The 144179-nt window shown below is 39.4% G+C and overlaps 2 protein-coding genes and 1 pseudogene across 2 annotated transcripts; 2 read left to right on the forward strand and 1 right to left on the reverse strand.

Annotated features, from left to right (window-relative positions):
- Positions 1–36576: 36576 nt before the first annotated feature.
- Positions 36577–39443, forward strand: LOC129761324 (uncharacterized). Its single transcript, XM_055759042.1, has 2 exons — positions 36577–38391; positions 38544–39443. The coding sequence occupies exons 1-2, from the start codon at positions 36577–36579 to the stop codon at positions 39441–39443; spliced, it is 2715 nt and encodes a 904-aa protein (XP_055615017.1).
- Positions 39444–43572: 4129 nt separating this feature from the next.
- Positions 43573–93769, forward strand: LOC129763176 (homeobox protein slou). Its single transcript, XM_055761987.1, has 5 exons — positions 43573–44790; positions 45255–45555; positions 92670–92826; positions 93087–93210; positions 93272–93769. The coding sequence occupies exons 1-5, from the start codon at positions 43858–43860 to the stop codon at positions 93488–93490; spliced, it is 1734 nt and encodes a 577-aa protein (XP_055617962.1). The 5' UTR covers positions 43573–43857; the 3' UTR covers positions 93491–93769.
- Positions 93770–142777: 49008 nt separating this feature from the next.
- On the reverse strand, positions 142778–142959 carry LOC129763825 (U4 spliceosomal RNA; annotated as a pseudogene).
- Positions 142960–144179: the final 1220 nt, after the last annotated feature.

A 144179-nucleotide genomic window follows, 5' to 3' on the forward strand; every position in this document is an offset into this window, starting at 1 on the left:
GCAACGAACTGCCAAATACCGTTAGTAACGAACTGCTAAATCTCGCTAGCAACGAAATGCTAAAACCGCTGGAATGCGCTGGCAACGAACTGCCGAATGGCGCTAGCAGCGAACTGCTGAAACCGCGGACAATGAGCTGTCACTCGCTAGCAACGAACTGAGATTGGCAACTAATAATCCAGCAGAATTACACTGAAAGGCTGCACCCAAAATGTGGAGTTCCAGGACAACAGCGACTTCCGCAAGCAGAGTCACAAGCAGCGTCACTCACAAACAAATTCCGAAATAAACGGACAGCAAGGAAAAGACAACGCATGCTTGTGGAATACTTCGAATGACATTCACCACTGAGGGTCAAAAGCTCCAAAAAATCTGCGCCTGCCGTTCGTCGTGAGAAAGTGTACCCTGCCAAACTGGAAATGAGTTGCAGGGAAGCCTAGAATGGCTCAAGGGGAAACACCGTCCAATGGATCGGAGATCGATAGGAACCGAATCCAACGACGATAAAATACGAAGCAATCGTTTCCCTCTAGCATCCTCAAAACCTCAGCGGGTATGCCGTTAGTCAGAGCGGGAGAAACTGACCGTGTAAACTGAAAAAAGCACGCCGTTTTCAGAACGTGACAAACTGAAACCACACATACAAAAGACAGACAAGCTATGACTACAGAATCATATCTGTTAACCAAGAGGAAAGCGCTCCCAAGCAAAAACACATAGTGGCAACACCGTTTGCCGATCGAGATAAATCGTGCACATCGTCGAACATGACACAACAACTATGAAACAGTACAACTGCAAGCACATAGACCCAAATTTTGTTCATTCGGCAACACCATAGCGGTAGTATGTGTGTCTCAAATTCGCAATAGTTAGCACGCAGGGTCACATTCGATCTTTGCTTAAGTCAAAAGGGGATCACCACGAAAACATCCAGAACAAAAGTAACGCGAATGAGAGGCGCGGCCTTAAAACCTCTTATAGGGCTCGTGGTGACTCGGGCAGAGGAAATGCTCCCTTTCCCAGGGCATGGCTACGCAAAGAGTTCGAATAAACTAAAATAGGCAATCCGTAACACACCATGAGAGCAAAATCAATCTCAAATTTGTTGGAGAAATTTTCTTTCGCGTAAGGCGATATTCAGATTACAATTTTGACAGAATTCGCTGTCGTTACATCAGTATTTTGTTCCGATTTTAGTATTTGGGTAATGAGGTTAGGTATAGAGTAAAGAAGCTTCTGATTTGGCGGGCAGAATGGCTCGCGCGTTTGAGTTCATGAGTTAGTAAAATTGTGTTTGGAGCTAGACTCCAATTTGTTTGAAGGATCTGTATTTTCTCACAAAAAGAAAATCAAATTTTACGAGTTTTTTGTGAGACGCCTTTCGCCGTCTCACAAAAAACTCTGCTCTCATGGTAGGATTGTGTAACATTCGTGGCGTTTTTGTCAGCATAAAACCAAAATAATTAAAAAAAAAAAAAAAATAAATAAATAAATGACACACAACACAGCACCCCCCGTACTATATAACACTTATATGACGGTAAATGTCATCACCAACCGTGCGCATAGGACAGTCGCACAACAAAGCGGCTGTCAAGCATCACTTCCGTGGAGGAAGAAAAAAGGCGTTATTCGTCCTTTTGTTTTTTTTTGGCTACGGACGCTTTAAGCGAACGGACGCATCTCCAAGTTTTGATGATACTTCGGGTCGAGTCTTCTGCCACGTGAAGGGTGGTATAGCGCGACAAGTTCGTCGGTCGTCGCGAAATACAAGGCTTTAAAGAAAGGCCAGCGCGAGTGAATCACGAAGGAAAAAAAAATAAAAGGACGCGCCGGATTAGCGGCGTAAGTGTGTCACCAAGGAGAAGTTTGATGGCTTGCGTGAGTGCGAAACACGCCATTTTGTGCTACGTATGCCACGTTTGGCAGATTTAGTTTAACGCTGTGCCAAGAGGCAACGTTGAGTGACCGATTTGTCGGTATTCGCGGGAAGGTGGTTCACCGCCCAATTACACCGGAATCGCGGTTCTAGGGTACCGCAAAGTTCGTGTGGGTGGCTTTGGGGCGAGTGGCAAAGCACGCCATTTTGTGCCGTTAGTGAGTGATCAAGTTCATCGAAGATCCGAGTGATAGTTCCCGCACAACCGCTTCGGGTTCGCGGCACCGACACGGCGCTGAGTTTCACTCGGAGGTGAGCGCAACTAAAAGGAAGAGTCCCCACGGGATCGTGGAGCCGCGGGTGGCCCCGGGCAACGGAGCAGCGGATTATCCACACTGGATCGAGCGCGCCGCGGTGGCTCCGGGCGAAACAAGTGGCACGGTGAGAACGCCGTCGAGATTTCCGGCGGACAGAGGCGGAGAGGACGCGGATTGAAGGATTCCGGAGTGACCCATGGTCTCTTGATGACATCTGGCAGCCAACATAAAGTACGGTGAGTACGGGGAGACCCGGTGCTTCTCTAATCTCTAGTGTTGTGTGTGTCCAGATTATTGGAATTATAGCTTGTGCTGACGGTTAGGAGTAACCGAGAATCCCATTCCTCGAGTGAGAGAGGATCTCGTCACAAGCTATCATCGGAAATATCTACATGACAATTATGAGACGGTGGTCAACGAAGTGCGCCAATGTTTCTATGTGCCAGGACTGCGAGTGCTGGTGAAACCCGTAGTCAACCGGTGTCTGTGGTGCAAAATACAAAAGTCGAGCCTTTCCAAGAATGGCACCCTACCTGCGGCAAGACTGTCCCCATTTATTCGTACGTTCAGCTATGTTGGCTTGGACTACTTTGGTCCAATCACCGTGAAACTGGATCGTGCGAATGCTAAGAGATGGATCGGACTTTTGCCTCACAGGCCGTGCATGTTGAGGTAGCCTCGACTTATCTACGAAGAGCTGCATCCGACGCTTCATAGGCAGACGAGGTGCCCCGATCGATATCTCCGATAATGGATGGGAGAAATTACATCGGAGCCGAGTGTATCCTGAAGGATCAGGTTAAATGGATTCATGAAGTTGTCTTCACCAACGTCGACACAAAAATGGATATTCATATCACCTCCCGCTCCCCACATGGTCGGCTGGGAGCACTTGGTGAGACCTGTCAGAATTACAACGAGCAGTCTTCCACAAGAGCGAAAGTTGGACGATGACGCACTATATACCGAAGCAGTGGAAGCTGAAGCTCTTGTGAACGCACGGCCGTTGATTTATCTGCCACTAGACGCGGCCGAACAAGAAGAACTTACGCCAAACTACTTTTTGCTCGGGTCTTCAAGTGGCGTAAAACAACTGACCGTGAAGACGATAGATCTTTCTTCGGCAGTAGACAGCACGTGGAAATTGATCCAGCACACCCTTGATCTCTTCTGGAAACGATGGATTAAGGAGTATCTTCCTACACAAACAAAGAGAACAATGTGGTTCGGGTAGACGAAAAAGGTGCAGCCCGGAAATTTGGTTGTGAGCAAAGACGATTCAAGACGGAACGGATGGGTTCGAGGAAAAGTATTGACAGTGACCTCAGGAAAAATGGTAGAATAAGAAAATCAGTAGTCCAAACGCCGAATGGATTGTTCCGGCGACCCGTATCGAAGTTGTCAGTACTGGAACTAGACCAGACCAGACCAGAATCGATGTGACAGGTTCATAGAACTGTCATAATTGTTAAATAAAAGTAGACAAAACGATTATATAAAGCTATAGAAAAATGGTGGTAGGGGAAGTGGGGGCATAGTGGTCACCCTAAGGAATATGCCCATTTCCAGCGTCCACATACCGATTCAATTCCCGTTTCTCGAAGAATATTATAGTTCAACTGGTTGTTCTTCAAGACAGCAAACGGCTTTTAATATCAAAAATCAAAATAGTACATTTTTCATCATTAGAAAAAAAGGTGAAAAATCGAACATTTTTTTACTTGGAGGTAAAGTGGTCACCTAGTGGGGGCAAAGTGGTCACTCGTACATTTCAAGCTAAATGGGATAGATTAATGCGTTTGTTTCGTCCAAATATGTTCACATCATATTTGAGATACAAGGTAAAGGGTGTGTCACATCAAATTGCATCACGGAAAAACGCTGTAGAAATTTAATTTTTAGGAATTATATCTTCAGCTTTCGCTTATAATCAGATAAGAGTGTATAGATCACGTTGGCCATGCTTCACTGTCAATTTTTCGTAAATTTGGAAAAATGTCGTCGAACGAAAAAGAGCGTCGTGAATTAATCCTGTGCACTCATTTCGAGAATCCGGAGTTGTCACATCGGGACATCGGTAAGATGCTGGGAATCGTCCAATCCACGGTCAGCAGAGTACTAAAACGATACTTCGAGAACCTAACCATCGACCGGAAGGTGAAGAACGGCAAAAATGGATTCTCCGTTAGTGAAAAAGATCACAAGCGCGTGGTTAAGCAGTTTAGACGTGATCCGAGAAGTTCGGTCCGGGATGTCGCCAATAAGCTGAATTTGTCAAGTTCATTCGTCCAGCGGACCAAGCAGCGGGAGGGCCTGCGTACATACAAGGTTCAGAAGGCTCCTAACCGCGACGAAAGGCAAAACATGGTGGGGAAGACGCGAGCTCGGAAGCTGTACACCGAAATGCTGACGAAGCCGCATTGCCTGGTAATGGACGACGAAACCTACGTCAAAGCGGACTTTCGTCAGCTGCCGGGCCTGTTGTTCTTCTCCGCAGAGGACAAATTCAGCGTTCCGGAGGAGATTCGCAAGCAGAAACTATCCAAGTTTGCCAAAAAGTACATGGTGTGGCAAGCGATCTGCTCTTGCGGAAAGCGGAGCGCCCCCTTCGTGATGACCGGCACGGTAAACGGGCAGGTTTACCTTAAGGAGTGCCTACAGAAGCGCTTACTACCACTATTGAAGCAGCACGGGGGCCCGACCATCTTCTGGCCGGATCTCGCTTCGTGCCACTATTCAAAGGACGTGTTGGAGTGGTACGAAGCCAACGGGGTCACCTTCGTGCCAAAGGAAATGAACCCGCCCAAAGCGCCGGAGCTTCGCCCAATAGAGAAATATTGGGCGATTATGAAGCAGGCCCTCTGGATGAACCCAAAAGTTGTCAAATCGGAGACGGACTTCAAGAGAAAATGGATTTCTGTTCAAAAAAAACTGCAACCTGACGTTGTACAGAACCTTATGGACGGGGTAAAGAGGAAGGTGCGAGCATACCGGCTTGGGCTCGAAGTATGAATAAAAAGAAAATGCCAAAAGTTGTTTAATAGTTTTTATTTTACTGTCTAAAATTTTCAAAAGGATCGGTCTACTGGGCGAATTTCTACAGCGTTTTTTCCGTGATGCAATTTGATGTGACACACCCTTTACTACCAAACAAGCAGGTGACCACTTTGCCCCCCTCCCCCTGACCAATTTGCCCCCACTACCCCTACTGTTAATCGGCTATTTATATTGATTTATTTCTTAATATTAAAAATACGTAGGCGAGCAGGTGAATGGAAATCATGATTATATTTCTAAATGAACGTAAAATTAAAATATTATAAATATTTTTTAGTGTTTATACACAATAACTTTCGCCATCACCCTACCTAAAATTGATTTGTTCGTGGAATAAAAAAAACAAAAAGCATTGAATTTGTAAGAATTTTATAAACATATTTAGAGTAATGAAATTTCTGAAATAAATATTATTGGAACTTAAAACACTACGCTAACGAGAGCCGTGCGTTATTTCATCCATCACCCTACCTAAAATTGATTTGTTCGTGGAATAAAAAAAACAAAAAGCATTGAATTTGTAAGAATTTTATAAACATATTTAGAGTAATGAAATTTCTGAAATAAATATTATTGGAACTTAAAACACTACGCTAACGAGAGCCGTGCGTTATTTCATCCATTCCCGGACAATACCAATAACGCCTAAAAAGTACACAATAACAATATTGCAGAGAAGTTCAAATCTCGGTATGTGACACCGTGCGCGAGTATACGAGTCATGAATTTGCGCGCGAGTACAGGTGGGTTAAAACAAATTTTGTTTTCGTAGATTTATAATTAAGATTTAAGTGGTTCCTAATAATTATTCTAGAGTTTGTGCGGCACGAGAACTAAAATTACCGGACAATCGCTGATTGTTTTAAAAAAAGATTGAAGGCTGTGTCCATTCACACATTAGACAAACTGCACACTGTAACCATCACCGTAAGCACCGTTCTCAGCAAAATAACAAATATGGATCATGATAAGCATGAGAATAAATCGAGTTGGGCAGCAAACTAAAGTCTACGTGTTTTTATTTTTTACGTGTTTTAACAGCAGCATATGACATTGCATCAAAGCATTTAACGCTGGCTTATTATGCATTCAAACCCGAAAATCTAATTAACCCAAACAAGAGAACAAAAACCGCTCATGCCCTAAAGGGACCTAGGTCATTGTGGTATATACGAGAACCGTATACAAACACAGCGAAGGCATTTCAGGGAAATTGTGTAAAAGAAAGTCATTTCGAAACAACAGCCTAATAAGTTATGTACACAAACATCCTGGAGAAGAATAAAAGCTCATTAAATTAATCCCATAAAATCATTTTCATTGTTCATGTGGAGAGTAAGCCGATCTGCCGGTTCTCAATCAACGGTAAGGACCAAGCATGAAGAAAGTTCCTCTCCTTCTGGAAGTTGCATGCACACTTCTAAACAGAAGATAAAGCTCGGCTTCGGGGCTAAATGGGGCTCCATTATAACCAACTGTGAATAACAAAATAAGAGGTCGTACTCAACTGAATCAACTTTCCATGGTTCGGTTTGGTACATGATGACCGAATCGAATAAAAAGATATATGTCATGCGCTTCTGAATAGCACTTTCTACACACACACACACACAAAACACACAACAGCGCATATTACAATGTTATCACGTAAAATTTGTAAATCTCTGGAACATATTTTAAAACGTTTAAATTTATCATATACTCTCACGCGTTACCGTTATGCAGAATGAACTAAAAAACGGCCATGTTTCCTGCGGTTCCCTAGACGCATTGTGATAAAAGTGTTTCCTATTTCCGCTTTATCCAAACAGCCGTTTTATATAGAGGCCATAATATTTTGTCAGCTCAATCTCTTCATCCCACCATTCCCACCCACTAGCAATTTACCCGCTCACCCGAGAGACCGTTAAAGTGCCGTGCTGATCCAACTAACGAATGCTCACGTTATCCTGAAATTCCCTATTATATTTTAATATCCGTATGCATTTATCGTAATTTGAATCTAGAGAAAATTGCTCCGAGTAAAATTATGGCGCCAAACTGAGCGGAACACCAACTCCAACGGGTGGAGAAAGCAGCCGGGTTTCCGGTGGATAATAGTCTCCGTCGGAGAGTGTTTCGGTAGCAAGCGTTAGCAAGATATCAGAGCTAAACGGGAGGATGAGTCATGCACACTTTGTACCGTAAGCAGAATTGGCATGAATATTTCAGACAAAACTGCTCTGAAGAAAAGTAAAGGCAAACATACTTAGTAGATTATTTATGGCCGAGGATATAACACTACTATAATGGTATAAATGTTGAAATTAAATCGAGCTCTTGCGGTAATTTCAGCGAAGGCGTTTCATCATTTTACCTAAGCATCTGCCAATAAGAGTAATACAGTTAATACAGCTAGGCCGATGTCAACTATTAACCATCGATTATGGAACATCAAAACCTATTAATGATTACCTTGTTTTCAAATTTTCAAGATATTTTATTTTAATGCTTCAAGTGTATTTCACCGTGTTTTAGGTGTATTCTCAACCCAAAGCTCGTTTTTCATATGCAACGCTTCAACTCTTTAACCTACAATATCGAATTTCACTAGTGGTGGAATGACTTTTCTTTTGGAAATTAAATCGTAGGCTAAACGATTTAACCAACAAGTTAGCCAACTAATAGGCCACTAATGCGAAAAATAAGACGAGGTAGCTAGATGTTATATTGAAATTAAAAGGCAAAGTTCAATCCAAATTCATGGCGAATAAAACCATTTTATTGTGTTTTATTTAAGTTTATATCCAATGCCTTTAGAGAAACATTAAGGCATTTCGCATAGAATACATGTCATAAGCATATCACAACCAAAGATTTTGATTTCCACTAATGTTTTATTCGACCTTAGGATTACACCAAGTAACAGGTACGACGGCAATCTGCATTAATTTCAGAAAAATCTACTGAAGAGTATCAGATTTTATAATAAACTATAATTTTTCTATGGAAGTGAATTGAAAAGGCATATCCGTAACGGAGAAGTGACTGTCACCGATCTGTTTTTTTTTCTATACTTCCTACCAAAAGACACTTTAACTAAGAAAAGTTCAAAATTTAAGGACAGTGGCAGGTACTATACCTGAGACATGCAAAAAATGCATTTTTTTTCGGGAAAAGGTAACTCTAAATATTTCATGATCAGAGCCCGAAATCTTCGAAGATGAAGAATGAAAATCGACCCTCCTCATAGTAGCTTCGCTTCGACTAGGACTACTTCGGCATTTGCCGCCAACATGCCTTGAATTGTAGAAATGAATTAACGAGCGAGGATGATTGATGAACTATTCTAGCAAATTGTTATTCTAATTGACGTGACTAATGAATACAAATCTGCCTCTTCATTCAACCTGACCTAAATCCATACTATCACTCCCCCTGACACAAATCTCGGTACTCGTGTACACAATCTTATTTTAACGCCCATATAAAGTGAAGCGAAAACTTGATTTCTGATGCAAAAAAGTAGTACACCATTGATGAACTGCTTCGTTCTTTACCCACCGTGAACTGTTGAGTCAAGTTGACGGAGAAACTGCTGGAAGAAGCTAAAATTAATTTCCAATATATTTAATACGAAAGCTTCCTCTTCCTCTGACTATCCTCAGTTGAATATGACTTTGTCGAGCCCTGATCATGTTAACAGATTAACTTATAACTTATTAACTTATATTGTATTCTCATAAACGTTAGGTTTTCCCAAAAGCTTGTAGTTTAGTGGTTTTATAGATAGATGGAAATATAAAGATTAAGCATAAGAAGAAGAATAAAAATTATAATTCCAACCTTGTTGGTCGGCATCTTTTTACTCCCAGGACCTTCAGAGTCGGGTCCCACTCTTTTTTCCAAGTTTTAGGTATATACTAACAAATTATGAAGAGTATTGCTGCGACGACCCGCGACGACGTGTTTTAATGGCGTTTTGAAAAATTTTAAATCGATTTTTTTATTTTTATAGGAAATATACAAAATTAAAAATATTTTAGCAATTACAGGTGAACTTCGATATAAAGTACATTTTACTTTCAAAGTTGTACGTTATATCGAAGCATAATGAAGAACCCAGGAACATGGCTTATATTATTTTTTGTGTAGCTGTTTGAGTGAGTAATGAGTGTAAATAATGATGAAATCGTTCAACCAGAAGATGATTTTTCATTATGTTTTCCTTCATACTGTTGATTAAACTTTGAATCCGGAATCACAAAACCAGCTGTATCTCGGAACTGGTTAAATGTACAAAAAATGTTTTTGAATCAAAATAAAGATAATTTATTTTTCTTTAAAAAATATTTTAAAAAATTATTCCGTTACAGTTTTGGTGAATTTTCTTCACTTTTCTTCGGATACCTCCATCAAAGTTTGGACTCTCTGTTGGTCAACCTCGGCCATTTAATTCCACGATCTCTTCATGTCTGCAGTATTCCAAGTCACTTTGGCACCCTTCTTCAATTCCACTTGACAATTGGCCAACATTTTTTGAGTGGGCGGAATTAGAGGCAATAGGGAGGATTGAGGTTGGTCGGTTGGTCAACCTAGGCCATTTTATTCCACGATCTCTTCATGTCTACAGCATCCCGAGTCACTTCGGCATCCTCCTTCAATTCCGCTTGGCAAATGGCCAATATTTTTTGAGTGGGTGGAATAGAGGCAATTGGAAGGAATAAGGTCTTTTTCAATGTAATGACAGTTTGCCAAATCTGACCAAAACTTCAGCGAACGTTTCTGCGGGCACTCTCTCCTATACATTTTCGAGTCCATTGTCATTTTGTGACGAGAACTTTGATTCTCTGTCCACGGCTGCAAATCCCTTACCAAATAAAGAACTTCATGGCAAAATTATTAGTGAAAACGAACTTCAATTTGATGGGAACGTCTCCTCTAGCAGTGGTTTATAGAATTTCAGGTCTGGGAACTGTCCAAAATCCATCTTCACGTACGTTTTGTTATCCATCAGCATGCGTCCTTCGTCAAAACTTTGTTGTACAATTTTCTAGCGCGTTTTCCGATCACTAGATTTTGCTTCAGCGTCCTGTTTGGTTGCATGCAGGCACAGAAATTATCTAACCACGGGGTTAAAATTGTGTTTGTGACCATGTTGAAGTCCGAAAGTCCCGGGTTTGCGTGTGGGTTTGTAATTATCTCAATACCTTCAACCTCAGCTTCCGATCGTATGCTTTACTAAGACGCGTCTCATCGGAACAACAGTTGCACGTTCACGAAAATTTTTCAGCACATTATACATTGTCGATTTAGCCACTTTAGGCGATTTCACGAAGACCTTTATAGCATACTTGATAAATGTCTAAGTTCGTTGGTTTGAGTTCACGATGGGTAGACAATAAACCGTCCATTGATGGGGTAACTACTTTTTTGCATCATAATGTTTTCGTTTCTCTTTATATGGACGTAAAATAAGATTGCGTACGCGGGTATAAAATTAGTGTCATGGGGGAAATGGAAGTGTGGATTGAAGTCTGTTGAATGAAGAGGCAGATTTGTATTCATTAGTTGCGTCAGCTAAAATAGCCACTGACTGGACTAGTTCACCAGTCATCCTCGCTAGTCATCGCTAGTCAATTCATTTTCTAGTCAAGTCACTTTTTGTTGACAGCGACTGCCGAAGCAGTTCTAGTCGAAGCGAAGCTTCTGAGAGTAGAGTCGGTCTTCATGATTCACTTTCGAAGATTTCGGGCCCTGGTCCTGATTATGACTTATGGATTCAGACATGAGATTACAATCACCTTATTCACAATGCACAATACACAGATAGATTGTTTTATGGGATTTCAATGCTCTAATTGAAATTCGGGAACATATACCCAGGCCACTAAGTGACCTTTGTTGAACCTGTGAGATTGACATGAAACTCTCAGTACCTATTCCGAAAAGATACTTTACACATTCACTGCAATCACTGCAATTTTGAGACTTAGAATCGCTGTATGTATATTAGGTGCTGACAGTGGGGGTAAGATGAAGGTGGTTGATTTGCTTAGTTACATTATGAATTTCAAATATATATTAATGAGAACTCCTTCTACATGTTATTCTATAATATTTAAACCACCCTATGACAATTAATACTGATCAAAAGTGGAAAAGAAAACAACAACCAAAAATCAAACACGATTCCGCCTGTGGATGTAATTTTTGCGTCTTCGATATTAAGGGGGTATTCTAGTCTAGAAATCTGAAAAAATCGAAATTTTTTTTTACCATATTTCTGTAGTTTAGGCATTCAAGAATATACTCTAGAAAGGACTTATCGAAAATCCTATTATTTACCTAGTTAGAGCCATCTTAGTGATGTGGTATCTAACCTGTTACGGCCATCACAATGAACTTCAAACGCGTTTCTCTCGGAACTAGTTTTTTTTCTAACTGGCGTACACGATATCTCAAGTTCTACTGAACCGATTTATGTCAAATTTATATGAAAATAATCTGCATACATCTCTCTATCGCATGAACCAATAAAAAATTATAACTTTTTAATTTTACTATTTTTAAAAAATCGGTAAACGCAAAAAAAAACGTTTTAAACAGCATTTTTGTTTTCAAACGGCCGCCATTTTGTTAAAACCCATGTTTTTGACTTGTCCGAGGTTCATGCCATAGCGACATCTTTACTGATTCAGAATCTGTTCGATTTTTTTGGTTCAGATAACCAGAAGGACTGGAATCGTGTACGCCATGGCACAACTTTTTTTTGAACACCCTCACTTCACCAGCATGTAACTATTCTAATTATGAATATTTTTTTTCCGTCCTATTTTTGTTTTATTGTTGAAAGATAGATAAACGAATAATGATATAATGGATAGTAAAAATATTCTTTGTTTTATTTTTACGGAGTTCGAAAAAACGTCCGAAATTCGTGTCTCTACACTAGAATACCCCCTTAAGCTGAACTTAATTTTAAAATTAAACCACTCAAAATAATTTCAAAATTCAGTTCGCTGATTGTTATATTTCGGTTTGTATGTTAACAGAGAAGCGATATCAGGTATGTACGGAAAAGTAAATTAATTTGTGAGCAAAAAATTTAAATTATTGAAATAATTGTACTTGTTGGGTTGAACGGACAGTTGCCAGTGGGAGTGCGATGGGCCGTGAAAAGTCTAAGGATATATGCTCTGCGTATATAAACGGAAAATCAAATCGCCAAAGGTGAACTATCGAAAGGCTGACTGGAACCAAAAGCAAAATAGTTGGAGTATGTCCGTTTATACTGCTGAGAAGCATAATATCACTTCTAGGTGGATTAATTCGATTTTTTCATCATTCCACGGATATTCGTGATGAGCTCAGACCTCGGTTGAATAACATTATTCCTATCACGAGCGATAAACTTCTACGCTTCGTACATTACCAACATGTCCATATCACCCCCTCTATATGTCCATATGTCAGACGTTAAAATTTGTTTTTTTTTGGAAAACCAAGAGATCATCCAGGGAATACATAAAATCGGGGTTTTCAAAAAAAATGATACCAAATGTCTTAAAATTACGTGAACGTCAAGATTTGCTGTTATCTAAAAAAAAAAGTTATGTATGATTATTATATCTCATCGTGATGAATGAAATATACCGATATGTTGATTTGTTCTTATATCCACCATATCCACTCAATCGAAAAATTATGGGAGATCATGAATTGCACAATGAATCTTGATTGTGATCGCAAAATGTACAATTCTTTAAATAAACGAAAAAACATGGACGTCGATTCCACAAAACTTCATTGAAAATTGAATCGAGTCTGTGCCTCATAGATGCGAGTTTATTAACGAAAGTAACGATTTCGCTACGAAATATTTAAATCAAGTGTAATTTGATGGACAAAATTCGTAGTTGCATGTGATCATCTTACTTATTTTTATGTAGGAATAATGTATGCTTTTCAAATAAACCTCAACTCTATTGTTTCGAATTCAATTAATTTCTCTCAAAAGTAATTCACTATAATCATCTAATGAACAATTTCATGACTGACTCGTTACATGAACATGAGGTCGCAAATGTTTTGTTAAATACTGTAAATTATTGCAAATGTACATGTACAAAATTATTGATTTTTCGTTCATTTAACAAAATAATTTCCAATACATTGTTTGCATAGAAGCTTCATGAGACACTTCGCCTGTCTCTATCTACTACTACTACTACTAGAGAATGATTATGTAGGCAATAAAAGTAGAACAGTTTCCAGACCTCGTTACATTCATGGAAGAAAATTGAGAAAAAAACTGTTTGTTTTGAATACTCCACTCACATAATTACATGAGCCAGTTTCAAACGAATTGTGAAAAATCAAATAAGTTTTGATGAAAAAAAAGTATTCTTAATTTTACCCAAAGGATAGGGTGAGAAAAATCTATCAGGTAAAGAAGATTTTATTTCCAAACCAGTTGACCACAAAAATGGAACCTTCAAAGATGCCTAACGATGTTAAGTGGGCTTCATACAAATGCACATGGGGCGTGGAAAATACGAGAACGCCATCTAAACGTTGAGCTCAATTTTCTTTGCAGAACCAGACAAACCGCAGCAAAAGAAAAGTGGAGAATAAAATAAATTTGAGCCGAGAATCGCATTTCGCAAGTGCCCCCTACTCGACCGCACTCCAACCACTAAGCGATGATTTCAAAATTGATCGTAAAACTTTCGCACAGCATCATTAAGTGAAAAGAATTCAACCACATCGTCCGTTACGAGTTCGTGGGTTGCGGCAGCAGCAAGTGAAGGGTGGTGGCGGCCGTCCCTCAAGCTATAAACGAATTGGAAAGTAAATATCACAAATTGGTCTCCACGCACACGCCACATGCTTTTCAAGCAATCTACGTTTCTATTTTCTCTCGCTAACCAACACATTCACGACGCAACAGTAATTAATGTCCCCTCGTTACGATTGGCTAACTTTCCATGGGCGTTACCGAATCCCTTCCACTTTCACGACTGCTGCTAAAATCATTCCACCAATACCAATACGAAGGGACAAGTATGTTATGTGGAAGCGTGAAAACAAAGTAGGTATTCTCTGTTTTCATACATCTTCTTCGCCACCCTTGATAGCGCGCGAGTCGTGCTGTGCAAGATGATTCCATCGCAACCAAACAGCAGCAGAAGGGAGCAATTTTCCGAATGAGTGCGTTCAATGTCTACTGTGCGTTGTAGTTATGGCCGAAGCAGAGCGGAGACTGTCATATGGAACATATCATCATCCACTTTTGTGGATGAGGTTATGTACTTTCTCGTAAGTTTCCACCGTTTACCGCGTTGGCACATTCCGCCTCGTTACACCGCACATATCAGCACAGATTGCACCGCTTTTCCGTTGTGATCGATAAAGCACGTGGATACGTTATTACTGAATTTGATAGAAATAATTACCACTCTTTAATCGGTGGCATGTGTTTAATACAATTAACAACGTGCTATTTGCTGGCAATTTTCTATTGAATTTCATGTCACGATGAAGCGGTCAATAAATATGAGCGAATTTTGGCGAGAAATTATAAATTCGGTGTGTAATGCGTGACGTTTTTGCGAAGGGGGTAATAACTTTTAGTGGTTAGAAAAGAAGGTGTTTCGAACTCGTTGATCTATATATCTAATTATTATAATGGTTCATCTGATTAGCTCTTAGGGCGATTATGAATTCCATTTTTCGATGCTTCCCCGATTGGAGCACCATACACATAAATTCCCTCTGGTATCGAAAGAAAGTTGAAATATGAAGAACGGATTACTTGTTCTCCCGCGGTCATCAGAATGCATTTATTCATGATTTGTATCATCACGAACATTTATTTAATTTTTGAAGTAGGACTACGTCTAACCGGAAGATATAGGGGGTGAAATGAAAATCTAGACACTGAACAAGTAGGAAAAAATGCAAGATTTGGAACGCTTATAACTCGAGCATTTCTCAATAGATCGCAAAGGTTTTTGCATCAATTGATAGGAAATATATCTACGCATCTATCATAACGAATAACATTTCATTTTTCTTGAGATAAATAATTGAATAATTGTGAAATAACAAGCATTGTCCAAATGCCCATTTTTGATTGGTCCATTTTGTGCTCCTCAAATCGTACCGACCAAAACGGGCAACCAGAGCAGCAGCGAAATACAATGAAGAACGATTGGAAAGGAAAAATATATGAACGAAACATTGGTCGCAGTCTCACACATGCGTAATTCTCGAGCCAGCCAGTCAACTTAAAAATCCCCGCTTCGCTGCCGTAACGATCATTCTTTGTGTGGACACCGACTGGACAACATCGTTGCTGGACGAGCTGGACGGCGAGGGATCGAGTGCCTTTCTCAAGGCAAGAGGGCGGAGGTGGTAGCGCTGGAGTAGAGTAGAGTTTTCAAAGGGCCTTTCTCAAGGCTAGAGACGAATGAACTGCAAAAGTTTAAAGCCTCTATAATACAAGACCTTCCTTCCTTCCGTAACGATCATTCCACTCCGACCGTCGACCGAGACGGACGTGTTTGGAGCTCCATTCATTACCTGATTTTTAAAAAGCTATTTATTTCTCTTTTCAGATTGTCTACCTGCGATTCATCAACTACCTGTCTGCCCTTGAGGACTACAACAATGGGGAAAACCCGGTCAACCGACCCAGGCATACCACATGGCAGGAACAAACGACATCGATCGGACACCGGCAAGGAGCCAATATTAGAAAGGAACCGCTATGCTTTATTGGATGGCCATACCGAGGAGGAACCAACTACCAGGGAAGTAAATGTTGAGAAAAAGGTGAAAGTACCACCTTATTTTACAACATCGAGAGATATAGGAACTTTGAGATCGGAACTGCTGGCGTTGAAATTGCAGACAGTTTTTAAAATATGCAGCATCGGGATTAAAATCACTAGTCCCAACCTGGAGCAATATAAAATAATTGGATCATACATGAAATCAAAAAATCATGAGTTTTATACTCACGATACGCCATCTGAAAAACCATTTATGGTGGTGTTGTGAGGTCTTCCTGCTATTGAGTTGGAGGATATTTAAAAAGATCTGGAACAATCATACAATATTCAGCCTGTATATCGGATGACCCGGCATAAAACACCAGACAATGGGTATTCCAATGTTTTGTACTTGATCCACTTCAAGAAAGGATCAGCCAACATAACACGCCTAAGAGAAATCAGTGAGATCTTCAACATCTCGGTACAATGGGACCGAAACAAACCTCAACATCGGGATGTAACGCAATGTTCAATTTGCCTTGGTTTCGGACACGGAACAAGAAACTGTCACATGAAAACTCGTTGTGGCAAGTGTGCTGCTGACCACCTAACAAGCACTTGCAGCCTTCCTGAAAAAGAACCTCGCAAGTGCGTTAACTGTGGCGAAAGTCACCAAGCCACCAGCCGTAGCTGCTCAAAACGTGCGGATTTTAAACGTATCCGGAAGCAAGCTACTGATAAAACACAGAATAGGAAGAAGGTTCCAGAACTTACTGACAAAGAGTTCCCTCCAATGGTTTCTCGCACGATTCCTGTTCTTCCTCCTCTTCCACTTCTTACAGGTCGCCCCCAAACGGCCTCTTCTGGCGACAAGCCAAAAAAGGAGCAACCGAGCTATAGTAAGGTTGCAGCTATTGGTTCACCCCCTACACCAAAACCATCACCTCATTCCTCTTCTACTGAGGAGCTTTATAGCATGCAGGAACTTGCAACCCTGTTTCTTGAACTAGATCGACAGACTAGAAGTTGTCGCAACCAACAGGAACAAGTGCAAGTCATGCTACACTTCTATTACAACCATGGATCGGTCATCTCTCAGGCTAATTAATTGGAATGCCTGCTCTCTCAAGAGTAAGGTCATCGAATTCACTGACTTCTTAGTGACAAACAGCATCGACGTAGCTATCATTACCGAGACGCATCTTGAACCGAATGTTAACCTTCGGGTTCCGAATTATCGTCTAATGAGAATGGATCGTTCTAGTTCTGGTGGAGGAGGTGTTGCCCTAGCCATCAGAAATAACATCAGATATCGACTTTTGCCGTGTCTGAAACTCAACATCATCGAAGCTATAGGAGCGGAAATCACAACATCGATTGGGCCTATTATCGTGATTGCGGTCTACTATCCCAAGCAGACGTCAATCAGAGATGGCTCGGCGTTGCTTCTTAAAAACGATATCATCAAGCTAACACGAAGGCAGTCGAAATACGTTATCGGCGGGGACATTAATGCTCGACATCAGTCCTGGGGAAACCAAAGGAGGAATCAAAATGGAGTGACTCTAAACGATGATCTACAGTGTGGGCACTACAGGATTCTTAGTCCAGCAACCCCTACTCGAATTTCTCGTTCTGGAGTACATTCCATCATTGATTTCTTCATTACCAACATGGATCGCCACATCGGTGATCCTATTGCCCTTAACGAGTTGAGTTCGGATCACTTCCCAGTGATGGTTGAATTGGGAGTGAATGTCGTAGTCAGGAGGCCACAATGTAGACGGGACTATCATCGTGCGAATTGGGTGAATCAGTTATCGCATATGCGATGCCCGTTTGGGAGTGCTGTGCTCCAACGCATACAAAACAAAATTCTTCGTATGATTCTAAACTCTCCACCCACAACGCGAAATTCGGAGATACATCAGCTGGCCGGGATTAAAACCTATGATGAAATTATCAATAATAATTGCATGAAATTCGAACAGAGTTGCGCTCTCTCAATACACGAAATAATACAAAATCTGTATGATTATGCTACCTGACTTTCTAGTCGTTACCTTTCAAGGTAACGGCTTTGGAATTAGGGTAGATATATTTATTTCCAGTTAGATAAGTAGTTTAAGTTGGGACAATGTAAATAGTTTGGGGAGGGTATCTTATAAGTTAGATTTAAGTATAAAAAAAGAGGTAACAAAAAAACTAGAATAGTTTAGGCATGATTTTACAATAGGAATATGAAACAATCGAATAATGTGTATGATGAAAATCATTACAGAACTTGACATTGCAACTTAAAGATGTAGAACCCTAGGTTGATCACTTGAAATGTAGTATTATATTATAATGTAAACCAAATTAAGAAATAAAAAGAATTTAAGTGAAAAAAAAAGCCGTAACGATCATTCTTTGTGTGGACACCGACTGGACAACATCGTTGCTGGACGAGCTGGACGGCGCGGGATCGAGTGCCTTTCTCAAGGCAAGAGGGTGGAGGTGGTAGCGCTGGAGTATGGTAGAGTAGAGTTTTCAAAGGGCCTTTCTCAAGGCTAGAGACGAATGAACTGAAAAAGATTAAAGTCTCTATAATACTCTACAATACCTTCCTTCCTTCCGTAACGATCATTCTCATCCAAACCGTACACCACATCGTTTCGCATCACATCAGATTAACAAACCAACACAAGCAGCCATGGTTGGACATGGCAAAGGAGGAAAAGTGAAGGGAAAGGCAAAATCCCGCTCGAACCGTGTTGGTCTGGAGTTCCCCGCAAGGGTAGCTAGGCCGAGCGCGTTAGTACCAGTGCACCAGTCCACCTAGCCGGCGATATATAGTTTCGGCCGCCGAAGTTATCGAGTTAGCTGGCAAAGCTGCTCGCGACGATAAGAAAACCCGCATTCAGAACAGACCACAATCGGTTCCGTGGACACCAAGACAACAACAGGCAATTGCAGCGAGTGGCGAGTGGCAAACGCAATCGCAAAACGGCAGCAGGTAGCAGAAGAAAAAAGTTTGTTCTTTATACAAACTGCTTTGGTGGCAAATCCAGAACAAGGCGGCATCGAGGGCGTTCGAAATGTTTTTTTTCAAAACCACGAGTACTAAGTTTTCTAAATTGGAACCATTCCATAAAACACGGCGCTTATCAGGGCCATTAAACCTTTCAAAAAAGAGTTTACGAAATACAGTTCAATGCTTTCTAAAATAATATCCAAAATAATAATAAAACACAAATTGATTTTTTCATAATTTGTTTGCCAGGATCTGATGAATATGTGAATTTGGCAGTTGTTCTGAGCTTATTGATGGTTGGGGACTTTCTCGATTATTCAATTTTCACCAATTAAATTGCTTCCAGATTGAAAGTACAGTAATTTACATTTAGTTCGACATTTAGCTAATTGGACGGACCTGTAATGCGACATATTTGGTTCGACATTTTTGTAGACATAGAGTTCGAGGTCCAAATTATAACCCAACATGTCCCAAGCTGGATGGGAAGAAATTTTCCAACTGTGAAAGCTGTACCATTGTCATCGCAAATGTTCAATTACAGGTTAAAATCGCCTCCAATGCGACACTGAGTGGTGCTTCGGCATATCGCATTAAATGTAATTTACAGTACAACATGTCCCAAGCTGGACGGGAAGAAATTTTCCAACTGTGAATCCCGTGGCGAGTGGCAAAAGAAATCGCTAAACAGGAAGGTTTAGCCGAACAAGATGAGGATATCGAGTGATAACAAAACATTAAACTATTTAGACTAAAGATAATTTTGTGATCCTGAAAAGGCCCCTTTTTAGCCTGCATGTGAATCCAACGAGCGAACAAATCGTAATGAATGTATTTTTTTTGCCATCGCTGCCTTTTAACGCTCATTCGTTCGTCTCGTTGGACTCGCCCCTTTGGCTGAGTCTGCCGATTTGTCTCTATCCTGTGAGCGTGTAGGGTAAATGATCTTGGTTTGTCCAATTTGGGGTGTTTTTACGCAACTAATAAATGCAAATCGATTTTTCTTCATGAAAATCACACATAATCGATACGTTGAAAAGTTGTTGAAAAGCCCCAAGTCTCTAGTTGCTAATACTACCATAAGGTGTTGAAATTATTCAAATTTTTATGTTTTTTATGGATTTTCCTTAAAGAAGAATTATGATCATGGTTTGACCACCTCTGATCATGGTTTGCCCAAAAAAATGATCATCGTTTGTCCGGTTTTAGAAATCTTCATTTTTGAATGAAAACATTCGAATTCACAATTAGATGTTGCATTTATCATTGCTTGAGTTTACTGTCATCATATTGATTCATTCATAATTTAGGCTTTCTTCAGAATATTGCCTTTTCTTGGGCATTTTAGAAGTGTTCACCTCAACACAATCAACACAGAAAAACCATACTTCTGTTATGCGCGAAGCACACCATAAACAAACATAAACAAACTGCAGCGCGCCAAGCGGTTGCCATAGAAATCATGTGGACAAAACAACATTATTGAATTGGACAACTCATGATCAGAATTGAGTTCATCAAAATGCGTTAATTTAATGGTTTAGCTATGTAAATCCGATACAAATGGTGAGCAAGCATGATGTTTACAATATTTATAAGTGTTGTAATCCAGAAAAGGTCTGAATACGTGCCAAATAATCATCTGGTGATCGATTAAAAGTTAGCTCGAATGAGGGGCGCATTGACACAAATAGAAGGTGTATTTTATAATCCTTTAAAACATGTGATTTCGTAAAAATATACTATCAAACTACTATAAATCATGTAAAAGGCAATTTCATTTATTTGTTTCGAAACATTCGAAGGCCTTATTTGACACAGGAGCGCTGAATTAGAGCATTCAAAAAAGTGGGCAAACCATGATCATATTTTCGACTGGACAAACCAAGATCATTTACCCTACCGCTAGAGTGTAAAACGCGCGGACCCCAAAAAACTATCTCATTTTCTTTCAAACCGTAAACTAGTGTGGTTGTATGGCATCGTTTCACATCGCATCGCATCCAGGGAATCAATTTATCATTGTTTTTGCTTGAAAACAAGCGATAATATCACCGAATGATACAGTCGATATTTTCTTTCAGAGTCACAATCTCTTGTTGCTACTGTTTGTGTATCACAACAAAAAATTGAAAGAATCAACTAATGTTGCACCGGTGAGACGACAAAGGCGTATCGCAGTGTGACATTGTTGTGATACACATTCAGGCTGCAGTAAATTTGTTTTTGTGTGGCTGTGACAAACGTTTTGTAATTGTTGCATTTCATGAACAACAAGGAAAGAAACTTTGTCATCAATATGAAACATTTGGGACAATTTTTCAACTCAATCGCATGTTTTTATGTCAAAGCAGCATTTCTTGTTTGAATAGGTAACGAAATGGGAACGTAAGCATTTTCTATAATTTTGACATAGAATAGTCAAAACTATAAATTTCGGATTAAGAATATTCATATTTAAATTAGCGAAAAATTCTTGTAAATCCAAACTGGTCATCTCTTTAAAATAGAGGTTTTAAAGAATCTCTTTCCACCCCACAATATGAGTATCAAATGAAAGGGCCTGACTAGTGGAATACGAAAAACATAAATTCAAAATGACCACCATCATAAAATGTCGGAATGTGGGTATCAAATGAAAGGTCTTGACTTGCAGAATACGAAACACACATATCCAAGATGGCCGCCATGGCAAAATGGTGGATGACAACAATCTTATCCCCAATCCACACAATATGGGTATCAAATGAAAGGTCTTGGCTAGTAGAATACGAAAAACACATATCCAAAATGGCCGCCATCACAAAATGGTGGATGACAACGATCTTATTTCCAACCCTCGCAATATGGGTATCAAATGAAAAGTCTTGACTAGTAGAATACGAAAAAGACATCCAAGGATAATATAATTCGGCAGAAATCAATTTGAAAGTTGCGGTTTCAATGCGATGTGAAGAGCGGGTTCAACAAGATCTTTGTTCAATTTGATCTTCATAACATTTTCAACGTTTTCGCCCCGCAAACGATTTCTCTCGTTTGTAAAAACCCTGTTGTATGATGAAAAATCTCGCTCCACGTCTGACTGAGAAGATGTTGCAGCGAGGACAACTCGTGCTATCTCCCAGTACCGTTTATCTCGTATTCTTTGCGCGTACCAGTAGTGAACAACATTGAAATCCTCCGCCGGACTGACCCGATCTTGATACTGGATTTGCGATATTTTATCTTCCAAGGATGACTCAGATGGACGCGAGGATGTGCCTTCTCCAAAAAGTTGAGTGAAATAATGATCAATATCGAAAGAGTTGTTCGGTGACGATACGTTACAGTCGATATTTTCAGTTGTAGTATTAACTTCCGGACCATTGATATCGATTTTATTCCACAGTTTTACCAGATATTTCTGAAAAAAATAGTTGTTCATGAAAAAATAAGATCAGTTAAATACTTCAAAACGTAACGTATTTATAAGCAATGTGAGAGCAATCAAAAAGTTAACGTACTCATAAAGGTTAACGATATAACGTACCTCCAATCATAATTCTCTTAATAATTTTGGCGTAGAACTACGTCTTTGTTTCTAATACAGGGGGTGTAACTCCACGAAAGCGTGTAACTAAAAAAGTGATTTCAAACGCAAGGCACGCAAACAAGATATTGCGATGAATTTTATATTATATTCATTAAACGGGTAATCTATTCAGCAATTTTCAAAGTGAATAATAAATTTGGAAAAGTGAAAAATCAGATTATTAGGAAATTGGAAAATTAAGGGTTCTGAAAAAGGAGAGCGTCGGTCACTGGGATCGACAGTTACAAAATAAGATAATAAAAAGTGGTTTATTTTCGGATGTATTGAAAAACGTGACTGTTTTTAGTTATGTTACTGAAGATCTCCTTTTTATCAAATGAATGTTTTTGGGAGTTGGGACTGACATTGAGCTGGGACCGACACTTTGATACTTTGATTTTCCATTTTATTGCCGGAAAAAAATCGAAATGGATAAAAATCTTCCAATCCTCGAAACGTTCCAACACTTATTTGTTTTACAACTGATCGCTTAATAAACATCCTTAGAATGAATTTGAATTTGGAGCGTGCTTGTAGCAGTTTCAGCTATTGTACGAGCGCTACCGGTTAAATATTCTTTTGATGCGATCTGAATGGAAAGCGCCATAATAACGGTCCGGGGCTTAACGTGTTCAAAGTGTATTCCCACTTGTACCTTGATAATTGAGACTGAAAAAATATTCCACGGCATAAAATAGCATGAAAAAAAAATAATCAAACCTCACATTGTAGAAACGCCTTGCGGAGTAATGAATGAACGTATTGTAATCCAAGAAAAACAAGGTGTATGAGAACACCATCTACAACTGTGAACTTCGTATCACACCAGAATTAAATAACATATAAAGAATTCAATTGATACAAGAAATAATTCAAAACCAAAACGTAGAGGGGTCTATACCTAGAGGAACGAACGGAAACTTGGCGTAGGACTGTGATGGGAACAACTACAGGTAAACTTTGATATAACGTACATTTCACTTTCAAAATTGTACGTTGTAACGAATTGTACGTTACAATAAAGTACTCACAAACGTAGTCTATAATACATTATTGTGTTGCTGTTTTAGTAAAGTTAATGAATAACTTCAATCAGAAGACGAAGCCAGCCTTTCTCATGATGTTTTCCTTCGTACTATTGATTAAAGCTTGATTCATTTAGAATCCGGATCACAAAACCAGCTGTATTTCGGGATTTATTGAAGGTACAAAACTTGTTTTAGCATCACAATACAGGTAATTCATTGTTTTATCAGAAAAAATATTGAAAAATAAAAATAAAATATTGAAATTTTCCTTTACACTTTGGAAATGTGTACGTTATATCGAGGTAAAATGTACGTTATATCGAGGGTACGTTATAACGAGGGTACGTTATATCAAAGTTTCCCTGTACTATTAGTTTTGATTCTTTGGATTTTTGAAAATCCGCAATTTCAACATTCTGAACAGTGGTCATACAACAGATCGTTTGTTATATGCATTAGTGTGCTTCAAAGTAATTGTATTGATGGACAGAATCAACTATTATTGGGAACTAATTCTGCCTTAACTGTTGCTAAGATTTGTATTCCAGAAAAGCTTGTTATTTATTAGAACTTAGATTGTGGGTTGTTCACTAATCACGTAATAGAATATGGAGGAAAGGGAGTATGTGGAAGTCTAATACAACATTACGTCAACTATGAATTTTCACACATAAAATCTTATTATGAAGAGACGGTTTTTTTTCGTATGTGAAAAGTGAATAGTCCTTACGTTAAAATATGTGAACCCAACTGTCCAAAATTTCCAATTTTCCAATTCTTTTTTCCAACTTTCCAATTTTCCAATTTTCCTATTTTCCAATTCTCCAATTTCCCAGATTTCTAATTTTCCAATTTTCCAATTCTCCAATTTTTCAATTTACCAATTTTTCAATTATGCAATTTTTCAATTTTTCGATTTTTCAATTTTTCAATTTTTCAATTTTTCAATTTTTAAATTTGTCAATTTTAAAATTTTAAAATTTTAAATTTTTTGAATTTTTAAATTTTTCAATTTTTATATTTTTAAATTTTTAAATTTTTAAATTTCTAAGTTTTTCAATTTTATAATTTTTCAATTTTATAATTTTTCAATTTTTTAATTTTTCAATTTTTTCATTTTTCAATTTATTTATTTTTCAATTTTTCGGTCAACTAATGTGGGACATTACTGGAAACATACAATTATGGCAAGCTAAATGAAACCGTATGAAAGACGGCAGCCCTTTGTCCCTAAAGGTGTTATGTAGCTAATTGACTCTCCCTCCAAAGCCTGAATGGTTAAAATAATCTGAATTTATCATTTGAAGCAAGGTACATCAATGGGGGAAAAAGTTTGATCATATTAAAAAAGTGTACGCTATATCGAGGAAAAATGTTCGTTATATCGAGTGACGCAATATCGAGGGTACGTTATATCGAAGTTTACTTGTATGTCCAAGAATCTCAAGCAGCCGGAAACTTAATTCCTCGAAAACACAATCGTCAATGATCCAATCATACGAATGTAATAAATTTCGCTACCACACTTGCGAATCGAGCAGAAAAACAGTCCTGTCGGTGTGCTGTTCACACTAACCACACACGCAAACACTATTAAAGCAACGGTAGTAGCAGCAGCGGAATTGAACATCATCGAAAATAAACAACAAGAAAATAAACATCACACGACATACCATCAGCGCAGAACACTCAGAAATGGTAAATTTTTCACTTTTGGACCTCTCGCACTAATTGCTTGGCTTGATATTTAAATTCAAATTGATCCAGCTTAGTCTGCCAAACCTCCGATAATCGCACTCAATAATTTTTCTCAATATTGTTTTTTCCTTGTGCCACGAAGCAACCGACCGAACATCACTTTTTATGCACTTTTTATCCATTCTAACTAAACTTACGTTGCTAGCGATTTTCTTCGAACAGCACAATTTTAACCGGACACTTTCGTTGCTTGCTTATAATTTGTTTTTTTTCAAATATGTGGCTGATTTTCTCTATTTGCACAAATTTGCACGTATTTCGCATGAAATATAAAAAAAAACTTCTACCGAACCGGCGATGTCGTAAGCCTTTACACAATTTGTCAGAAAAGAATAGTCTGTCTTCCTCTCTTTGGTAGGAATGTTATACGACAAACCTCTTGTTGCGAAAACTCATTTATTGGGACATATCGCATATCATGATATTTGCAAATAGGTACAATTGTGTGTTACTTTCGTAGCACAACAAACGGATGTGGTGACACAAATTTGTTCGCATTGAACTGAAACGCAATTTGTCACTCTCGTTTTGAGCATGCAACAATGCCAAAGATAGATTTATTTTTATTGCAACACTGCGAACTAAGGACAATGTCGTTATTGTACAAAGGTTCGTGATTTTTGATTCCCTGATCACAACAATGTCACACTGCGATACGCCTTTGTCGTCTCACCGGTGCAACATTAGTTGATTCTTTCAATTTTTTGTTGTGATACACAAACAGTAGCAACAAGAGATTGTGACTCTGAAAGAAAATATCGACTGTATCATTCGGTGATATTATCGCTTGTTTTCAAGCAAAAACAATGATAAATTGATTCCCTGGTTGTGATACACATTCAGGCTGCAGTAAATTTGTTTTTGTGTGGCTGTGACAAACGTTTTGTAATTGTTGCATTTCATGAACAACAAGGAAAGAAACTTTGTCATCAATATGAAACATTTGGGACAATTTTTCAACTCAATCGCATGTTTTTATGTCAAAGCAGCATTTCTTGTTTGAATAGGTAACGAAATGGGAACGTAAGCATTTTCTATAATTTTGACATAGAATAGTCAAAACTATAAATTTCGGATTAAGAATATTCATATTTAAATTAGCGAAAAATTCTTGTAAATCCAAACTGGTCATCTCTTTAAAATAGAGGTTTTAAAGAATCTCTTTCCACCCCACAATATGAGTATCAAATGAAAGGGCCTGACTAGTGGAATACGAAAAACATAAATTCAAAATGACCACCATCATAAAATGTCGGAATGTGGGTATCAAATGAAAGGTCTTGACTTGCAGAATACGAAACACACATATCCAAGATGGCCGCCATGGCAAAATGGTGGATGACAACAATCTTATCCCCAATCCACACAATATGGGTATCAAATGAAAGGTCTTGGCTAGTAGAATACGAAAAACACATATCCAAAATGGCCGCCATCACAAAATGGTGGATGACAACGATCTTATTTCCAACCCTCGCAATATGGGTATCAAATGAAAAGTCTTGACTAGTAGAATACGAAAAAGACATCCAAGGATAATATAATTCGGCAGAAATCAATTTGAAAGTTGCGGTTTCAATGCGATGTGAAGAGCGGGTTCAACAAGATCTTTGTTCAATTTGATCTTCATAACATTTTCAACGTTTTCGCCCCGCAAACGATTTCTCTCGTTTGTAAAAACCCTGTTGTATGATGAAAAATCTCGCTCCACGTCTGACTGAGAAGATGTTGCAGCGAGGACAACTCGTGCTATCTCCCAGTACCGTTTATCTCGTATTCTTTGCGCGTACCAGTAGTGAACAACATTGAAATCCTCCGCCGGACTGACCCGATCTTGATACTGGATTTGCGATATTTTATCTTCCAAGGATGACTCAGATGGACGCGAGGATGTGCCTTCTCCAAAAAGTTGAGTGAAATAATGATCAATATCGAAAGAGTTGTTCGGTGACGATACGTTACAGTCGATATTTTCAGTTGTAGTATTAACTTCCGGACCATTGATATCGATTTTATTCCACAGTTTTACCAGATATTTCTGAAAAAAATAGTTGTTCATGAAAAAATAAGATCAGTTAAATACTTCAAAACGTAACGTATTTATAAGCAATGTGAGAGCAATCAAAAAGTTAACGTACTCATAAAGGTTAACGATATAACGTACCTCCAATCATAATTCTCTTAATAATTTTGGCGTAGAACTACGTCTTTGTTTCTAATACAGGGGGTGTAACTCCACGAAAGCGTGTAACTAAAAAAGTGATTTCAAACGCAAGGCACGCAAACAAGATATTGCGATGAATTTTATATTATATTCATTAAACGGGTAATCTATTCAGCAATTTTCAAAGTGAATAATAAATTTGGAAAAGTGAAAAATCAGATTATTAGGAAATTGGAAAATTAAGGGTTCTGAAAAAGGAGAGCGTCGGTCACTGGGATCGACAGTTACAAAATAAGATAATAAAAAGTGGTTTATTTTCGGATGTATTGAAAAACGTGACTGTTTTTAGTTATGTTACTGAAGATCTCCTTTTTATCAAATGAATGTTTTTGGGAGTTGGGACTGACATTGAGCTGGGACCGACACTTTGATACTTTGATTTTCCATTTTATTGCCGGAAAAAAATCGAAATGGATAAAAATCTTCCAATCCTCGAAACGTTCCAACACTTATTTGTTTTACAACTGATCGCTTAATAAACATCCTTAGAATGAATTTGAATTTGGAGCGTGCTTGTAGCAGTTTCAGCTATTGTACGAGCGCTACCGGTTAAATATTCTTTTGATGCGATCTGAATGGAAAGCGCCATAATAACGGTCCGGGGCTTAACGTGTTCAAAGTGTATTCCCACTTGTACCTTGATAATTGAGACTGAAAAAATATTCCACGGCATAAAATAGCATGAAAAAAAAATAATCAAACCTCACATTGTAGAAACGCCTTGCGGAGTAATGAATGAACGTATTGTAATCCAAGAAAAACAAGGTGTATGAGAACACCATCTACAACTGTGAACTTCGTATCACACCAGAATTAAATAACATATAAAGAATTCAATTGATACAAGAAATAATTCAAAACCAAAACGTAGAGGGGTCTATACCTAGAGGAACGAACGGAAACTTGGCGTAGGACTGTGATGGGAACAACTACAGGTAAACTTTGATATAACGTACATTTCACTTTCAAAATTGTACGTTGTAACGAATTGTACGTTACAATAAAGTACTCACAAACGTAGTCTATAATACATTATTGTGTTGCTGTTTTAGTAAAGTTAATGAATAACTTCAATCAGAAGACGAAGCCAGCCTTTCTCATGATGTTTTCCTTCGTACTATTGATTAAAGCTTGATTCATTTAGAATCCGGATCACAAAACCAGCTGTATTTCGGGATTTATTGAAGGTACAAAACTTGTTTTAGCATCACAATACAGGTAATTCATTGTTTTATCAGAAAAAATATTGAAAAAAATTTTCCTTTACACTTTGGAAATGTGTACGTTATATCGAGGTAAAATGTACGTTATATCGAGGGTACGTTATAACGAGGGTACGTTATATCAAAGTTTCCCTGTACTATTAGTTTTGATTCTTTGGATTTTTGAAAATCCGCAATTTCAACATTCTGAACAGTGGTCATACAACAGATCGTTTGTTATATGCATTAGTGTGCTTCAAAGTAATTGTATTGATGGACAGAATCAACTATTATTGGGAACTAATTCTGCCTTAACTGTTGCTAAGATTTGTATTCCAGAAAAGCTTGTTATTTATTAGAACTTAGATTGTGGGTTGTTCACTAATCACGTAATAGAATATGGAGGAAAGGGAGTATGTGGAAGTCTAATACAACATTACGTCAACTATGAATTTTCACACATAAAATCTTATTATGAAGAGACGGTTTTTTTTCGTATGTGAAAAGTGAATAGTCCTTACGTTAAAATATGTGAACCCAACTGTCCAAAATTTCCAATTTTCCAATTCTTTTTTCCAACTTTCCAATTTTCCAATTTTCCTATTTTCCAATTCTCCAATTTCCCAGATTTCTAATTTTCCAATTTTCCAATTCTCCAATTTTTCAATTTACCAATTTTTCAATTATGCAATTTTTCAATTTTTCGATTTTTCAATTTTTCAATTTTTCAATTTTTCAATTTTTAAATTTGTCAATTTTAAAATTTTAAAATTTTAAATTTTTTGAATTTTTAAATTTTTCAATTTTTATATTTTTAAATTTTTAAATTTTTAAATTTCTAAGTTTTTCAATTTTATAATTTTTCAATTTTATAATTTTTCAATTTTTTAATTTTTCAATTTTTTCATTTTTCAATTTATTTATTTTTCAATTTTTCGGTCAACTAATGTGGGACATTACTGGAAACATACAATTATGGCAAGCTAAATGAAACCGTATGAAAGACGGCAGCCCTTTGTCCCTAAAGGTGTTATGTAGCTAATTGACTCTCCCTCCAAAGCCTGAATGGTTAAAATAATCTGAATTTATCATTTGAAGCAAGGTACATCAATGGGGGAAAAAGTTTGATCATATTAAAAAAGTGTACGCTATATCGAGGAAAAATGTTCGTTATATCGAGTGACGCAATATCGAGGGTACGTTATATCGAAGTTTACTTGTATGTCCAAGAATCTCAAGCAGCCGGAAACTTAATTCCTCGAAAACACAATCGTCAATGATCCAATCATACGAATGTAATAAATTTCGCTACCACACTTGCGAATCGAGCAGAAAAACAGTCCTGTCGGTGTGCTGTTCACACTAACCACACACGCAAACACTATTAAAGCAACGGTAGTAGCAGCAGCGGAATTGAACATCATCGAAAATAAACAACAAGAAAATAAACATCACACGACATACCATCAGCGCAGAACACTCAGAAATGGTAAATTTTTCACTTTTGGACCTCTCGCACTAATTGCTTGGCTTGATATTTAAATTCAAATTGATCCAGCTTAGTCTGCCAAACCTCCGATAATCGCACTCAATAATTTTTCTCAATATTGTTTTTTCCTTGTGCCACGAAGCAACCGACCGAACATCACTTTTTATGCACTTTTTATCCATTCTAACTAAACTTACGTTGCTAGCGATTTTCTTCGAACAGCACAATTTTAACCGGACACTTTCGTTGCTTGCTTATAATTTGTTTTTTTTCAAATATGTGGCTGATTTTCTCTATTTGCACAAATTTGCACGTATTTCGCATGAAATATAAAAAAAAACTTCTACCGAACCGGCGATGTCGTAAGCCTTTACACAATTTGTCAGAAAAGAATAGTCTGTCTTCCTCTCTTTGGTAGGAATGTTATACGACAAACCTCTTGTTGCGAAAACTCATTTATTGGGACATATCGCATATCATGATATTTGCAAATAGGTACAATTGTGTGTTACTTTCGTAGCACAACAAACGGATGTGGTGACACAAATTTGTTCGCATTGAACTGAAACGCAATTTGTCACTCTCGTTTTGAGCATGCAACAATGCCAAAGATAGATTTATTTTTATTGCAACACTGCGAACTAAGGACAATGTCGTTATTGTACAAAGGTTCGTGATTTTTGATTCCCTGATCGCATCACATCAACAAACCAACACAAGCAACGTGGACGTGACAAAGGAGGACAAGTTAAGGGAAAGGCGAAGTCCCACTCGAACCGTGCAGGTGTGCAGTTCCCCGTAGGTGTATCCGCCAATTGCTCCGCAAGGGTAGCTAGGCCGAGCGCGTTAGTACCAGTGCACCAGTCCACCTAGCCGGCGTTATATAGTTTCGGCCGCCGAAGTGATCGAGTTGGCTGGCAAAGCTGCTCGCGACGATAAGAAAACCCAGAAAACCCAAGCATTCAGAACAGACCACATTCGGTTCGGTGGACATCAAGACAACAACAGGCAGTTGCAGAGAGTGGCGAGTGGCAAACGCAAAACGGCAGCAGGTAGCAGAAGAAAAAACGTTTGTTTATACAGACTGCTTTGGTGGCAAAACCAGCCACCGTAAAACACGGCGCTTTTCAGGGCCATTAAACCTTTTAAAGAAGAGTTATTAAAAGTTATTCACAACACCAATGCATTTTAAAGTGACATAATATGATATATAATATGAACTGATTTATTTTGTTTATGCTTGTTTTTGAACTTATTGGTGGTTGGGGTCTTTTAAGTTGATCATTCAGTTCTCACAAACCCATGCATGGTTCCCGAATTGAAAATGGCTTCAAATTACAACACATTGTATGCAGGATGGCATTCACGAATTTTCTCGGTAGCAAGAACTGCTTTCTTTGGTTGATAACTGATGTTGAAAATTGACTGAGGTTACATCTGCATTTTATAGAAACATAACTAAGGAGCAACATGATGAGCTATGTATTTCCTGCTGCTCTGTTCTAATTTTAAAGGACTTCAATCCGAAGGTCATCCGTCCCTGTATTCACTGTCGGTTTTTCAGAACGCTTATTGCTCATCTATTTCTCGACAAATCGTAAAGTTCGTCTCCAAAACCTCAGTTCTTTTTCATTTTTATTTACATTGTTTGCGGAGACTACAAATCTTACAATTCATTCGTCTCCGAAACCACAGTTTAAGGTACGGTAATGTGCTCAATAGTGAAATATATGATAGTGAATGAGCTGAGGACCACTATGCATTCCCTATCATAGCCATCATTTTGAATGTACGATATGTGCATACGCCAAAAGATGCAATTTAATGATCCAAAAAATGCCAGTTGAACATTTACTAAGTACAAAGCATTCAGAAAAATATCAAGAAGCAACTATAAGATAGTGCGAAAAAAATTGAGAATGTTTGTAAAAAAACGCAAAAATACAACATCAAAGGTTCTTTTCAGAACATTCAACATGTTCATAAAGAGTAAACAGTAAACTAATCCATTTTTCAGTTAGATAGGTAGGTATTCACGTAGGAGAAGAAAAGTAAAACAATATATTTATAATATATATTTAGCAAAAGCTGTCCCCTTTGTATAGTCCTACGTCACTCCGGTTATGTCCCCGACATTACCCACTCGTCTTTTTATTTTATTTTACAAACATCAACAGGCTTAACATGTTTGCCCTAATGACCGAGAATTAATTATTAAATAATAAAACTAATAATAAAACTATAGAACTAAATATTAAACCTATAACAATTATACAATTGATAGTGTTCTTTGTGCAACTGGTTCAGGTTAATCGCAGACAGCAACTACGAAGTGTACAGTCTACCCAAGCTCAAGCTCAAGTTCCACGGATGAACAATACAAAGAAAACAGTATCTCTTTACCCTCTGATGTTAGGTTTGTACTACTCTATGTTCACAATTGTTTCCTATCCTATACATGTAGTGAAGTGTCCACTACAAGTGGACATCGAACTGGATCGCTCTTCTCGCACTTCATTCTTTTAAAAAACTTGAAATATTATATACGGTTAGAAGCATTTCTGGATCCGGATCTAAACGAAACTTCAAGAACAGTGCCACTTTTGTAATTTGCGTTCCTCAGAACGAGTGTCAACTTAGAGTTATGCAATATGTTAGATGACTAAATTTTATTGCGAATTGTCTTATTTTGTCTCAAAAATTTCATGAAGCGCGATCCACTCTGCCAAGAAATTGAATGACCATCATAAAGAACTGAAATAGACCGAACCATCGACTGGCTCATCCATTTTCGTTGTAAGTGCAACCGCAAGTCTCAACAACTGGTTTCAACTACCGAGATTTTCAACAACTATGAGACGATGATTTCCGTGGAAGATGTGTATAAAGAATTAGCATTTTCGGAAGACCCTGACTAGAACGAATGTTGGACGCTTATTGGTTCTGGTTCTTTCACGCAATGACATGATCGTATATATTCAATATTGAGAGATTCGTTTGCGGTGGTACAACATAAATTTCGAGGCGATCAAGCAAAGGTTTGTGATGAACACCAAATTGAAGAATGGGAGTCTTCGTAGCCACATTGGTTGTACGTTCGTTCACTAAGCAATCGATCGTGAGTTCAAGTTGTATTGTTATAGAATAACTACGTCCACGCAACAATCATCCGCGATGGTGATCGATCCACGGTCGAATGAAGATCGATTCATCAATACAACTGCTCTGCTCTGCAAGAAACATCGGACTGCTGTGCTATAAATAGCACAACAATGATCATATCAACTGTCTCCGCTGTCCGATGATCTAGCTGAACAATGGAAGAACCAGTGTTTGGATATCTGTCAATATTGTATGATACACAATGAGTCATGCATGTAACCATTCACGAATATATAACCTAACATAGATGGATGATTCAAATACTTGACCGAATGACAGTATTCACTTTTGTTGCACTAAATGAATATACGAAGGGACCTACAATGAAATCGATGAACGAGATATCGACCTCCCAAATTCCGTTCTGCCTGCCAAGATTGGGTCGATAAAATGTCAACGACCGACCTCAAATACTGCCACCTTGCAATCGATTTATCGACCTTTTGTATGCGTTTGATGAACGACTTGACGCCACTATTTCGCCAACATGTACAAAACATCGATCTGCTTGTAGTGGTGCTCGATCCACATTATGGTTGCATTTGTGATGTTTTGAAATAAACGGAAAATAAATGAAACACCATTGATCACAAATATTAATTTTATTTTACATTAATGCAATTATCATAACAACTGAACGATCACCCTAAGTCTAGATGCCTTCTGTTCTGAGATAGTGAACAGGAATATTTGCGATATCATTCGTATGAGCAGAGTAAGTGCGGCTCTACAGCAGCAGCAGCATCTAGCTCCGACAACTTAGTAGTTCCAGTAATTTGTCTTCATTCATGTTTTGTCTCCGTCCGGTTCAATTGGTTTCTGAAATGAAATTAAAGAACAGAAAAAATAGCGAACAAGTATAGATTAGAACTGTTCATACTTACACAATTTGATTCTCGATTATTTCTTTGTTGTGTTCGAATGATAGCTCAGAGAGAATTTGAAAAAGCAACAGTTGTTATGATGCCTTTTCACTTAGTACAGTGTTTCTCAATTTCCTGGAAAAAAGGTAATGAAGATGGTTGAGTTTCGAGCGACATAGCATGCGCTGCCATAACTATTTCGCAAATAGTGACGTCAGTCGTTGTGTTTATCTTTGATGCCCACCGTATCCATGTGCTGTTTTCAGGAAGTAATTTATCAATTAAAAACGTACCTTTTCGTAGAGTTCCAGCTGAATATGAGGCTAATGTGATAGCGTGGAGTGAATATTTGTGAAATCACGTCGAAAAAGACGGATAAAAGTGATATTTCCATGTGCAATTTTCACTCCCCCACGTTCATAGAAACAAACGAAGTTTCATTATGTTACCGTTATGAAATTGAGGTTTCGAAGGCTCTCAGTGACGGTGTGTATGTTGTGAGATAATAATCGCCAATTAATCAAAATTTCACCGAAAATGTTACTGCTTTCGAGAACTAAGCATACGACTGCTTAGAGGGTGACATCCATGACCATGGCAAGTATATTATATCGAAAAAAATCATGATTTTGAATGAAGGTAGCCGGGTATTACTTATGGTATTATCTAACAAAACAAGTCACTATGGACAAGTCCATGTTATAGAATATTTATTGTTTTTCTTTATGTTCATTATGTCGGCATACTACGTCTTTCATTTCTGTACAGGGGTGTAAATTCAAAGTCTCGAGAACGAGGTGGTTTCGTTCGGAGTACAATGTTTGGAGCGTTAATATCTCTCTACCGGATGAACGAGGTTTTTTTTACATATTGTCCCTAAAAACTTGTTTCAACAGCTCAAAACTGCTTCGAAAGCAAACTATATAAATCGTTATAAATAGTGATAGCTTCTTGAAAATCCATTTCAGTCTCGATTGGTCTGCGTTTGATGCCTGATACGTCGGCTGGACAACCTCTGTCAGTTACTATTTTACTGCCGCGATGAACGGACAAAATCGTTTGCTTGTGAATGCATCCAAGGAATAGAATATGGTTTCGCACACATTTGGACAGTTAACTAGGTGTCCTCGTGATGATTTCATATATCAAGGAAAAGATATTTTGGATGTACGGAGGATCCAATAAGCTTGTGTTGGTGATTTGACTGTCGAACATTAAAAAGAGACCGAAAGAATATTATTTCGTGTATATTTAAATAGAACGCAAGACAATTCCAGGGGAAAACCAAATATACATCCATCCATTCATTGAGAGTTGATTTAGATACAACATCAAACAAATGATTACTATGCCAATAGAAGTCCAACGTTAATCTTGCGGTTATATCACTGATATACCCCACTTCTTGTTTTTTGTGTTGGATAGGAAAAGCTGCAAATTTGAATAAGAGTTCAGTTTTTGTTGAGAAAGCAAAACAAAAAGCCGTCTCCATAGGGTTTGTAGACAACTCTTTCGGTTTATGAGGACAACATGATTTCGTTCAGAATCTACAGTATGTGACATTATTAGAGCTGTTTAATATGTTTAGTCGTTTATCGCATTTTTTACGTTTTTTTTCGCTGTGAAATGTTTCTGAACCAAACAGATATATTGTTAAAAGATTGTCGTTAACTCGATGGAGTGCTCATTATACTGTTGTGAAACCAATTTATGGGGTGATATTGGAGTATTGTGCGACTCAAATACTGGATCAAGTGCACGGTCCCTCCTACCAGAAGTTTATGATTTAATATTTTTGTGATATCTGTACAACACAAACGTATCAGAATATCGCATGAAGTAGATCCAGTGCATAATATTTGCAAACCAAAGGTCCATCTCTGAGTAACGTTGTGACCAGACTCGGATTAAAAAGGTTTTATTAAATCAATTGATTAAAAATTTGCTACTGAAAGGAGACTTCTTCTAAATAGCTGAATAAGATAAAATGAGCAAACCAGGCGAAATATCTTCCGGACCCGGTCCAACGAGAGAAGAGGGAATGTTGGTGTGCATGGGTTATTTTCATCGGGAATTACAAGAACGATCGAAGTCGCCTAAAGAAGAAAGCGAAGCAATTCAAGTTCGACACCGTCTGAAGTAGAAAAGCAGATTGGACGAGGAGAACGAGGAGAATATGTACCCAGCGAGTCACATCAGCAGCAATCATCAAAGTTTGTACAACCGGGATGCAATAAACAATGTACCATGGGAGCTCTCAACTACTCCGACCCAGTCGTGCCACACGCCGGACTTCATCCACCTCGGATTGACCCTTGCCGTTCAAGTCATCCCGGTCCTGTGGTCGGATGTTGGGGGAGAGTCTCCCAACCTGACTCTTCAGGAAAGTATGCATTTTATGATCGCTCGTATCTGCCTGACTTCGTTCAAATTTCCAGCCAATTTATATGGACTGATCAGCTCGATGATGAGCTTCGATTACTGGGACGCACGATTAACGGCATCATGGAAGCCCCTAACCCGTCCAACTCAGTCGAGCCTTGTAGCCAGCGTCAGATTAGCCGTCCCGGTCCTGTTGTTGAGTCTGGGGAAGGGGTCTTCCAACGTGCCACTCTAGGCGAGTACGATTCAATCGAGCACCATTCGCAACCTGATCTGCCTCTCATTTCTAGGGGCAACGACACGACTTCCAATGTTATGTGGCTGTATTATCAGAATGTACGCGGCCTGAGGACGAAAATTGACGATTTCTATGTAGCAGTATGCGATTGTAATTACGACGTCATCATGTTGACTGAATCCGGACTTGACGACAGCATCAACACCATACAGCTATTCGGAGCTGAATTTAACGTTTTCCGTTGTGACCGTAGTCCTTCCAACAGTTCCAAGTCCAGATTTGGTGGTGTCCTTATCGCAGTAGCTCGTCACTTCTCTGCTGTATCGGTTCAAACGAGGAATGGAAACTCTTTGGAACAGATTTGTGTCTCCACTACCATACGTGGGAAAAGGATATTACTTTGCGCAGTATACATTCCTCCCGACCGCAGTCGTGACGTGGGGGTTTATGATTCCCATTTGGCTTCTGTGCGTGAGCTGTGTGACCGTGCGTCTTCTGATGGCACCGTATTGGTATGTGGCGATTACAATCAGCCTCATATTGCATGGGAATTACATGCTAACTCTGTTGTTGATCTGAATCCGTCTTTGACCTCTGCGGCGAGTGCTGTTCTATTGGATGGAATCACCTTTCTCGGTCTCCAGCAGCGCAACTTCATTCATAATTTTCGTGGCCGAACACTGGATCTGGTTTTTTGTGCTCCCGATATTAACATCGCTATCAACGAATCTGTATCGCCACTGCTAGCGGTGGATTTGCACCATCCTCCGTTAGTATTATCGTTATCGGATACAAGAGGAGCAGTGTTGGCCGTTGAGGATCGGAACGAAGGCGAACAAGCATTGAATTACGCAAAAATTAATTTCGCTGCATTTAACGAGTTTCTGAGTAGCTACAATTGGAACGCTCTTGGTCAGGACGTTAACGACATGGCGACGCGTTTTTGCGAAATCGTTTGCAGCTGGCTCGTGACGAATACCCCACGAAGGAAACCTCCAATGTCTCCAGCTTGGAGCACTCCACTTCTTCGCATTCTACGGCGCGACAAAAATTCTTGCCAACGTAAATTACGCCGTCGACGAACTGTTGAAACCATACACAACTTTCAACTCGCTAGCAGTGTATACCGACGCTTTAACCGTGCCCTCTACAAATCATACGTGCTTCGTGTCCAGACAAACCTGCGTAGAAATCCAAAGAGCTTCTGGAAGTTTGTCAATTCCAAGCGAAAAACAGCAGATATCCCGTCTAAGGTGTTCTCGGGCGCTCAGGAATCGTCCTCCGTTTCTGAAATGTGCGATTTATTTTCAAAACACTTTGCATCGGTGTTTGTCGCTGAGGCAGCCACCCCGTCAGAAGCCGAGAGAGCTGCAGCTAACATTCCAGAGAGTTTAATAGACTTGGGACCATTCGTCGTTACCCCACAGATGGTTGAGAAGGGCGTAAAAAAATTGAAACGTTCAACAGTTCCTGGCCCAGATGGCGTTCCAGCTATAGTTTTTTGCCGCTGTGCTACATCTTTGGCTTTACCGCTCTCCCGTATTTACACAGCTTCGCTGAGTCAAGGGGTTCCTTTATGTTTCCCGTGTTTAAGAAAGGTGATAAGTGTAACGTGGCTAACTATCGTGGCATAACCAGTTTATCTGCCGCCTCCAAGCTTTTTGAGTTGATCGTGAACGATGCTGTCTTTTTCAAAGTTAAGCGTTATATCTCACCAGTACAACATGGCTTTATGCCAGGACGCTCGGTTAGCACCAATCTCCTCGAGTTTTCGTCGTTTTGTATCAACCGTCTAGAGGAACGCGCTCAAGTTGATGCTATCTACACCGACATAAAAGCCGCTTTCGATCGAATTGACCATCGCATCCTACTGAGAAAACTATCCCGTCTTGGTGCTTCCGACGAATTCATCAACTGGCTGAGATCATACCTGTCTGGAAGAACGCTCCTTGTCAAGCTCCTGTCTCACACTTCATCTCCGTTTGCTGTTTCTTCAGGTGTTCCGCAAGGCAGCAATCTTGGACCACTGCTGTTCGCGATCTTCTATAACGATGTGTCGCTTATTCTAGCATGTGACTGTGTGTCGATATATGCAGACGACTTGAAAATCTATCTAGCCATCGAAACCCTCGAGGATTGCCGACGGTTACAGAGCCTGCTTGACCAGTTTGTGAGTTGGTGTCGCCTGAACAAACTAACTATCAGTATAAATAAATGTGTCATCATGAGTTTCCATCGAAAAAGACAACCAACTATATTCGACTACACGATCGATGATGTTATCTTGGAGAGAGTCAGTCAGGTCAATGACTTGGGCGTAACTCTCGACCCTAAGCTCACTTTCGACGCACATCGATCTGCATTGATATCCAAGGCCAATCGTCAGCTTGGGTTTATTTCGAGAATCTCTAGAGACTTTACTGATCCCTACTGCCTGAAATCTCTCTTCTGCTCGCTTGTTCGGCCGATTCTTGAAACCGCATCTGTAGTATAGAGCCCGTACCAACACATGTGGATCGTCAGGATTGAACGGATTCAAAAATGGTTCATCCGTAGAGCGCTTAGGAATCTGCCTTGGCGTGACCCGCGGAACCTGCCGTCATATACAGCTAGATGTCGCTTACTGAACTTGAATACTCTTGAGCGTCGTAGGCGTATTCAACAAGCCACCTTCGTTGCCAAACTTCTTTGTGGTGAAATCGATGCGCCTAACTTGCTCGAGAAGATGAACTTTCGCGCTCCCAGTAGAATTCTACGATCCTCGTTTTTGCTGCAACCGCTTGCACATCGTTCATCGTATGGTCAACATGAGCCGGTCACGGAAATGATCAGAACCTTTTCATCCGTAGAGCAGTTTTATGACTTTGGAGAATCATCACTACGCTTCAGAAACCGAATTGAGAATCCCGATGTGTTTAATGTTATGTTTTTGTTCGACTATTATACTAATTTTTGTTCATTAAGACGATTTTGTCAGATGAATGTTATATCTAAACAAATAAACAAATAAACAAGTTATGAGTACCTGACAGCGAACTGAAAAAGCCGATTTGACAAATTGGCAATCATGAAGTTTTGGAAAGGTGGCTTTTGCTAGAGATACCAGGACCCCGTAGTCATTTGAAGGCCGCTGGAATAAATTCTAATGATGTCATTAATGAGGTTGCATTGGATGTGTTACAGTTCATCATGAAGTGGGACTTCAATAAATCGGCTCCAAATTTTACAGTGAATTTGAAACTGTTTCTAACCGTGTACGTCAGTGTCGGTCTCAGCTCCCAAAGATATTTATTTGAGTCACATTTCGACATCCAAAAATGAACCATATTATGCATTATTTTGTAACTGTCAGTTTCTGTAACCAACGCGTGAAGATTTTGTGATTTCCTGTTAGTCCTATCTAATATCAAAATAAATACGTTTCATGTTTAGATGAGTTTTTCATTGTGGGCTAACGTTTGCATTAAGAAATGGACTTTTCTCGAATGATGATAAAAAAACTAAGACAGATGATTGAATTGATAAATTTCCCAGGGAGTATTACATTAGCTCACGTGCAAAAAAAATCTACGCCCTCGCGAGTGGCCTTTCGGCAGTTAACCGGAACACTCGCCATTATGTATGTTCTAGTTCAACTTAACCGTTTATTGTAAATTTATTGTTATTTTATTGTTTTTCAAACACGAAAAGATATGTGGTTTCTATGCCCTCATGAGTACGTTAACTCGAAAGGGCTTTTCCTCATCATGAAACATTTCATTAAGGCATCAAGCTAGATGGAAATAAATAAATAAATAAATAAATAAATAAATAAATAGCGGACGAAAACATGCGTGTAGGCATGTTTTTGAGTTATTTCTTCGTTTTATTTATCGATTCCTTCTTAGTTTTCGCGACAAAATTGTTGGAATAGATCTTACGCTTCAGGTTTGCCCAGAAATTCTCGATGGGACGCAGCTGGGGGGACGTTGGGCGGATTCGCCGACTTGGGTACCACATCGATATTCAGCTGCTCCATCTCCTCTAACGATCGCTTTAAGTAGTGGGCCGACGCCAGATCCGGCCAGAACACCACAACTTCCGGCAGGCACTGCGTACTATAAATTTCCCCGTTCACGGCCAGTCCGGAGCTAAAGAAGAGCGGCTTTGACATCCCCTTCTCGCTGATTGTTAGCCCCAGCAGCACCTTCTTGGGCGAATTAGTGTGTGAAATAAACATCACTTCGGAGCTTACTTCCTTCGTGGGGGAAGTAAAATACGAAGTGTCCTTCCAGTCGTCCATGCTGAGATAGGTCTCGTCGTCCATCACCACCGCCACGTCGCGATTCGCCGGGAAAATCGACTTGACCATCTTATTCGGCCGCCTACAGCTCCGAGACCAGTGGACGGGACTTCAGCTTCCTGACATGTATGTCCATGTTCGCCAGCAACTTTTTTCACAATTTGGCCGGTTGTATCGATCTCCCGGCCAAGCGCACGCAGCGATGTAGCCACTTTTCCCTCGATCTTCCTTTTTAGCATCCTTTGGAGCTTCTTGTCGCTCAGGTTCGTCGGATGTCCGGAACCGGGTTTCCTTTCGATGCTCTGATTGTTGCCCAATAACGCCAAGATGTTGTAGATGCATCCACAAAGTGCCGCATGATGTTCGTTTTCGACGCGGCGGAGTACTGTTCTTTGAACGCTCACACTTCTGAACGGAGTAGCTTCACTGTTTTCGCCTTCACGGTTAAAATTCGACTGATAGAGCCGTCAAATTTTTTCTGCTGATTCGTGGGTTACTATGATTGATGCTGCATAGGTAGTTTCGTCAGTGCTTTCACAACCGTGCGAAAACCCATGAAAAATCGGCAATTTTTGTCCATTTTTTTCATATGTAAATGTTATGCAGAACTTTTTGCATGGTAATAAGCTATCAACAATGAGTATGTTGTGATGCATCGCTCTCCGTTACCATTGAAGATCCAGCGACAGGTAAATTGTATAATAGCAACATTGCTCACCTAAAAAGGTGTCTGAGAACGCGGGAGGATCAACGGAAACGAATTCAACATCCGAGAAAGGCAACGAGAATCACAGTGATGCATCACATGCATTATTTCATTCGAAGTATCACGCCGAATGTCACCATCCATGATATCGCAATAATTATTATTATAATCTGCCGGGGTTCTCGAAATTCTGCCGACGGTTAGCATTCAATCCGATTAGCGCGAACGTTTTGATTACTTGCCATGATGCATACAATGATCCGTAAACATCATGGCTTTTTCTCGGCCTACAAACATGAATTGTTGGCTATAATTATGTCTTATAATTATGACTTCGATGGCAGTGCATTTTCTATTTTCTCAGATATTGTTGATTTCCACATGCAATTCATTTATCTTTTATTTTTGTCGGAATAGAAAACAAAGAATTCCAATATAAAGTTATCTTTCACAATAAATCATGAGGCTTAGTTTCGAAACGAAATCCAGCTATCATTATTCACAATTATCATAATTATGTTAAATCAGAGCGACGAGAGGCGAGCAACAAAGATAACCCGACGCGCGCTGTACCGCCCGCTCCATCATAATCCAAAAATTATCTCACCGCTTAAACGTCACATTGTACCAATTACAATGTGGGGGTAGTCATTCTATGCGGAGGCTAATTACGAATGTTTCAGCTTTATTCCACTGCTAATAGCAAATAAAGCATCATCTCCTCCGTCTCGAATTCCCCCACTCCATCGAAGAAATAGCATCCATAACCTAGGAGGTTGTATCAAAAACCAGAAGAAAAATATGACCAAAATAAACACAAAGAATGTCGTTAATTTTAACGAACCGTTTTGTTTTCTCCATTGGCTCTTCAGAATAAATAATATAAAAACAGCGACAGCGGCATCATCGTCAACGCTTATGACGACGATTATACGAGAAGAAAATCCTCATTCCAAAAATACACACGCCGCCAAAGGCACGAAAACGTTGTCCCATTATGTGGGTCCTCCGCCGATGGCAGGGATGATGATGGGGAGAAAGTTTTTAAATTGAGTAGCGAGTAAATAGAGCAAATTGCTCTTCAATTCCCAGAGACGCGGTGGGGAGACACTCAAAGTTGTCAATTGTGGTGGAAAACGCGCATGATGAACGAGATCGAAGTAGGAACACGGTAAGCGAGGGGTGAGTAAAATAATCTCGTAAGAGAAGCGTATATATTTTAATTACCTATCGTACTTAATTTGTTGTAGACATTTTCCTCTTTAGCCGTAGGGCCAAAACGTGAGGACGGGCAAAAAAGGAATTTATATCATCATAGCAAGCCAACGACGCAATTTAGTATGTTGATTCAAGCAAACTGGAAGTGGCTGGTAATAGATCCCCTCTTGAAGCAGCCAGCCTTTGAGTGTGTTGGTATCGCAGTGCATTTATTTTGAGGAGAAATGGGGGCGTGGCCTACTGCGATACACCATGGGTAATATGGGCTTAGGACGGGAAATGAAATACGTGTTGTGCTACGAGCCACCAATACATTGATGCCGGAACTGAATGCTGCTGGTAGACGAGATTTTCCCGACTTTGCTAGGGAGAATGAGATGCAAAAATTGTACAAACAGTCAGTCGTCGTTCGGTAATCGTTAGAGTCTACAACATTCGAAGTTAATCTCAATTCAAGACCGTGTTTGGACTTATCTACGGCGAATCGCATAACGCTAGATTGGTTTGAATAGGATGAATGAATAGTGAAAGTGTATTTATTGTGTGTGTGAATCAAGTTTACTTGAAAATACTACCGAAATTATTTTCGTGCACCGAATACGTAGTTCCAGAGAAGGATTACGGGGCGTCATATATATTTTAGAACATTATTCTGATGGATACAATTGTTTAGTGTGTGAAAACTTGAACTGAAGTGGTACTATGGTTATGATGCAGTCTCCGAAATCTGATTCGGGAGAACCGGAAAGTCCATCGCTTTCCCAGCCGAATTCACCGCCCCTGTCATCGGAACTCAGCCATGTCCAACAGGAAAAAATATCAACCACTGCATTGAAGGCTGCTGTAACCCCCAGAGCAACAAGTTCCCCGGATCATATGCATCCGACGGTTCGCACTTCTCCGCCTCCACATACTGATGAACTGTTGATACGATTTCATGATTATCAAACAGCGGAAGTCAAGAATAATGTGGAATTAAGAAACAAATATCCTCTTCTTGTCAGAGAAAATGCCATTCTGCGCCCTGTGAATGGCGACCATATCATATATACTAAAAGTGACCGTGATCTACTAGAACCGAGTGCCAAGTTTTCAATTGAAAGATTAAAACAATTAGCTAATCATAACGTGAATGCTCGCCTTAGTCCATCCGAACTAGATAAGGCTCCCTCCGGGAAATATTCGATCGATCATAGTGTAAAATATGTTTTAGCGAACGATTCCAACGGGCAACAGTCACACAATTTCTCACCTGTGCAGCCGGTTCCCGTTATTCCAACCCCGTCGATACTGTCCAACCTGCAATCTTTGGGACATCATCCGACGATTGCCAACGCAAGTCAGCACCAGCCTTCACACCATCCATCGATGCTGCCCCAACAGCCGCCCCAGCATCCCCATCAGCAGGCGCATCATCCGTTCGCTGCTACCAAATATCCGCCAGGGAATGTGTCGCCTACAGATTTGGAAATCGAGCGGTTCAAAATCGCCCGTACGATTGGAAGCGCCAAAGAGCTGTCGGACTTTGGCTTCAGGATACATTTGGGTGGCTTATCGACTGGCTACGCGAGAAGCGACACCAGCGAAGAACTGATCGTGGACGGCAATGAGGACAGCTCGCAGGATGCTACCTCGGTTAGTGCGAATTATATTGGCTTGTGTCGTTGGGTTTAGAAATTTTATTGTTAGTTGTATATTAATTGTTCGTGGAATGTTTACATATTTCCATAAACATTCTCGTGTTAGAGAAAATATACCCATTTCAAAACATGAAAATATTGTTTGGACCGTGCAATAGACAGTTCTTTCTGGTGTCCTAAAATTACCATTTTTGTTGTTTGTTTGTATGTTATGCGTCCTAGTTTCTTCTCTGACCTAGTTTAGTTTTCAATCGCAAAAGTATTGTGTGTTATGTTAAAACAACGGATAATAAAATTTTTTAATGTTCTCGAATAATTTGAAATCATGTTAGAGCATTCGAAGAACTAAAATCCATCGGATAGCAAATTAAAAAAACATTTGACACGCGTTAAATGCGTCAAAGTAGTCCTACATGGTTCGCACTTTATAATAAATCCCGTTTTATTTTTCTATTACAGGGATGCCCAGTCGATTTGACCCGATCCATGGACAGTAGTAGTGCGAAATCGCTGTCGGGTAGTGAAAAGGAAACCACCCCGAAACGTTTAGCATTTTCCGTAGAAAATATCCTAGATCCGAACAAGTTCAACGGAAAATATAATCAGAACGGAGGCGTCAGCTGTAGTAATAACAATAACAACAATAGTAGTAGCCAGAACAATAATTCCAATCATCATAGTGCTAGTAGTAATAACAAATTCTGGAGTGGATTCGATCGTGATGACAAGCTGGAAGAGGACCACAGTGACTCCCGATCAGGTGAGTTTCTTCGGCGAAATCATTCGAAAAAGACTAATTACAAAAAAAAAAGCCGAGCATTCCTCATTCCAATTCGACCTGCAACTGCTCCGAAGATAAGCAATTGACAACGAATTACACGCATCTAACACAGTACCAACAGTTTTTTGGTTGCTTCTGCCAAACCTTACGCACTTTAAGTCCGACATCATCGGATACTGCAATGTTTTATCCCTTCTAAGCCTGCTTCGTGGCCTAATAGACCGGGTCATACGACCGAAGCAACAAAAAAAAACTGCTGGCTCAATCAAGGTAGGCCGGATCTGTCGGACGAAAGAATTGCCAATATCAGTACAAAAAACAGTGCGTCGTTGCAACGGAGTATGCAGCGAAGCAAATGCACGGCCGTCTGCGATTCCATTCCCAATACAACTCGCAGCGATTGCCGATGCACCGTGCTCACAAAAACGTAGATAACATTTAGGCAAATAGACGGTCAAATAGATAGTCTGGTCAATCGCAGCTCAGCCACTTGCATTGGCACAGTTCAAAAGGTGTAGACGGTAACAGCTTTTTCGCGAATGGTGGAAAATTGCTCGAACCGGAACATATTTGAATTTCAGACAATCCCTGCAAAGGATAGAAGCTCTGCCGAAGAAAAATGTTTGCTCCCCAAAAACATCTTTGGAAGCATATGAAAAGAACACACGTTCAATTATTTGTGTGTTTCAATTCGAAGTGCTCCGCATTAAATCCACCCGGCATCACTGCATCATTACCCATTCAAATCCTCCATATCGGTCATTTGCATAAAAGCGTAACTCTTGCAAATTTTAGTTTTTCCCACAGCGTTTCTCTGTATGCATCTGCGCCTGGCAGGCGGCAGCATAGCAAAATCTGATGCATCCTACTAAATGGGCGAATCCCACAGATATTGTTGAGCTTGCATTCCCTAACACGGGACAATTTGCTCCTATTTGATAAATCCCATTGGTGTGCTGTTTTATAGGTTTTTGTTTCTCACCGATACCATACGAATCTGTTAATGGATCAGTTTCCGTACCGGTCGAAAAAAAACACGTATCTCCGGTACACGAAAACTGCAAAGATAAAAAAAATGCCTCGTCATATCTCTCCGTATCAGAGCGCAAAATTTACATAAAACGAATTGATTTTCCACCACCGAATCTCGCTCCCCCAGAACAGCCACTCACATCGGTATTTGCCCCGTACCAAAAGTTCTCTGTTTATAATTTCACAGACAGAGAATCTGACTGATGTTTTTAATTAAAATATCGATCGATGTGTAAAATTGAGACGAACGGAAATCGAATTTGTACATTCGGTTTCCGGCATCCGACTCGTTGTTTTTGTTTATTTATTTGCACACGACGTAATCTATATCGAAATGAAAAAGTTCATATTCTACTGATATGAAATTAAAAACGAATTTAGTTTTCTCAAATATCGTTGCGAGAACGTATTAACGTGATTTTCATGTGCAATGTGTATGTTTAAAAATTATATAAATTATCATCCGGCATATTGTATTTAATTATATCATCTGATTAGTTCGAAGAATATAATGCGGCATTTCCAAAATTAGAGAATTTCTAAGAGTTAATTGAGACTACTTGTCTAATCGAAAGTTATCTAACTAAGTTTACTGTTAAGTAAATATTTATTGAAAAAAAAATTGGATCCGTCCTTTATTAAAATAGTATCAAATAGAACTGCATACTGATGCATTAAAAAATTACATTACATTGGATAACTATCATCATGTAGTGAAAATGGATACAAAATTAAAAATTTGTATCATGTGCTATCAGTGCATCTACATTTGACATTTTTCCTCCAGATTATAAGTCGAATATTTGAATCGTTTGTTTGAGAAACCCTATAAGTCCATTTGACACACTTGCGAGTAAACGACAAAAAACAGTTTTTCTCAAAATTTCGCCCTGGTCCTCCAATTTGTTGGTATGAGGTTCGATTATTAGACGCAAAAAATATTATTTGTATATTACCACTACTTCACCAATATAACAGGTTTAGCTCAAAATATAACGCTTCAAAGCTGGTGGACTTTCGGGGGTTTCTCAAACAAACGAGAAATCAGCGGTATATTTGGCGGTTTCGAAGTGATTCAATTCAATTTTATGTATTTTTAAAGGTTCATAGTAGGGGAAAAGGGGGGAAGAATTTGGACCATCTCAGCAAATCGCCTAATATTTCCAAACCAATAGGGTCTAAATAAAAAATGTCACATTGTATACTGAGCTACACTTGTTTTCTCTCAATCAATAATGTTTAATCATTATATCATTATATTAGCTTCAAACTACCAAAAATACCATGAAATAAAAGAGGGATACGTGCCGCGTAACAGAAAACCGCGTAAATTTCAAAATCCGTATATAAAAAACCGCGTTAATTTCAAAATCCACGTAAAAATAAACATGGTAAATTACAAAATCCGTGTAAAAATTTAACAAACAGTGAATTATTAGTTTAAAATGCAACTCATATTCTAACAATTGATTAACTGACTTTTTGCATGCTACAATCACGATATCTGTTTCTTCTTTTATTTCTCAGCTACTAATCAGTGATACAATACAAACTTATTTCGTGAAAAATCAAATCAATTACATCAATAAATTTTTACGCGGTTGATACGTGCTATGTAAAAAAACCGCGAAAATTTCAAAATCCGCGTATATTCCGAAAACCGCGTAAGTTCCCGAATCCGCGTAAAAATAAACCGCGTGAAAAATAACCACATATAAAAAACCGCGTAAAAAGCGACTTCAGTGTATTCGTTTGTTTGAGAAACCCCATAAATCCATATATCTAATCATCACCATGGGCAACGGTGCAATAGATATACAATTTCGTTCATTGTTTACATCCGATGTTGCAAGAAGTATGCGCAACTCAACATAATCGAAATGGCTTCTGATTTGGGTTGTGACCCAGACATGACCGCGAAATGTTAGCATGATGTTCGGCGGACAACAAATAACAAAGCGAAAGTCTTAAAAAGTGGAGGAGTCAAAATAGGAAGGAAACGGATGTTCCAGCTGTGACATTACTTAACCGATTTGAGAGGCAAATCATCTCTCAAAAACCCCAAGCTGAGCACTCTAATTTACCTTGTAATACAACACATTTCGTCGTCTCCCGTAAAAGTATCGCACCATATCAACGTCGACAAAACTACCAGAAACTACTATTTCGTTGAAAAGCAGTGGCCGGAAAACCCCAAATGACCAAAACAATCCACTTCAAAGTTTCGTTCATCAAGTTTTCTCACTCGTGCTAATTGGTAAAAACTTTTATTGGATGTACGACACCTGTCAGATGCCTTCGAAATTATACAACAATTTAAAAAGTATTAGCAATCTAACTGAAGTCACTCATTTAATCAGGAATAAACTTCCAGAGGCATTATTCAGTGTTTCACGTTGTCTCATCGCATATCTAACTAGTGTTTCATAATATCTATGAGAGTATCCTTGATCCTGAGCTTGGATAGAGCGTACCCTTCGAAGCTCTCCGTGATCGACCTGTTCCAGCGATATTGCACAAGGAACACACCGCTTGGGAGTAGTTGGGAGCAGTCAATGATGACGCCTTCCATGTCCACGTTCAGTCACTAGGGAAAGGGAAGGAATGTTAACAGTTCGTCTGAAAAGTTTATAAGGTAACACACTAAAACAATTTTTTTTTTTAAATTTTATTGCTCAACATAATTTCCTTCGAGGGCGATACAGCGATTATAGCAACTTTTCGATACCATTTTTATAGTACTCTATCGGTTTTTCCTAAAAAGGCCTCAGTTTCGGTAATCACTTCATCATCGGTCTTAAATTTCTTGCCAGCGAGCATTCTCTTCTGGTCTGCAAATAGAAAATAGTCACGGGGCCGGATCTGGAGAATACGATGGATGCGGAATCAATTCGAAACCCAATTCATGATGTTTTGCCATCGTTTTTATTGATTCGTGATTTTTCCATTTTTATCACAATAACAAAAGTCGCTTCACTCTCAATGCTGTAACTCACGAACCAATCAACCGATTGCTGTCAAATTTTACACGAATCCATTGAAAGATGGTATTTTGTGATAGTCAAGTAGATTTTCGCAAGAGGCGCCATCTAGACGTCAACCTTATGAACTTTTCAGCCGAACTGCAAGTATGATATTTGCAGCCAGACGGATCGCCTCTCTATCGTGGTTCCCTAGGAACTATTTTGTACCCCTTTTTGCTGTTAGCAGGATTTGGTAAAAACAGGGTTCACTGGGATAAGTGATGCGCTTCTAAAAACGCCAACTTCTCGATTTTTCGACGAAACATAATCCCGTAAATCACCTAAATTTATTTCAATGTTTGTCATTTTCCAGTAATAATAATTCCCTTTCATAATTAATCGCGCGTAGTACTATCTCATTCCAACACACTATGACGGAGAACATCGAAAGGGTAATCTGATAAGGCAACCTAGAGAACTCTTTCACAATGAATCGAACCAACGATATATCTCGTGACTAAATACACAAAAAAAACTCTCTTTTCTCGACAAGCGACGACAGAGGGTATAGAAAAGTATCCTGAGAAAGCAATCGAGAGAATTTCTTTATATAACATGAAATCGACTTATTTTTCGTTATTGATTGATCGCGCGTAGTATCTTCTCGTTCTAACACGCGAAGACGGAGGATACCAACGAGTAACCGAGAAAGCTACCGAAAAAATTCCACTTCAATAATAAAATGAAAAACCTAATCCCTAAACACAGAACCTAAAACCTAAACACAAAACATGCAGGAAAAAGACGGCTGGGTAATGTCGGGGACATAACCGGAGTGACGTAGGACTATACAATGGGGACAGCTTTTGTTGAATATATATTTTAAATAAATTGTTTTATTTTGTTCTCCTACGTGAATACTTACCTATCTACCTGAAAAATGAATTAGTTTACTGTTTACTCTTTATGAACATGATGGTGGTTCTGAAAAGAACCTTTGGTGTTGTGTTTTGTTTTTATGATATGATGCGATGCGATGTTAAACGATGCCATACAACCACACTGGTTTACGGCTTGAAAGAAAATGAGATATTTTTTGGAGTCCGCGCGTTTTGTACTCTAGCGGTACACACTCACAGGATAGAGACAAATCGGCAGACTCAGCCAAAGGGGCGAGTCCAACGAAACGAACGAATGAGCGTTAAAAGGCAGCGATGGCAAAAAAATATAGGAGGTTGTGTTCAAGATACGACCGCATTGTTGACGTAGAACTACGCTGTAGTTTAATTCAAATCGCTTGTTTATAACTGCGGATATTATTTTATAATGCTACGAGAATTTTGAAATAACCATTCCACCACTTCGGTCGCTCTGAAATGTTTTTTTTTTATTGTAGAATCATTTGACGATAATTGTTTGATGATTCATTCTTGTGCTCGCAGAACAATACATGCTCGAGATAAGCGCAGCTGTCATCCATAGCGGAAAAAGTTTTGCTACTGGCAAGCGAAACCTAATCACATACAAAATTCCAGAACGACATTTACTTTCTTGGTGACTAAATAAGCGAAATAAACTCTTTTTGTTAATATCAACAACCTCGAAAACTGTAGCATTGCTGCATTATGACTAAGATTAGCGCAAATACAATCCTAGTTGAAGGCAGTTTTGCGACTAGCACGCGAACCCATATAATTTTTTTTTATTCTTTATTATAGAGACTTTCAGCCGTAGGCTGGTTCATCTCTTAAAGAACCCAAATTACTTTTAACATTCCAGTACGACATTCAAGATGCTTGGTATTCCCCAATGTAATTTTGGCGCACAACCTTAATGCCTACTTCGTCATAACGTCAGTTTAATGCATTCAAACAATGTTAATTGCTTGGAAAAAGACAGAATTATACCACACAGCTTGTACTCTGCTGTAACACCCATTGATGCGAATTCGCTCATGAGTTTGTCAAGAGCGACCGCCTTCACCACCAGCGCGGGGAGCTTGAATCTGATTGCTGCCTGGGTAATGACGTTTTAATTTTCGACCGACACGCCGAAGTCGCCTACTTCGCTGTTGTTCGACGCGGTGTCACTCGCGAAGGCTCGGTTCAGTGCGAGCGCTTTTCACTACACCAACATCGCGTTCATCATTGGATGCCGCTTCGTTTTTTGCAGGGCTCGAGCGAGCCTTCCTCTTCTTCTTGTTCATAACACACTACGCGAAGTGTCCAATTTATAACGCGGAAAGAAAAATACACGATACGAATAACGCGAAAAACGAACTGGAAAAACCACACGACGACACGCTCTGTTCGGGAAAGCACACAAATGGACAGAACAAATGTATGGGAAAATGGAAACGCTTAAAGTTTTTATGAATTTTAACCATTTACAAACCAGGGGATTCTAATGTATAGCATATTAAACAAATCTTAGGGAATTTCCGTTTCGTTTAGTATGTAAATCGCCAAAATCCGTTCGCGGCAAAAATAGTTATTAACTTTAACTTTATTTCATAAAAACGTGACCTGTTTTCTGATTTGGAACCCTTAATGGAAGACGTAGTTCTACGTCAAAAAATACATTCATTACGATTTGTTCGCTCGTTGGATTCACATGCAGGCTAAAAAGGGTCCTTTTCAGGATCACAAAATTATCTTTAATCTAAAGAGTTTATTGTTTTGTTATCACTCGATATTCCCATCTTGTTCGGCTAAACCTTCCTGTTTAGCGATTGCGTTTGCCACTCGCCACAGCTTTCATAGTTGGGAAATTTCTACCCATCCAGCTTGTGACATATTTTACAGTAAATTACATTACCATCACTCAGTGTCGGATTGGAAGTAATTTTAACCTGTAATTGAACATTTGCGATGACAGTGGTACAGTGTCGACTTTCAATGTGGGGTCATAATTTGGACCCTGCACTCTATGTTTACAAAAATGTCCAACTAAATATGTCGCATTACATGTCCGTTCAATTAACTAAATGTCGAAATAAATGTAAATTACTGTACTTTCAATCTGGAAGCAATTTAAGAATTGGTGAAAATTGAATAATCGGGAAAGTCAATAAGCTCAGAACAACTGACAAATTCACATATTCATCATATCCTGGCAAACAAATTATGAAAAAAATCAATTTGTGTTTTATTATTATATTGGATATTATTTTAGAATGCATTGAACTGTATTTCGTAAACTCTTTTTTGAAAGGTTTAATGGCACTGATAAGTGCCGTGTTTTATGGAATGGTTCCAATTTAGAAAACTTAGTACTCGTGGTTTTGAAAAAAACCATTTCGAACGCCCTTGATGCCGCCTTGCTCTGGATTTGGCACCAAAGCAGTTTGTATAAAGAACAAACTTTTTTCTTCTGCTACCTGCTGCCGTTTTGCTATTGCGTTTGCCACTCGCCACTCGCTGAAACTGCCTGTTGTTGGCTTGGTGTCCACGGAACCGATTGTGGTCTGTTCTGAATGCGGGTTTTCTTATCGTCGCGATCCTCCTTTGCTCTTTTGCCATATCCAGACATGGCTGCTTGTGTTGGTTTGTTGATGTGATGTGATGCGAAACGATGTGTTGTACGGTTTGGATCAGAATGATCGTTACGGTGGTGGTGGTGGTTTTGTATTATAGAGACTTTAAACTTTTTAGTTCATTCGTCTCTAGCCTTGAGAAAGGCCCTTAAAACTCTACTCTAACTCCTGCATTACACCTTCGCCCCCATTGCCTTGAGAAAGGCACTCGATCCCTCGCCGTCCAGCTCGTCCAGCAACGATGTTGTCCAGTCGGTGTCCACACAAAGAATGATCGTTACGGCAGCGGAGCGGGGATTTTAAGCTGACTGGCTGACTCGAGAATTACGCATGTGTGAGACTGCGACCAATGTTTCGTTCATTTTTTTCTTTTTCCTTTTCAATCGTTGTATTTCGCTGCTGCTCTGGTTGCCCGTCTTGGTCGGTACGATTTGAGAAGCACAAAATGGACCAATCAAAAATGGGCGCATAGTGTATTTGGACAATGCTTGATATTTCACAATTATTCAATTGTGTATCTCAAGAAAAATGAAATGTTATTCGTTATGATAGATTCGTAGATATATTTCCTATCAATTGATGCAAACACCTTTGCGATCTATTGAGAAATGCTCGAGTTATAAGCGTTCCAAATCTTGCATTTTTTCCTACTTGTTCAGTGCCTAGATTTTCATTTCACCCCCTATATCTTCCGGTTAGACGTAGTCCTACGTCAAAATGAGAAATTTCGAATGATTATAACTCGAACATTTCTTAATAGATCGGAAATATGTTTGCATCAATTGATAGAAATACTTCTTCTACGCATTCATCACAATGAACAAAATGTTATTTTTTCTTGAGATAAGCTGTTGAATAACTGTAAAACGTCAAGCGCTATTTAAGCGCCTTAACTGACTCGTTTAGATTGGCCTGTTTTACGGTTTCCCCAACACAGCCATTAAAACCAAGTTGCCTGTGGAAATTGGTATTGCAAATACATGCAAGTTGCGGGGGGAATTTTGTTCCCGCCGACATGTGTTCCCTAACACTGCCATCTAAACCAAGATTCCTGGGGAAATTGGCATTGCAAATACATGCAAGTTGGGGGAACTTTTATTCCCATCATAGATATAAGCCAACCGCGAGTAATCGGTTACATATTACTAACATAGTTTTAAGCAAACATTGTCAAAATATTGAACTGCCGGCTACGTTAGGCTAACGCCATATGAGCCTCAATAAAAATATATATTTTGGATAAAAAAAAATAGATTTAACCCACCCATTTTTAAAGTTAAACTTCTCTTTCTCTAAGCGCAACCGCTTTTCATACAAATCGTATGTTTTGCGAGCGTATCGGGCTCAATCCGAGACATGCCGCTTCATCTTGGAAAGGTCGTCGGATTGTTTTTCGAGAAAAGCTCTCCTATAATTCCGCGTTCTCCCTCTTTCACGGCCACGCATTGTTGATTGACTTCTTCCAGTCCCGCTTTCGTTGGATGCATCAGCAGAAAACGATTCGTTATACTTGGTTCTATTATTTGGACCTGGTCAGAATGTGTAGTCCTATCGACAACCACGGATGTAGAAGGTACATTGAATGTAAATTATGATAATATATTCAGAGATGAATCAATGCTATACCGTCATTATTCATTGTTCTTTCTAAAGAAAGAAAACGGATAATGCTTTCCTCTACATCATTGAAAATATGTTAAGTATTAGGACACCCTCCAGTGGTCGTTATTTCTTTCTTGTTGTGTTGCAATTTTTTTTTTTGATTTGCAATTTTTTTTGTCGGTCCAAAGTTGAAAGTTGAAAACAGAACATTTACTATCAATCGGTAATGCAAACTCACTTTTTGCCATGCTGCAATGGTGCGTATGAGAGTACGCAAATTATCCAGTGAATCCTTTACTGTCTTCCATAAAACATTTATTGATTCCCTATAAATGTATTTACAACCTCTGACCACATCGGGATTTTGTTCTAAGACGACCAGAAGGCGGAAGAATTGTTGTCTATTTGTTTTTGATGCCTAAAATAAGACAAAAAATATTAACTAAAATACAAGAATAAATAAACATTTACATTTACTCCATTTTGCGTGATTCAATTCCACCTATCAAAATACAAGTAAAAACAAAACACAAGTAATTCGTGTTGACGGCATTGAGCTTTGTTTTACGAATTGGGCGAGTGTGCATGACAATATGAGTTTGCAGAAGAAATGAATACACTTTTGAAATAAAAATTATGAATGAAAATAATTTTTATTTAAATTTATACTGTATGTAAATGAAAATCATCTTTGCCTGAAAGTGGTGAAAAAATGACATACAAAAATTGTGTCTGAAGGTAATTTCATATTATAACGGTAAATTTTGGTGAGAATATCTGAAAAAAATTATAGAAAATAGTTTAAATTTGAGTCAGAATAACGTACTTCAAGCAATTAAATAACGTCAAGAAAAAAATTTCATACGAATTTTAGCTATTTGAAACTGCCTACGGGCCGACTAATCTTATAGGGAATAGTTTTCCTCATACAGACTAATGTCATATCCAGATAAACCGCCGTCATCGCGAAACACTCTGTTTACCCTGACATAAGAGTGTAGTGGAAACCAGAAAAATCCCGATGGATGAACTCGGCGTATTCATAATGAATTCTACCAAATGTTTGTAGTCGCGTGTGAACCGGAACAAGGTTATCCTCAATTCACTATGCTTTCACGTGTAGGATATTTGGGAATAATGCCCAGATTTTTTTACAAATGGTTACATTGGCTATGGATTTGAAAACAGAGAAAATAAAATGTAGTGAATATTATACCATATAAGAAACCATATTGTTTGATGAAAAAAACAGGAAGTTTAATATCATTTGTTGACGAATGCCACAATTGCTCGATGATTCTAATTGACATGGAGGAGAAATCGAGGAGAAATCAATTCTTCCTTTGAGCGTTAATAATTATTTTTCAGTTAAACAAAGTAGATTTTAATCATTGTACTCGAAAGATAAAATGTCTATGACCAGAAAACTTGTTTCAATAGCTTAAATAACGGTTTGTTGAGGAGCGTCGAACGACAATGAATTGTACTTGTCAAGACAGGTGGATAAAATTTTGAATTGAGTTGTCCCCAAGGGCCCTTCTTAGGGTTAGAGACGTTTAAACTGAAAACGTTTCTCTGTAATTCAAGGCGAAAAAAAGAAGAAGCAGAAGAGGAAGAAAATCATTCAGTTGTGATTGCGAAGTGACATGAAAATGGTCTCGCTAGCTCGCCAAGCACTACGCTCTTCTCTCCCAATCCCATTTCTTTTCTACCGCCGGACTGAACGGAGCCGCATTTTTTGGTATACGTAGTATTTCTATTATCGAATTCTCACGATTGCCGCTATCGATGATTCCATATGTCAGGGATTGGAGAGGGAGTACTATTTGCGTTGGATTTTTCCGAGAAGGGATCGATTCCTTCTTTGAGCGTTAATAATTCTTTTCCGGCCAAACGAAGTGGAATGATAATCATTGTTACTCACAGATATAACCCACTCCTAGTTTTTTAAACAATAGATTTCTCACAAAAGATGATCCATGATATGGGGTACATCGTACGACAATAGCCACATTGAAACTTCAGTATTTTCTTCGTATTTTGAAGAGTGGTTTGTAGAGAAAGTTCGCCTTCCCAGAAAAGTATCATTTGCACCTTGAAGATTCTTCGTCGAAAAGGTTCGAAGGGGTCAAACCATGGTGACTAATTGACACCACAAATCCAGAAATAACGTAATTGCGAAGCTTCAATATATCTTAAGCGTTGTCTGGTTATCAAACAATCCGTACTGGAAAACGGTAAATCGGTTAACCTAAGCAAGTTACATGGCTATATATTTTCAACCACAAAACGGGTAGCCCTTTATTTTCAATGACGAGTTCAGAGATATTCGTGTACCGGTAAGAGTTGGAAGGCTTTTCTTTGACTAGGGTGTCATTGAAAAACAAATTAACAAACCGTTTCCTATGATTTTTTTTAAAATCTACTGTATCCTAAGAAATTTTGAAAAAAATGTGCAAGTGCCAAAAATGATCGACTTTCGAATGCCGCCAATCCTTCCCAATATTCAGCACAAAGATTCATAATAGGCCATACTTTTGTCCAGAGCCTGTAGTAGGCCACACACATCGTTGGATCGACTTAAATTCAGCTTAAATAAGGGTAGGGATTCTAAAACTATGGGAGAACTTGCGATGATCTCCAGAAGAGGACCCTTCGAACTCCATATCAAATGTTATAATAGTATTCGAAGTGAGTAATCGAAATATATGCAGATGATTTTTTTCGAAACAAAAAAACAATCTTGTCTGGAGAGGCGAAAGATTCTTCATTAGCGAATCCATGTTATACAACAAGAATCTTGAGAGGTTTGTATCAAATAAGCTTTTCGTAACGAGGCTTTTCGTTGAGAGGTTTGTATCAAATAAGCTTTTCGTAGGTACCCCTCTATGAGTTTATCAAATATCGCCCTGTTTGAAACTCTCGTAGAAGTCATCTCATAAACTCGTCTAACAAAAAAAAAACCGCTGGGATTTTAGAATCAACCATATTGAGTTTTCAAATATTCATTCACTAACGGGGCAAATTACGTCAATAACGACTCATTGCTATATATTTAAAGCTTTCTTGACACAACACCAAACATATCGGTGATGTACCTTTATTTCCTTGGCTTAAAAGTCGATTCAACTGACTTTTCACCTCGGCACTCGGTTGTTCACGAATGTGAAAACAAAACTTCAAAAAAATCACACACGAAAGCAGTAAAAAATGACTGTATCATGTACTGTTTGCGCTTTATCGTTGTTTTTACAGCGTACCACAGGCTGACGAGCCGTCATCTACCCAACTTCCCACAATCTCTAGTGAAGCTGTGGGGGTTGATTTTCCACTTTCGTTTCTCCGTGATCCGTACACACACACACAAAGCCAGCCCTCCCCCATTGTCGCTTCACTACGAATGGATCGTAACAATTTGCCGCTATTCCTGTTTTTCATCCCTCAAGTCATCACTATGGGGGGCCATCAGATCATAGGAGATGAAAAACATGCGCATGACTCAAAATCTTGGGGATGTAATAATTTTGTCTGTGGCTTCCGCCGTGAAAATAGAGCTAAACGAATCGGAACATAGGGCGAGAATATCATTCGCGAAATAGACTGTCCGCCACGCAAGAATATTTGTTCGCAACACATAAAAAATCAATGCTTATACACTGAACGTGTGCAAATTAGTACATTAATAAATGTCCCAATGGCACATTGAAAACAGCACACATAATATAGCCATAAACCGAAAGAACGAAGCCAATCTGTGGAATCACCCCAATTCATTATCGCCATTCACGATGCATTTATCACGAGTTTCGTCTGTCTGGGCGCCGTATGAAATTAATTATGGCAATTATAATAAAACCTCACGCTAATTACTTCACTAAATATTGTTCAATATTTTATTTACAAATTGTGTATTTAAAATATTTAACTCGTACGACTGCAAATGGCGCAATGTGACTCGACCCGCAAAGCGATTTAGGTCGCAAATTCTGAGCTCTGATAAAGCTCAGTGTAGTGCTGCAGTGTGACGAAGCAAATATTATAAATAAACCGTAGCGTGACGCTGAACTGCTGAACTGCTGAACACCTCGCGGAACTATCTGTTGAAAAAACACATTCACATAAAGTCCTGCAGATTGGATAAAGCGAATGTCACTTGACGGTATCAGCATTTATGCGAACGATGCAATTGGCCCACAAATGCCACAACCAGAACGCGCAGTGGTTATTAATTTTAATTTTACATACGACATTTACCGTTTTCAGTTCAGGTTTATGTGCTCCGCATAATTATCTTCAGTCGCTATATGGGATCAGATCAATTATGGGGTCTGTTATTTTCGAAGATTCGTGGATTGATTTTATATATTGACGTAATTGGATATGATGTATAACCTCAAGTATCAAATAACTATATCGCTAAACTTCTGGATTCCTGATCGCAAATCTTATTCATACAATTATTTTTCTGGAAAACAGAGTTTTCCATAATTTATCTGATCTCATATAGCGACTGAAGAGCTTCTCAAAATGATACAACCATTCACAATTTTCGTGAATGACTGATGAATAATTAAACAAACAATTAAATTACAATCCATTACAATCCACTCCGACGTCTGATTATCTTAAACAGTGGTGGCCATGTATAGACATGGTGCGGGCCGCATTAGAATTTTGATTATAGCCGCGGGCCGCAATGATTTTCTTCTCACTAGTTTTCATGATGAAATGTAAAATATACGTATTTAACTGATACTTTTTTTGACTCATTTTTTCTTTTACATTAGAAAGCATTCAGTTCTACAGCTGTACCTGTATTCAAAACTCGAGAACAAAATGAGATAAACACCCAAAACTTTTATGAAATGTATATAAGTATCCAGAATTAACATTTTTGGCAAAATATTCGACCATCTCTTTCTCACGCAGAGCCGAAAACGCTAGGGTCAATCGTCAATCGCTTCAGCTTCTCAATAGAATTATTTAACGATTGGTAATTCAAATGAGAACGTTCACAAGCACGCTCCTCCAATCTGTCCCAAAATGAATAATCCGTTGTAATGGAAAATGGCCAATCATTTGCGAGGTAGTCTCGTTTTTAACAGTTCTATGAGTTTTTTGCATCGCTCCAAACACATTCGCTTCAATCTGGTTATCAATAAATGAGTCTCACATTGATATACGCACCAACTAATTTAACCAATTCATTTCGACTGTTTCCTTTTGTTTCCGGAGAGGATTGCGACGAACGCGTTCATGAACAACATAGATAACATTGTGCAGCCGTACCGATCTCTAAAGCCCCTTTCTGGGTCTATCGCCCGCATCACCTGTTTCTTTGTACTGTTGTATTCAGTGTACGGAACACGAATCGTTCATTGATAGAAAATGGTTTGAACAGCTCGTAGATTTGTTTTGTCGCTTTCCCGCACTTGAATAACGTGACAGTTGCCACACGTTTCTCGTACAGACCGAACTTTATCGTTGCTAGGAAACCAAACAAGTACTGATGGCACCACGAAACTTGGTAAGAGGCGAAACTTGGCGATTTCACTGACAGAATTGACAGAATACTTGATAATGTGAATACGGTATCACGAATAAATTGGACGTTCTTTCAATCAACAAAAAGTTTCACAATATTTTTTATTTGTTTCAATATAGAAAATCCTTAAATACAAATATACTCAAACACGTTTCGATTTCACTCGAACTATTTTTCTTGAACATTTTTATCTAAAATCTTGAATGTGAGAGATAGCGATGCGAAGCGTGTTTTCCAAATGACTGTCAGTGGTTTTGTTCCTTGAATTTGATTTTAATTCACAACTGAAACAATTGCTCACAAATATTTGTGGATTCAAACAAAAAGTAATAAAATGAGCACATTTTATTACTTCTGGAAATCCAAGACATCATGGTTTTCAAATTTGTCACGCAGCTCTAAATCACACTGCGTTTCAATGAGTTCTGTGAGGAAAATCATCATTAATCGACAGGATTGCATCAATATTTTTCCTAGTTGTCGACACTTGAGAAATTCTCAATTTCAGAAAATGGGTAAAATGGAAATTTCCCATTTGTTGTTTGAACTTGAATTTGTTTTCGAGGGAGAAACAAGAAAAAGAAGCGCAACCAATCCTTCGGTAACCTCGAAATTCTTCTCTAATCTATCACAACTGAATAAAATACATAGTTGGCAGCTCGTTCTTTCAAACTTTCAAACAAACAATTTTCGCTCCTAACTCAGCCAATTTTCCAGCACAGGATGTGGCAACAAACTTGTCCATTTTTGACGCATGTTTCGTCTCATATTTTCGTTTCAAATCAAATAAACCATTTTCTGATTTATGCACGTAAAAAAGCACATTTCAGACAATTTCCCCTGGAATACACGTCCTTCGTCAGCCACTGTTCTTTTTTTAGTAGTACAAACTTCCATTTTGCTTAAATTTACACAACTCACACCACAGCGATAAAAATCGATTACCAATAGACACTGAAATGGTGAATGAATTTGACTGCCCTCTAATGGCGAGAGCACATCAAAATCGAATAAATTTTCTCTCAAATTTTCTCTCTCTCTTTCTCTCTCTTATGTACTCACGCGTATATACAACCCATTCTCTCTCATGAGACTCTTGAAAAAGTTTCCAGCAGTTAAGCCGGGTTTATACGTTGTCAGTTTTTCGATTGCGAATAAACGCCAAACGGTCCGAACGCCAAACGAAGAATCACGAACATACCCATACTACTACAGAAAACAGACAGAAAATGATCAGCTTGGATACACACGATTAACAAGAATTACTCACAAAGTTATTTTTATTCAATTGTAGAGAAAAATTTTCAGCTATATTCATAATTTTAAATTATTTTTATTTTAAATCAGGCTGCGGGCCGCTGGCCACCACTGATCTAAAAGATACGATTCCGCAAATTTTGGATCAATTTCTGCAGAGTTGAAAGATAGAAATTTTAAATGCTGGAATGGTTGAAACCAAAAAGTTGGGGGGTTGTGTCCAAGATACCACTGCATAGTTGACGTAGGATTACGATACGCTATCGACCGTACACGGCAACGGCCGTGTTGTTGCTAACTTCATCGGAAAAATAAAGTTAGGACAAAAAAACAAGGTGATTTTCTTAATCTACGTTTTATTTTCTATTCTTCTACATAATCGCCGTAACGTTCGAGGCATTTTTCATAGTGTGGTACGAGTTTTTCTATTCCGAGCGCGGGGTGCGTAGTACGTAGCGTCCAACTTCTTGAAGTACGATGTAACTGCGTCACGAATTTCTTCAGTGTTATCGGATCGTTGACCGCCGAACGCCTGTTTCATCACCGGAAATAAGTGATAGTCGCTAGGGGCGAGGTCTGGGGAGAAAGAAGGATGCTCGAACACAGTCCATTTGAATTTTTTCAATTGCTCTTTAGTTACGTGAGTAGAATGGGGCCACGCATTATCGAGGATGAGGAACACTCCTTTCGTCAATAATCCTGGCCTTTTGTCTGTCTATAAAAATTATGCTTTTGTTCTCCCAAAAATCAGCACGAACCGATTTCTTCCTGATTTTTATTTTCATTTGATTTTTGATTTTTTGAAACTATTGAAACCCTGTCCACAAAGTTTCACTGTAATTTGAGATGGTGTTGCCAACTCTTAAGACGAGTTGGGATTAAATTCGGCATTAATAGATTCACTACAGATCTAAAATCTTAATTCATCGTTTATGAGCATGGAGGCTTGGTGACCTAAATCGTTAAGGTGTGCGGATTCTACACAATTCGAAATAAAAACCGCAGGTGGAAATGCAATCCATTAAGCATTTCATAAACGTTTCATAAACGCAATGAAAATGTCTTTTCGAAGCAAATCGTGACGGATGATGATGGAAATGGAAAATGGATACAACAATATTGAACGGCAAAAAACTTTAGGCAAGCGAAATAAACCACCAAATTATTACAGGTCCCTACAAAATTCTTTACAGGACAAGAACTTTGACTCTATAGATAGCAAAAAAATTCTAACATGTTCTGAGAGGATAGAACAAATCTGTGCATATGAAATTGAATAAATATACGTCTGCCTAAAAATGTCTTCGTTCTCCCAAAATCGGCAGAGCTATCCGGACAACCCGATATGAGCTCTCCTGATTTTTAGTTTCATTATTCCTGATTTTTACAAATAGTAGATGGAAACCCTGGTCATAATCCAATCGAGGATTTGTTGAGAGTGAACGTACGAATAATAGATGCAGCTAACAGGCAGCATAAGTATTTAAGAAGTTAAAACGAGCCACGCATCGTCCCGAGAACTGCAATGTCTCCACCGCGCTTATATGATCTGCATTTTTTCACAATGGTGTGATCCAGGACGCTGATGAAGCGTTCGCCGATCGTTTAATTTTGTAAAACACGCATTTTTCTCCATAGAATCTACCACATCCGACCTTCGAACCACATCAAGCTTACTGCAATTACGCGCCCAAATATGATGGGAATTAACACGGAAAATTTTGTCGTGGGACTACGTCTAACCGGTATATATGGGGGATAATTCGAATGCTTATTACTCGAACATTTCTTAATAGATCGGAAAAATGTTTGCATCAATTGATACGGAAAATTTCTACGCATCTATCACAATTAATAAAATGTTATTTTTCCGATATAAGCAATTGAATAACTGTAAAATGTCAGGCGCTATCCAAACGCCCTAACTGTCCCGTTTTGATTGGCCCGATTTACGATTTCCCCGACACAGCCATCAAAACTAAGCTGCCTGTAAAGATTGGCATTGCAAATGCATGCAAGTTGGGGTGGGGGGAAGTTTTCTTTTTTCGCACGAACATGTATTCCCTAACACAGCCAAAACCAAAGTGCCTAGCATTACATGGCGTTTGTTCTCCTGTCACTTGCGTTTGGTGTTCATCGGAGCAACATCGTTGCCGGCGAGTGTCGAGCGGAAATGAATTGTCTTTCTTAAGACAGGTGAATGAGGAGTAATGGAGCGGTTTTCTTTCCACAAGGGCCCTTCTCAGGACTAGAGGCGAATGAACTACAAAAGTTTAAAGAGTCTATAAACCAAACAAAAAAGGAAGGCATATGTTCAAATTCTTTACTTCAACAGCAGATATTGTTTTTGATAATTTAATCAATACAAACAAATGATTACTAAGCCAACGGAAGACCCACGTCAACCTTATCATTATATCATAGATGTAACTCACCCTTTTTTTTAGCTTTACAGGCAGTAGAGCAACATTCAGCACTACACATTGAGTGTTCGTGGAGGTGTGATTGTGTGACGAAAGCATAAGGTATAGTAGAGGAAGCATTTCTCCGAGATCTGTACAATTACGGAAGAGCAGAAAACTTCTTTATATATCCATTACCACTAAAGTGAGCGGGAAGAAAAGAGTTACAAACAATTCTCTTTGGATGGTCCGCCAGCTTACATCACATATACAATGCCTTTCGTTATTATTATTATTATTATAAATAATAATAATAAAAAACAATATGCACCGTAGATAGAGCCGTCATTGTTTTTTTTTTTTGCTTGAAACATTAACAGTGAATATAGTGAATAAAGTTAACATTTGACGATTTAATTGGGTATGTTTTCTTTCGATTGCAATATCCACTCACTCTCCCCGACGCAACGAGCAATCTTTTTGCCTAAATTCGGGCGTTGGCTCATAATGTGAGTTGATTCGTAAAATGAATTATTCTCCATTTACCGATAATAGGCATTAATTTCATGTTATATTGTATGTTGTCCAATCAATTTGTGCTCAATTCCTGTTTTTATCGTGTAGATCTCACTACTAATAATTTGTGTAATTGTGGTCCAGGATGTCATAATATTGAGTATGTTGTTTGGTTATGTAAAAATGCAATAAATGAATTCAAATGGCTGCTGATTTAGAAGATCGAAAGGGTATACCCACGTAAATCAGATTATGATTGCTTTAGTAGTCGCGATCTAACAGGATTATAAACTTATTACAAACAAAGTTCCGGACAACGTGGTAACGAAGGAGATATTTTTATCTATAATATATGTTTGTAGTCACAGATTGATTTAACTCTTGGCTTATATTTATGTAGGTCTTAACTATTTAGACTTGTGTTTAAAAATGATACATGATGACTCTTTGTCTCCTTCTGCATGACTGAATAAAAGGGTAGTAATGGCTTTAATGGTATTTTTGTGTACATTTTTGAATAGAATGTGGTACCGAATTCTACCACGTTATGTCATCTAACTCTTTTAAAGGATACAAGTACATATAGGAAACGGGTTTTCCAGGGCATCCATTTGATGTATCAAAAGAGAAAAAATACAGATTTTGAACAATAAAAAACTCAATTTAAATGCAATTACTACACACAATCACAGTCCTATGTCAAGATCCCGTCCGTGACCCTAGGCTCAGACCCATCAACTTTTTTGGATATATAACTCATACAAAATTATCACGAGTATGGACAACGTCACACGTCACCGAATGTTAGAAAAAGACACATATAAGTACAATTTTCCAATATCTGTTTTCTCCGACTTTCCTTCAATAGAAAACACCATGCCAGGAATAGATGTCTCCTCAGCACAGCATAGGGATAATTAAATTCAAATTAAAATTCCGTAAAGCTTTCTCACAGTCAATGAACGAAACCAAGGGATAGTGGGAGCCATGATTTTAGCCAACACCGGAACGGTTTCGCAAATTTTCCTCATCCGTGTAATTAATTTAATGATTGCGTGAATCGTGGCGGGGGATGGGGAGGTGGTATATACACGCAAAGAAAACGAGAAACTCTCCGCTGCGCCTCTCTGCGGTTACACACCGCCCAGCCCAGCTCAGCTCGGTACGGCGTGGGGTTGGGTTGGATAGCATCAAACGAGCCGAATCGCTTATATCACGAGCGCTGCCTCATGTAGAACTCCAACCGGAATGGTACTAATTCGATTAAGCCTTTAACATTTTCCACTGCTTTGAATTGTCCCGGATTTTTATTGCACGACAAAACAGTGTGGGGGCGAAGAAGTAGGTGGTTGGAATTAGTTGTTCACGCCATCGTTAACAGAAGCGATTTTCCGAAACGCTTAATTCGGAAAGGGTTCTTAGAGGGAATACCCCAAGATGAAATTGTTTTTTATGCTCGAAAGGTTTCCGTAAGCATTGATTGGGAAGCCGTTCCTTATAAATCCGAACAGATTACACGGAACACCTCGGTTGGGATGGGCTCTAATTTTGCTAGGTTCTTATTCGTTTGATGTCGGTTCGATTATTCATTGTGATTTTCATGTTCATAGAATAATTAAGCAGTTTATAAGAGCCTAACTCTCATTTCCTTTACCATAGAGAAAAAAATAAAATAAAAAAGTATAAATGGATTCATAGTATTTTTTGCGTTTTTTTTTATTGAATGTTTTGCAACATTAATCATGGAACCATATATGATTGGCAGACGGCACCTGCTGAAGTTGTGGAAAATATTATAAAACAGTGAAAAAATTATATAAAGTGTCATCCATCTGCGACATCACAGTTTTGCGTCTTCGTGCGAACGAACACATAGAACATTTTAACGATCTGCCAATGTCAAAACGTTAGTCAAAATCAACATTTTCATCGTGGTGAAGTGCACGAACGAACAACGCTTAATAATTATGAAAAATTACTTTGAAATACGGAGTCGTAGGTTACAACTCGAGGAGCTTCAATTTTCGGCCGTAATAATCGTCCCAGTCGACAGACTGTGCATAGTTTAGTGACCAAATTTGAGTTTACATTTTCACTCTGGGATGTTCCCGTGTAGCCGCAAATCAGTCAATTGCACGACATTCTCAAGAATTGGGCATCTCCTCACCTCATTGTGGCGTATTTTAGCGAAAAGATCTTGGGAGTCAACAAGATCCAACATAATCCTTACAAGATCCAATTGACTCAAAAACTTAAGCCATTTGACCATTTCAAGCGCCGGAACTTTATTGATAAGGCTCTGGCGAATCTTGATGAAAATTATGATTTCCATCACAAAATCATCTTGAGCGATGAGGTGTATTGCTGGCTAAATGCCTTTTTCAACGAGAAAAATATACGTTGTTAGTCAGATGCAACCCCATATGTGCTTCAAGAAACACCATTGCATCCGCAACAAATACTGTTTGGTGTTGCTTCCATGCCGGAAAAGTGATTGGGCCGTTATTCTTAGTTGATGAGAACGACCAAAATGGTAGATTTTAACATCAATGACATGTGGTTTCAACAAGACGGTTCCACTTGCCACAAAGCGCACGTTACAATGGATTTATTGAAATGTGAGCTTGGTGAACGAGTGATTTCGAGAAACGAATCTGTCGATTGACCACCTTGTTCATGCGATATAACGCCATTAGATGTTTTTATGAGGCTATGTCAAGTCACCGGTTGATGCTAACAAGCCAGAAACTTTAGAAGAGCTCAGAGACAACATTCAACGCTAAAATCGCAACATTCCGATTAGAATGTGTGGCCGAGAAGTAGAAAATTGGGTCCAACGATCTTTTTAAACGGGCCATATGACCGTTTCGAGAAATTCATTTTGGTTTAGTGGTTTACTATTATCCAAAACATCACTGGAGAGTCAATGAGAATGTGAAGGAGTCCCTAAATGTATCGGTAGCTTGTCGATTGCAGCTAGACATTTCTAAGACCAATTTACACCGGATATGTACGAATTGAACCGAGCATGCAAGATAAAATATATACACAGCCAGTTATCTTTGTAAATTGATAATATATAAATAATCCACGTCGGACATACTATAGTGCAAATTGCTTGACATCAAATACGCTCGAGCTGAGGCGTTCAATATGTCATGGCATGATTTGCGATTCGCTTAGGTTCGTTTCATTGTCGTGCTTCACTTCACGTTTAACGTTAGGCCGCAATAATACTGGATCCGAGTTCATAAGCTAAATTCTAGGAAACAAAAAATTAATACAGGGTTGGTTTGTTGGTTGGTCCGATATTGGGGGTGTTCACGCTAATAGTAAATGCAAATCGATTTTTCTTCATGAAAATCGCATGTAATCGAGACGAGTTTGGGTTTGTTGAAAAGCCCCAAGTTACTATTTTCAATAATACCATATGGCGTTCATATTCAAATTTTTATGTCTTTTAAACGATTTTGTTATGCAAAGTATGGGCGTATCAATTGTGATAATATGTACTTTACTGATGGGTCCTCTATGAATGAGTCCACAGGATTTGGAGTGTTCAACGTATTTTTCAGCACCTCACACAGTCTTCAATATCCTTGCTCAGTATATATTGCTGAATTGGTAGCGATATACTGGGCGCTGCACAGCATCGCCTCACGACCTGTTGAACACTATTACATTGTAACGGATAGTCTTAGCTCTGTCGAAGCTATACGTTCAGTGAGGCCGAAAAAGCACTCGCCGTACTTCCTTGAGAGAATACTAGAAATTTTGAGTGCTTCATCCAGACGCTGTTATGTCATTACCTTTGTCTGGGTTCCTTCACATGGTTTGACTTGATTATCCCTAAGGTTAGCCTCAAACCGTGGTTCAAAAGTCTGGAATTGAGTCAGGACTTTATTCGCACCTTCTCCCGGCTCATGTCCAATCACTGTTCGTTAGATGCACTACTCTTCTGTTTCAATCTTGCCAGCAGCAATCTCTGCGTTTATGGCCAAGGTAATCACGACATTGAGCACGTTGTTTGGTCGTGCGAGGTGTATCTGGTCGCCAGATCGAGTTTAGAAAACTCCCTTCGGGCCCGAAGAAGACAGCCCAATGTGCCGGTGAGAGATGTGTTGACGCGGTTAGACCTTGATCACATGTCCTATATATATATATATATATATATATATATATATATATATATATATATATATATATATATATATATATATATATATATATATATATATGTGTGATTGTCCCTATATCCTTATACCCTCCTTTCCTACCTTTGCGGGTAATTTGTCCCCTTGCTATAAATAGTAGAATAAGTCGAAATGTAAATACACTACAGATATACGAATGGATTTTAGAATTGAGTGTGCATCAACATTGTTACAATTTCCTAATATCCCATCCTTCTCCTAAAAATATGTTACCCTTCTCAACTCGAGTACACCGCGACATAGATGTAAGAAAATTGTTTATATATATATATATATATATATATATATATATATATATATATATATATATATATATAGTTTTAAAATTATATTTAAAAATTCAGCTCCTTTAAACTTAAGTAACTGAGCCTGTAAAAATAAACGAATTAATAAAAAATAAAACGATTTTCTTCAAAGAGAAATTATGATCATGATTAGTCCACCTCTGATCGTGGTTTGTCCGGTTTTAAGAAATCACCATTTTTGAATGAAGAAATTAGAATTTTCAAGTAGATGTTACATTTCGTCTTGCTTGAGTTTGCTGTCATCATATTGATCCATTCATAATTTAGGGTTTTTTCAGAATATCAGAACATCAGTACATCGGACAAACCATGAGCAGAATTGAGGTCATCGAGATACATTAATTACATGATTTAGATGTATAAGTCGGATACAAATGGTGTGCAAGCATGATGTTTACAATATTTGTAAGTTTCCAGAAAAGGTCTGAATACGTACCAAATAATCGTCTGGTGGTTGAATGAAGTTAGCTCAAATGTGGGGCGTGTTGACAACAATAGAAGGTGGACTTTGTAAGCCTTAACACATGTTAATCCGTAAAAATTTTCTTTAAAACTACTGTGAATTATAGAAAAGACAATTTTATTTATATTATTTGAAAACCTGATTTGACGCAGATGCGCTGAGATAGATCATTCAAAAAAGTTGACAAACCAAGATCATTTTTGTACTGGATAAACCAACATCAAATACCCTATATTATGTTCGAAAGATGTAGTAAAACTTTTTACCATACGAACTTGTTCGATTTTTGTACAACCAGTCACCTAAAAGAAATAAAACAAAAATTTTCTAGTTTTATGCTGATACTTCCTCAGTCCTTAATTTATTTAGCTAAATAGGTTCCTTCCTTTTGTCGCACTTGCAGTTTGTCTGAATGTAATGGCCCATGTAACAATTGATTTGCGGTCTGAGACGGGAGCCAACGGGGCTAAATTAAAGCGATTCCGAAATGCACGCTGCGTTGCAATAACCGAACATCCGCTTGAAAAGTAAACCTCAACGGCAAAGACACGCTCCTCACTATTCCAACGCATGATGGCGACTGTACCGTGTCGGGACAAAACTTTACAGTATCCCCTCTTGAACGAGATCACTAGCGCTCCGCTATGACATCAACTAACTGATTGGCGCGCATTTTAAAAAAGGAAGTTATGCTGCCGCATCCTGTACAACCGGATTGCAAAAATGCATACGTGTACAAAAGGTTCCTTAGGTATGAAGTCTGTGTTGGTGAAACACATTTTGGTCTGCAAATTCAAATTTTATTTCGCTCCTTCTCAAACATCAAATCATGAGATTTAGTGCGATAAAGCTTGACATTTCACAACTATTCAATTCTTTATCTCATGAAGAATTTTACTTATTGTCGTAGATACGCAGAAATATTGCCTGATGCAAGTTTTTTTGACGATCTATAAAAAAATGCATTCGAATTCTTTCATTTTTTCCTACATGTTCAGTGTTTAGATCTCCATTCTATCCCCCATATATTCCTGTTAGACGTATTCCTACGTAAAAAAACTTTTAAGCGAATGGCAATAAAAAAATCGTTTTCATATGTAGAAGAGTTCGACCCCATCTTACGAATTCATACGAATCAGTATTCTACTACAGGTCGGACTCGATTATATACAGACTCGATTACATGTGATTCGATTATATACAATTTGGACTCGATTATATACAGTTTGAAAATTTTTTTTTTTACATTTCAAATATGATTTGTTTTAAGAAAAAATGTAACCTTTGAACGTTGAGGTGGAATTTATTAGCTATTATATTAACTATATTCACAGTGGGGTAAATATCGTAGTTTTTGAAGATTTTGCTTTTTTTTTATCTGAATTATAGTGACTGAAAGTCACATTTGGCACGTCACTTTACTTCCATTTTTGGAAGAATGTCGGGAGTGAGACTTGACCTCGTTTCCTTTCGCGTGAGAGGTACGAATGTTACCACTACGCCAAATCGCCTCCACAAGATTTTGCTTGAATTTTCACCAAGAATTGTTTATATTGATATTGCAGTGAAATTGAGAAAGATAGAAGTTGGATGTCAAAGAACAAATTGTAAAGTGGTTTGAGAAGAATCAAGTTCAATATGAATTTTTGGGATAAAATCAATAATCACACATTCAAAATTACTAACTTTGAAATTTTCACTTCCAAAACAGTTATTTAAATCGAGTCTTAGATGTTCCACTACACTATCCTGTACTGAATTTTATCGTCTTTCAAATGAAGGCAACAGAATTGGCTTACGCAGCGTAATTTATGGTAGTACTTTTGACCAGTTTGAGGCAACAGAGTCCGAAACAAAAAAAAAAAGCTCTATAACTCTGACACTGTTGAAATTCGATGCGTAGAAGGATTTTTTTTCATCAAATAAGATCAAAGATTCTGGAAAAAAAAATTTTTGTTTGAAAATGATGTTTTCTGACTTTAAGGGGATGAATCAAAAATTAAATTCTTCTTTTATTTTCAATAAACGAAAAATATATGCATGAAAATCGAATAAAAGATTTTTTTTTGACTCGATTATATACAGTGAAAAGAAATCGGAGACTGTAGATAATCGAGTCCGCGCTGTACTTCATACGAATTTACATAATCAAAGTTTCTTATGAACTCGAATTCAATGTGACCGCGGCCTTACGCTCTCCTGCACTTATGTTCTGACGAACGCTGAAATAAAGTTTGAATGGGAAACAAAGGCTTGGTTGTTTCATAAGTGTTCTCCATAAACGTTCTATTCGGTTCAGATTTGGCGATTCAACCGACTGCAATTTTATAACATTGAAACCATGATTGTCCGCCTACTAACTTGTTTAACGCCTTATCCGGTTCTAGACAGTCCAGAGGTACAATCATGAAGCGATTATTCAACCAGGGGGAAAACAATAATTTACACAGAAAGCGGTTCTTTTCTGGAGTAAAAATCCATTACAGTTGATATGCACATACGAGGGCAGTCCGATAAGTGCTTAGCTTCATCGCCCGATGGTGTCAGTATCGCAAGAGAGATTACTTTCCGTGTAGTATATTCTTGTAAACGGCTACTGTCAAAATTTCCGCCGAATCGAACTCGCAGTTTTGTTTCGACCGTGTGTGGAAGCGAGCGTGTCCGCGGAATTTAGAAAAAAGGAAAAAATGGAAATTCCGCCGTCGCTACGGCCAAAATGGTCGTATTGCACTACAAACTGCTGCCCATCCACCGTATTCTTAAGATTTGGCCCTGTGCGATTTTTTTTTGTTTCCAAACTTGAAAAAGTCACTCGCCGGGCAGAAATTTGAGTCGAATAAGGAGGTATCGCCGCCACGGAGGCCTATTTTGCAGACCTCGAGAAAATGTATTTTTCAAATGGATTAAAGAAGTAGGAGCATCGCTGGGTCAAGTGTATCGAGCTAAAATGAGACTATGTTGAGAAATAAATCGTCACTTTCAAAATTTTTGTTTTTTTTTGTAGGCTAACTACTTATCGGACTGCCCTTGTAAATACCGGAAAAGCATCGGTCGCAGCTCCGATGCTGACCAAAATCAAGCCCAACGAATGATGCAGGATAATATGTTCGTAACCATACGGCTCATCGAGTTGCAACGAGCGTGGTGCAGACCCCTACAAAGAATTGCTACCAAAGTGATGGATCAAGGAATTAATAATTGAATAATTGATGATTCGATCATCGGGATTACGGTGCACTCTCTTACCACTTACCACCAGACAAACATTTCAAATGCGAACCGAAGAGATGGATTTGTCTTTGGTTCTATCCTCATCTGCATACTTGCATGGCTAATTAAATAAATACGTCCCGGAACGAACCAATTGGTTAACCGATTTGAGTTTTGCAAGAGATTAGAGAGAACAATTTTCTAAATCCCCAACTGGTCATCTTCACTGATTGCGATTTTATTATTCACAAAATTCGTGTCCAATTTGTGGGCATTCAGCCTTTATTTAGACTGCCGGCTCAAGGGAAACCGACTAAGCCGGAGTTGAAGAGGGGATTGTACTGTAATTGACTTCGAGAGGGTCTTCCTATAGCTGGTGGCAGCAGGGAAACTTTGTCCTTAGCCTCATCGAAACGAATCTGAATGATAATTATGCAATATAAACACCAGCCATCCTCAGCCGTTTCCCCGGCAATCATTTGTGCCTTGCCATCAGCGTTTTGTTATCGATCCCTGAGGGCCCTGAGAGTATTTTGTCTTTAATATTAATTCTCTCATGTTCCAAAAGATGGAACTTTCTCTCCTCTACACCACGAAAAAAATATACTAACACACACATAATTTTCTACGGTGCTATTTGCACATTTCATTGGTGAATCGGACAGAGGAAAATGCTTACCTCCCCCATCAAGAAAATACCAACATAACGACACATCGTGCGACCGAATACGACTGAAAGAGTATGAGTATATATGTCCAATTATTTACGCTCGCCTACTTCGGGCACTGTGTTTATCGTTCTAAGGGGAATATCCACATTGGTGTGAGTGGAAAACTCCGCTGTCTGATAGTGTAAAGCTCCCCACGAGAGTAAGCGTGATCGCAGTAATTCCAAAATTCAAATTTTTGTTTGTTCTTTCTCCCCCATTCTTCGGCATTCGGCTTTCCGCCGTTGACCACGCTGACTTGTGAGCTTCTATATAAATTTATAGCAAGGAAGAGAAAGTTTTCCGAAATAGGTTCCGCCATTAAATTAAAACGGTTTGGTTTAAGAGGTTGGGGTGTGCGGGAGGTACGCTCAGACTATCCCGATGTTAGGACTAGAAGTTTGTGGTTTGACAAAGCGCGAGTGGCGTAATGCTAGTAGCGTGTTAATTAATCGAAATTTTATAATTATCCTCGCTCAGAGTAGGGTCAGTCGGTTTACCTCCTGTTCCACGAACGAACGCTAATGCCAGGCCGTGTGTGGGACCGCCGACAGTACCATGTGGGGATTTACAGTGTTGAGATGATAATAAGTTTTGTCTACACACAAACACGCAAACGTATGGCGATAATAAATTTATAGTTTAATTACGGTATATTATTTGCAGCTAATGTTTCGAGTCGGATGTTGATGAGGATTATTATTAGCGGAACTCGTTCGCACCTTGGTGCGGTTTGACGGTTGGGAGAATGGCAGTAGCAGCATATGCCTAAATGGTGACCGTTCTGGTGCCGAAATGTGTGATGGCAGATCCTCACTAATTATTGAAGATTCGAGAAACTTTTCCATAATGAATGATCGCCATCATTCTGAATTGGAAATCTTATGAGAAACTTTTCAATAATGTTGTGGCAATAGCCACAATCGAATATTAACTGATATGTACACCCAAACTAGCGTTGTCAGAAATCATTTCATTTTCGACAGAAAACATGTCATTTCCTGCCTTGAAGCGTCAAATAGGCAAATAATGTCATATGTCCCCCAACGCTTTCAAATGTTTCTATGTATGGAAGCAGACATTTCTTTTTTTTTCTTTTTCATCTTTTCTGGGATTGCACAAAAAAAAGTTCAAACGGCGTCAACGGGGATCGAATCAAGGCCGGCTGGAATCATATACTGTTTTACACGACCACGCTATCCACATGACTAATGATACTACTACGCAGAAGCGTGTTAATATTACATCTAATTACAAATTGAAGTTGGGAAGTGTTTTCTAATTTTACTCTTATAAAACACTTTCCAGCAAGAAGGAGAACTATATCCATCTCGGTCTGGGCCATGTACATATGTGGCGAAGTAATGCGTGCTTATTTGAAACGTGTATTTTGTTTCGCTCGCTCGTATTAATCTTATATTGCCGTACCATTTATTATACAAATGCTTACCAGTATTTGTGAGTCATGGCATTTTCTGTCATTTTTACGCTCATTTAATGCAATAAATCAGGATGACAAAACATGAGCTAAAAACTAGAAGTGGGTTATATCTTTGATTAAACCGCAGAATGGACGTAGGACTAACGTTGACTTAGCAATCAATAAGTAACAAACATAGAAATCTTAGACATTTCATCTTTCGAATGAAGTGATTATCACACCACTTCGTCTAGCCATTTAGACTCCCCAAGCCACGACAATTGGAATCATCGTTGATCCGGGCAGGATTATTAACACTTGAGAAGGAATGGATTCCTCCTCGGAATTACACAGTAAAAATAAGACCCCCTTCCCAACAATTCCAACTTCCCAATAACGACCATCGATTGCAGCATTCGTAAACAAATATTGATATGAAATCCATAGTCAATGGTACCCATCGGTATCGAATTATCATCGATACATCGGTTTTCGCAAAATGCTTTGTTAAGTACGACTGCAGAGGAGAAGTGGAATTGAAAAACGACAAGCGGGAGAAGAGATGTTGGAGGTTGAAAGGAGATTAGCAGATAACTTCCGCATTTTATTTTTCGAATAATGTGATTATCATACCACTTCGTTTTGCCAGAAAGAGATTATTAATGCTCAAAGGAGGAATCGAGTCCTCCGAGGAAATACCCAGCGCAAATTAGAAACGACTATCGATTGCGGTCTTGTTTTATTCCCAGATAGTGTTGAATGAATACTCGACCTCTTTCACATTGTTTTCATTATATTTGTAGCTCAGCCTGAGAGCGAAACCATCTCACATTCCAATATGATTATTAATGGGTTTCCAACTGGGCGCGCTAACCTGTTTTGAAAGCTCGAAAAATTGTTTCAATAGCTTGAAATTGAAACAATTTTTCGAGTCGCTAAATAGCAATCATATAACTCTTGAATATTTTATCTTTTGTATGAAATGATTATCATACCATTCTGTTGATCCGAAGCAGAATGATTAACGCTAAAAAAGGAATATACAAATGACAGACACACACACACACACAAATAATTTTATAATGCATCATTTTTTTCATCAAAGTGATTTCTTCGATATGGAGAAATATCCACTACATCATGTCATATATTTCGTATTTTTCATTATCAAATCCATAATGAATGGCACCCATCGTTGATTATATGCTAAGGTAATAGCACGCTCTCCACGGATACGACGGGCCAGCTGAATGTCCTTGGGCATGATGTGACGTGTTTTGCGGGGATAGCACACAAATTGGAATTTTCGAATAGGCTTCCTGCAGTGCCACAACCGCGGAACTTTGGAAGCGCAAGTCGCCGCATCAACTGAATGGATTTCCAGAGCGTATGCGAGTTTCAATAACCTGTTTCCTAAGCAATTCTAAAGCTATTGAAACAAGTTTTCGGGTCAACAATTACTACCATATAACTCGTGGACATTTTGTCTTTCGAATGAAATGATTATCATACCACTCCGTTCAGCCGGAAAAGAGATATTAACGTTCAAAACCTTGCAGTCCAGCGTCACTCTCTCGTTTTCGAAACTTTGAACTTGCACCCCGGTACCGAAATGAAATACGTAATCCTACGTCAAAATCAATTTTGGGTGTATATCATATTTCATACAGAACATATATTTTTTAGAATTTTTTTTCCCAACGTAGAATTACATACATCACTTTTCTATTAGTTCTTGGCTGAGAGAGACCCTAACGTTCTTTGTGGAATTTCGTCGTCTCAGCATAGGTATTCCTCATGTCATTTGTAATTAGTGCTTAGAGGGCTCATACACTGTTTGACCGAAGCTAAAAATTTGACACTTTTTGTCAGATAAAATTTGATCAACCTGCATTGAGACGTGGCGCACAAACTACGTAACGCTAAAAATACGGATATTAGAAATACACAATGCGTATTCGAAAAGATTACTTTCGAAACGTTGGGTCAGCGAACTCTTCTTTTTTGATTTTCGTTTTTGGGGCCAATAATAAACAATTACACAATTCCAAAATGGTTCCCGGAATACATCGCACCAGAAAATAACACCAACAGAAACAACCCCTCAGAAAAAGTTTAGTAGTCTAGAAATATTGTGGAGCTGGAAGAACATCATGGGTATAAGACGGTCTGTGCGCGAGTGTACGAGTTATGATTTTTCGCGCTAAATGTCCAAACCCGGGCAAACGTAGGCCGTCCGACGCTCGCCTAGAAACTCGTTCGGACCTTGCTAAAGGATCGTATCCTATATTCAAGCTACCCGGGCAATATGGTGGTACACAGGTTTATATGTTTATGTTTCTGAGCGGTTGTTTCTGTTAGAGTTGTTTTCTGCCGCGATTCACTCATTCTGGACATACCCTGTCCAAAATAGATGTATTTTTTACGAGAACCCTGATATGAGCGGTTTTTTACAGGATTCGTTTGGCGAAGATGTCCGCTTGTTATACTGGTGCTGATTGTTCTCGGAGAAGATCTACTTTTGACGTAGAACTGCGTCTTTCATTAAGGGTGGCAAACAGGACACGTTTTAATGACATAAAGTTAACGTTAATAACAATTATTGCTGCGAATGGATTCTGACCATTTGCATACCAATCGAATCGGAAATTCTCTAAGATTTGTTTGTTATGCCATACATTACAATACTATAGTTTGTGACTGGTCCAAAATTACGAAAACTGGAAGCATTCCTATTTTTCCATACATTTGTTCTGCCGATTTGTGTACTAACTCTACCCGTACCATCAAGAACGAGCAACTAATACATTCGTTTATACCCGTTTTCAACTTATTTGGTATAAATAAGCCATCCCCGATTCGACATCACAGTCTCAATTCAGCAAGCCATGCGAGCGGACTATATTCATTCCAAAAATAGCTCTTGCTACACATATATGCAGAGCATCTGTTGGGCAAACATCGCTTGTTTACATTCGTAGTTTCTTTGCAGCACAAGCGGATTCATTATCAATCGGCGTTCTTGTAGATGATTTCAATATAGTTGCGATCTTTCTACTAGCGCGAAATATGTTATAGAACTAACATGATCTTCGTGAAACAGTTAGGCAAGCTATTTCACGAACAAGAGTTTTTGTGTGATGCATATTACTTAATTAACTAGCACCTATTTCGCGACTTTCCAACTAGATTTGAATCAAAAAATTACCAGGAAAGGATTATGAACATGTTCGAACCTTGATTAAAGTCACAGAGACTTAAGCTCACGTCCGAACGTTTTTTCCATGAATTAGCTAATTGATGGATTTTATCCGTTTCCGATCAATTTCCTTATAAATATATTTCACTTCTCTGCAGAGTATTCAGGTACCCGTAAATCATAACTGGGGGTTGGTTGATCTTTCTGACTGAATAAGTTCTTAATTCCAACATAATCGGCCGCTTTTTTTTGCGGAGCGAACCACCGATCGACGGCGCCAGTGGTTGTGTGGTTAGCGTAACAGCCTCACAATCCGATCGGCCTGGGTTCAATCCCAGCTGGCGTCGTTGGGATTTTCTGATTTCACGTATATCGTCAAAAATGTCAAACTTTACGATAGAACCGTCAGATGAACTCACATGACATCAGTGTTGCCAATTCCCGAAATATAAATAGTGACCCTCGTACACAACACAAGCAGCTACGGTGGCTATCCTGAGCGATAGCGAGTCGTAGAGCCGTGATTATTATTCGATTGAAAACACACAATAATTATCAGCATGCACACAATATGTACTTATCCTAATAATATTTGAAATTCACCGTCGGCGGAACAAGTTTGTTCCAATTTCAGCTGTATATTTCCCACCTAAAAGCACTTTAGAATCGCCGTTAAAAAACGGTTAACTAAAAAGTTATTTAAAAAATTGCGATACATTATAAAATAATATCCGAAATAATAAACAAGCGAATTCAATAATATAAATCCGTGGTTCTACGACAAAAATGCGGTCGTGTCCTGGGCACAACCCCTTACAGTTTTTGTTACTGAGCAACTTTCTGAAATCAGAGCAAGGGGGCAAGAGTCGTCGCCAAGCAACTCTCGAATGCTCGGATGTAAATTTTTCTGAAATTCTAAATTTCAGGTAAACGCAATCGAAGTGATCGACCGAGTTGTGGACCTGACATACATCACAGAGTGCCCGAAAAGGCTCCCTATTGGCCGGTTCCAGAATTAGACATGATTCGCTGCTCCCTCGTTACTTTCACATCCTCCAAGCTCCCGAAGGAACCCTTTATCTTCCGGACGAGTTGTCTCACTTTAGCGGATATTTTTTCCGTCCAAAACGTACTGAAGTGATCGTTGATCCACAGCTTCGAGTCGACCAGTGGTACTTCTTGCGTTACTAGTTGTCCGTATCCAGCAAAAAATTTCAGCCGTTTCGTAGCCGACTATGCCACTATGTCAGGGACCTTACATTAGGAATGTGGCCGGTGTCGGTTAGTTACCAGTATCGTATATACCGGCTTTTTCTACCGAAAACACCTGACAGATGTTGGCGAATCTCTTGCAGAAATTGAAAGGTTATGATGGGAGCTTACCCTGAAAACAACTCTAAATATTCCTTTGAAGTTCAGTTCGACAAATGGTTTACAGAGCTCTCCTGCTAGAGTTTTCAGGACAGTTGGAATTAATGTTCGGTTGCCGGCCATCTAAGTATGAATTCGTACCCATCCCTGACCGGAAAGCAAATTGGCAGATTCCTGTGTTCGGTTAGGAAATTAACATGTCATCAATTCGCCATTCTCTCCAAGGTCTTGATGGTGCAGAAACAATCATCGAAAGGTTATTTTAACCGTCATATATCTTACGTTGATTTTATCAACAGCCAAAATAAATTCGATGCGGTTCGTAACGTTCCAATATACGTTTGACAACACTTTCCAGTAAATGTCACCGCGTGACTAACGATTTTAGCAAACACATTCTAGTGTAAATAAGTCTGGGCAGAAAAGAAAATCTAATTCGGGGGAGTAAAAAACATGAAACAGACAACATAAAATGAAAAAGCTGGATAAAACCATAAAAAAAATTATAAATCTAGATATTTTTTGTTTGTTTTTGTCTGTTCTGCTGGCATACTTGTGAAAAACTGGGAATATCCAGGGAAAACTGGAAGGCTGGCAATTCTGGCCTGGAGTGCTTTGTCAAATATATGTTTATATGGAAAATGAACGATCATCAACGAATCAGAAATGCGAAGCAATTAAAGCAAACAAAATACGGTTGTTGATTATATCTGATCCTAGAGCAATGAAAAAAAGTATGTTTTTTCATAACGTCATGGAGAGATTTTGAATGTAATTGCGATAACGGAACTATCCGCGCTTATGTGAAATTAGATTTTTATGTTGGGTGTATTAAAACTCCGTATACTTTACCGTGTAAGTGGGAGGAATCTTCTATTTTTTCTCCTGAATTGTTTCCACAAATCCGGAGCGAGATTCAATTTGTTCGTCAAAAAGTAGCGAATCATCGAAACCGCTTCGTTAAACAAACTCAGCCTCGACTAATTGACGGGTTTTTTCATGTCATTTTCTCGGCCAGAATGTCGAAACATACTGTAACGAGTCCCAAGGGAAATTTCGAACCTTGGAGACATTTTGCCCTCATTGTCGTAACGCTTATTAACGATTCCATCCCGTGCCGCGTTTGTCCATTTGTTGCGTGAACAATAGTTTGTTTCAAATCCGAGAGGAGTGACAGGATATGATAAATGATTGTCTCGTGTGCGTTTGTCACATTTGCACTAAACATCTCGCCCTCGCCCGCAGAACACATGTCCTTTTCTTCATTGAAATCAAATTGAATTAATTTCCGAGAGCAGAGCAGCCGTACGAAGGGTCGTCCGACCTATGTCTGCTTTCGTTTTGGAGGATAAGCACTTTTTAGCACCCGTCCGCAGGGAAATGATTGTGCACGATGATCGTTTACGCTAATTGAAAATCACTTGAATCGTTTGTTGTTCGGTGTATTTCTGCCCTTTACGATTTAAAAACAGAGTTCATTCTGGCTAGAGTTGGCAGTCAACCGCGAGTCACTTGCAGTCGTCCGGAGATGGAATCCATCAAACCATAAATCTTAATCCATCGCTGGCTGACGCAAGACACTAATTAATTAGCTGTAATTAATAGTGCCAGACACCTATGCCAAGAAAACCAGCTAATTAGTAACCATTTGCAATGCCACAAGACAATAATCGTTTCCACCCCAACTCTTGCGCGGTGATGTCTATTTAGTTAGCTTCCGGCCAGGATCACATCTATTGGGGATACCGTTTCACGGTCAGTTAATTTCGCTGATAATTATTTCGATGTAAATTAATTATAGTATCAACACTTTGGCATTAAAACAAAAACACTCCACCTCGGCGGTTGAAGCAGACGCACACACATTGTAGATTCTAATGTCAGCAGATAGGAGGAGGGGGGCGAGCATCCACACCGCGAGAGGACTTGACTGATTGCGTATCACACACCACGCTCTTTCGCACGCAATGCTGTTTGTGGGAAAAATATATGTACATATGGCCAGGCTGGCAATGGCATTTCGAAGGGTCCATAGAATAGAAGAGCCATTTTACCACTAATGCCCGTGTTACAATCCACTCATGATCTGCCCTCAGAAAAGGGTACTCCGGCTAGCATCGTCATCGCATTGCATCATGTGGGGAGCTAAGTGAAACGAGTCCCGTTCGCTTGAATGAAAATGACCTGAGGGACATAATCGATCGAATGGTGCAGGTAGTTTAGCTCGCGACGATAGCATTGAATTTTTTTTCTAATAAATTTGTACGACTCGAACCGGAAAAAAGTAAATGATAAGTCGGACAGAAAAAAATTAAAAAATTAAATTTGCTATTGAAAAATCAAATCAAATGAACACATCATTTGCTCTAACCGTTAAAAAGCCAATACACATTAAAATATATTTATTGTGTGTAAATGGTTTCAACAATTTGCTTCATCGTGTAGATAGTTGATTCAACATTTTCGCCACTCAATGTCAGAACCATGAATCAGAGATTTCCGGAAATATAGTGGTGATTTTAGGATAAAATTAAAAGTATTATTCAATTATTAATGCACCATTCTGTTTCACAATATTTCGCCATATCTTATTGTCTGGTTCTTGTTGTATAACTGGCAAAGGTGCAACCTAAAAAGTCGAAGCTCTACTCTTGAGAAAATTTGGCAGGGACCTGATAATCTAAAGAAGCATTATCTGGTGAGTACAGCGGGAGGAGCAGCAATTCCCAACCAAACAACAAAAAATGCTGTCGGGTGGTCAAAAATACGTGACGTCTGGTAATGTCGGTAGAACACGATCCTTTTTTCTATTGACTAGCTCTGAACGTTTGTCCTGGATCGCAGTTTTTAATTCATCCAGTTGTGGACAGTACTTGTCATAATTTATCGACTTGTTGCTTGGTAAAAGCTCATAATACAGAAGTCTATTCCAATTCCACCACACACAGAATATGACTTTCTTCGGGTGAAGATCGGCTTTGGGGGCTTTTCCCAAAAGTTGGTCTTCGCTTTTTCGAAGAACGACTGAATATCACGGGCATTTATACGAGGGTCGTTTGAAAAGTCCGTGTAAAGTCAGAGATGGTATTACTGATGCGTACCGAAGTTATGTCTAACGAGCAGCATCTTTGGAAGAACATCGATCAGTTTCTTTAAGTTTGGCATTCGTTTGAATCGAGGAAAGCGATTATTTCCATTATGACAACCATGGTTGCCAACTATAATTTTAAAAAGTCTTGAAGAATGAAAATAAAGATCAGGATAAATCAGGAATGCTCATAATTGGGTTGAGAAACATGTGAGAAACAGGTTGCTTGGTAGTAGCTCATAATACAGAATCCATTCCAAACCCCACCAGAAACAGAATATATTTTTCTTCGGGCGAAGACCGGATATGTAAAAGAACTAATAAGCGTTGAAATTTCATAAATTCGTCTTACAACCTGGTTTCATGAAATTTTCTAGCACTGTTTTGAAAAGCCACGAAACATTTGAGAGTAGAGATAAAAAAAATTAAATTCAGCTTTGCGTCTAGAGAATTTAACTTAATATAATATATATACAAGTGTGAACCGGAGAACTATCATGACAGAAAAATTAGGGATGAAAACCAGTATATTTATTACGAATAATGTAAAGAGTACAAAAATCAGGAAAAATCAGGGTCATTTCAGAAAAATCAGGATAAATTGGGTGTTCGTCAGGATATCAGGGAGCGTGCTAAAAAGTCTGGAAAATCCTGAAAAATCAGAAAGGTTGGCATCTCTGATGACAACCCATCAGCTCGCCCCTCAGTAGTTGTGGTAGCAAAATTAATGGAAATAGGGTTCTAACTCGTTTCACCTTCCCCTATTCTCCAGACTTGGCTCAATCGGACTACTATTTGTTCCCCGATTTGAAGAAATTGCTGTCGGTAAAATAATTTTATTCAAACGATCACGGTCACGGTCAAACGGTCTCAAAAACGAAAAGCTATTTTTCCGACTTGGAAAATCCTATTATTCTGAAGGGATCAATTAACTAGGGCAACGTTGGATGAAGTGTATAATCCTCAAATAAGATTATACTTACTTATTGTTGATGCGCTCCACGCTAGGAGCATAGTGCCTTCGTTAGAAGCTTCCATCATGTGCGATCCGCAGCTCTCGCCTTGACCCGTGTCCAGATCAAATTTGGGTTGACTCCTCTAATCTCGTTCGTGAGGCTCCTTCGCCAGGAACCTCTGCCTGTCTGCGATGTCCTCGTGGGTTCCAATCTAGTGCTTCCGCCCGTTCTCTGCTGATACGCCCCACGTCTCACATGCGTAAAGCAGCACAGATTTTACGTTGGAATTAAGAAATCGGATTTAGGTGTTCTGTTCTGATTTGACCTCCACGTCTTCCTCAGACTTGCAAAGACAGCCCTCACCTTCTTGATAAACGCGCATATATCGATGTTGGTCCCGCCATCAGACGCAATCTAGCTACCAAGATATTGGAGACTCTCGTCCCTCTCCACTGCTTGCCCAGCTACTGTGAACCTGGAAGGCGTTACCGTGTTGACATCTAAACCTTTCGTTTTGCTGACATTAATTTTCAGGCCAGCAGCGGAAGAACATGCGGTAAGATCGTCAAGCTTACTCTGTATTGATATGCAGCGCCACGCCGATACTAGTGCAATGTCATCAGCAAAAGCAAAGTTGTTGAGATGCTTGAGATGCATAATAGCCTTCCAAAGGAGCCCATGGTTCGGTTCACGGCCGATAGTGCCCACCATGATCTCGTCGATGACGATGAGGAATAGTAGTGGTGAAAGTAAACAGCCATTCCTAACACCAGCCGTGACTCGGATTGGGTAAAACATGACTCTGTTGTGCAATGCTCTGTACGCAAAGGCCTCGTACTGCGTTAATACTAGATTCACCAGTTCATCCGGAACTCCTTGCGTCTCAGGGCGCTCCAGAAGTTATCATGGTTGAGGTGGTAGGAAGCATCCTCATTATCGATGAACACCAGGTAAAGAGACTCCTGAAATTCATTGATCTGATCGATAATAATGCGCAGCGTAGCAATGTGGTCGTTACAGGTCCTACCAGCTCTAAATCCCACCTGCTGCCGTCGGAGCGTCGCATCTATCTTCTCCTTGACCCGGTTTAGGATTACCTTGTACAGGACTTTGAGAACTACGCACAGTAGCATGCTGCCTCGCCAATTATCAGGTCCCATTTCTTTGGAACCTTGATTGAGATTTCCTGCATCCAGTCGGCCAGTAAAGTTGAAATTTCCCAGACATTTACGACTAAATGATGCAAGGTTTCTGCGGATAATGCGGAGTCAGCTTTGAGCATCTCGGCTGATATGCGATAGACCCTCGGAGCTTTGTTGGATTTCGTACTGATTGCTGCTTCTATCTCACGCAATGATGGCTTACGCTGGTGTATTGGTGACTGTTTGCTCGCGAGCAGCTGCTCGTTTAGGCGTCGTGAAACATCGTAGAGGAGGTGAAGATTACCGGTTGGAGCGGCTTTCTCCCACGCTGTCACAATACTCTGCAAGCAGTTCGCCGTTTTCGCTCATCTTGCCTAGACCATGGCGTCTCATGACGCGCTCATAGTCCATGTTGTCGGAATACAATGTGGCTACGACGACCCCCAATGATGTCCACTTTCTTCGCAACGGATTGAAGGTCTTGTTATGCACAAATTCTGGAGCGCAGTTGCCTTACTGTTTTCGCCATAACTTCCGCAGTTCAACTGATAGCGCTGTCAAATTTTGTTTGAAAACTCATGGGTTACTATGATTGACGATACACAAGTGGTCTCTTCACCATGAAAAATCGGTAAAAATTGTCAAATTTTTTAATGCAAATGTTAAAACACTTATTGGTGCTATGGTGCTTGTTAGCCTGCTCTGGAGTTTTTGAATTTCGCAACTCGTAACTCGCAATTTCGCGGACGCAACAAATTCAATCCGCTTGGGTGTTTTCCAATCTTCTTTACTAAGTACATCTTTGTCAGCTCCGGTGTTTATAACAAACCTGATGATTACTCCCTCAACAGAGCCCAACTTGGTAACATCATCTACCTCACGCACAGATTTCAGTTTCCGATCATCCCGATACCTCCTTTCCCTCCGCTCGAACTGGTTGGGTTCCCTACAGCACCGTGCATAATGTCACAATCTGCATTGATTACAACGTGAGTTACGTGCAGGGCATTTTCGGTCGGTTTGGAAATGAGCTCCGAAACCCTGTGGTATTTGGCGTTTGAAAGTTTTTCTTAGGCATAACAAAGTTGATCGGGTTTGTTCATTAACAAACCTTCGTCTTGTATCGCAACCGAATGGCAAACTGGTCGAGGTTCTCGTCGGACAGGCGTTGCATTTTGCTAAGCTTAAAACGCTCGTTACACAGAATCATTCGGGGAAAATAAAGGCTATCAAAGACTTCCATGACAAGTACGCCATGAACTGGTCTTTCCACGTTTCCCAATGAAATCATCATATCAATGGGATTATGTCGAACTTTCGCTGAACTGGTACGAGCAATCCATTTTGAAAAAGCAAAGTCAATGAAGCAAACGTATCTGGAGATACAATAATAATTATTGTACTCTGACCATTAATCAGCAACGCCCCCCTAGTCTGTACCTCATATCTAGCGTGGTGCGTCTTTCTCGACTCGAGGAATCCAGGATAGAATGGTCACTAGCCGGCGCAATCATCAGTTCGTGTAGAGTTGTCATGAGCGGTACAACCTTTGGCTCTTGTTGAATGATCAGTGGACTGCACAGCCTTTGGCCCGTGTGTCTGTAAAGAGTGTGTGTATGTATTGCCGCGACTAAGTAAAAGTTTATCGATCGGATAGGAAGGATATGAAACGGGGACACAACGAAGGAAACATCATTAAACGTTGACATCGGCGTTTCTGAGGAACAGGTATAGATGAAGCAGAAGATCAGGATCACGGCTACCTAAGATATCCCGGACGGGGATATCCGATTGTCTGCCTTGTGCTCTTAGTGCTCTAGAGAGCTGAGAGCGAGCAGCATGGAACCGGATACACGATCAGACAACATGCTCGATGTCGTGGTAGCCATCGCCACAATCACAAAGATTGTTTGCTGCGAGCCCAATGCAATAGAGATGCGCGTTTAGGTTGTAGTGATTGGACATAAGCCGAGATATCACGCGAATGAAATCACGACCTACATTCAATCCCTTGAACCATGCCCTCGTCGAGACCTTAGGGATAATCGTGTGTAACCAACGACCGAACTCATCTCCACTCCACATGCGCTGCCAACTTACGAGCGTATACTGACGAGGAATGTGGAAAAATTAATTATAGGCAATTTGCCTTTCAAAAAGAGTGCCTTCTAAAGCGCCCACCTTAGCTAGCGAGTCCGCTTCCTCATTCCCCGGAATCGAGCAATGAGAGGGAACCCATGCTAATGTAATCTTGAATAATTTTTCGACCAAAACACTCAATAGTTGTCTTATTCTTGTTAGGAAATAAGATGAGCGTTTATCAACCTTCATTGAGCGGATTGCCTCTAATGAGCTGAGACTGTCTGAAATAAGAAAATAGTGGTCGATGGGCAATGTTTCAATGATCCCCAGTGCGTAGTATCGCACCCAGTTCAGCAACATACACGGAACAAGGATCTTTGAGTTTGAAAGAGGCACTGGAATTTTCATTGAAGATGCCAAAGCCAGTGGACCCGTTTATGAATGAACCGTCAGTAAAGAACATTTTATCAGATCTAACTATGCCCCCATATTCTGCCGAAAATATCGGCGGAATAGAATCTGAGCGTAGATGATCTGGGATTCCATGGATTTTTTGTCGCATGGACAGATCAAAAATGACAGAGGAATTGCAAAAGTATGGGAAGCAAACTTGGTTGGAGATGCCTGGTGAAGGGTGCACGTCGTGGGTAAGGTACTCATGGTATAAAGACATAAAACTTGACTGAGGAATCAGTTGGAGTAGATTTTCGAAGTTATCAATCACCAATGGATTCATGATCTTGCAACGGATGAGAAATCTGTAGGATAATTCTGTGAACCGAAGAGTAAGCGGGGGTACTCCTGCCAAAACTTCGAGACTCATCGTATGTGTCGAATGCAAACACCCCATGGCTATACGCAAGCAACGATATTGTATTCTCTCCAGCTTGAGAATATGAATCCTGGCAGCTGATCGGAAGCAAAAACTGCCATATTCTAACACTGATAATATCGTTGTTTTGTACAACTGAATGAGGTCTCCTGGATGGGCACCCCACCATGTTCCGGTAATTGTTTGGAGAAAATTGATTCTTTGCTGGCATTTCTGTTTCAAATACGCAATGTGTCTCCCCCAGGTACACTTAGAATCAAAATATACACCCAGGTATTTGAAAAACATAGAGTGTTGGATCGTTTTGCCGGATAGGTGAAGCTGGAATTGGGCGGGTTCGTGCTTCCTAGAAAAAACGACCATTTCAGTTTTCTCCGTAGAGAATTCGATACCCAGCTTGAGGGCCCACGTGAACAGATTGTTCAGGGTATCTTGCAACGACTTTTGCAGAACGACGGGATTAGTACCCGTGATGGAAATAACTCCATCGTCTGCAAGTTGTCTCAGCGTGCAGTCTCTAGTTAGACAATCATCCATATCATTGACGTAAAAACTGTACAAGAGGGGGCTTAGGCAGGAGCCTTGTGGTAGGCCCATAAAACTGTAACGAGAAGATTTCGAGCTGCCATGAGAGAAAATCATGTGCTTTTCTGACAGTAAATTGTACAGGAAATTGTTAAGAATTGGTGAAAGTCCACGATTATGAAGCTTCTCTGAGAGAATTTCCATGGAAACTGAATCAAATGCCCCTTTGATATCGAGAAAAACGGAAGCCATTTGTTCTTTGCGAGCAAATACGATTTGGATTTCAGAAGATAGCAGCGCGAGACAATCATTTGTCCCTCTACCTCGGCGGAAGCCAAACTGCGTATTTGACAGCAAATTGTTTGTTTCGACCCACTTGTCCAAACGAAGTAGAATCATTTTCTCTAACAATTTACGAATACAGGATAACATTGCAATCGGCCTATACGAATTGTGATCGCAAGCCGGCTTGTTGGGTTTCCGTATGGCTATCACTCTCACTTGTCTCCAGTCATGCGGGACAATATTCAGCTCCAGAAACTTGTTGAACAAGTTCAGCAAACGCTGTTTTGCCAAGTCGGGAAGATTCTTCAACAAGTTGAATTTAATCTTGTCCGACCCCGGAGCTGAATTGTTACATGAGAGAAGGGCAATTGAGAATTCCACCATCGAAAAATTCTCATAATCGCTTTGAAGTGGAATGTCGCGTACGACGTTTTGTGCAGGAACGGTGTCGGGGCAAACCTTCCTTGCAAAGTTAAAAATCCAACGGTCAGAGTATTCCTCACTTTCGTTTGTATGGTTCCAGCCACGCATTTTCCTAGCCGTATTCCAAAGAGTGCTCATAGCGGTCTCCCTTGACAAACCATTGACGAACTTCCGCCAATATCCACGCTTTTTTGCTTTAATCAAACCTTTTAGTTTGGCTTCTAGAGCTTGGTACTTTAGAAACCATTCCACTAATCCAGTTTTCCTGATTTTTTTGAAAGCGGATGATTTTTCAAGGTAGACCTTTGAACACTCCTTGTCCCACCAAAGTGATGGAGGACGACGTTGGAAAGTGGTAGCAGGAACACGTTTCTTTTGAGCTTGAAGTGCGCTTTCGTAAATCAAACTCGATATAAAATTATACTCTTCGAGTGGAGGAAGTTCATGCATTGAAACAAGTGCTTCAGATATTATTTCTGCAAATTTTCTCCAGTCAATATTTTTCGTGAGGTCATACGAAATATTGACTGACTCACGAGAGCTTGATTCATTAGCGATCGATAAAATTATTGGTAGGTGGTCACTACCGTGGGGATCTTTACCTTCCACGTGCAATCCAGGGATAACGAAGAAGAGCAAAGTGGTATATCTAGCATGCTTGCCCGTGCTGGAGGGTTAGCTATTCTAGTTGCTTCCCCAGTATTCAAAACTGTCAATTTGAAGTTGTCACACAGATCATAAATCAAAGTGGCACGGTTGTCATCGTAGAGTGAACCCCATGCTGTTCCATGGGAGTTGAGGTCACCTAAGATTAGCCGCGGCTCCGGCAGTGCCTCGATGATATCAAAAAACTGATGGCGGCCAACCATAGTTCTTGGAGGAATATATATCGAGGCAATGCAGAGGTCTTTGCCATTGATTTGTGTCTGGCAAGCGACAACTTCAATGCCTGTCATCGATGGGAGAGTGACTCTATAGAAGGAGTGGCATTTTTTGATCCCCAATAGTACGCCACCAAACGAGTCATTTCGATCGAGGCGAATAATGTTGAAATCGTGGAAATTCAGTTCGTCGGCTGAAGAAAGCCATGTTTCACAGAGGGAAAATACATCACAGTTAGAACTATGAATTAAAAATTTAAATTGATCTAGTTTAGGGATGATGCTTCTGCAATTCCACTGTATTACAGTGGTCAAATCCTTGACCTCTTGCACTGAATCAGGCATCGAGGGAAATGAACGCTGCTAAAAAACCACATTTTTCTTTCAAAAATGTTCTCACAATCGGAAGCAAACATAATACTATGCTTTTAAGAGGGTCATTTATATTTAAAGCATTTAAAATATTGTCCACCAGGTCAGAAATCGCAAGCAAGCCAGATTGTGGCTGTTACCTCGACCGCGAAAAAGGAACAGACGTGTTGGGCTCTGCTCCGGGAAGTGCTGAGGACCCCTGGTGCGTAGAAGAACCGCTTAAACCAGGAGGTACTTGCTTCGGTCTATTCTCAGCACGTTCGATACGAGGTTTCATTCCAACTTGGGATGTTTCGGTCTTCTTTCTGGGGAGTGATGGAAAAGAAGTAATTTTTCTTTTCCTAATGGCACTCTGCGATGTACCGGAACTTCCTGCATTGGGAGCGTCTGCAACAGGCTCGTCGTTCTGCAGAATGGAGTAGGGATTGTCCTGAGTCGTTGAGGCGGAACTCTTAAGCATTTCTGCATAAGTCCGCTTGGAACGTTCCTTTAAGGAATGCTTGTGTTTTTCCCCTCGTTGTATGTACACCGGGCATTGAGAAAGATCATGGGGGGCCCCGTCGCAATGAAGACACTTGCGCTCTTTTGCGCAAGAAGTCCCATCATGACTCTCTCCACAATCTGCGCAACGTTGTTTATTATATAGGCGGCTGTGTGACCGAGTTGCATACATTTGTTGCATTTCATTACCCGGGGTACAAACAACCGAACAGGTAAACGAAGAGCACCTATTGCAACGTAGTTTGGAAGAGCGGAACCCTCAAATGTCACTCGAAAAGAGTTTGTCCGATTGAGAACTCGTTTGTCATTTTTAAGTGACACAGACTTCAGTCGATCGCATTCAAGAATCTTCACACTTTTAAGTGAGGAATTCTTGAAGCGACCGACACCATCGAGTATCTCTTTTCGAGTCAAACCCTTTTCGTTTATTACACCGTCTATTTCAACGTTGCAACAGGGTACGTATACGCGATACTCAATCGCAAAGAGATCACAGCGCGTTAGTGCATTCGCTTGGGTTCTGCTGGAGATGACAACTCGTAATTTGTCTGGCTCCATCCGAGTAATTTCAGTAACATTGGAAAATTTCTGCGTTAGTTCTTTTGAGATGCGAATGACATTAAGAGGTTTTGATTTTCGTCTAAAGTATACAATGAATGGACCTTTGAATCCCTCCGGGTATTCCTTTAGACGAAAATCATGTTTTTCATCAATTTCCTCATCTTCAGAACTTTCTACTTCATACACAGAATTTTCCTCCTCAACGTCTGCTTCATCCTCCTGCTCTTCAGGAGGTGGGTCAGCATCAGAAACATTCAATGACGTGGATGGGGGATCCTCCCCACCCTTAGCCATAATAATGAATTAGTCACCTGTTCGATGTGAACAGTGTAGAATAATAATAAAAAATAGAAAAAAATAAATGAGTAAATAAATTATATTTGTATTCAAGGTATATATAAATTATATTTATTTCAATGTTTTATTGTATAAAATTCAAAAATGAAAAAAAGTTTCAACAAAAGTTCAACGGTAATGTAAGAAAGATGTACACCCCTAATGCCAACGCTTGCCGATTTGGTAAATACAATGTTGGACAATGGTGTAAATCGTACACAGGAGGTTGAAGGAATGATATATGGAACAATAGAAAAATAAACTTCTACTTGCCGCTGCTGTGTAGCGTGTGATGAATGTGTGTTGATCTGAACTGGATCCTCAGCGTCTCGATCGTGCACCACTTTTAATTGAGCTCGCTTCACTCCCAAGCACTGATGAAAAAAAGCACAATATAGATCTGCGTGAAAAAAAAACACCGTTATCGGATCGATTCTCAAACTTGTCCGATCAGCTCGCGAGTTCTCGAACGAATGAAGACACTTCTAGTAGATTCAACTCCTGTAGTACATAACTCTTTGAAAGAGTGTACGCAAAAAAGAACAAAAGTAGCGCTACTTTTTTCACGCAAAATATTTATGAAAGCCACTAAAGGAGTATAACTTTTATAGTGGCATCCTTGTCAATCAATAGAACAATAACAAATACGTGAAACCCTCATTCATTCATCCCTGCGGCACTAGCATTTGTGAGTTTAAATCTAAAAACAAAACCGCCCAAGACATCTCAACCCGTTATCCCAATTGTGCTTCAGTCGAAAGAGTTCATTAGCAAACAGCTCAATTTCAAAATCAACACATATTTAAATCGATATTTTATGAGCAAAAGAGCCGAACAACAACAAGCGAAAGAGACATAACTTTGTCAACAGTTTCGTCGCTTCTCTAATCTCCCAGCTTGGCACACCCCGTGTCACTTCCGGCCTCGAGCAATTTTGCGCCACTGTTCACGAGATTGTGACACTCGAGAAAATTGATACGTTTACAGTGATAATGAAACGTTGGAAAATTTATTTAGGTGATGATGGCTTTGAGCACGACAAATTCCGCAGGCGGCGGCTCGCGCCATCATCGGAATCGACAACGTTGACACGTGAAAATTATAACGAAATCGATGAAATCATAAAATAATTGCCATAAATAATAATCTTCTCAAAGCTGCTTCCTTACGAAACATAGGCGGCTCCTCCTAGTTCGGTAGCTATTATGTCGTGCCGAAACCCATGATGACGACGAGATGCCACGCGCTGCTGAAGCGTGAAATTAATTAATGATCTGTTTACTGATGTTTCTTTTCCACCTCTCTCTCTCTGTTCCTCTCTTTCTCGGTCTTCTCAATGCGCGTTCGATGCAACGGCCGAATGCTTAGTTAAAGATATGAACGATATCGAGCAGGATGAGATGGGTGACGATACGATGGGCAGCGACATTGATGACCATGCGAGTGAAACCGACTCGAAAAAGGACGGCACCAGCAGTCGATCCGGGGATGGAAAATCACAGGGAAACAGCTCTAAACCAAGGAGGTAAGTCTCGAGGCTTTTCATATTTCCACATGATAATCCCGTATAACAGTTGGTGAATACTTATACACGAAAAGACGATATCTGAATAACACAAAAATGCTTCTAAAAATAAGGGTTGTCCTGGTTTTATGAAAGCACGATCAACCAAATTTTGATCGTAACACCCTCTATAACCTATATAAATATTGTGTGATTTAAGAGCTCAAACATCAACGAAAAGTGTTACTGAGTAATCCAATGTCTGTTAACTTTCCTTGCAGAGCACGAACAGCATTCACCTACGAGCAGTTGGTTTCCCTCGAAAACAAATTCAAAACAACCCGATATCTTTCGGTTTGTGAGAGACTGAACTTAGCGCTAAGTTTGAGCCTAACAGAAACACAGGTTAATATTTTTCTGGTCATTTTTGCACAGCAAACATTATTAAACCATACAATATCCCCAGGTTAAAATATGGTTTCAAAATCGTCGCACCAAGTGGAAAAAGCAAAATCCAGGAATGGATGTGAACAGCCCAACAGTGCCACCACCGAATGGCGGAGGATCATTCGGGCCCGGATCGTACGCAAGCAGTCTGCTCTACCCGCATGCTGTTCCTTATCCTCCGTATGGACCTTACTTCCATCCATTGGGTGGTCATCATCTTGGCCATTCACACTCATAAAACATACACTCGGCTTGGCCATTCTGTTGATTTGTTACCCATTAGGTCAGGAAAATTTAATTTAATAGGCGAGGATTGTGCAAAGGTATGGAATTAAGAGAAAAAAAAACGAACACTTCATTCGATACAAAATCAAAATTAACACGGTACTACTGAGTGCTTCATTAAGGTGATGTATATAATCATAGCGATAAGTAGATAATATTAGAGAGAGTATGTAAGTTCGGTGAATGTAAGAAGTCATGTAAATATTGTAAAAATTTAAATCATAAAAAAGAATCTCAGCTATAATTTTAAAAATAAATTATTTCAAATATATCAGACTCAGTATTTCATTTTCAAACTATCACACATATTTCCTATATTTTTCCGTTTTTCGCAATACACTGGAAACGTCGACTCTGTGTTCGGTCTGGTATCCAATAGTTTAATAACTGTGTTTGACTTTAATTTGCGTATATATAAGACCAACTGCAGATAGTATGCATCGAAAAAAAAAGTATGCGTTTTAAAAAAGCTCGAATTTCCCTCTAACTCAATAACGAATCTGTGAACAACGAATCCGACGGTATGGCTAACCTCACTAGAACCAACAAGTTAATCCTGGTCGGTGAAATGATGCGGTTTAAGTATGTTCGAAAAACGGGATTTGCTCTTCACAATCAGTGCACAAAAATGCCCGATTCATAGGATTAGTCAAAACGGTTTTAACTCTTCAGTTGACTACAGTTACACATCTACATTTTGATGATTTCAGAACAATATAACTGAGAGGCGGTTGGCCCGATTGATTTGGTGTCTTCCGTAATATTTTAGGTGATTGGGGCTATATGGATAAAATATGCACTGTTGAAAAAATGTTTTATTTTGATTTTATTTCGTAATCAACACTTAAAACGGAATTTTCTCAAAAAAGATGTTTTTCATTATTCTTCTTAGGTTCTCAGATTTTCGTCAAAAGTGGTAGTTTAGTTCTTTATCGCAAATTATGAGACCCGTACTTTTTATTTTTTTGTTAGGGTGACCATTTCCATTTTAGGGTGGTCCAAACAAACCATTTTTTCGCGTTTTTACTAAAAATGACTTTTTTCAAAAATTTATAACTTTTGAACTCCTACACCGATTCAGATGATCGACATATCAAATTAAAGCCAATCACAAAAAATACTATACCTGCAAAAAATTTGAATTCAGTTCTCGTTATTATTGATTGTATTCGTTTTTTATTTATTTAATAGTCCAAAGGTGCTATAGTTTTTTTATATTTTTTCTGGAAAGCTGAGGATTTTTCACATAACATATCTCGAAACCAGGGAAGCATTTTTTTCGTTTTTGAGTTATGATTTTTCAAAGTTCACCGATGGTCCAAAAAATCCCCAAAAATTTCTCCTTTTTTTCCCCAAGAATGACTTTCTTCAAAAATTTATTACTTTTGAACTACAGGACCGACTCAGATAATCGACATATTAAACTAAAGCCTACTAGCTAGCTTTTTTAAAAAAAATAACACAATTATAATAACATACATCCAGTCTAGTCGCATAGAAATGTTGAACGAAAACTGAAAACATGTTAACTTTGAAAACCCATAACTCGAAAACGATAAATAACAACCTCTCTGGTATTCGGATATTTTAAGAGAAAAAACCTCAGCTTTCAGGAAAAAATATAAAAAATATGGCAATCTTGGTCCCGAAACGATGTAAGCCATAAAAAACAAATATAACCAATAATTACGAAAACAAAATCCATTTTTATTTAGAGTGCAATATTTTTTCAAACAATACTCATTGGCTTCAATTTGATATGTCGATCATCTGAATCGGTCCAGTAGATCAAAAGTTATAATTTTTGTAGTGGAAAAATATGAAAAAAAATATTTTTTCGAACATCGGCTAACTTTGAAAAATCAGTGGTTTTTTGGACCACCCTTAAATGGAAATGGTCACCCTAACAAAAAAAATAAATAAAATACGGCTCTCAAAATTTGCGATAAAGAACAAAACAACCACTTTTGACGAAAATCTGAGAACCACTATATCGGTTTGGCATGGAATGGTTGTATATATATATATATATATATATATATATATATATATATATATATATATATATATATATATATATATATATATATATATATATATATATATATATATATATATATATATATATATATATATATATATATATATATATATATATATATATATATAAACGGGTATATATATCCGTTTCTGAAGCGGATGGTGACTGGCGATGAAAAGTGGGTCACTTACGACAACGTGAAGCGCAAACGGTCGTGGTCGAAGTCCGCTGAAGCGGTTCAGACGGTGGCCAAGCCCTCATTAACGGCCAGGAAGGTTCTGCTGTGTGTTTGGTGGGATTGTCAAGGAATAATCTATTATTAGCTGCTTCCCTATGGCCAAACGCTCAATTCGGACCTGTACTGCCAACAACTGGACCGCTTGAAGGTAGCACTCATGAAGAAGAGGCCATCTTTGATAAACAGAGGCCGCATTGCCTTCCATCAGGACAACGCCAGGCCTTCCTTGGTAACGCGCCAGAAGCTCCGGGAGCTCGGATGGGAGGTTCTTTTGCATCCGCCGTATAGTCCGGACCTTGCACCAAGTGACTACCACCTGTTTTTGTCCATGGCGAACGAGCTAGGTAGTCAGAAGTTAGCCACGAAAGAGGCCTGTGAAAATTGGCTATCCTAGTTTTTTGCCAATAAGGAAGCGATCTTCTATAACAGGAGTATTATGAAGTTGGAATCTCGTTGGGAACAAGTCATCGAACAAAACGGCGCATATTTGACTTAAAACAGATGATTGTAACTAATATTGCAGCAGATAACTAATGAAGTTTATTGCACAGTGCGCAAAAATGATGGAATAATGGACAAAAAGTTAAAAATAAAAAAAAGGAAATTGTTAAACTGTTGAAATGTTTCTTGTAATTGATTTTAGACCCAATTTTATGAAAGAACGCATAATTTGCCGTCAAAAAGGTTCACTGCTAAATTTTGCTGAATGCTACCGTTTCTGAGATACAGCGATTGCTGATGATTCAGCCCCGCATTTAGCCGTTATCACTGACGCGAAGCTAGATAAGGGAACTGACACAAACACCAGTAAAATCAGATTAGGTCAATGCAGGTCGACTGAGTGAAAAAAGTAGTTGTTTGTATTTGAACATAAGAGAAAAATTATTAAAAAGAATTTGAATTGGATTGTAAAGCACTTGAAACGATTTTGAAGTTAGCTACATTTTTGTTAAAACGGCACTGTAGCAGTCGTAGGTAAGCACTCATTGTTATTATTGTGTGTAATCTCCTGGAGATTCAACTATGTGTCCGAAGCAATCCCAGGAGCTAATTCACGAGTAAAACAATAGACGTGGCTCTGTTACGATTCTGTTACTGTTACTGTTATTCGATGTAACTTATAAGTGAGATTCTTATATTTTATGCATTTCTATATTCCCTTGAATTAGGGCCTTAGAAGAAACCAGCAATATACAGGGTTTTCCAACTTTAAATTCCGAAAGTAAATTGGAATAAAACACACTTAGAATTCGAATTTCGATGAAACTTTTATTTCAAATTAAAGTTTGGTTTATGCCATTATGTGTGAAATACAACATCATTCAAAAGTCCACCTAGGGCTTCCTCGCACACCTTGAACCGGAACAGGTAATTTTCGATGACTTTTCGGCACATATGGCGCGGTATCTCAGTCATAACTTCACGAAAGTTGTCTTTCAAATGTTCAAGAGTTTGCGGAGAGTTGGCATAGACACGGTCTTTCGCATAACCCCACAAAAAAGTCTAGCGGGTTCAATGATCTGGACGGCCAATTGGCATCACCAAAACGCGAAATTATGCGTCCCTCAAATTTCGTTCGCAAAATGGCCATGTTCGGTCGTGTTGTGTGGCACGTGGCGCCGTCCTGCTGAAACTACATGTCATCCGTATCCATATCTTCAATTTGTGGAAAAAAAATCGATTAACATGCGGCCATAGCGCTCACCATTCACAGTTACCGTCTCGCCGTCCTCATTTTCAAAGAAATATGGCCCGATGACTCCACCAGACCATAATGCGCACCAAACAGTGACTTTTGGCGGATGCAATGGCCTCTCAACAATCACGTGTGGATTTTCTGAGCCCCATATACGGAAATATTGGGTGTTCACATAGCTCGAAATGTGCCTCATCGCTGAAGAAAATTTGAGGCGAAAATTCAGCATTTTGCTGCTGTTGTTCGTTCACCCAATCGACGTATGCCCGACTGTAGCATACTAACTAACCTAACGTCATGGCGACCGTGTTTCACGATCCTGCATCACCGCGATAGTTTACGGCCTAATCGAGAACTTGGACATTACAAAGTGATCTGTGCGGTACCAAGGGTCAGCCGGAAAGTGTTGTGATATGCTGAAAGAAGCAAAAATGAATAGTGAGCCATTTGGTTTCCTAATTTTCTACTAGTTAACGGAAAAGCGATTGAACAGAAACCAATTAAGGTGTAAACAGTGATCTACAAATTTATTTCACTTGGAAGAAGAAAGTGGCGGTACAATTTCAATTTGATTACGAAAATGTATGCAGAAAAAAGTGAGAGACATGTTAGAATCAGCAAGTGGTAACAGTGGCCGCAGTAAGCGGTAGTGTAAGCAGGGAAATCACACCACCGGGTAGCCTCAACAGTCATACAGCCATTCCCATTTAAACATGCGTTCCCGCAATATAGTGATTTCGTTGATACTTATAATCGCACTGAATGTAATCAATCGGTGAATGTAATCGATCGAAGAAAGCGATAGAGCGGTGACAGTGGAAGCAGTACAGAGAGCAGATATGGGAAGCGACACCTACGACGAGTCAAGAGAAACATCACACCGGCCAGCTAACTAGGTTTAGCTGCTAATCGACCGCAGAGAAAAAGGAAGCAGTCCAGTAGGCAGCTCGACGGGTGGACGCTGCAGCGAACCAAGCAGGAGAGACGACATCGAGACGACGTAGAGACGACATCGAAACGGCAGGTGGTGAGTCATTCAGTAGCCAATAAGGGAAAGCATGTAACGATAAAGAACCACAAGGAAAAACATTTTTTTTTGTTTTTTGAAAAAAAAAAAAGAGATAGGATTATTAGAAATTCAAAAACAAACATTTTATAAATAGGAAAAAATTACGCGCATGTGTGACTTAAAAATGGGCCTCTTCAACTCAAAAAAAAAAATAGAGAATAATAGTGACCCACAAGTCACAATACTAAATCACGTAGAGCATCACACCGAGATGCATGCGACCTAAGAAATATTATTATGGGTGATTGTGATAATCCTAGTAGTAGGTGCTATAGCCAAACTGTATAAAATTTATAAAACGTGCGTACGCGCAGAAGCTTTAAAAGCAGCACAAGCGATTGCGGCCACCCCGTAAAATGTAAGGAAAACAAAGGAGAAGCATTTTTTTTATATATAAATGAAAACGATATGAAGAATAAACAACCTAGGAAGCGATACAAATTTGTGAATCGCGACCTTCTAAAGCGGCCGATACGACGGTTAAGGCCAAATAATAATAATAATAACAATTGTGACCAGCAGCGCGCGTTACGCGCTTTCACCAAAATATATATCATAATGTAGGATAAACAAATTTTCAAGCGCGCTCGTTTGTTTAATTGAATCGAGGCTCATGGCTAGCGCCCCCTCGCATACAATTGTAACAACGAAGTAGCTTATTGATTGACAAATTTAATTCTTAATTTAATTATTCTAATTAGAAAATTATTTTTTTTCACATTATTAAATTCCTTATCCAATTAATACGGATACTAAATCAATATTAAATGAAAAAATAAATCAATATTGAATGAAAAATAGGAATCAGTACAATAACTTTTTATTTTATTAGTACGAGAAATAAATTACCGAAGAAAGTAAAATATCGAATTAAAAATGACAAGGGATTAATGAATTTCGGTACAGTTACCGATGAAAGTAACATATTGAAGACAAAGAAGTCGATAGAAACAATAAGCTTTTAAAATTATTATTATGGGCAATGAGCAAAATATGACGATTTTATTTTTTTTTTGCCAACAAATAGGTTGTATGCAAAGCAGCTTCATCAGCTGTGTAAGGATATTAAATCAAGGTTAAAGAATAACATTTAATATCATGGTAATGGTCCAATGGGAATACATGAATAGAGTTTTTATATTGAAATGCAAGCGAAGAATAAATAAACATTCTTATAAATATATATATATATATATATATATATATATATATATATATATATATATATATATATATATATATATATATATATATATATATATATATATATATATATATATATATATATATATATATATATATATATATCTAAATGTTTTTCAAGAACATGAGAAATAAGAAGCTCGTGAACACATACATAAGAGATAAGATAACATTATCATACACGAAAGGAAACCGTCAACAATGCCATTTCCATGTATGAAATCATTGTATAAACCTCCAAAATGCACTAAAAATAAATAAATCACTTATACTCTTGAAATTTTAAAAATTGGATATGTTTTACTTTTTCTCTCTTTTTCCAAATATATTTCCAATTTCTAATTCCAATAAACATCGATTTATTAGAAAATTAGTGGCAGAAGTCTGATCAACTTCATGTCATGAAATTCAAAATAGCACGATTGTCTTTAATATCTCTAACTTTTTCTTGACGAAGCGTAGTAATGACTTTATAAGGACTTGACCTGAGAGTCAAGAATCCGAAAATTTATGAAGACCCAAAGAAGCGAAATAAAAAAAAAATATGATGCACGAATGCACATTTATTAAAATGGAAGTCAAACATAAGAGTTTGCTCTTCTAGATAAGAAGATAAGAAAATATGAAGATATAAAAAATAAAAGGGAAAATGAGCCTAAATAAAAGGTCATGAATATAATGCAGCAGCACAAGAGCTGACTAGCGAAGGAATATAAAATGGGCATATTAAAAGAACGAAAGGCAATTGCTCTAGCGCATTGTACCGATTAGTTCAGAAACTTTATTCCGTACTCACATGTCCACTCTTCTAGACAGAGATGAGACGAGTAACGAAGAAATTCATACGCGTTGAGTCAATAGAAATTCTAATTCAAACTAACCTTAAAACAAATACCTAGTTGAAAACTATATATCTTTTTTTAAACATTCACTTTTTAAATTTTGAAGAGTATACCACATGTTGTATCATTTTTTTTTTTTTTATCTTCGCTTATTTTTCATCGGCCTATTTCCGCCACTTCAGTGCCAATCACCGACATCAGGGAGGCGACTCCACCTGTCCCTACCTATCAGACCCAACAACTCATGAGCCGGGCCAACTTCTATTACTTCCCCTCCGAAGGAAGACGTAACCAGAGATTTTTCGCCTCAGAAAATCCCAACGACGTTGTATCAATTGTTAATAATTATTTTATGAATAATGAAACCACAATCAGTAGTGCAATATTCTATAGAAAATCTGTTTTTATAAAAACGAAACGGAACGAATATAAGAAATAGGGTCCAGTTCAAACATGATAGATTTATATTCTTTTTATATAGGACCATATAGCATAATAAATATAGAAAATACTAATTACACTATTAAGCACCCTGTAACAGGCAAACAAACGATAGTACACAAAAATAGGCTAATCAAGGCATGAAACTTATATGCACAAAACTAGCAAAAAAAAAATTTAATATATTTTTCATTTGTAAACGCAAGCTCAGCGGGTATAATTTCTCTTTATTCTTTTTTTTCCGAATGGTTACACCATTCTCCTAAAGAGGGGAGGTGTAGCATACTAACTAACCTCAATTCCAATTAAACACAAAACATCCTGACCCTCATTCTTTCTCATCCTCAATTCCGCATTCTTATACATAACCACTTTTCCGCATACCATATCTAACAACAAGTTCATACCATATCTTTACATTCGTCAGCAACTTTTGATTTCCTTACGGAAATCCCCCACACCAACTAATTTCATAACATCGGCTGAACGCTATTATGGCACGCTTCCCTGTATACGACCTCCAACAACTAACAACAATAACATACCGCCCCGCTCGACGCTTGTTGTAGACAACAATGATAATAAATAAACATGTAATATGCGAACTTAGCTCGTAAGTTAGTTGGTAAGGGAAATACACTCTTGTGACAGACACCGACAAGTACACATCTCTTTTTTTAAATTACCGAAATGTATCACGACGCATTCCATGGTCACCACGCTCTAATTTTTGTACCAGTTGACTTTATATGGATGTAGGTGCGAGTCCAAATGCAAAATTCGCCACAATGATGTGTTTGACAAGCCCAATTGCTGATCACGCCGTGGAATCGAAACATTCGGGTCATCCTCCACACTGGCAGCAACAGCAGCAATATTTTCGGCCGAACGCACATTACGGTGATGCACAGGTTTCACAATATCCGCTACCGATCCAGTTTGTACGAATTTACGCACTACATTAGCGATTGTGTGCTCTGTAGGCCGTCCATGACGACCAAAATCCGTCCGTAATGCTCGAAAAACATTTGCCGGTTTTTCATCATTTTTATAGTATAATTTAACAAAATTAACACGTTGTGCGATACTAAAACGATCCATATTGTAAAATGACAGACATTCAACTAACGATATGACGCTTTGGTTGACAGCTATGTCAAACGGTTGTCAGCGCAGGGCTGTATACTTTCGGAAGCCCGAAATGGAAAACCCTGTATGTTCGAGGAAGAATAAAGATCGAAAGGTGTACCGAATACGTATGTAGATATGATAACCTTTCTAAACACTATTAAATCAGTATTCAAGTCTAAAAATTTGAAAAAAAAATAATTTTTTTCCATCATATTTTTGTAGTTTAGGCGTTCAAGAATATACCATAGAAAGAACTTATCGAAAATCCTTTTATTTACCGAGTTAGTGATGCGATATCTAACCTGGTACGGCCATAACCATGAACTTCAAATGCGTATTTCTCGAAACTAGTTTTTTCAAACTGGCGTATACGATATCTCAAGTTCTACTGAACCGATTCATGTCGAATTTATATGAGTACATTCTGCATGCATCTCTCTAACGCATAAACCTCTAAAAATGATATTTTTAAAAATATTGCTATTTTTCAAAAATCGGGAAACATAAGAAAACACGTTTTAAACCGCATTTTGTTTTTCAAACGGCCGCCATTTTGTCAAAAAAGATGTTTTCGACTTGTCCGAGGTTCATGCGATAGCGGTATCTTCACTGATTCAGAATCTGATTTTTTTGTTTCAGATAACCAGAAGAGCTAGAATCGTGTACGCCATGGCACAACTGTTTTTGAACTCCCTCACTTCATCAGCTCTTAACTATTCTAGTTATGAATATTTTTTCTCCATTTAACTTTTTTTATTGCTAAATATAGATGAACAAATAATGATATAATGGAAGGTAAAAATATTCTTCGTTTTATTTTCATGGAGCTCGAAAAAGCGTCCGAAATTCGTGTCTCTACACTACAATACCCCCTTAATGAAGTTGGTGGATTATATATATGATATAACCGCAAGGTTGCCGTGGGACTAGCGTTGGCTTAATAATCATTTGTTTGTATTGATTAAATAATTGATTGAATGAAGTAGTTTCGATTTAAATTGAAAACAACATATTTGCTGTGTAAGTAAATCATTTAAACAAACGCCATGTAATGTAAGGCACCTTGGTTTTGAATTCTCTGTTAGGGAACACATATCGGAGAGAACAGAAATTCCCCCTGCTTACGTGTATTTGCAATGCCAATTTCGCCAGGCACCTTGGTTTTGATGGATGTGTTGGTGAAACTGTAAATCAGGCCAATCATAACGGGGCAGTTAGGGCGTTAAGATAGCGCTTAACATTTTACAATTATTCAATTGCTTATCTCAGGAAAAATAACATTTTATTAATTGTGATAGATGCGTAGATATACCGCTGCCATCGCAGGCGTCACGCATTAGTTATGCAAGAAATGCTCACCGCCACGAACCGCATCCATCAAGACGACGTCATCGAATCGGAAAGCTCTGCAAAATATCAGCTTGAAACAACTAGTAAAGAGAAGGGGTCTGCGAAATCTCCGACTTTTGCGCCAGAGGACGAAGGGAATTTTGAATAGCATTTTTTCCTACAATCATATTTCCCAATTATTATATTTCATCTTTAAATCGAGGAAAAACATCCATTGTAGTTGCTTCTGTCCGTACATTAATAAAACCAATAACCTCGCAAACACCCAACACCACATTTCAACAATACCCTTTTGATTATACGCATACCTGGGTGCCTCTCCATGCAATGCAAAACAGATGCATGGAGCCAATACAGAGGGTGGAGGGGCGCCGAAATAGGCCGTGAAAGGCCGTACGATGTTTTACAGTTAAAGCCTGTTTCAGTTGGAATTTGGTCGCATAAAGTAGGACATTTCTCAGCATAGAAATAAATATTTTTAAAATATTTTGGCGTGATTATTGATGACAAACTTAAGTTCAATATCACATTGACAATGTCATCAACAAAATTGCCAAGAAGTATGTCGACTAAGAAACGGTTTAACTATTTACAGTAAAATACAGCTATACAAATCAAGCAACGTCGACGTAACAATTCTGCCAACCTCAATCAGCACTCGTGATTTCTTGACCATTTATTATCAAAACGTCCGTGGTTTACGTACTAAAACGAACGCTTTGCTTCACTCGTTGCTCTCCTGTGATTTCGACGTGGTAATTTTCACCGAAACGTGGCTTCATTCCGACATTGCGAATACCGAGTTGGCAGCTAACTATACAATCTATCGTTGTGATCGGAACTCTCGCACCAGCTCATTTCAACGCGGCGGCGGCGTTTTGATTGCTGTCAATCCCAGACTTAATTGCAAATCTGTGCATCTGTTAGACAGTGAGAACCTTGAACAAACTGCCGTACAAATTGTTCTTCTACATCGATCGCTCTTCCTATGCTGCATCTATATTCGTCCCAACAGCCATCTGGATATTTATACCAAACACGCCGAGTCTGTGCAACAACTTATAGATATGGCAAAGCCTCATGATTCAACTATCGTCGTGGGTGATTATAACCTACCAAATCTAGTGTGGAATTTCGAAGAAGACATCAACGGCCTGTTGCCACTCAATGCATCGTCTGAACAAGAACTTGCTCTTGTCGAGTCCATTTTGTCCGTTGGACTCAAGCAAATCAACGATCTAGTCAATGTGAATGGCAAGTTACTTGACCTGGTATTCGTTAGCGATTCAGACGGTATTGAGCTGTTTGATCCACCATCTGCTATTTTAAAAATCGACGATCATCATAAGCCGTTACTTTTAAAACTTGACGTCCATTCGCCTGGCCAGATCCGCCCGCCCGGTGTTCCAGCAGCTCGCAGTGAGTATGACTTTGCACGGTGTGACTTTAACGCTATCAACGAGCGAATCGGCTCGTTGAATTGGACAGAGCTTCTTGACCTCTCTGACATTGATGCAGCCGTCTCTGCCTTCTACGACAACATATATCAAATAATTCAAGACACCGTTCCTGTTAAAAGATGTAAGCCTTCCCTAATTTCACACAACCATGGTGGAATTCCGAACTCCGTAATCTGCGTAACCGTCTGCGAAAAGCTCGGAAACGTTATTTCCGCTCCAAAACAGCTGCTAATAAAACTGCTGTACAGTCGGCTGAAGCCGAGTATAGTGGTTTACATGAACTTAGCTTTCGGCAGTACATTGACAATTTGCAGAGTAGTTTCAAGATAAATCCATCATCTTTCTGGAATTTCGTAAATTCCCGAAAAGGCTCTGCACGTATTCCAGTGGACGTTACATACTGTAGTCAAAGCTCCTCTGACGCTGCTAGCTCTGCTAATCTCTTTGCGGAATTCTTCCGAACCGTTTACGAAGTCGATCAGGCTCCGACTCCGCAGGAATACATCGATAACTTGCCGAGTTTTGATATTCGTCTACAGCAAATCACCTTCAGCCACGACGATATTTTCAAAGCCCTCTCTTCTGTTGACGCCTCGAAAGGTCCTGGTCCGGATCGAATTCCACCTTCCTTCATTAGGAATTGTGCTGCATCATTGACCATCCCTGTGAAGTTTATTTTCAATCGATCACTTCTTGACGGCGTCTTTCCTGAGTCATGGAAGCTAGCATCCATAACCCCGATCTTCAAATCTGGAAACATTCACAGCGTGGAAAACTATCGTCCAATCTCGATACTGGACTGTTTGGCGAAAGTCCTGGAAAGACTGCTACACGATAAGCTGTACACGGCAGTCCGATCGTTAATCTCGGAATTTCAGCACGGGTTTATGAAGAAACGCTCCACCATTACCAATCTGATGACCTTCACTAACACTCTGGTTGGTGCCATCGAGAAGCGTCGTCAAGTTGATGCCGTGTATATCGATTTCTCCAAGGCGTTCGACAAAGTTCCGCATGGTCTCGCTATCACAAAACTGAGCCGCCTCGGTCTTCCTTCGTGGATTGTTCGCTGGATAGAATCGTACCTTTCATCCAGGAAAGCTTTCGTGAAGGTTCACGATGCCACATCGAATGCGTTTCAACTACCGTCCGGGGTTCCTCAGGGTAGTCACCTTGGTCCTCTCATCTTTATACTTTTTTTAAACGATGTATGCGACCACCTAAGCTGCTGCAAGCTCTTGTATGCAGATGGCCTAAAACTCTACCGCATTATCAAGACGACGGTTGATTGCCTGGCTCTGCAAGCTGATATTTAACGCTTGTCATCGTGGTGTAAGATGAACGGAATGTTGGCAAACCCAGCCAAATGCAAAATCATCACCTTCAGCCGAAGTCGAACACCGGTCACGTTCGAATATTCGATGAATGAGTCACCGCTTGTGAGAGTATGCTCTATCAAGGACCTTGGGCTACTTTTAGACAGGAAATTGAGATTTAACGAGCACATATCGATGACAGTCACTAAAGCAAACTTCATGCTTGGCTTCCTGAGAAGAAATACAGCGCAATTTGACGACGTACATGCCATGAAGTCACTGTACTGTTCTCTGGTTCGCAGCGTATTAGAGTATGGAGTGCAGATCTGGGCCCCGTATAACAGTGTGCACGTAACACGTATCGAAAAAATCCAGAAACGTTTTATAAGAAGTGCATTACGGCGGCTCCCATGGACAAATCCCGACAATCTACCGCCTTACGAACATCGATGCGCGCTCATCGGACTCCAAACTCTGTCGAGCCGGCGTAGTTTTCTGCAAAGGCTGTTCATCTACGACGTACTAAGCAACAACATCGACTGCTGCAGCATACTGCAAAATATTAATATTCACGTTCCGAACCGCAAACTCCGAAGCACTTCCTTTCTCAGAGTTCAAGGGCACCGTACTACATACGGATACAACAATCCGCTAGATAGATGCTGTAGGCTTTTTAACGATGTGCACGATATTTTTGATTTTAACATAAGTAGACTAGTTTTTAAAGATAGAATTAAGAATGTCTAAATAGTCTGTGTGGTCTGTGACCAAAGATGGTAAATAAATAAATCATCTCTCCTCATCTAGACTTTTGTTTTTCCATTTTGTTTTTGGCCAATGAAACGCAAATATCGAGATTACAGCGCTTGCAGAATAAAATAATGCGTTTGATTTTACAATGTAGCAGGTTCACTTCCTCATATTTGATGCTGGATGGTCTGCAATGGTTATCTGTGAAGCAAAGAATTGTGTATTCAACTATGGTGTTCATTTTTAAGGTAGTTAACGGTTTGCTGCCTCGATATTTGTGTGATCGAGTTGAAAGGGGAAGTGACTTTCATAGATATAATACTAGAAATGCGAATGAAATAAGAACACCACATTTCTTAACATGTGCTTTACAAAATTCTCTATATTTTAAAGGAGTAAATGTTTTCAACTCGATGCCAAGACATATTAAACGTGCAACAACACTAGCAGAATTTAAGAGAAACTGTATTTCACACGTTAACGCTGTCTCTTTCTAACAGCCATTTTTTTATTTTTGATAACGATTCTGACTGACGAAGTTTTACGAACGGATATTTTAAAGTTAACAGTTTTTTGATTTTTTTGACGTAGGATTACGTCTTTCGGGAACATATTGGGGTACAAATTGAAAAACGAATATCGATCGCATCGTGAAAAATGTCCAATTTTAAACGCTTATTGCTCAGTCATTTCATGACGGATTGATGAGATTTTTACATCAAAACATTGCGGCACTCTATAACAATTTTTCACCTTGAATAAAATAATATATATCATGTAATTAACTATCGAACAATTGAAAAATCTCAACCCCTATCCAAACGGTACTGATTGGTCGAAATTGACGTCATTTCTTTTTCGCCTGCTTCGCTTCATTCGTTCCCCGATAAGTCAAATATTTGAATGTCGAGCGAGTGGGGGGCGCCTATTTCTCACATACCAACTGATATAAAAGGACGGTAGCATTTTTCGATTTCTCCACATTCTTTGTGTGGACACCGACTGGACAACATCGTTGCTGGACGGGCTGGACGGCGAGGGATCGAGTGCCTTTCTCAAGGCAAGAGGGCGGAGGTGGTAGCGCTGGAGTAGAGTAGAGTAGAGTTTTCAAAGGGCCTTTCTCAAGGCTAGAGACGAATGAACTGCAAAAGTTTAAAGTCTCTATAATACAATACCTTCCTTCCTTCCTTCGATTTCTCCATTCTTTGTGTGGACACCGACTGGACAACATCGTTGCTGGACGAGCTGGACGGCGAGGAATCGAGTGCCTTTCTCAAGGCAAGAGGGTGGAGGTGGTAGTGCTGGAGTAGAGTAGAGTAGAGTTTTCAAAGGGCCTTTCTCAAGGCTAGAGACTAATGAACTGAAAAAGTTTAGTCTCTATAATACAATACCTTCCTTCCTTCCTTCGATTTCTCATTCTCGTTCAACGCTCAGATCGGCAAACATCTGGGCTTCTAGTGTGCAGTGCTCTACAAATCAGCCAACACCATACGGTGCGGCAAAGGAGAGGAAGCCATCGGCAACCAACGATGGATGCGGTGCGGCAAAGGGAGCAAAGAAGAGGAAGCAGCGGATAGCATCGAATTAAATCTAGTGTGCATTGCTGGTGCGCTCCTCTTCACATCAACAATTGGATGCGGCAAAGGAGGCAGAGGAGCGAAGTGCATGGTATCACACTCGCTATCCGTCGTTTAGCTCGTCGTGGTTGTGCCAATCAAACCCTCGCAAATCGACGCACAGAAGCCGATGGCGCCAAAGTCAAGGAAAGCATCAGCGAATCCGTAAAAGCTACCGCTCCCAAAACTAAACTGCTACATCCGACGTAGCAGATTCCGTACAACCTATTAAACCATTCCAGTCCTTCTCAGGACTATCAATTTTCCTGCCCCTCTTCCGTCAAAAAATTTTGCACAAGTGTAAGTGTAAAATTGTATAAGGTAGCAGTTGTGTTCAAAATGACATGATTCAATTTTCATAAATAAAAACCAAGGGCTGTTCCCGCTCGAGAACTGGTCGTTTGGTTTATGCTGTCTGTTTTGTTGGGCTTCATTTTCACCCAAGGGAAGTTTATACGGCGAGAAAAATTGGAAAAGTGAGGGAATATTTGAAAAAGTGATTTCCCATATGCTCTACATATAGTACTAGGTGTTGTTAGTCCAATTAAAATTCACATTTGGTTGGGTCAGAAAGTATAAATTATAAAAGAAAATTACCTTTTCCATTTCAAATATCTTTTCTCTATAAAAAAATTAAAGTAACATGTTTTTACTGTTGAGAAAAATTAATAATTGTGTTTGGAGCCGATCTGGCGTGGTGGTAACATCCATACTTCTCACGCTCAAGATCACGAGTTCAATTCTCACTCCCGACATTCTTCCAAAATGGAAGGTAAAAGTGACGAACCAGCCAGAAGCGTTGAAAGTCACTATAATACAGAAAAAAAAATTGTGTTTGGTATTGGTAATTATCTTATATTACATTGGTGGTTTTTTTTCTTATTTCATCCATACATATCACAGGAGGCATCTCGTCTAGAATCATATCTCGTTCCACTTCGGTATCTTTTATCTGATACGCACCATCCAACGAATGTTTACCATCCTTCTGTCATCATCACTCGGTAAACATTAGTGGAGTGAACAAACAATGTCCAAAAAAACCAACCAAAAAAAACGGCCCTTTTCAGGGCCACCAAATCATTATCAAGGAGTTTAACGATGTAATTCTTCAAACATATCCAAAATCAACAGATAGCTTAACGGAATCCTACGTCAACTATGCGGTCGTGTCTTGGACACAACCCTTCTGTGACTTTTTTGTTTCTATTATTCTCAATGTATGACCTGACGAAGTTTTTTTGAAACAAATTATATTGTTTAGACGATTTTGAACAATTTTTCTTCTATGTTATATTTTTTGTTTTTCAATTTGTATTCGTCTCTGTTATGTCTGTCATGATCTTGTTGATGATAGACTATTTTTATTTTTATTTTGTTGTTTTTATATTGTAGTAGTTGAAAAAAAAAGTAGTCTACAAAAGTTTGAGCTCACACGCGTTGTACAGATATAAAGGATAAGAATTCAAAAGTTTTGTAAGAGCTGATCTAGAAATTGTTCGTAAAGAAAAATTTCTCGATTTCTCTGGATGGGGATATTTAAAGTCGATCCAAAAAAAGGCTGGCGGTTGGACTTGTGTCTTGGTGGACCATTTGGCTGCAAGGGCCTTGTCGGGACCGTATCGGCTCTGTGGCGGACAAGACTGAGTATTGGCTTGTATTTTGACATTGCAATTTTTTGAACTTATATCTGTAAATAAAATCAGTTCATTATTTTTTTTGCTAAACTGATTTCAATGCTGAGAAAACAAAATAATATCTTTTAGATAACTCGTCTTGCTCAAACCTCTGTGGGGGAAGGAGGCGGGACCATCATCATCATCATCATTTTTTACTTTCCTCCCGACCACGTCGGGTTCTCAATATGATTGTGCGAATTTTTTTTTCGCCTTTCGCGTTCCATCGTCTATAACTTTTGGATGTATCCTTCAATGTTGACGAATTCTGTACTACTGATTAAACAAACCACCCGGATCAAAACGCTGTCAATAGTTTCTCGATGTGACAACTAGGGACGCTGAAGTGAATAAAAATAAGCTACCAAATTCTAACTGAAACACACTTTATTTCTTAAGCTGCATTATAAGAACGCATACTTCTAAATAATGTCTGTGTTATTGAAAGGCAATTTTTGTGCTGGAATGAAAGAGCTTGCTAGTCTGGTTAACACTAAAGTAAAAATGGCACAGACCGCGCATCGTGCGAACACAGTTCCAGCAATCGTAAATTGATTGAAAATTATCTGCGTTCTAAAATGAAACAAAACCGACTCAATGGCTTGGGATTTTTTTTTATCGAAAATAAATCGTTAGCGGATCTTGATTTAAATGCAATTAAAGATCATTTTGCTCCAGTTAGAGCACCCACCCGAGGCAAAGATTTGACTAGAGAATAAGCGAAGCTGGTAATGATTTTTCCTAACCTTCAAAATACGGATAAACTGCTCAAAGTGAACTTTGATATAAAATATCAGAGACTCAAAGTTAGTGAAAAAATCGTATAAAGTGGTATTTTCTTTTTTTTTTGGCGCCATTTCCATAGTTTGCCGAGGTGCTGTCTACCCTCACTACGTCGCTGCTCCTAACGATGACATCACTCTTAACCAGTGATGGTAAAAAATTCCAATGCATTCCAATGCATTCAACGATTAATACGTTGAGCTGGTTTCATCGCACCGACAGTGGACTTTTTGTTCAGAGAGTGTCAACTGGGAACGACACAAACATAATTGGAATATGATTTTTATAAAAGTTCCCTATTGATCCGCACGGACCAACGTGAGTCAGACGAAAAGTTCATCTTTGGTCCCTGAGCTCGGTCAGGGCTTAACGTGTCAAATAACCCGGAAGAACTAGTGTATACTGGACAGGAAAAGGGAGGGTTTTTTTTCAGTTCATTTATTTGTAAGGCTCAATCATATAAGCTTTGCGGAGCCGCCAATCCAAGATTTGTTTATACAAAATTTCAACTTAAATCTATGTTTAGTAGGTTTCGACTGATTACTCGCGGTTTACTCGAGGTTAGAGGGGCAAGAATTTTTGTGGGACGGGTCAGGTTAGGAATATGGATAGGAGGTATCATTGTTTCAACAGAGGGTTGCCGCACGCACTGTAGCATTGTGCATAATGACCAGCGATATCATCTGATGTTCGACTAGCTGTCGAAGGTGGGCGAGGGTGAGATGAGGGGAAAAGGCAGGGTTCTTTGATGAAGTATCGCAAATGAAGCGCCGAGCGGCCTCACGGAAGTTGGTCGGAACCTCAATCATGGCCGATGAAAAGATGTATGTTGACGTGTTCTTTCACCTTTCCGTGTCTTTGGCAGTCAGCTATCTCCCCATTTTGGCCATTCGCCCGAAAATTTTCTATCGGTCGCAACTGGGTGATGTTGGGAAGGTTGGCGGTCTTCGCGACAATATTTATCTCCAGCCGATCCACTTCGTACTCGTTCCCCGTTCACCATATGACTCGAAAGAAGAGCGGTTCGGACATTCCCTTTTCGTCTGTCAGAGAAGGACCTTCTTCGAGAACTTGATGTCCCCTGCCATTCGTTGAATTCTAGCATCAAGTACGTCTCGTTTTCCATTATGAGCACGAAAAGAAGTTTATCACTTCTTTCGCCGGAAAGAAGTTTTTCACCAGCACCTGAAGCTACTCCTTCTGGGTGATTTCGTGCTGCTCAGATACGGTCTCGTCTGACGTTCCGCATAAAAATGTCCATTTTGGCCAGATTCTCATTAACCGTTTGGCCGGTTGCTTCGATCTCCCGGCTTAATGAGCGACAGGGAGAGGATGTTGTAAATACCAGATCGGCTATATCTGGCGGACACAAAGTGCCTCAGGATGTCTAACTCCTTTGCTATGGGGTGGATTTGGAAGTATGAAAAAATCATCAAGTTGCTTGACAGTGCTGCTGCTACGAATCAACAGCCTTGAATCATTTTTATTGTAGGCTTAATAAACGTAATATTTAAGGACAATCCGAAAATAGTCCATTTTTAATGCATACGTTAACACTAAAATCGATGGAAAATGGATTGGAATTTTTGAGCATACCATTCGGTAATTCGAAGAAAATTGTGGAATGTGAATCATGCTTGCTAGGCTTAAATGCCCTGACTGAGCGAGTGATTTTCAGTAATCCACGGAAAAATCACAACTGAGTGACGATACTCAAAAAGAAATAATACAGATCAGGTTTAATTGCAAGGACACATGTTAAGAGTCTCACGAATAAATGAGATTCGCTAAACTATGGTTTATTTTCACATAACGTATACACATAACGTTTTGTTTTTCGTATCCCGCGTTAGACCTCTGACCATCTGGTCACTTTACTCTAATCGAATGTTTTTAAATCACCCCCAGCAGGCGATGCTCTTTTATCCCTCATATGTACACAGAGAGAATACTTGGAACGGTGAGCTACCAATATCTCAAAAAAGCAATATGAAAGAGGAATCCCCACTGTATGCACTCTCGAAGCATTACTTCTACTACTCAAGGCTACTCGTGAGTGCAAGCCACAAACGATTAATCCCATCCCATAGAGCGGATGATGAGTTCTTGATCGGAAAGTGAAATCTGAAAATCTTACGACACTCGTCGAGGGATTTTTAATTCTCTATTGCACTGTCCGCAGTGAGTGGCTGACTCAGTCTCTTGTCGATTTTATTTTGCTGTCGTCTTCCGCCCGATAAACAGCAGACGGGAAATGGATGCAATTGATTAATTCTATTACCAGCAGATTTGGGCGAATCACATCCCGACCAAAATCGTTTTTTAGATTCCAATAATTCTGAACATCTACATTTCTCTTCAAATATTTTTTTCTAATAATAATTCAATTAGTGATTTCACGAAACACTTTTCGAATTCAATGGAATTTAAGATCCTTTTCTTTTGTAGATAAAACGAATCACATATTTGATTAATTCAATTCTGTGTCGTTACGTTTTTCGTTGCAAATAAATGTAATGAATTAGTATGGACATATGTTATTCATATATCGTGGACTTCCGACATATGTGGCAGTAGATTTATTGAACGACCAATCTTTTTTTTTCATATCCCTTCAAACTTGTTGCATCTGCTGAGTGTACATACTGCTTTGTCCGCTGATTTGTTTGGTTGAATCTAGTTAATTTCAGGTATCAATCTCCATATTGTCGAATAAATACTATTGGAACAATCGCCTAGAGACCTGCCAGACTTCACCGGGGACCCGGACCATAGACCCGTTACCATAGAATGATGCACTCAACAAAGCCAAATATTGGCAAGACTATCAATCCAAATGTTACAGATAGCCACACTTATCATCACAATGTTATTTCTGTCTGTGTTATTTCGAATCCTACCAGTGACCGTTTTCGGACCATCAACGTTGTTCGATACCTTCGCTTTTCTGGATGAAGGGTCATCAGCCACTTTGATGGAACAAGGCTTAGCAGAGCAGCTAGGCATACAAGGTTTTGTTGTTCCTTGAAATGGACCGCAGACGTGTTCAGATAGGAACAGACTTCGCAGATAGTTTTGTGTTCAATGTCGGAGCCAGATTGCCGAGAAAGATATCGCTTGGAAAACGCAAGAACTGTGGAAACCCTAAATGTTCCACCTCAAACGCTCTGTTTTGAAAAACAAGTACCACCACTTAGCTGGATTGCCGATTCGCAGTTATGAGAAAGCTGTACCTCAACTGCTTATCGGATTACGTGATCTGTCCCTTGCGGTTCCCCAGGAATTAGAAGACTTCGAGATTCGCAACTGGTCAAGCAATAATCAAGTGGTTCTGGAACATCTGGGAGAAAAATCTAAAAATAAAATAAAGTAAGTAAGCAGTAAGTTGCGTCGATTCCGAACAGGACGTCATTGAGGGATGAAATAGCATCGTTGATTGTGTCGAAAATGAGACAAACGAAGCGCAAAATACTAAAGACCGTCATGACCGTCATCCTTGGGCTTTTAGCATCAGCATAGTACACGGCAAAATAATAATGCAAGATGTATGACGCAGTGGGGAACATGGGCTGAAAAGTTCCCGGATTTTTCAACAGATGGCGTCACTAAAAAATGAACTAGATTCATTCCGAGAGGTTCATCTGTCACTAGCTTATGTGTACGTTAGTTCCAATGGGAGTGAAGCTACTGTCAAACTGACTAGAGCAAATCTATCCAATCCAGTCGGTTGATCTCGACGAATTCTTTCACGAGTTCCGTGGTCGTAGTCAAAAATTCCTAGTCTCTCTCGATGACCATTCAGATTTTTTAAATATCCATCTACTCTGCAGCCTGCAGTAGAAATTCATCTCGACATGGAAAGCAACGAACTACGATGACTGATCATGGGACAAACTTCGCCAAACAGAAAACTTAATGGTTTGCATTAGAATGGAATTGATCACATCACTTTAGCTCCTCATGATTAGCAATCGAAAGTCTCAGCTCCCAACTAGAATTCACCCGTTCAGACCTGTTTTCATTTTGCCGATTTTACCTACCACATATGTGTCAATCACCAGAACCTTAACATAATTCGAATGCAGAAAACAGTTCATTCAACAGTCATTCGAAAGGTATTTCGGAATTCGGTATTTGTTCCAGAGAAGCTAAATGATTTTTTGTATTGGGTACATATAATGTTTCTTTGAAACAGAGCGGGTATTGCATTATGGTGGAACAGGTTTTACAACAATTCATTGATGTTTGTTGTAAATCTTTCCATATGGTCGGTTGTGAGGCTGAGAGATAAACAATCCCAGCAATGCATTCAGAGTGTTATTCCTCAATCGGCCTTAGATCCGGATAATGGTCGGATTCCACTCCGTGGAAACCATAATGACCCCATTGTCGTTGTACCATTATTCGGTCGAATTTGAAATTGAGGGACAACTTTCAGGCTAGAAAAGAGAAACAACAACATGCTGCTCCAGAGAAGGCTCTTCGAAGGTACTTTTTTCAATTAATTTGAATTGAACCAATCATGGGTCAGAAGTTGCAAAGGCTCACTTTTCAGTCCGCAGTGACCGACTGCTTTGCCAAACGAGGAACTTTCCCTGTAACTTTGCCCTGAACAATGCTCAATGCTGTTTCATTTTATAAAATTCATAATAGTCGATCTTATCACTACATTTAATTTTAACTTTTTACTATGACAGGTTTTCGTTGATAATCTAAATAAATAAAAAAGAATCGCCAAATGTGTTGCTAAGCGCGAAATCTGAGGAAGGAATCATCCGATTTGAGCCGTCTTTATATTGTTGTATTTGTCTCTGCACGTGGATTAATGGATGATATAGAGAGAAAAAAATGGAAAATTTTCGGAAAACTCTGAAAGAAAATGGGAAAATCCGGAAAAATGAATTCCCATATGTTTTAAAATTATATCATGATAAGCATTGTCAGTCCATTCGATGTACGCACTAACGAAATTGATCTTTGTTCGATGGTGGAAATGGATTGCCAGTGAAATAACACCCTCCTATATCTTCTATCTATATAAGTAAAAATGGATCGTCAAATGTGTTACCAAGCGCGAAACTCGAGGAAGGAATCATACGATTTAAGCGTAGGGCGTAGTTCTAGTTGTATTCATTGTATCGAGTCATACTATAGCTTGTTGGAAAGGTATTTTTGCGCGCTATAATATAGTCCTTGACAGTGTTTTGTTTGGTTAAGTCGTTCGTGAGTTATAGTGTCGCAAATATGGAGCAAAATAAAGAGAAAATCCGACATATTTTACAGTACTACTATGACAAAGACAAAAATACATTCGCTATCCAACTCTTGACGAGTAAAGTTCAGTGTCGGTATTGTGCGTTGCCACTTTTGCTATTGTGCTATTGGTACGAGTGAATCGTGTACGAGTGAAGGTCATTGCTGTCCGCTTTCGACCTGACCTTTTGTGAAGTGGAACGAAGGAACAAAGGAAGCAGCGCTCTTGCAGCGAGCCGGATTGCGGCTGTTGAACTGATTCGGCATAACGGGATCGCCATCGCGTGACTGTCGCAAACGGGATTCATCATCACGTGGCTGCGTAAGCTATTCTTGCGCTATTGTGTTGTCTCCGTAGCGCGTAGCCTCTGTCTCTCCCTGATTAGGGCAATAGAGCGCATTATTGGAACAACTTATATATTAAGGTACACATATTTATTATTAATATTATTATTCAATTCATTAGTTCATTGTTTGATATTATTATCATAATTTTTTTTTTAAGATTATTGTTAAAATCAAAAATAATTTAGAAATAAGACAGAAATTTTTGTAAAATGGAGAATAGTGGAGGATCTCCAGAGATGGAGATCTCCGATAATGAATCTCATACAAGATCTGGGAAAAAACATAAACGAGTCCCTCATAAGGAAGATAATTCTTCTGGGGACGAATCCGCTCATCCTACCAAGCCCCCCTCTAAGAAAATTGCAAGCCTCCCTTCTCAACCCACTGTTACTTCCACTCCCCCTCTCCCATCATCGATTTCGCTTCCCCCTTCTGATGCTTCCGATCCAACCCAATCCTCGTCCTCGTCCTCATCCTCATCCTCGTCCTCGTCTTCCCCCTCTGTTGTCTCCGCTCCACGTGTCAGAGTTTATCCAGAAGATGCACCTGGAACTGGCCCTTGGGTTGTTTTCCTCCGGCCAAAACCGAAAGGAAAAAACCTTAACGTGATTCAGATCATGAAAGATCTGGCCAGATACACTTCTGTATCTGAAATTCGCAGGGTTAGACCGAACAAATTGCGAGTTGTCGTGAATGAACGGAAACACGCAAACGAGATTGTTGCTGATCAACATTTCACTCTCGAATATCGAACATTTATACCCTCCCATAACGTAGAAATTGAGGGGGTGATAACTGAAACGGGTCTGACGAGCGAACAAATAAAAGCAGAAGGAAAAGGCAAGTTCAAGAAGCTCCCCTCAATGGAAGTGAAAATCTTGGACTGTCGCCAACTCGGGAAACTTTCCCATGATGGGGACCAAACTAAATTTACGCCGTCCGACTCGTTTCGAGTCACCTTTGCTGGTGCCGCCCTCCCTGACTACGTTATGGTGGACAAATTGAGACTACCTGTGCGACTCTTCGTGCCAAAGCCCATGACTTGCAACAAATGCAAGTCAGTTGGTCACACTTCGGATTATTGTGCCAACAAGGCTCTGTGCCACTTGCGGAGAGCAACATGAGGGGAAATCCTGCAGTGCGACTGAGCATAAATGTCCATATTGCGGGGGATCCCCACACGAGCTCTCAGTTTGTGAAAATTACAAGAGTCGCTGGGAGAAACAGAAGCGCTCTTTGAAGGAACGCTCGAAACGCACTTTTGCGGATATTTTAAAGGGCGCTTCTCCACTGGCCCAACAACAACAACCAATCAACACACAAAATGTCTTCGCCACGTTGCCCGTTGACGAAATAGAAGCGGACACAGCTAACGGGGGCACACCGTTCATTTTCCAAGGGAATCCCCGGCGCAAAAATGTGACCACTCCCAAAGTTCAAGGACAAGCCCCTCCGGTGATACCCCCTGTTAGCATGCCTAAAAAATCGAGTGCAGCGGACAAGCAAAATCAGGTTCCTCCTGGTTTCCGTGGGAATAATTCACCTTCGAATGGCCCAGCACTCGAGGGGACATCAAAAACCCCAACTGTCCCTATTTTTCCGTCCAGTTCAACTTCCCAATCGGGATTTATAAAGTTGTCTGACCTTTTGGACCAAATCTTCAAGTGTTTTAATGTTTCCGACTCCATCAGAACCCTTGTCATCTCAATGCTTCCAGTATTAAAGACAATTTTGCAACAATTGATGCAAACATGGCCCCTCCTTGCAATGATTATCTCTCTTGATGTCTAATTCAAATAGAGAGGTCGGAGATATCACTGTTTTACAGTGGAATTGTCGTAGTCTTATCCCTAAATTGGATACATTCAAAATTTTAATTCATAACTACAATTGTGATGTTTTTGCTCTGTCCGAAACTTGGCTTTCTTCGCGAGATGATATCTCTTTCCACGGATTTAATATTATACGCTTGGACCGTGATGATAGATACGGAGGGGTGCTTTTGGGGATCAATAAGTGCCACTCATTTTTTAGAATTGACCTTCCACCTATTGGAGGGATCGAAGCTGTTGCTTGTCATGCAAACATCAGAGGCAAAGACCTCTGTATTGTCAGCTTGTATTGGCCTCCGAGAGCTGCGGTTAGCCGCAAACAACTTGATGACATGTGCTCACTCCTTCCTGAGCCACGATTGATCTTGGGAGACTTCAACTCTCACGGAACTGCCTGGGGGGAACAGTACGACGACAATCGTTCATTGTTGATATATGACCTTTGTAACAGCTTCAATATGACCGTTTTGAACACTGGGGAAACAACACGTGTACCTAAACCTCCTGCTAAACCAAGTGCCCTTGACCTCTCGCTTTGCTCGAATTCACTATCGTGAGATTGCAAGTGGAATGTAATCCAGGACCCCAACGGTAGTGATCACTTGCCAATCAAAATTTCCATCACCATTGGGTCGAATTCTTCTGAATCTATAAACATGGCATATGACCTCACAAGACACATTGACTGGAAAAAATATGCGGACGCGATTGCTCTAGCCATCAATTCCAGAGATGGTTTACCTCCATTGGAGGAGTATAACTTCCTTTCTCGTTTGATCTATGACAGCGCGGTTCGCGCTCAAACGAAACCCATCCCAGGTTCCACCATTTCCCGAAGGCGTCCCAATCTATGGTGGGATAGCCAATGTTCCAAGCTTTATGTAGAAAAATCGAATGCATTTAAAGCTTTTCGGAAACGTGGAACCCCTGAAAATTTTCAAACGTATTTAGCCCTTGAAGATCAATTTAAAAACTTAATCAAAGGGAAAAAAACGTGCTTATTGGCGAAATTTCGTGGGAGGTTTGTCACGAGAAACGTCAATGAAAAAATTATGGAAAGTGGCTCGAAACATGAGAAATCGCTCTTCAACGAATGAAAGCGAAGAATATTCACATCGATGGATTTTTAATTTTGCACGGAAGGTTTGTCCTGATTCCGCTCCTGTACAAAAAATTGTTCGAGATATACCACAAGATAGGTGCGATCTTGATTCCGAGTTTTCGATGGTAGAATTCTCTCTTGCTCTGCTCTCATGTAACAATTCTGCTCCGGGATCGGATAGAATTAAGTTCAACTTGCTGAAAAACCTCCCTGATGTGGCGAAACATCGCTTGTTGAATTTATTCAATCGGTTTCTGGAGAATAATATTGTTCCAGATGATTGGAGACAAGTACGAGTTATAGCTATTCAAAAACCCGGAAAACCCGCGTCCGACTTCAATTCGTACCGCCCAATAGCAATGCTGTCTTGTATACGGAAATTGTTGGAGAAAATGATCTTGTTTCGCCTTGATCGATGGGTTGAAACGAATGGCCTACTCTCAGATACACAATATGGGTTCCGCAGGGGCAAGGGGACGAATGATTCAAATGGCTTACGCCGAAAAAAAACAAATGGCTTCAGTATTCTTGGACATAAAGGGGCCTTCGATTCTGTTTCAATAGAGGTTTTGTCGGACAAATTACACTCTCGGGGTCTGCCGCCTCTATTGAATAATATGTTATATAACTTGCTTTGTGAGAAACATTTGAACTTTTCTCACGGAGATTCGGCAGTAAGTCGGGTCTCTTACATGGGCCTCCCCCAGGGCTCATGTTTAAGCCCCCTTTTGTACAACTTCTATGTAAGCGACATCGACAATTGCCTTACACAAAATTGCAGCCTAAGACAACTTGCAGATGATGGAGTGGTGTCTGTCGTAGGATCAAACGAATCCGACCTGCAAGGACCCTTACAAGATACTTTGAACAATTTTTCAGCCTGGGCCATTGGTCTAGGGATTGAATTCTCCACGGAGAAAACAGAGATGATGGTTTTTTCTAGGAAGCATAGACCAGCAAAACCAAAGCTTCAACTTTTGGGTAAACCGATCACTCATGCTATGTCATTCAAGTATCTTGGGGTCTGGTTCGACTCCAAATGTACTTGGGGGGCCCATATTAGGTATCTGAGTAAAAAATGCCAACAAAGAATAAATTTTCTCCGTACAATTACCGGCACCTGGTGGGGAGCCCACCCAGAAGATCTTATAATGTTGTATCGAACAACTATTCTCTCAGTGATGGAGTATGGCAGTTTCTGTTTTCAATCAGCTGCCAAAACACACCTCATTAAACTCGAGCGAATTCAGTATCTTTGTCTCCGTATTGCGTTGGGATGTATGCCCTCAACGCATACCATGAGTCTCGAGGTTTTGGCAGGCCTACTCCCACTAAAAGATCGCTTCAATTTATTATCTCTTCGGTTCTTCATCCGGTGTAAGGTCATGAACCCATTGGTGATCGGAAATTTTGAGCAGCTGATCGAGCTAAATTTTCATTCCGGATTCATGAGTTCATATCATGAATTCATCTCCATGCAGGTTGATCCTTCTTCGTATATTCCCAACCGTGTTTGTTTCCCTGACTACATCAATTCCTCTGTGCATTTTGATCTGTCCATGAAGCAAGATATCCATGGATATTCAGATTACCAACGATCGAGGATCACTCCAACGATCTTCGATGAAAAGTATGGGGGTATCAATTGTGATAATATGTACTTTACTGATGGGTCCACTATAAACGAGTCCACAGGATTTGGAATGTTCAACGAATTTTTTAGCACCTCACACAGTCTTCAGAATCCTTGCTCAGTGTATATTGCTGAATTGGCAGCAATTCATTGGGCGCTGGACAGCGTCGCCTCACGACCTGTTGAACACTATTACATTGTAACGGATAGTCTTAGCTCTGTCGAAGCTATCCGTACAGTGAGGCCGGAAAAGCACTCGCCGTACTTCCTTGAGAGAATACGAGAAATTTTGAGTGCTTTATCCAGACGCTGTTATGTCATTACCTTTATCTGGGTCCCTTCACATTGCTCCATTCCGGGTAATGAGAGGGCTGACTCATTAGCAAAGATAGGTGCAATTGAAGGCGATATTTATCAGCGTCAAATCGCCTTCAATGAATTTTATTCTTTAGTCCGCAAAAATACCATCGCTAACTGGCAACGCAAGTGGAATGAAGATGAATTGGGCCGGTGGTTTCACTCGATTATCCCTAAGGTTAGCCTCAAACCGTGGTTCAAAAGTCTGGACTTGAGTCGGGACTTTATTCGCACCTTCTCCCGACTCATGTCCAATCACTGTTCGTTAGATGCACTACTCTTCCGTTTCAATCTTGCCAGCAGCAATCTCTGCGTTTGTGGCCAAGGTTATCACGACATCGAGCACATTGTTTGGTCGTGCGAGGTGTATCTGGTCGCCAGATCGAATTTAAAAAACTCCCTTCGGGCCCGAGGAAGACAGCCCAATGTGCCGGTGAGAGATGTGTTGGCTCGGTTAGACCTTGATTACATGTCCCATATATATGTTTTCCTTAAAGCTATAGATCTTCGTGTGTGATTGCCCCTACATCCTTATACCCTCCTTTCCTTCCTTTGCGGGTAATTCGTCCCCTTGCTATAAATAGTAGAATAAGTTGAAATGTAAATACACTATAGATATACGAATAGATTTATAAATTGAGTGTTCATCAACATTGTTACAATTTCCTTATATCCCCTCCTTCTCCTAAAAATATGTCACCCTCCTAAACTCGAGTACACCGCGAGTAATCGGTTTTCCACCTTACTAACCATAGATGTAAGAAAATTGTTTATATATATAGTTTTAAAATTATATTTAAGAATTCGGCTCCTTTAAACTTAAGTAACTGAGCCTGTAAAAATAAACGAATTAAAAAAAAAAAAAAAGACAAAAATACATCTCAAGCTGCCAATAAAATTTGTGCAATTTATGGACCCGATACAGTTTCCATTTCCACCGCACAACGATGGTTTCAACGTTTTCGTTCTGGTGTAGAGGTCGTCGAAGATGCGCCACGCTCCGGAAGGCCTGTCGTCGAAAATTGCGACAAAATCGCTGACTTATCCGAGAAAGACCAGCATAGTAGCAGCCGTAGCATCGGCCAAGAGCTGGGGATAAGTCATCAAACCGTTATCAACCATTTGAAGAAGCTTGGATTCACAAAGAAGCTCGATGTATGGGTGCCACACACGTTGACGCAAAAAAACATCTTTGACCGTATCGACGCATGTGAATCGCTGCTGAATCGCAACAAAATCGACCCTTTTCTGAAGCGGATGGTGACTGGCGATGAAAAGTGGGTCACTTACGACAACGTGAAGCGCAAACGGTCGTGGTCGAAGCCCGCTGAAGCGGCTCAGACGGTGGCCAAGCTCTCATTAACGGCCAGGAAGGTTCTGCTGTGTGTTTGGTGGGATTGTCAAGGAATAATCTATTATGAGCTGCTTCCCTATGGCCAAACGCTCAATTCGGACCTGTACTGCCAAAAACTGGACCGCTTGAAGGTAGCACTCAAGAAGAAGAGGCCATCTTTGATAAACAGAGGCCGCATTGTCTTCCATCAGGACAACGCCAGGCCTTCTTTGGTGACGCTCCAGAAGCTCCGGGAGCTCGGATGGGAGGTTCTTTTGCATCCGCCGTATAGTCCGGACCTTGCACCAAGTGACTATCACCTGTTTTTGTCCATGGCGAACGAGCTAGGTAGTCAGAAGATAGCCACAAAAGAGGCCTGTGAAAATTGGCTATCCGAGTTTCTTGCCAATAAGGAAGCGAGCTTCTATAACAGGGGTATAATGAAGTTGGCATCTCGTTGGGAACAAGTCATCGAACAAAACGGCGCATATTTGACTTAATACAGATGATTGTAACTAATTTTATGAACAAATGAAAATTCAAAAAAAATACCGCAGGACTTTTTTGACAGCCTAATATGTGTTGAATCAGGACGATTCCTTTCCCCGTTATTCGGCTCGACGGATGGTGAAGGTGTTACATGACATTTTACATCGTGTCCTCTTCTGTTATTGGCTCGGGCATGAAATAGGAGCCAAACGTAAGATGACTTCCTGGATAGAGTTAGAGGCTTTGTTATCTCACGTTACTCGCGACGCAAAAAAAGAGGGGGAGGGGGAGTCGTCTACAGTGGAAACCATCATTAGCTTCGAAGAGTTCTTCCGTTTCTGACTAACGCACGAAAACTCAGAGAGTTTGTGGGCGTAGAGTTTACCAAATCTCAAGTGTTGCAGTGACGAAATTAGGCGAAAGTGTTCTTGGAAGGCTCTTAAGTATTTTGTCTCTTTTTCTTAAATAAGTGATACCATAAAAAACCCACACAAAACATTTCACATTTTCCCTCAACAAAATGCCCCTCGGAAAAAAAATCAAAGGATACAATTCGTTATAGGCCCGTTATATGAAGTATCGATATGAGCGTAATTATTTGAATCATTAATCAGCCGAGGGTAGAAGTTTTACGGTGGCAGTGACGTGCTGCGCTTAAAAAACAGAAATGATCCCTTGCATTTGATTGATTCGCGTTTCAAACGTTTTGCTTCAATGAGGTCCCAGGGGACACAGAGGTGCAAACACTGAATTTAATCGAAAGGGGAAAGCATTTGCAGGATATGATGTTTTTCATTGGGTTTGAAAGATTATACTGCAGCTAAGTAGTTCTTGTATCAATCATCCAGAAGGAAAAGGGAATAACTTTCGATCCTTGGGTTCTATATTGGGGCAATAGCCGTTTCTTGATGAGAGTTTCAGTTTTGATTCTCGTTCTGACCGGGGTTTTCTTAATCAAAAACATTTCGGTTTGCACTGGTTCGCGCGCATTCTTCAAGTTGCAAATCGGAATACAATCAAAGTGTGCTGTTAGCCACAGAAATTTTTAATAAGTACTGATTCAATTTGAGCAAATAATTCTGTTTTGAGTATTATAGTTTCTTTTCGAACATAAATATGGTACTGAAAATTGTAGGCTACATTCCCTCTAATTTCGGCACGTTTATTTTAATACTTCGCTACTGTTAGTACATTACTTCAGCACAGTGTTACCCTACCATATACAAAAAAGGGGATTTAATTTATTAACAATTTGACACCATCTCATCAGCATTATCTTAATCCCAAGTGCAGCCTCTTCAAATATGATTATAATCACGACCAAATGATCATCAACTTCGCTTCCTTTAACCGCGCCACATGAATATCTCCTGCCGGGCAATAAAGTATAAATACGGCTCATTGCAGTCTACAGCACAGCAGGCTATTCATTTTACAATATGGGACGCCGCATGGCTACATCCCACATGACAGTGGAAACATTACAGTGAACTCAAACAGGAATACATGTAGCAATAGAGAGGGAAGACGATCAAAAGACGCCTACTTGGTTACCCGCTACACTCACTCACACTCATTTGGGCGATAAACGAGGGAAGAACGACTTCCTCGATACGCGCGTAAACAACGATAGAGATTTGAACGCTCTTTTCATATTCATAAACACATTGTCATTTTGCGGAGGGGTTCGATGGAGAGAACCTTCCTGCGTACAATGGTTATACGGGGACATACCGGATTCATCTAATGCTTAATTTTTTTAAGGGCCAAATGTTTTCCACCGAGCGCTATGCTAGAACTCTTTGTTGTACTATCTCTAGAGAGCTGCTATTAGCCAAACACCGAGAAAAAAAAATATTGAAATACATCCCTTTATACGAGGTTAGGAATGCATATTATAATATAATTTCAATATAATAAAAAAATTCTTGCATAAAATTTATAAAAATAAATAATACAGTTCTAAGGGTAAAAGTACACTGTCGGATTGCAGATGTCAATTTTAAAAAATATAAAATTTGATCAAAGTGTAGGGAATACGGACAGTGGGGGTAATATGGACTGGCGGTTGATTTGTATGGTTACATCTTAAATTTCAGATTTCTGTTAATGAGAACACCTTCTACATGTTATTCTATAATATTTAAGCCACCCTATGGCAATGAACAATGATCAAAAGTAGAGAACGGAAACAAAAACCGAAAAGCATACATGATTCCGCGTTTGGATGTAATTTTAGCTGCTTCGATATTAAGCATTTCGAGTAGTTTAATATCAAAATTCAATTCGCTAATGGTTATACTTCGGCAATATTAGGTATGTACGGAAAAGTAAATTCATTTTTGAGTGGAAAATTTGAATTATTGAAATAATTGTACTGGTGGGGTAAAACGGACAGTTGCCAGTGGGAGTGAGATGAACTGTAAAATGTCTGTTTAGTCTATTCCTAAGGAATATCCTGCATCTATAAATGGAAATTAAATCGCTAATTATGGATTCTTTAGAAGCTGACTGGAACCAATAGCAAAATAGTTGAGAGTCTGTCCGTTTACATTGCTGAAAAGCACGATATCACTTCTAGGTGGATTAATTCAATTTTTTCATCATTCAACGGACATTCCTGATGAGTTCAGACCTTGGTTGAATAAAATTATTCCTCTCGTGATCGAAAAACCTCTACGCTTCATATTACAAACCTGTCCATTAGGGTGGCAGCTAAAATGGTCATGTAAAATTTCAAAAACCGACCATGTACATTTTGTAATAAACAATAAGGCCCAAAAAATGATCTCTGCAAAGTCTCAGCTAGATCGGACATGATTTAAGGGTGCCTCAAAGCACTCAAAGTTTTGATTTTTTGATCCTCGAAAATCTTCCAAGGGGGAGTAAAGGAAATTTGGAAAATCGAATTTTTTCGATGCCAAATGACTTAAAATGCATGAAACGTCGAGATCTGATGTCATCTCGAAAAAAAAATTTGGCCCAAAATCGACCTTTGGGCCAATAAACAAAATGTACATGGTCGGTTTTTGAAATTCGATGATGAAATTTTTCCAATACATCCATTGCCGTGATTTGATCGTGATTTTAGTATCTTGGTATCAATCGTTTCCAAATAGATGAGAGATGATGATGGTCCCGCCTCCTTCCCCTACAGAGATTTGAGCAAGACGAGTTATCTAAAAGATTTTTTTTTCTCAGCATTGAAATCAGTTTAGCAAAAAAAAACGAACTGATTTTATTTATAGATATAAGTTCAAAAAAAATTTCAATGTCCAAAGACAAGCCAATGCTCAGTCTTGTCCACCACAGAGCCGATACGGTCCCGACAAGGCCCTTGCAGCCAAATGGTCCACCAAGACACAAGTCCAACCGCCAGCCTTGTTTTGGATTGACTTGAATATCCCCATCCAGAGAAATCGAGAAATTTTCCTTCACGAAAAATTTCTAGACCGGCCCTTACAAAACTTTTAAATTTTTATCCTTCACATCCGCAACACGACGACGCTCAAACTTTTGTAGACTACTTTTTTTTTCAACTACTACAATATAAAAAAATCAAAATAAAAAAAAAATAGTCCATCATCACCAAGATCATTACAGACATAATAGAGAGTAATACAAAATAGAGAAAAAAAAAATAATGTAAAAAAAAATTAAATCGTCTCCACATTAAAATCCGTTCAATAGAAACTTCGTCAGATACAATATTCAATGAAAAAAATAAAATAAAAAAGACTGCATAAAACTTTTCACATAAATTATCCGTTCGTATAAAACGTCGTCATTTAAAATTTTCGTCATAAAGTAAAAGAAAAATCATTCAGCTGTTATGAAAACACAGCTTTCACGTGTGAAACACAGCTTCTCTTAAACTCTGCTAATGTTGTTGCACGTTTAATATGTCTTTACATCGAGTTGAAAACATTTATTCCTTTGAAATATAACGAATTTTGTGAAGCACATGTCAAGAAATGGGGTGTTCTTAATTCATTCGCGTTTCTAGTGTTATAACTATGAAAGTCACTTCCTCTTTCAACTCGATCACACAAATATCGAGGTAGCAAACCGTTAATTACTTAAAAAATGAACACCTTAGTTAAATAAACAATTCTTTGCTTCACGGATAACCATTGCAAAGGGTCCAGCATCAAAGATGAGGAAGTGAACCTATTACATTTTAGTATTAATCGCATTATTTTATTCTTCAAACGCTGTAATCTCGATATTTGTGTTCCATTGGCTAGAAATAGAATGGATGAACAAAAGTCCAAATGAGGAGAAATGATTGATTTGTATAGCTGTATTTTGCTGCAAATAGTTAAATCATTTTTCAATCGGCATAAGATTCCATACTTCTTGGCAAATTTCTTGATGACATTGTCAATGTTAGTGTTGAACTTAAGTTTGTCATCAATAATCACGCCAAGATATTTAATCTCCCGAACGAGGTCAATAGTCTCATTATCAATAACAATAGAGACGTTTTCATTTATTCGATTTCGCGAGATTATCATGTATTTTGTTTTACTTATGTGCAATTTCAATGCTTATACTTCAACCATCTACTTAGAAAACGCAAATCTTCATTCAGGTGCAAAACGGCCTGATATACATCTTTAGCTGCAATGAATAACACAGTGTCATCTGCGAAAAGATAATTATCGCAAAATCGTAAGACTCTCCGCATGTCATTGATATACATAATAAATAAAAGAGGCCCTAATACACTGCCCTGAGGTACTCCAAGATTATTCTCTACAGGACTTGAAATGAAATCGCTAAAAGCAGTCCGTTGAGTTCTGCCATACAAATAGCTTTCAAACCATTTAAATGCAGTACTCGTAATTCCAAAGCGCTTAATCGTGTTCAACAACAAGGGTCTAGAAATTGTCTCGAAAGCGCGTTTTAGATCCAAAAAAACAGCAACAATGGTTTCTTTATTTTCTAATTGTTCATTCCATTTTGCTAATACCAAGTTCAATGCGGTTTCACAGGAATGACCTTCCCGATATCCCGATTGTTCTGGTATTAGCAAAGAGTTACAATCTAAATATTCCAACAGCTGGCCTTTAACAACAAGTTCTAATATTTTCTCTAAGGTGTGCAACATGTTGATGGGACGAAACTCCTCGGCTTTAATCGTTCCAGCAACCTTTTGGATCGGAACAACTAAAGATTCTTTCCACACTTGAGGCACATGCCCAGTTTGCAATGATGTATTTATAAGGTCCAGCAAGATGTGAGAAATGATATGGAAGCAGTCTTGAACAACTCTAGCATTAACATTGTCTACTCCAGCCGTTTTTTCTAATGAAAAGCAAATAGTTTTCAATTGACCTAATGTAATTGGGTGGAAATCTTCAAATCTACAATTACTATTAACCGGCTGTTTTATTTCATCGAGTTCATCGACCAATTCAATAGATTCATTGATCAATGAAACACTATCAACAACATAATCGTTAAACTTAGATGCTATTACTTGCTCGGGTTGTTCTAATGTGCCATTAAAGGTTATGGACCGCGGTTTGCAATTACTTGGCTTCAATAAAGATTTTAAAATTTTCCATAACTCCTTGCTGTTGTTTTGATGCTGATCAATTTTCCTCTGAAAATATTCACAACGTGTTTTTTTTATTGATTGTGAATATTTATTCCGCGCGATATTCCTGTTCCAATGAATATCACTATTCGTTCTACAAAACTTTTTGTACCATCTGTCCCTCTCACGTTTAAGACGTAAAAGATCCAAATTGTACCAGCTGTTCGAGTTTTTCATAGACACAAACTTTTGATCAACTAGCTGATTTGTACACGTTTTCAAGACGTTAGTTAGAACAGCTGTAGATTCATCTAAGTTACTAACCTTGGATGGACAATCCAGGCTTCTCTCCACAAGGTTCGAAATAGCCTGTTTAGAATATTTTCTCCAGCACTTCAATTTCACATAATCTTCGTTGTTAATGAAACTATCCAAAACGTTAATAACTATGGTCTCATGATCGGTTATTTTTAAATCAGTATCTGTTAATGAACACACACTATCAATATTGGAACACACATGATCAATTAAAGTTTTACTGTGCCGGGAAATTCGCGTAAACTCATTCACTGTTTGTTTCAAGTTGAAAAATTCTTATTTTATCTTGAAAAACATCATCGTTATCACTATTCTGAACTTTACGTTTCTTTCGTTTTTGATACATCTGTTGCGAACCTGTAGAAATAATACTAGGTTCGTTAGAATCATTCATTGCAGCTAAATTCTGTTGCGTATTAATTGATAAAACAGAACTAGTCATTGATTCAAATTTCTCACAAATTAATTTTCCAAGAGACTCATTCACATGTTGTCTCAATTCTTCCATACCGCACTTTAACGCTAACTGAGCAGTGACGTGATCTCGCAAGTCTGTAAGCGAGTCAGAAAGTGAAGATAGTTTCATCACTTCTTTCTCTATCTTCCGCACATCCGAGATCAGATCACTCTGCTCACCACAACTCTGGTCTGCTAGACATTCATTGCACTTGAATAAAACATTAACATTTTCTGTGATAAGCTTTGCCAGCGCTTTAGTGAGAGGTGTACATTTGTAATGAAATACACCGGTACACTTTCCGCTGCAGCAAACAGGCTACTTGTGATCTACTTATCACAATCCCCAATTTACAGGCAGAACATTCCATTGCCATCATTACCAATACAGATTGAACGCTACGCTACGGGACGCTACACAACCAACAACCATACAGAGGAGAGAAAATGAAAACAAACCACGGCTGCTAAACAAAACAAATAGCGCGCCGGGGCAGGCAACAAAAATGTAAAATTAAACGAGATCCGGCTGTTGTTACAACCGTTCTCCTACTTATCCTGTTGAAAATACAAAAAGGGCACGCAAACGGAATCTTCTTTTGCGGCACACGGCAATATTTCACACGTAATTATCTAATTAACTACCACAGCACAAAACACACTACTATGTCCACCATGATGAGTTAGATAGTTGAATTGAATTCACGATGTTATATGACAGAAGGCGCTACGTCCGTTTCATAGAACTTTCATCCACATGTGCACCAGTAAGCTCAATTCGGCTAAAACCAGGTGCATCGCCGGCGAATTGGAAGCCTTTTCAAATGAGCACAATAAATTATTGAAGATCTTCATGTCATACATGCTTGGATTCCAAGATGACAACCAATCATCAATTATGATAAAACAACTGGAGAACACATGCGTAGATCCAATGCGCATGTTGTTGAAGACATTGCTGTAATCATGGTAGTCGACTTCTTCTTCAATGGTACTAACGTTCGCCGTCTGAACGTTGAATTACTCGCGAACGATGGAGAAGTAGAGAGCGAACGACTGCTATCCCTGCGATACAATCAACAGAGGCGGTTTGAGGAAGAATACACGCACTTGCGAGACTCTATCATGAGCAATACCGATACAGCCTTTGCTGTTACAACATAACACGTATTCGGTCTCCCACGTTACTGGATGAATTCACTTCTCTGGCAAAAGCGAGGATTACCTCATATACACAGTTCCAGTCTAAATACCTTGAGAAAATCGATGGTGTAATTTCCTCGGAACTTCCAGAACCTTCAACTGGTCAACTACTCACCCGTATTCTGAAATACGATCGAGTTAGAATTACTCGAACGGATCGCAATTTTGCACTCTGTAATCCGTTGGACTCGAGTTCATTCGAGTTGTGCAAATGTGGCAACCTCCCCACGCTTTTAAAGCAAAAAATATAAGTGACAATTAGTTCTGCTGTAGTAAATATGTGTTCTATGTTACAGATTAAGACATGTTCTGCGAATGGGAAAAAATCTTCATCATACTTGGATTCGGGATGATACGACATGGAATGCTTGATTGCACTGATATTTTTGAATCGCTCCGCAACGATATAGCTGTACGACATTTTTCTTCTTAATAGAACACAAGAGTCACGAACGTTTCACATTTGTTTATCGAATGACAATGCGCACCGTTATTTCCAGCAGCATAAACATCAAACACGCTTTCGTTCCAATCGTTTCATTCAATGATTTTAAATGAAGATCGTTAAAATCTTGAAACACACTTACGAGTTTAAACATAGATTTAGATTTTTATGTACTTTTAAGTACATCATTGGGGCCCTTGAAGCCCGTTGATGAATTGACAAATAAAATAAAATAAAAATTAAAAAAATTAATATATCAGTTATTTTTGAATAAACAATCAAAATATTCACTAGAAATAATTTCTATGGCAGAACAACGTTTACCGGATCAGCTAGTATTTCCATAAAATTGTAACTATTAACCGAAAACATCGTCTAAAGAAATAGGGCTTTTGTTTCGCTTTTTTATTAGTATCCCTTGTTTACTTTTGTTCTTAGGAGACTTTTACAAGCAGAAAATCCAGAATTATATAGAATGAATTCAACAACAAAGTGGCTAGTTTTTACTTTTGGGCCTATACTATACAATAGATTTACCTAGATCATTCAAACAACCACTTCAAAAATAAAAAGTTTTCCGATTACATATCACTTCAATACTTAGATTTATGGACATCGTTTCAGTTACAATCAAAACATAACAGCTAGAATGAACAAATTGAGTTATCACAGTTCCGTTTTTGTGGTAGAACTGGTGGAATATTCACTCAATCAAGGGTTATCAAGCCAATTATCATTTCTCAACTCATAAAATTTAGTTCGCAGTTACGCAATATATTCTTTGTTTACATTTATTGAAATAAACTTCAAAACCTCAAGGTCATTCCGCGTCGAGACCTTAGAGTAATCAGACGTATATTGTGTCACTCCGTTATCGTTATCGTTCTCGGTTACCGTTAGCTGGTGTATTTTCTGCCGTGTTGTATCCATACGCTTTGTTTATACAATTCGTTTGAGCCCAACAAAAAACAAAATGTTATCAGCAGAAAGCTGGAGTGACGATTTATTTCGCCGTGTTTTGCCATTATCCCGCATTCGGATACTGTGCGACCGCCGACAGTGCGTGTGTGTGATACACAATTTCAATTGCGGCGAGCGTCGATCACGTGCTCAACCGATCGAGAAGTTTCCAGTTCATCTGCATTGGTGTGTGCGTTTAGTGTGGACCGGAGCGTGATTGTTTGTTTAGCTATCACAGCTGTGCCTGCGACCAATCGATTGAGGAGCAGTCGCTTTCTGATTAGCTGCACTGGTGTGCACTACCAAGTATTTTGTATGAATATTATTATCGTTATTATTATTTTATTAGGTTATAGAAATTATTATAAAATATTATTATAATTATCATCCGTATAAACTATGGAAGAGTGTGAGAGATCTCCAAATATGAAGATCTCTTACGATGAAAATATTGACTCCCCCTCGGTTGCACAAAAAGGGGCCGGGAAGTCGCTCAAGCGCGTTCCCTCACCGGAAGATAATTCTTCCGAAGAAGATTCAAGCCACACTAAAAGCCCCCCTCTAAGAAATCCGCAAACCTTTCCTCTCAAACCCTTAACCTTCCCTCTTCCACTCAGCCGACGACTTCGCATTCCTCACCTGTTACTTCCGATCCCACTCAACCATCTACCTCGTCCCTCCTCTCTGTTTTATCCTCTTCCACTCAATCCTAGTCTTCGTCTGCCCCCTCAGTTGTCTCCGCTCCCCGTGTCAAGATATACCCAGAAGATGCACCTGGAACAGGCCCGTGGGTTGTTTTCTTCCGGCCCAAGCCACAAGGAAAAGCTTTGAATGTCATTCAGATCATGAAAGATCTGACAAAAAATTATTCCTCCATGGTCGAAATTTCCAAGGCTCGACCGAACAAACTGCGTGTTGTCGTGACTGATCGGAAGCAAGCTAACGAGATTGTTGCTGACAATCGGTTCATTTTAGAATATCGCGTGTACGTACCTTCCCATAACGTAGAAATTTCGGGGGTGATAACAGAAACGGGTCTGACGAGCGAATTCATAAAACAAGGAGATGGCAGATTCAAAAAACTCCCTTTGACGAAAGTTAAAATTTTGGACTGTCATCAATTAGGAAAAGTGTCCCGGGAAGAGGGAAAAACAAAATTCACGCCGTCCGACTCGTTTCGAGTAACTTTTGCTGGTTCCGCCCTCCCTGACTACGTTATGGTGGACAAATTGAGGCTACCTCTGCGACTCTTCGTGCCAAAGCCCATGACTTGCAACAAATGCAAGTCAGTTGGTCATACAGCAGATTATTGCGCCAACAAGGAGCGCTGTGCCACTTGCGGAGAGCAACATGTGGAGAAATCCTGCAATGCGACTGAGCAAAAGTGTCTATATTGCGGGGGATCCCCACACGTGCTCTCAGCTTGTGAAACTTATAAGAGTCGCTGGGAGAAACAGAAGCGCTCTTTGAAGGAACGCTCAAAACACACTTTTGCGGAAATTTTAAAGGGCGCTTCTCCACTGGCTCAACAACAACAACCATTACCTACAAACAATGCCTTCGATTCGCTGCCAGTTGACGAAATGGACGCGGATACAGGTAACGGGGGCACACCGTTTATTTTCAAAGGGAATCCACGGCGCAAAAATGTGACCACTCCCAAAGTTCAAGAACAAGTCCCGCCGGTGATACCCCCTGTTAGCTTGCCTAAAAAAGTCACAGAAGGTTGTGTCCGAGACACGACCGCATAGTTGACGTAGGATTACGTTAGGCTATCCTGTCGCATGCTGATTTTGGATGTTTGAAAAAATATATTGTTAAACTCTTTGATAATGATCTGATGGCCCTGAAAAGGGCCGTTTAGTTTGGTTGTTGGGTATTTTTTGTTTTTTGGCAGCGGTAGCTTTTTCGGAGCCGCTGCTGCCTATTTCTGTTTTTATTTTGGTGGTTTTCGTTGACACCATCACGTCGAGTTAAACAGCGAATAGCGAGTTTGATACACTGGATATTGTCATGTAGAACCTTGCGATACGCTTCGATCCTCCTTTGCCTTCCTTGCCGCATGAGGTCATGTTGGTTGATGTTGATCTGATGTGACCACACTTAAAACACTAAAAACATATATGTTTACCGATCTGAGCGTCGAACAAAATGAGAAATCTGACTGAGCAGCAGCATCAGCAGAAAGAGAGAACATGCCTGAAACTTTCTGCTCATGATGTTTGCTGTTGCCATCAGTACTGGACCGATGCGGGACACAGCTCGATTTTTGATGTTAGGCCTCGATGTTTACCGCCGCTGCTGCTGCTACTGCCACTTAAGTTCGATATGAGACACAGCTCAATTGTTGGCCACTCAGATTCGATGCTTCGATGTCTTGAAGTTCACTGCTGCACTTTCACGATTCCAAGAAGCGTGTGCTCGCACTTCTGATGGAGAGAGCGTGCCCGAAATGCTCCGCTCGCGATGCTTGCTGCTAGCCGCGTCCACTGCTGCTGCTCTCCACTGTTGTCCGTCCCACGTCCGTTGTAAAAATGAATAAAATCCACGAACGCTCCATCCTTTTATATCATTTGGTATGTGTGAAGTAGGTGAACGAACGAATCGGGCGCGAAAGAGAAATGACGTCAATTTCGATCAATCAGGCCTAGGTATCTTCTGTTTGGATAGTGGTTGAGATTTTTTAATTGTTCGATTGTTAGTTACATGATATATATTATTTTATTCAATGTGAAAAATTATTATGGAGTGCCGACAACGTATGATGCAAACATCTCATCAATCCATCATGAAATGAATGAGCAATAAGCGTTTGAAATTGGACGGGTCGCTCATTTATTTTCTAACGATCATTTATTTTCTAACCGGGAAGCAGTTGACATACTACGCTGCGCTTTTATGTACATGAAAAACCACTTTTAACATGCGGGGGAAAAATCTTATATGAAAATTGCCAGATGTCAATGTTGCCAAGCGTAGTTATTGATGGTTAACCCTTCCGTTACGAGCGTCGTCTATAGACGACATCCGCGCGACGAGCTGTGTGTACGAGCGTCGTCTTTAGACGACATGAAATTCATACTGCTCTTCGATCACACCAGCGCGATGTGCATACTTTTCGGCGCAGTGCTCCGTACAGGGGTAGCACTTCGGCGGAGCACACTGCCGTAATGAAAGGGTTAAACCGACGCCGAACCGAATAGCGATGAACGCACCAATATCACGAACTTCGACATTTGATTTGCTATTATGGTGCTACTCGCCCGTGTAGTTCGCGCAAAGGCATCGGCAAAATATTATTTTAGAAAATTCCTTGAGGCATGACCGGAGCCGTTTCGCTATATATATATATATATATATGCATACATATGTCATTCGCCTCCCTTACCGCATCCAGTCAGGCTGGTTGATGGAAAGTATGTTTCTGACGTGATAAGTTTCCTGTTAGTTGCACATGATAAAAGCAAATATAAAAGTAAACAGTATTTTTGATCGTAGTTTTATATCATTTTTATGATAAGTGGAAAACAATAAATTAAACTCTTTCGTTTCAAAGCAATATCGAAAGTCCTGAGAAGGACTGGAATGGTTAAATGGGTTGTACGGAATCTGCTGCGTGCTAATGTGAGGTTTCAGTCGGATGTAGCAGTTGTTAACTTTTTGGCAGCGGTAGTTTTTTCCGAGTCGCTGCTGCTTTCCTTGGCTTTGGCATCTTCGGCTTCTGTGCGTCGGTTTGCAAGGGTTTCGTTGACACCATCACGGTGAGCTAAACAACGGATAGCGGGTTTGATACACTGGATGTTGTCATGTGGAACCTTGCGATACACTCTTCCTCAACCGAATCCTTTGTCTCCTTTACCTCCATAACCGCATCCAATTGTATTGGTTGATGTGAACAGGAGTACCAGCAATGCACACTAGAAACACATATGTTTATCGATCTGAGCGTCCAACAAGAATGAGAAATCTGACTGAGCAGCAGCAGCAGCAGCAGTAGAGAAAGAGAGCATGCCTGAAACTCTCTACTCATGATGTTTGTTGTTGCCAACAGTAGTGGACCGATGCGAGACACAGCTCGATTGTTGAGGTTGATCCTCGATGTTTACCGCCGCTGCTGCTGCTACTACCACTTATGTGAGACACAGCTCAATTGTTGGCCGCTCAGATTCGATACTGTACTTTCACGATGCCAAGAAACGTTCTCGCACTTCTGACGGAGAGAGCGTGCCTGAAACGATCCGCTCGTGATGCTTGCTGCTGCCACTAGTAGTAGACCGGTTTCAACAACCGTTGCTACTGTTTGCCGCTGTTTATGCTGCCATAGAAGTGCGATGTGAGACACAGCTCGCATTTTGACCGCTCAACTTCTATGCTCGCCTATATATTAGCCGCTTTCACTGTTGCTGCTCTCCACTTGTTGTTGTCCGTTCCTCGTCCGTTGTAAGAATGAATGAGATCCACGAATGCTCCTTCCTTTTATATCATTTGGTATGTGTGAAGTAGGCGCCTCCTACTCGATTGCCATGCAGCTTGCCGGTGAGAGAACGAATCGGGCGCGAAAAAGAAATGACGTCAATTTCGACCAATCAGGACTGGGTATCTCTGTTTGGATAGGGGTTGAATTTTTTCAATTGTTCGATAGTTAGTTATATGATATATACTATTTTATTCAATGTGAAAAATTGTTATGGAGTGCCGTAATCGTTTGATGCAAAAATCTCATCAATCCATCATGAAATGAATGAGTAACAAGCGTTTGATATTGGACATTTTTCACGATGCGATTGATTTTCATTTTTCAATTTGTACCCCAATATGTTCCCGAAAGACGTAATCCTACGTCAAAATCGAGTGCAGCGGACAAGCAAAATCAGGTTCCGCCTGGCTTCCGTGGGAATAGTTCACCTTTGAACGACCCAGCACTCGAGGGGACATCAAAAACCCCAACTGTCCCTATTTTTCCGTCCAGCTCAACTTCCCAATCGGGATTTATAAAGTTGTCTGACCTTTTGGATCAAATCTTCAAGTGTTTTAATGTTTCCGACTCCATCAGAACCATTGTCATCTCAATGCTTCCAGTATTAAAGACAATTTTGCAACAATTGATGCAAACATGGCCCCTCCTTGCAATGATTATCTCTCTTGATGTCTAATTCAAATAGAGAGGTCGGAGATATCACTGTTTTACAGTGGAATTGTCGTAGTCTTATCCCTAAATTGGATACATTCAAATTTTTAATTCATAACTTCAATTGTGATGTTTTTGCTCTGTCCGAAACTTGGCTTTCTTCGCGAGATGATATCTCTTTCCACGATTTTAATATTATACGCTTGGACCGTGATGATAGATACGGAGGGGTGCTTTTGGGGATCAATAAGTGCCACTCATTTTTTAGAATTGACCTTCCACCTATTGGAGGGATCGAAGCTGTTGCTTGTCATGCAAACATCAGAGGCAAAGACCTCTGTATTGTCAGCTTGTATTGGCCTCCGAGAGCTGCGGTTAGCCGCAAACAACTTGATGACATGTGCTCACTCCTTCCTGAGCCACGATTGATCTTGGGAGACTTCAACTCTCACGGAACTGCCTGGGGGGAACAGTACGACGACAATCGTTCATCGATGATATATGACCTTTGTAACAGCTTCAATATGACCGTTTTGAACACTGGGGAAACAACACGTGTACCTAAACCTCCTGCTAACCCAAGTGCCCTTGACCTCTCGCTTTGCTCGAATTCACTATCGTTAGATTGCAAGTGGAATGTAATCCAGAACCCCAACGGTAGTGATCACTTGCCAATCAAAATTTCCATCACCATTGGGTCGAATTCTTCTGAATCTATAAACATGGCATATGACCTCACAAGACACATTGACTGGAAAAAATATGCGGACGCGATTGCTCTAGCCATCAATTCCAGAGATGATTTACCTCCATTGGAGGAGTATAACTTCCTTTCTCGTTTGATCTATGACAGCGCGGTTCACGCTCAAACGAAACCCATCCCAGGTTCCACTATTCGTCGAAGGCCTCCCAATCTATGGTGGGATAGCCAGTGTTCCAAGCTTTATGTAGAAAAATCGAATGCATTTAAAGCTTTTCGGAAACGTGGAACCCCTGAAAATTTTCAAACGTATTTAGCCCTTGAAGATCAATTTAAAAACTTAATCAAAGGGAAAAAACGTGCTTATTGGCGAAATTTCGTGGGAGGTTTGTCACGAGAAACGTCAATGAAAAAATTATGGAAAGTGGCTCGAAACATGAGAAATCGCTCTTCAACGAATGAAAGCGAAGAATATTCACATCGATGGATTTTTAATTTTGCACGGAAGGTTTGTCCTGATTCCGCTCCTGTGCAAAACATTGTTCGAGATATACCACAAGGTAGGTGCGATCTTGATTCCGAGTTTTCGATGGTAGAATTCTCTCTTGCTCTGCTTTCATGTAACAATTCTGCTACGGGATCGGATAGAATTAAGTTCAACTTGCTGAAAAACCTCCCTGATGTGGCGAAACATCGCTTGTTGAATTTATTCAATCGGTTTCTGGAGAATAATATTGTTCCAGATGATTGGAGACAAGTACGAGTTATAGCTATTCAAAAACCCGGAAAACCCGCGTCCGACTTCAATTCGTACCGCCCAATAGCAATGCTGTCTTGTATTTATACGGAAATTGTTGGAGAAAATGATCTCGTTTCGCCTTGATCGATGGGTTGAAACGAATGGCCTACTCTCAGATACACAATATGGGTTCCGCAGGGGCAAGGGGACGAATGATTGTCTTGCGTTGCTTTCTTCAGAAATTCAAATGGCTTACGCCGAAAAAAAACAAATGGCTTCAGTATTCTTGGACATAAAGGGGGCCTTCGATTCAAAGTACGATTCAATGCAAAGTATGGGCGTATCAATTGTGATAATATGTACTTTACTGATGGGTCCTCTATGAATGAGTCCACAGGATTTGGAGTGTTCAACGTATTTTTTAGCACCTCACACAGTCTTCAGAATCCTTGCTCGGTATATATTGCTGAATTGGCAGCGATATACTGGGCGCTGGACAGCGTCGCCTCACGACCTGTTGATCACTATTACATTGTAACGGATAGTCTTAGCTCTGTCGAAGCTATCCGTTCAGTGAGGCCGGAAAAGCACTCGCCGTACTTCCTTGAGAGAATACGAGAAATTTTGAGTGCTTTATCCAGACGCTGTTATGTCATTACCTTTGTCTGGGTCCCTTCACATTGCTCAATTCCGGGTAATGAGAGGGCTGACTCATTGGCAAAGGTAGGTGCAATTGAAGGCGACATTTATCAGCGTAAAATCGCCTTCAATGAATTTTATTCTTTAGTCCGCAAAAATACCATCGCTAACTGGCAACGCAAGTGGAATGAAGATGAATTGGGCCGGTGGTTTCACTCGATTATCCCTAAGGTTAGCCTCAAACCGTGGTTCAAAAGTCTGGACTTGAGTCGGGACTTTATTCGCCCCTTCTCCCGACTCATGTCCAATCCTTGTTCGTTAGATGCACTACTCTTCCGTTTCAATCTTGCCAGCAGCAATCTCTGCGTTTGTGGCCAAGGTTATCACGACATCGAGCACATTGTTTGGTCGTGCGAGGTGTATCTGGTCGCCAGATCGAATTTAGAAAACTCCCTTCGGGCCCGAGGAAGACAGCCCAATGTGCCGGTGAGAGATGTGTTGGCTCGGTTAGACCTTGATTACATGTCCCATATATATGTTTTCCTTAAAGCTATAGATCTTCGTGTGTGATTGTCCCTACATCCTTATACCCTCCTTTCCTTCCTTCGCGGGTAATTCGTCCCCTTGCTATAAATAGTAGAATAAGTTGAAATGTAAATACACTATAGATATACGAATAGATTTAAGAAATGAGTGTTCATCAACATTGTTACAATTTCCTTATATCCCATCCTTCTCCTAAAAATATGTCATCCTCCTAAACTCGAGTACACCGCGAGTAATCGGTTTTCCACCTTACTAACCATAGATGTAAGAAAAATTGTTTATATATATAGTTTTAAATTATATTTAAGAATTCGGCTCTTAGTAACTTAAGTAACTGAGCCTGTAAAAATAAACGAATTAATAAAAAAAAAAAAAACCTCAAGGTAAGTTTAACTCTTTCGCTACGAGCGTCGTCCGTAGACAAAATCCGCGCGACGACCTGTGTGTACGAGCGTCGTCTTTAGACGACATGAGAGTGATACACTTCCCACCAGCGCGACGACATGAGAGTGATCAATCACACCAGCGCGATGTGCATACTTTTCGGCGCAGTGCTCCGTATAGCGGTAGCACGCCGGCGGAGCACACTGCCGTATTGAAAGGGTTAATGAAATGCGCTATATAACAATGCCAATTAGAATAAACATTGAATAAGCTATAAAAAATTGATCAAAAGTATGTAATTATGAACTTTTGTTTCCTTCGATATGATTGTGAAGACATCAATTATTCAAGATGCACATTGTGCAAAAATCACCTGACATCCCTGTACTCCACCATTAAAACGTTGAGCCTCATGTCGGTCCCTAGGGACTGACGTTGAGCTTCTCGTTAGAAAAACGTTGATCACTGGGACTGACATTTACAAAATAAGGAAATATAAAAAAAAATGTTTTCGGATATTTTACGTTTTAGTCGAGTTTCTGATTATTTTCTCTTTATACAATAAATATCTTTAGGAATGAGAGCCTAATGCCCTTATACAGGCTGAATGGAGAGCATAACAAGAACAATCCGGGGCACAACGTGCGTGATTAGTGACAATTAGTACGACAAAAATCAACAGTTGAACTAGGTAAAAAAATACACACAGTGAGTATCGTGTATATTGTTAGAATGGCTATTGTCCAACTAAAACGCAAATCCCCCTATAACCTCGAACGTTGATCGATGTCCCAAAAGCTAATAATAGTAAGCTACAACATCCTTGAGTTGCTTTTATTTCATCGAGCAGAAATGATGAGGAAATGCTTACATACAGAGAGCGAAGAGTTTAATTTCCAACATGTCTGATAAACCGCAACGGAGGAGAAAATTGGTCATATTTCATTGCTGCTGCCGTTTCCCGGTGCTTGTTTGGTTGCCTCGCCGGAAGCTGTCTCGAAATTAAACGTTAATTTTTAATTGGATCTAGTCCAAGGCCCGAATATATAGCTGAGCAAACGATAGAAAGGGAAAGAAAGAACGAAAGTAAGAGACGAATAGCACGACCAAAAGTCGGATGTTGATTAATTAGATAATTTAGTTACCTTAATGACTCTAATTATAATCCTAAAAGTTGGTCCTTCCGTGAAAGCTGAAATCATCCCAAATGCCTTTGGTGAGTTGAAAAATTCCAACCATTTCCCCCGCCCATTTCTAATACAGCGTGAGGGTAACTGCGAATTTACAAAACACAAAACATTGGCTAGGAGATGGAGATGGAGTATCTTGCCATTCTCCCATCCACTTACTTAGTTATACAGCAGCAGTGTTGCAACTCGCTGCATGGAAGCTTATAGAAACCGACAACTTAATTTATTTATCCAAACGAGCTTCCTTACAGGTGCCTAGCTCTGCAAGACAAACGGTAATCACGGAATGGGGGAGGCGTAAAAAACAGAACAGAATATAACTGCATTGCCTTTTCCACGTCCAATTTCCAAGTATCTTCACTCACACCTAATGAATGCCTAAATCTTCGTGGTTGTGGTAGCTTTATGGGGTTTGGTTCGGGAGGAGCTTGAAAAATTGTTCGGGATATTCTAATTTACCTTGTGGTGTAGTATCTCTAGGTTATAACAATAGAACTAATTTGTTCCGTATTCTCTACACAAATGAACCAATTCATCGTAGCTAATTTGTTGCTAACATCATACTTTGAAAAAATAAAACGAGAATGCAGAGCAATCAACATGAAGACATCAACAGATTGTGCTACCAATATATTTATGAAATTAATTAATTGAATAAATTGCCCTTGCTCTAAAAACTGGGTAAGATTTCCTATGCATGTGGACCAATGAGAAATTCTCACATTGGCGGCTGATGTACGTAATGAGAACAAACGATGAAAGTTGCATTTTTCTGTGACCATCGATAAAGTTCCAATAAAGTTCAGTAAAGGGCCTGGCCGGGTAAGGGAGTAAAAAGTGCCCCCAAACCAAATCACTAGCTGTATGGCAAATGTTGTATAGGATATTAAATAAGAAATTTTGACGGTTTATTTGAACCCCTATGTGGTTTAACGTAGGATCTATAGTGAAAAACGTACTTTTTCGTTTATTTCACGCCATCCTCAAAAGCTTCGAGATAAAAATTTGTAAATACTGAATGTGCATCTTACTACGGTGTACCATGAAAAATTATCAAAAAAAACTATGAATGGGTTATACCTATGATCTAACCGCAAGGATGACGTAGGACTGTCGTTGGCTTAGTAATCAATTGTATTATTTTCTCAGTTAGCAATAATCCCACCTCGGATGTTCCTCATTGGGTACGATATCGCCGCTGCATAGAGCTATCTTTTGTGTGTATTGATTAAATTATTGATTAAACTAGTGAATGAATGAAACTATTAACGAATTCGATTACAAACAAATCCCAATTTAAGTCAATTCATGCATTATGGAAATAGTTATCGCAGCAAATAGTTATCAACATTTTGCCTAATCATCAAACGGTATGCGTAGAAGTTCAGTGAGCTGACGACATGAAGAGATATCTTCTAATGCAATCTAGAATAATCGAGCTAAAGCGTTGCATTTGTACCTGCTTTTGTAGACCGTGATAGCAAAACGAATTCCGGAGTGTAAAAATGCATGGAGGTATATAAGTATTGTCGACATGAATGTATCTGCATTGCCGATTTTCCCAATTTCTTAGTTTCGGAATCTGTATTGGGAAAACACATTCCGATTTGCAAACGAGTTTGCATCTATTTTAAAATGCCAATTCCCCCAGGCTCCATGTTTTTGAACTCTGTGTTAGGGAAACGTCCCAATTTTCAAAAACGCAAACGTGTACAAAATTACCTGCAGCATGCATCTATTTTGCAATTCCGATTTCCTCAGGCTCCATGGTTTTGAAATCTGTGTTAGGGAAACATTCTGATTTGTAGAAACGCAAGCGAGTACAAACGTACCCGCGTACCCAAAAACGCAGACGAGTACAAAAGTACCCGCTACTTGCATTCATTTTGCAATGCCGATTTCCCCTGGATCCGTGGTTTTGAAGTCTGTGTTAGGGAAACATCCATCCATTCCAGCGATCGTACCTCAATCGTTGCGCATCATCGGTATCCTCCCCCCCTCAAATAGTTGTCATACAATGTACTTGGGAACCATGCTGGACGCAATGTTGATTGACATCCTCTGCGTAGTCGTCAATCTGGCATGCGGAACAAGAGAGGCAAGGCACATCGAGTCACCGTCTCCCTGTGTAAGCGATTGGCGAAATACTAGATGACTACCTTCCCAATACTCTTCCATAGCAATGCGATATTCGAAATTTCAATAGCCTGTTTTGAAAGCAATTTTAGGGCTATTGAAACAAGCTTTTGGATCAGAAAGTAACAAGTATATAACGCGTTGACATTTTATCTTTCGAATGAAGTGTTTATCATATCATTTCGATCAGTTGTTTAGGACCTATTAACGCTTGAAATCTCGTTCTCCGGCGTAACGCTTTCGTTTTCGAAACTTTGAACTGACACCCCAGTATAGAAATGAAAGACGTAGTCC

This window comes from Toxorhynchites rutilus, chromosome 1 (genome assembly GCF_029784135.1).
Source record: "Toxorhynchites rutilus septentrionalis strain SRP chromosome 1, ASM2978413v1, whole genome shotgun sequence".
Taxonomy (NCBI): Eukaryota; Metazoa; Arthropoda; class Insecta; order Diptera; family Culicidae; genus Toxorhynchites; species Toxorhynchites rutilus.

Coding starts and splice junctions, on each gene's coding strand:
- LOC129761324 (XM_055759042.1), top strand. CDS start 36,577: ATGGGAGCTCTCAACTACTCCGACCCAGTCGTGCCACACGCCGGACTT. Junction 38,392..38,543: donor CACAGATGGTTGAGAAGGGC/GTAAAAAAATTG, acceptor CCCGTGTTTAAG/AAAGGTGATAAGTGTAACGT.
- LOC129763176 (XM_055761987.1), top strand. CDS start 43,858: ATGGTTATGATGCAGTCTCCGAAATCTGATTCGGGAGAACCGGAAAGT. Junction 44,791..45,254: donor GCTCGCAGGATGCTACCTCG/GTTAGTGCGAAT, acceptor TTTCTATTACAG/GGATGCCCAGTCGATTTGAC. Junction 92,827..93,086: donor AACAGCTCTAAACCAAGGAG/GTAAGTCTCGAG, acceptor CTTTCCTTGCAG/AGCACGAACAGCATTCACCT.